At 39.5% G+C, this 122298-nt stretch overlaps 2 protein-coding genes and 1 non-coding gene across 16 annotated transcripts; 2 read left to right on the top strand and 1 right to left on the bottom strand.

Annotated features, from left to right (window-relative positions):
• Positions 1-4409: 4409 nt before the first annotated feature.
• Positions 4410-23689, bottom strand: ARV1 (ARV1 homolog, fatty acid homeostasis modulator). Its single transcript, XM_003410894.4, has 6 exons — positions 23489-23689; positions 16659-16778; positions 14103-14256; positions 9920-10144; positions 8950-9096; positions 4410-6033 (listed from the first exon to the last, which is right to left on the bottom strand). The coding sequence occupies exons 1-5, from the start codon at positions 23660-23662 to the stop codon at positions 8954-8956; spliced, it is 816 nt and encodes a 271-aa protein (XP_003410942.1). The 5' UTR covers positions 23663-23689; the 3' UTR covers positions 4410-6033; positions 8950-8953.
• A 145-nt stretch (positions 23690-23834) lies between these two features.
• On the top strand, positions 23835-121115 carry TTC13 (tetratricopeptide repeat domain 13). Of its 14 annotated transcripts, XR_010319403.1 has the most exons (25): positions 23835-24213; positions 49529-49623; positions 52484-52559; positions 56614-56684; positions 66715-66780; positions 68364-68456; positions 71230-71346; positions 72278-72388; positions 79041-79123; positions 82639-82780; positions 83298-83472; positions 85847-86003; positions 91581-91711; positions 92255-92387; positions 93443-93535; positions 95270-95368; positions 95496-95579; positions 96376-96460; positions 103565-103674; positions 106239-106374; positions 107472-107551; positions 110053-110131; positions 110272-110351; positions 111267-111520; positions 114519-114609. XR_010319403.1 is itself a non-coding variant. In XM_064276637.1 (24 exons), the coding sequence occupies exons 1-24, from the start codon at positions 23940-23942 to the stop codon at positions 114631-114633; spliced, it is 2682 nt and encodes an 893-aa protein (XP_064132707.1). In that variant the 5' UTR covers positions 23836-23939; the 3' UTR covers positions 114634-121103. The 14 variants fall into 14 exon arrangements, 13 of the variants coding, with proteins under 13 accessions (XP_064132708.1, XP_064132711.1, XP_064132719.1 ...); XM_064276637.1 differs by lacking the exon at positions 111267-111520 and having other exon boundaries at positions 23836-24213; positions 103568-103674; positions 114519-121103; XM_064276636.1 differs by lacking the exon at positions 111267-111520 and having other exon boundaries at positions 23838-24213; positions 114519-121099.
• Positions 116995-117067, top strand: TRNAK-UUU (transfer RNA lysine (anticodon UUU)). The gene has a single exon. It is a non-coding gene; the product is annotated as a tRNA-Lys (tRNA).
• Positions 121116-122298: the final 1183 nt, after the last annotated feature.

Raw genomic sequence — 122298 nt, 5'->3', positions numbered from 1 at the left:
TTTTTCACAGTTTAGGAGGCTAGAAGTCCGAATTCAGGGCGGCAGCTCGAAGGGAAGGATTTTTCTCTCCGTCAGCTCTGGAGGAAAGTCCTTGTCTCTGAGTTTCTGATCCTGGGCAATCTTCATGTGGCTTGGCAACTCACTTCTCCAGCTCTGCTTCTCTCACTTGCTTGTTTAATCTCTTTTACATCTCAAAAAAGATTGACTGGAGACACACCTTATACTAATTCTGCCTCGTTAGCAGCTACAGCACTTAACCACTACGCCACCAGGGTTTCCTAACAAAGACAACCCATTCCCAAATGGGATTATAACCACAGGTTAGGATTTACAACTCATATTTTGTGGGGGGGAGGGACATAATTCAATCCATAACAAACATGATTTGTGCTAAAGAGACAAGAAAGTTCATTTGAAATTCGTGAGTCCAGCACAACAGTAGGAAAGACTTGGGGATTTGAGGTTGAAGGGCAAGCTCATGTATCTGGTGTGTCCCTGTGCATAAATGCCTTAGGATTCTAGAGTGGAGATGAGTTTGGCGAAAGAGGATGGGCCCTCACTCACCAGATTCCACTTACAGTTACCATGTTACAAACATTTCATACTACCCACTGGGTACTGGTCCCAAAATTCTCGACCCATTTGCCTGTCTGGCAGAAAACATTAGGTTCAACTCTGCCTCCCTTTAGTCATGTGCCATGTGACAACCCTCCCCCCTACTCAAACTTCTATCACACATACCCTAAATGACGGTCTCATTGCCTAATAATCTATACAGGCTCAGACACCCTTAGAAGTCACTTCCACTGTGCGGAACCCGAAAGAGCGCAACTTAAAGACCTAGGAACAGAAGGTTGCCCCATAGGACAGAAAGCATACTCTAGTTTACAGAGGTGCCTGTTCATATATTTACTTATTTAAATTTGGTTGATATTTGTTCCAGAAACTGTTTAAGGCTGCTTTCTAAAAATCTACCAACTCAGTAAGATTAAATGCAATTAAAAAGAAAAAAAGGAAGTGGGTTTGGAAATCAAGACAAAGGAGGGTAGGACAGAGATGAAGCCAGGAGTAAAATCAGCATAAGAAGTACATGCTGTGAGAAAGACAAGTTAAGTCCTATTTGCTTGCAGGTTCTGACTTGAATTCAAACTAAGGCCCACAGATAAAAGGTAATTGCTCAGCGGAAATGCTGCCTTGGTGTTTCCTTGCCAATGTGTCCAGGCAACGTGATGTCTGGAAAATCTGGAGAATAATTAGAATGGCATTCTTTAAACATTGACAGGGAATCTTAAGAGTTATATCTAATCACTGTCCAACCAGTGCAAGGACTGCCTTCATTTTAACAGCCGTTCTGGTCCTGCTTGAACAACTCCAAGAACAGTTAGCTCACTGTGTTGCAAGGTACCTTAAAGGGAGCTTTTTACATCGCCCTGAAATCTGCCTCCGTGTGCCTCTTTTTTGGGCGGGGGGTGGGGGTGGAAAATAAACATAACAAAAAGTTTGTCATTTTAACCATTTTTAAGTATACTATTTAGTGACATTAATTACACTCACCATGTTGTACAATCATTGCCACCATATCCAAGTTTTCACCACTCCAAACAGAAACTCAGTACCTGTAAGCAGCAACTCCCCCTTCCCCCCTCCCCCAGCCCCTGGTAGCCAACAAGCTTTTGTCTCTATGCATTCGCCTATTTTACCTATTTCATGTAAGTGAGATTATCCAGTATTTGCCCTTTCGTGTCTGACTCATTTCACTCAACATGTTTTTAAGGTTCATTCATATTGTAGCATGTATTAGAATTTTCTTCTCTTTAGGGCTGCATATTATTACATTGTACAGATATATTTTACCCATTCATCTGTTGACCTCCCTGTGGTTTTGATGAAGTTGTAGATAAATCATTTGATTTCACCGTAGAGTCCTGTTCAAATGTGGTAGGATTTATGTGTGTGTTGGGGTGGGGGGACTTATTAGCCAGAGGGATTTTGTGGTAGGCTGAAAAGTACCCTCACCAAGATTAAAAAAAAAAAAAAACCAAAAAAAAACCCTGTTGTTGTGCAGTCGATTCCAACTCACAGTGACTCTATAGGACAGAGTAGAACTGCCCAGAGGTCCCCCTAAGATATAAGGTCCTAATGACTGCAATCTGTAAATGTAGCCTTACTTGGAAAAAGGTTCTTGGCAGATGTAGTAAGTTAAGAATCTTGAGATGGAGAGATTATCCAGGTGGGCCCTAAATGCCATCACAAGCATCCTTATAAGAGAGAGGCAGAGGGAGATTTGACACACACACACACACACACACACACACGAAGAGGTGATATGAAGCCAAAGCAGACAGATCTGACGATGCTGGCCTTGAAAGCTGGAATGGTGCAGCCAGAAGCCAAGGAATGCCGGCAGCCACCAGTAGCTGGCAGAGGCAAGGAATAGATTCTCCCCCAGAGCCTTTAGAGGGAGTGGAGCCCTGCTGACACCTTGATTTCAAGTCAGTGAAACTGACTTTGGACCACTGGCCTCCTGAACTATAGAATAAATTTCTGTTGTTTTAAGCCACCCAGTTTGTGGTAATTTGGTATACCAGCCATAGGAAACTACTGCCTATTTCTAGGCACTTTTATATTATTCCTTCTGCCTTAGGGGACATCCTCATTAGTCAGCAGGCCCTTATCAACATGGAAATAAATTTGCAGATGGACTCTTAAAGTCTACAGGTATTATCTAGCGTTATTATGATTAAATGAATTAATAATTATAAAATTCTTAAAATAGTGCCTTGCACATATAAACATACAATCGTTTGTTAGATGGGACTAAATCGGTAGAGTCCTGGTTGGGATACTGAGGTTCTTGCTTTTGTCATGCTCTCCCTCTGTTGACCCTTCAGGAACCAGATAACATTTTGAGTTCAGTCCTCGGTTAAAAACTTTTCCCCTCAGAATGTGTCCTCACTTTTATAATGAAAGGTCATGATTAGATGTGTTAGATATCAGAAAGGCACAACTTTTAAACAGATCTTCCACTGAGGAGAGAACACAGTAAAATACTTATTTCTTCTACAGCTTCTTCCCTTGGAGACAAAGGATTTATAAAGTCTAGGCATTTGAGTTCTCTATTTAAAATCTCTTATTCTTTATTCCTAACTGTACTTGAAGAACAGTAATTTCTCTCTTCCTCAATGAGAGGGGAGATCCAAGGATCCACCAGACCAGGAGTGGAGAGCCAGGATTTAGTTCCAATTCTGTCGCCTCCTATTTGATTCCGAACAAATCCTTCAGCCATTTAAAGTTTGTTTCTTCACCCAAATGCTTTAAAGTATATCTTTAACTTTTCTGATTGTTGCATTCTCTGTTGTAAATACCTAAAGATACCTTTCTTTGGTTCATATACACACCATGTTTTCTTCCCAACTTGATTCAAAGGGCTTCGAATACTCTGGTAGAAAATGCTTTAAAAAAGGCCTGTTGTTTATTTCCCTTACCTCTCATTAGTCTGTGTTGTGTTTCCATAGATGGAATCCTTTTTCTCATCTGGCTCTTGGCAGTGTTGAAAACTCTTTAGAGTTAGCAGTGGGTCTGTCAAAGTATAGCCACTGTTTGGAGATCGCTAATTGTGATCACCAGGCAGGTTTTCCATGTACTTCTCAACACAGATGGAGACATCTAAACGTAATTTAACTTTTATACTTTCTTGTGGATTTTCATATACTTTTTTGTTAGACCACATCTTAATGGTGGGGGGTGTCTTAGTCATCTAGTTCTGCTATAACATAAATAACACAAGTGGGTGGCTTTAACACAGAAATTTACTCTCTGTCCAGGAGGCTAGCAGTCCAAATTCAGGGCATCGGCTCCAGGGGATGGCTTTCTCTCTATTGGCTCTGCAGGAAGGTCCTTGTCATCAATCTTCCCCTTGTCTGGTAGCTTCTCAGCACAGGGACTCTGGGCCCAAAGGACGTGCTATTCTCCTGGCTCTTGTTTCTTGGTGGTATGAGATCTACATATCTCTCTGATTGCTTCTCTTTTACATCTCAAAAGAGACTGGCTCAAGACACAATCCAATCTTGTAGATTGAGTCCTGTTCCATTACCATAACTGCCACTAATCTCACTTTATCAACATCATAGAGATAGGATTTACAACACATAGGAAAATCACATCAGGTGACAAAATGGTGGACAATCACACAATACTGGGAATCATGGCCTAGCTAAATTGACACACACATTTCTGGTGGACACAATTCAATCCATGGGGCAGGGGGGAGGGTGGTTTGAAAAAATACAGACATTCTAAAGCACCAAGAACCACCTACCACCTTATTAACTTTCCAATGTAACTGAGCAATTCTGCCTAGTCTCAGGAATATTTAAAACTTAAAAAAAAAAAAAAAAATTAAGGCCACTAGAGGACAGTACAAGATTAATTCCCTAGGCTTGGCAGTGGCTAGAATGTTGGGAAGGGAGAGAATTACCTTCTCTCCAGTGTACCTAGCTGACCACCTTGAAAGAAGTCTGCCTTCTCTCTGGAGCCGTACCCTTTTTTCTGTCACTCCAAGGAGTGCTGTGATAAACAATGTGCTGAATGCAGTCTAAAATTACAGATGGGCAAGATGCGTTTCATTTACACCTTGCAGGTTTAAACCAGTCCTTTAACATACATCCACAGTGTTAACTTGCTCTTTGACACCTCACTGATACAGGGAAAGGGGTTTCTAATACTTGTTTTCCATTTTCGTTGTCTGCTTGTGAGCCATGTTCTCTTCTTAACATTTACAGGCTCCCTCTGGTGGTCAAAAATCTCCTCTAGCCTGTGGCTACTGTGTGATATTATCCTAATTTATATTTTGGAGTTTTCTAACTGTCTGTATTGGTTTCACTGTCCTTTGAATAAGTTGTAAATAATGAGGCCTCTTATAATCTGACCTTTACATGACCTTCTAGCATCATTTAAAAAAAAAAAACTACTTCCCATACTCTACACAGCTGTAGGGTGTACCTCCAGTTCTCTGCATATGATAGCATGTTACACACTCTCTGCCCTCTAGGACTTCCCATGTATTGTTCTTCTCCCTAGCAGGGATAGTTGGGCAGCTCCTTCCCTTTCCCAGGCCTCTTGGAAGACTTCCCCTGCTGGGATAGGTGTTCCTACTCTGGATTTCCCTAGTACCCTCTGCTTTTCTCATTATAGCACTTGTCACACTGTCAAATTTCTGGATCCATCACTACTCTGTAAGTTTAAGACAGCCATGTCTTATTCACTACCGAGTCCAGTGTCTAACACACATAGTAAGTGCTCAGTAAATATTTGTTGAATGAATGAAACAGACAGAGTGAAAAGATGTGCCATCTTATCTGTTTTTTAAAAATAACAGCTTTACTGAGAGATAATTTACAACCATAAAATTCATCCCTGTAAAGTGTGTAATTCAGTGGATTTTAGCATCTTATTTAATTTTGGATTAGCTAATTTTAGGGAGTAATTTAGTTATAAGGGAAGATACGGAATAGAAAATTAACAAAAACTCAATTTATTCTGAAAACTTTATTAAAAGTTTCTACTGTTTTAAGAAATTAATATATTATTTCAAATATATAATGCCAATAATGTTACACTTAAATTAAAACCATATAAACACGTCAAAGGAATGAAACACAGATATTTTATTTATATGAATTATGAAATCGGATTCTCCCTCTTTAAATTCAAATGCTTACCTGAGGTGTCTCTAATGAATAAATCTCCACTTGCTGCATACATCAGTTCCTCTAGCAACATTCCTTGTGGCTGTGTGTTTCTACGTAAGTCTGTGTGTATTTGTATGTATGTGGTTCAGCTGATTCTTGAGTGTGGGGATGGGCCGGGAGGTGGGGGGTTTCCACTGCCATAATCATTGCTTTCATTTTTGGGAAATGTTTCCAAATCTTTGCTTCATTTTACTCATTACAAACAAGTAGCTTGGTTTATATTTCATGTCTTGTCTTTTTCAGATGAAGCTGGTCACAGCATAAATCGTAAAGAAGAATAAAACTGTGGATTTAAACAAAGGAAATATTTAGAATGGCAAACATTCTGCTGATAATTAAATCAACAAATACTTATTTGGGGCAAGGCCCTGTCCTACGGGAGACACAGAGTGACCAGGTTGTGGTATCTCCCTGCGCCAAACTTTCAACCAGGTTGGGGAAGTGAGGCATAAACACGTGAAATTTTAATCTAAGGGATTGTTGTTAGTTGCCATCCAGTCAATTCCAACTCATGGCAAGCCCACATGTGCAGAGTAGGACTGCTCCATAGTTTTTAGGGCTGTGACCTTTCAGAAGGAGATCGCGAGGCCTGTCTTCTGAGGCATCTCTGATTGGGTTTGAACCGCCAACCTTCTGGCCAGTAGTCGAGCACTTAACTGTTTCTGCCACCCAGGGACTCCCAAAATATGAGATAGGTAATTATAAAACATGAGATAACAAAGCAGGATAATGCAGTTCGAATGACTATTAAAAACAAATGGCCTTATTCTTATATCTATAAATTCTAATTGATAGTTTGACAAGTAGCAACACTTATCAAAGTATAGGACAAAATATCTGAGCCTGGAACTGTCTCAGCAGTCTTGGACACAGGACTGCTGTAGGTGTTAAACACCGGGCCTTAGTACGGCAATAGGAGTGATCACTACAGCATTCAGTTCTTTGGAAGTCTTCACTCCATGGTGAAGGGAGAGACAGCTGTTTGGGTAGGCTGTGAAAATGGCACTCGAGGCCTGGGAGAATGCATGAGAAGTGTTTGGAAATGATGAGAAGACCCACAACAGAGTCTGCGGAAGAAAATTAGGACCAGATGGTAGAGGGCCACACTGAGGCTTAGAGAAAGTGAAAAGGCGTTGCTTGGGAAGAGACTAGAAACTCCTATATCAACACTGAGAAATGAATGAAAATTTTGGAGTGACCCAGAAGTGGCACTTTACAAAGGCTAATGTGGCACCAGTATGGGTTGAAGGCCAGTTAGGAGGTTATTATAACCTTTTAGGCGACAATGAGGATTGAGCTAGGGTGTGAATGAAAACAAGAATAGGAACATTTCAAGAGGAAAGCTATCAGGAAAGGACTGTTTTGGTGGCTACAGGCCATATGACAATGAGCTGAATTCTAGACCTGCCAATATTTAAGGTAACAGCGGGATGGTCGTGGAATTATCTAAGAGGCAGTGGGAAGGGCACAAGTGAACTGGCAGAGAAGGAGAGGTAGAGACGTTAGATCTGGAAAGAATATGCACAGAGATAGTAGTTTAAGTGATGGCACTGCCAAAGCAGAGTGTGCAGACAGCAAAAGAGACAGCATGCAGGTTGAGAACGGAATCCTTGAGCAGGCACAGGAATTCAGAGAAGAAGGAAGATACGACAGGAGAGAACAGGGGTAGCTTGTTCCAGAAGGAGGGGCCACAGGCCAGCAGCTTCCACCGCAGAGTGCAGAGTATGAGGTCTCTGAAAAAGAACAGGCAACTGGCTTCCCTGGTAAACTTTAGGACACTATGGCAGGTAGTATGTTTTATAAAGAGAAAATGTAGTAAAGAAATAGAGGAAGCAGGCATAGAACAATTGTTCTGGAATAAAGAGCTATGCGTGTATGCAGGCAGAGGGGAAGGGGCCACAGTAGAGAGAGAAGATAAATGAAGACCTGGAAAGGGAGAAGGTTTACTGACCACGAAGGGAAGCTGAGGCAACAGAGTTGAAGGCTGGTGCTTTGAGAGGTAGAGAAGGTTTAGAACAGCCAATTGCAAGGAGTACGTAACAGAATGAGGAATGGGTGACTAAAAGCACTGCCTACAACTTTCCCTGACATGGGTCATGGGCACAGTCTGTTTTCTTCTGCATCTGCCTTTACTCACTGTGTCTTCATCACCTGCAGCCCCAGATTTCCCAACTCAACCTGCAAGAGTCTACTCTAAGATCGTAATTCATAACACAGAGGCTGTACAGACTACGATCTGGTCTAGTTGTGACTGGAAGGAGGAAAATACTTACACGCTAGAAAACAGCCTCTGAAAGGAGGTTGAGCACAACTTCTGAGGTAGAAGGAGGAGAGAGAGGAAAGAACGCATGAGGATCAAAGAGGTTCTGATGTGGAGAAGGAAGCTAAAGGAATTTGCAATAGCCTAGGTTCTCAGTAAAATGGAAGACAAGCTGAGAGAAGTGAGAGTGGCCCTATGATGGAGGAGCCTGGTAAGATTTTCAGAACTACTGCATCAAGGACATGTGATGGGAAATTAACTGGAAGTGAATACAAAGACGAGGAACCACACTGATGTTCAGTTGAGCTTACATTCATTGACAGAGAAGGCTTGCTCAAGAAACACCTGCAAAGCTTCGTGGAGAAAACAGATGGCGAGGCTCATCAAATGGCCATAACAAGGTATGTATGGTACAAGGGCACTGTAGTTGATGGTTTCAAAGAACTAATGGAGAATAACTGAAACAGCTGCCTGTAGGTTCTGGGTTTGGTTAAAAAAGAGGCAAGTAAGATGAGAAGTAGATGTCAGAGGTCAAGGGACTAGAGGTAGAAAAGATGTCAAAATGCGGAGATTGTCAAAGTGAGGGAACAGAATGTTTGAAAAAGGTAGGAGATAGTTGTTAGAGGGAGGGATTTAAGAGTCTGAGATCTTAGTAGGAGTGAGTTGGAGTTGAGGTGTTAAGAGAAATTGTGAAGGTAGGACTTCGGGAGTGACAAAAACATGGCTATTGATGTCACTGAGGGTGATGAGAAGAACTAGAGTGAAGGAGCCTCAGAGCCACATACTAAAGTCCTTGAGGAAGATGGAGATGGATCAGAGGCAACTGGATGCTAGAGGGTGGGGTATGTAAATGCACCGATTTATTTTACAAGTACATTTATCTAATTTGAGAAGGATACTTTAGTTTGAATGTATGAACACTACTGATGGTTTTAGTACCTCTTCAAAAGTCTTGAGATTTATAGATGGCACAATCACTTCCAATGTCCCACTCCATCCTCTGGAAGAAGTAGACCATGGTGCTTTCCAACAGTAATCCACTCAAGATGGCCAACAAAGACAGTTTCCGATTGATGTTCAGGGTCACTGGAAAAGAAAAGCCAATTAGTAAGTTGTTAAGAGTTTAATCAAATGATACTGGCATGTAAAATATGTGGTAGTATGGCTGTTTTGTAAAGGGGGTATGATTTAGAAAATCTGTATTTGTTTTTATTAATCTACACTGTTACCGTCTCCCGTTTTCCATCTGCAAACATTTTGAGAGCCAAAGTATCTGCTTGTAACAAAATCACTGAGCTTCTCCTCAAATTAAGCAGCAGATTCCTATGAATATTCAACAAGAAAATATAGACTGATTAAAAGACAGTAACAAAAAAATGATACTCCTACTGTCACAGTCTGCAAAATGGTAAGGATTATGATAAAAAGTATCAGGTAATCAGCTCATTTAAAACAGTGCTTCTCAAAATGTATGGGAAAAATTGAGACATACACAGCAACTTATCCCTTTCCTGGTATAGTAGTAACTGTATTGGATTGGGAAGAGAGTCCTGGCATTCTAGCCTGGCTTGACATCTGCCCAGCCATGTTACTCTGGACAAGTCATTTAACCCTCATGGCCCCAAGAGCTCATTCATAAAATGCAAGTAATAATGGCTGCTCTACTAACCTCACACAACAGAGTGCATATGAAAGCACTGTGAAAACTATAAGGTACTACATGGTTAAATTTAACAAATACCATGTCCCTGATCTGTATAAAGCACTATACAGATGTTAGGTATAGTTATTATCCTATGAAGAATTCTACTGTCCAACTGGCTTTATAAAAACTTTCATCTAGAAACAATGCTTTAAGCTTTTATATGGGTTGAAAGGTGAGAAGGCAGAATAAAAAACATAAACATACCTCTAATTGCCTGAAAATTTGACGTAAGGACAAACACTTTAATCAGTTTGAGGCACAGAGGTGTGTAGTCATGTTCCCAAATGACAGCTGGAATCAGCAGGAGTTTTCCATAGCTAGATAACAATAATGCTTTCAGCAGTAAAATGAAGTTGAGCTTTTTTTTCACTGTCATGGGTCGTTCGACCCACAGAAAAGTAAAAATGCCAATAAAAAAGGCCGTTTGTTCTAAGGAGGAAATGGAAAATAAAAACATGAACGTCCCCATCCAAACTATATTCCCTTAAAAGCAAATAAACTACAAATTTCAAAATGTAACTTATCAGCTGGCTTCATAAAAAATGCTTTATCAAGATCAAATTTTTTCTTCTTAAAAAAATGAACCCCTGGCTTTTGTGTCAAATCCTGCTGGTATGATTTCAGAAACATATTCCAACAATTCTTTCATGAAGTATTTCATCATTCACTGAAGAAAAAATAACTTCATTAGAGTTGTAAGCAGCAAGTTTTCCACGTTCCTACTAGGAAGCAAGATTCTGTTTAAACATCTTCAGTGTAAGAGATCTCCACAGAAAAAATAAACCAGGAGAATGCAAGTTTTAAGTCTAAGAATAACATATGAAGACATTTTTCTTCGTGTACTCACCCATTATTTATTGAGTGCCCACTATGTACAAGATTTTGAATACTGTTAATAAAATCAAATGAAAAGATTTCCTTTATTAATTTAACAACTATTTTTGAGTGTAATTCCTTATACTTCCAGAGAGTATTAATAGAACAGAGCCTGAAGTAGAAGCAGCAGTAGTTCCACTGGTGTTCTACTGGCCAGAATACAGCACAATCTGGTCTGTTCCTATTAACTAGGAATTTGACAGTTCTTTTAACTGCGCTATTATTTTACTAGGTTTGTGAGTCCTCTGATTACCCAGCTGTATTCATTTTGAGTGGTCTGTCCCTAATTCTATCTTGTTATTTATAATTTTGGTTTCTGCAAAATCAGGTTTTTCAGGAACACATACATTATAGAAGAAACAGCTCTAGTCTCCTTAAAATGTCTTAGAGCATCCTAAGCGCTAAAGAGGTCCCAAATATAGGTGCCTAGGACCAACAGAAATAATTTAGGATGGTTAGTTTGCATGGAATTTGCCTTACTCTTCAGGGAGACACACCATCTCCCCTCAAAACAACTGAAAGACTGTCAATTGCAAGGATTTGCTTAAATGGGAAGATCTCAAAGGTTGGGTTTTGGATTAAATCTTAAAATTATAAGAGGTTTTAGTTCTTGGATTAGGTGATGTTTTGGGTTATGTCATGGATAGTTTTAATATTACTATGCTTTAAAAGATGTCAATGTTAATATATTCTTTCGTATGTTTGGAATATTATTCAAAAAGATATTAAAGAAACATTTACATTAAGTGTTTTTAAATTATGGCAGCTGAATCCAAATTATCTCTAAAATTGCCAATAAAACAGACATCATGGTCATTATCACAAGCTTAGCAATTAAATCATGACTGATTTTTTACTGTAAGCTCCAAGAGAGCATAGATTATATGTATTTTTCATGGATATGGCTTTAGTGCTAAAGTGCGCCAAAGTATTTAATAGTTATTTCTTAAGTGGATGAATAATACATCATTGACTCTAACTGGTGGCGACATGCCTCAGATTAGCTAATGCACACGCTCGTGTATGCATCTATGCATCCACTCATTCGACTTATTCAACAAATGTTTACTGGGCACCTAAGTGCTCAGCTAACCAAAAGGTTGGCAATTCAAACCTACCAGCAGCTCCATGGGAGAAAAGACCTGGTGATCTGCTCCCGTAAAGATTATAGCCTGGGAAACCTCTGGGGCAGTTCTACTCTGTCCTACAGGGTCACTAGGAGTCAGAAATGACTCGGTAGCACACAAGAACTACTACTACTACATGGCAGACACTTTCCTGGTGTGTGAACTACATCAGTGACCAAAGCAAAGACCACTGCCTCCATTCAGCTTATGTGTTAGTCGGAGAAGGCAGACCATAAAAAATAGATAACATCTTCTATGATAAGTTAGATGACAAGAACCATAAGAAAAATAAGTAGAACAGGAATGGGAGATCAGAAGTATCAGAGGGGAAGTGGTAGGTTACAATTTTAAATGGAGTCCATCAGGATAGGCTTCATTTAAGCAAAGACTTGAGGGATATGAGGCAGTCAAACATGTAGCTGTCAAGGGATGACTGTTCCAGACATAGGGAACAGCCAGTGCAAAGGCCTTAGGCCTTAAGGTAGAAGCTTGCCCAGCGTGTTTGAAGATAAGCAAGTAAACTAGAGGCTGGGTCAGAGGAGAGATGGGAGATGGTGGAAACAGATAAGCGATGCACTGGGAAGGGCACATCATGGAGGATCCTCTAGGCCACCGTAAAGACTTCAGCTTTGGTTCTGAGTGAAGTGAGGAGTTACTGTTTTATCCAAGGGGAGTCACATATCTGACTAGTTTTACAAGGGCTGCTCTATGCTGCAAATAGACTGCTGGGGAACCAAGCTAGAAACAAGAAGGCTACTGTAGTTATCTAGGTGAGAGATGATGGTAGCTTGTACCAGGGCAGTAGCATGGAGAGGATATAAGTAGAAGAAATATTTTCAAAGTGGAGCCAATAGTACTTACTGTTGATCTGACTATGGGGTGTCCAAGAAAGAGGCATCAAGGAAGACTACAAGGTGTTTCAGTTTGAGCAACAAAAAGAATGGCGTTACCTGTAACTGAGATGGGGAGGGCTGTGGGTGGAACAGATTTGGAGTGGGGAGGGTAAGGGAAGAGGCAGAGGAAGGGAGATCAGCAGCTTGGTTTTGGATATGGGGATTTATTATCCAAGTGAGGATGCTGAGAAGGCAGATGGATATAGAGTCTGGAGTTCAGGGCAAAGGTCTGGATTACAGATGTATATCTGAGTTCTCAACATATAGATGAATTTTAAAACCACAGGACTGGATGAGATGGGTAAGCAAGTGAGGGTAGATAGAGGAGAAAAGCGAACATGCTGCCCAGAAATATGACACTGGAGTGGGTTAGAGACTTTGTACCACTAAAATGCTTCAGTATAATCAAAGAATTAAGACGAAGAGAAGCATGGAAACCAGCAGGTAAGAGAACAGTCACAGAAGTTATGTAATCCAACACAATTTTTACCCTAGGAAAATAATGATCCAAACTCAAATTCTGAAGAAAAGCAATTCCTGAACTTAAGACATTTGGGGGAGTAGCTAATTTTCCTGTATGCAGTCAGAAAGTAACACCTTTTCCCTATTACATACACTGCACTTAGTAACTGGCTAATGCCTGGCAGTTATTGGTCTGTTTTAATAAAGATAATTTAATAAAGATGAGTCCTAGATAATTTTCAAATTGGATAATCAGAGCTTAATTATTAAAAATTTTATCAACATTATGTCGCAAAATATTTTATGCAACTTTCTAATCTGATAAATATGAGGGGCCCTGGTGGTGCAGTGGTTAAGAGCTCAGCAACTAACCAAAAGGTTGGCAGTTCAAATACACCGGCTGCTCCTTGGAAACCTTATGGGGAAGTTCTCCTCTGTCCTATAGAGTTACTACGAGTCGGAATCAACTCAGTGGCATTGGTTTTTTTTTTTTTTTGGGGGGTGCCACAAATGGTTGATTGCTCAGCTGCTAACTAAAAGGTTGGAGGTTTGAATCCACGCAGAGGCGCCTCAAACTCTGGTGGCGTGCTACGGCTGCTAACCAAAAGATTGGCAGTTCGAATTCGCCAGGTGCTCATTCGAAACTCTATGGGTCAGTTCTACTCTGTTCTATAGGGTCACTATGAGTCGGAATTGACTCGACGGCAGTGGGTTTTGGGTAGAGGCGCCTCAAAAGAAAGGCCTAGCGATCTACTTCCAAAAGGGTACAGCCACTGAAAACCCTACATGCAGTTCCACTCTGACACACATGGGGTCACCATGAGTCAGATACAACTCAACAGCAATGGTTTTGATTCCCCACCCCCGCATCATGTATCAAATAGAAAAGTAAGAAAGCAGGTTAGTGGTGGAGCTGAAAATTTAGTCTCAAGTCCTATATTCACTAACTCCTCTTAACAATTATTAAGAGGTTTTAATCAGAATAGTAAATCTAGTTAAATAAGAACAGAAAGCATGGCTTCTTCTTACCTAAAGAAGCAATAGCAAACATTCTATAGAAATCCCACTCCTTAGCATATCTAATCAAGTCATCAGGGTCAGTGCTCTGGTTTGAATCTTGAAGCTGCCACCATCTCAGGTATGCTTCACAGAGCAAACAAAATATGCAGAGTTTTCCGTGGATCTGATAAGCAAAAAGACGTCGCCATTCGATTAGGTAGAGAAACATTTAGCTGTGTTCCCTGTAAACATTAAGTAGAACTAAGTATTTGTGGCTTTGAGAAACGTCCCACCTTGTAGATTTTCAAACTCAGGACTGCAAAATTAAGTGCCTAACTGCATTCACTCTGTGAATCAGTGGTTCACACTCGGCAATGCCCACCAGAAATCACTCTGGAGAATTTTCAAAACACAGATGTTTGGGCCCCAGCCAAATTCAGGTCCTAGTTTAAAACCTTTGAGACTAAGACCTAAACGTGTGTGTTTTGGGACAGTTTCTGAGGGACTCTAATGTGCGCCCTAATTAAGGAACTACTGCTTTAAATAATTGTTCCTTTGTCATTTATATTTTCAACATCTGTCCTATACACAGAATTTATGTGACTCATGTATAGGCGGAAGCAGCAGTAAGAATAGATTTAATCTGAAAATCCCACAATACTTCATAAGAAACTATTAGTCTGACCATAAATTAAAAAAAAAAAAAGCCTCTGGGCTGGATGAGTATAAATCCTTATATGGGTAGTCTCCAACTTATGAAGGGGTTCCGTTCTAATAACTCTGTTCTAAGTCAGTTCTTATACTGTATTTTCACACAAATAACTAAAGCCTTCTATGTTTGTAAAAAAAATTAGCATACGCAGTTATGAAAATACCTCCCAGGGGGAAGGCATGGCCAGCAAATAAGCACAGAAGGCACGGGTTGTTTGCACAAAAATAGGGCATGTCTTTTTTTTTTTTAAGTTTTCATGATTATTGCCTTTTATTACTAGTATCTTTATAAATCCGATCTTTGTCGGCATCAGTGTCATAACAACGAAGCCAGGGTCATAAAACCGTGCACAGTTCAACTGCTGTATGTCGTTAACAGCTGAACACTGCCCAACTTTCTATCCATTAAAACTCCCTACGCTGACACCGCCTTCATCAGAAAACTGGCCACAGCCTGCTATATGGCACTGTTTTGATCAGTAAATCATAACACTGAACATTTGCGAGTAAACATCTGAGAATGAAAACATCAGCAAATTACATGCTGCAACACTGTATGTAGTACTTATTACTAACAATAAGATGTACCAAAAAAAACCACTGTTGTAAGAGCTGATTGTATTAACCTGAATATGTCGTAAATTGGAGATAACCTGTATTGAAAAAGAGCAATTAAAAGGTGGCAAATAACTTTGGAAGTTATAAAGAGTCTGAAATTTTGCCTAAATTAGAAAATACTAGGAAAAAAGGATCAGCTTTTTGCCTATGTACTTCTCCTGGGGATTGAACTTTCTACCAGTATAAAGTGGGAAACAGAACCGTGTGTGCAAAGCTGATATGGCCCAGAGTCAGTCTAAGGCTTCTGAGGCTCCCCTGGTTGGCACACTGGTTCTTGTGGCTACACACTGGAACGGCCTAGGAAGTTTTAAAAAATACTGATGCTTGGTTTGATGGGGATTAATCCCATTCCCAAAGTTTCTAACTGGCTCTGGGTGAGACACTGGTTTAGGAGTTTTGAAAGGCCTCAAGGTGATTCTAAGGCGTAGCAACACTTGAGAATCTATGCTCTAATAATATAAAAACTGCCCCAGTTATTTAATGCAGAAGGAGGGGGAGACAAATAAGTTGCACTGCTATCGTCCACGTTAGTCCAAATTTAGGGGTGGCAGAGTTAGCAAATAAAAATACAGGGCACTCGGTTGAATTTCAGATAAAAAAACAGATGATTTTTTTAGTATAAATATGCTCCATGCAGTATTTGGGATAAACTGGTACTAAAAACTTATTCGTTGTTTATCTAATTTTCAAATCTAAATAAGTGTTCTCTATTTTATTTGTCAATCCTACCTAAACTATTCGAGTTCAAACTTCAACACGCTAAACGTATATCTTGAAAAATCCAGCTTAATAAATTAGAGCTTTTCCGATTAAGTTCAATGCTGTTATTGACTTCATACCTCCCTTAACAGCAGCGTATAAAATGCAATAAATTAATTTTAAATTATTTGTCATTAAATACTTGTTTACTTCTTTTAGGTATAATTCTTCCTTTACCTGGATACGTTTAATTTTATTCTATTTAAACTAATTAGTGTTTCTTTCAAAAGGTACCCCAGTAAAAGACAACATAGATTATAGTTTGTCAGTTTCTTGCCGACCACCATATTCTTAAATATTCACTAAACATCGTGCACCTTTTTCAATCAACACCTGCTATTTCTAGAAACTTCTGGATATGGTGAGGTAAAAGATCCACTCCCAAGTTAGAACTTTTCTTAAAAATAATATTCTTTAATTCTGTTCAAAATTATTATCCTTTTAAAATAGAAAAAGCATCATCAAGTAAAATTAAAAAATAGAAAAATTACAACTTACATTTATTTTAGTATTGAAAAGAATATGCCTGTAGGCCTGGGCTTTGCATAAAATGGCATTAATTAAGATGATAACAGGATCATACTCGATATATTTGTCTACAGGTTTCTGGCAGGATTTCTGAAATAATGCAAGATAATATTAGAACAAGCAAATTCATACATTTTGAAACCTTTAAGGATTTTAAAACGGCAAAGTCTATTCTAGCTTTTTATAGCAATAAGGTTATATCAGCATTTATTTAAATAAACCTCCATTCAGATACTACACATTCATCTATGTAAGAAGTGGTTTCAGAAATCACTACATATAATCTTCTAAGCTAGAGACATTAGCATTTTAATCTCATATTGGAGAAACTAATGAAAAATTTCATTTAAAAGCTAATTTTAGGCAAGGACGTTTCATAGAAGATTCTACTTTCGATTTGTAGGGATTGTTGAAAATAAATTTATAACGCACTTTCATCAATGAATTGTTGTCTGCTGACTAGATGGCACCTAACTTTGTGGTTCTTAAACCATGGAGATAAGTATACAGAAATGCTACCCTGTACTCAGAGCTTCCAAGAATGAGCTACAGGTGTGCAAGGACTGTGATACAGTGCCAATGATCCTCGGGTGGCAAATACTGGGGGTTTGGTTTTCTCTCCAATAACATCGAGACTGTGGAGACACTGGAGAATGCTGGCTTGGGTGTAAGGAACTAGGTTGTGCAGCCTGGTTCTAGGTTATCAAAGTAAGAGCCCCTGTGGCTCTCAGCAATTCCTGGAAGAGTCTCCAGTTCAGAGCACAGTTCTGTAGACATAGGTGATTTCAAACTCGACACCATTAGAACATATAAAATGCCCTATACAAGAACAAAGGAGCCCTGGTGGTGCAGTTAAGAGCTCAGCTGCTGACCAAAAAGGTGGCAGTTCAAACCCATCCAACGGCTTTGGGGGAGAAAGACCTGGAGTTCTGCTTCCATAAAGATTACAGCCAAGACAACCCCACGGGGCACTTCTACTCTGTCACATGGGGTCACTATGAGTTGAAACCAACTGGACAGGTACCCAACAGCAACAACATACCAGAACAAGCTCATTAGAAATGTGACATTTGAAACAATGTCAGTTACATCAAGGCTACAACTTCACAGCACAAAACTTAGTGGCTACAATTCAAACACAAAGCATTTTCAAACTCTGAGAGGATAAAATACCACTAGAAGTGACAGGTGTGCAAAAAAAAAAAAAACCAATAGGATGGCCTTTTAATTACATCAAAGTGCTGGAAGAAGTGAAGTACATCGAAGAATATTAATCCTGTACGTCAAATGTAATGAAAAATTGGATTTGCTCTCAATTTAAAGAGTTTCTGCGCTTGGTATATGTCATTACAACACATAGGTACGTTTTCCCAGTCATCAATCGAACCAACTACTTCAAATTTAAATCTACCTAATAAAATGGAGGCATGAAGAGTTAGTATTTTGAAGGTCTTTACCAGAGCAAACGGTAAGCCAGCATCTAAACAGAAGCCACAGGCTCTGAAATTCTATATTCATGGCAAAGAACAGTTTTACAGAGCCCCTTGTTCTACTCAAACAAACAGAGGACACTTACTCTCTTTACACATGGAATATTGAAAGACCTGAGATGCTACTTCATTTTTGAACAAAACCACAGATTAAGAAGTCAAAGATCCTCTTTATGTCCTTTAAAAGTTCTCTAAAACCCATATTCAGACAGTATCACAAGTCTGAGACTGAGGGTTGAGACAATTTTCAGTAGGAGGTAGGCTGAAACTAGCACCTGGAGACAAAGTAGCTCAGTCATTCCTTTTACACTCATTTCCTTGACAAATGCTTTTGGAGTGGCTAGTACATTCACAGCAATAACTCTCTTAGCTATTTCTGTGGGCCAGGCACTTCCCAAATGCTATATATTAACCTTGAGACTTATGTCTCTATCCTCAAGGACCGTATAGTCCTTGAGACGACAGGGGAAGACAGATAAATAAACATGCCACTATGATACTGTCTGATAAGTGGGATAATCACAGTGTAACATGAGACCAAACAGAAAAGGCAGCTTCTGGTGCCCTGTGATATGCTGTTGCTTTTCCCACCTTCCCGTCTGAGCATGCTGAGTATCTTATAAACATGAAAAAGTCATTGAAGTCTGCTGGTTCCCTCCCCATCAGCTTAGACCTAATTTTTCCTTGTTCTGCCTCTATTATTTGCTCTTCCCTTAAGTGTTTCTTCATGTGCTTCTCTCAACTCTCCTCCCTTTACCTTGAATGTAAGGAAGGAAACGATAAGAAAATAAAAACCAAATAAATGCAACAAAACACCTTGTTGGGAGACATCTACATTTAGTAAATGTGTTCTCTCATATTAGCAAAATTATTCCATCCCATGTTGTTTGCCAACAAAAGACATGTATAGTAAAAGGGAAAGCCTTTCTTCCAAAAAATCCCTGCAGCACAGGGACCACGCACATCCCTGGGAACGCAGACACCTGGCTGCTTCCACCACCTCAATCTTAATATCAGTATGTCTTGCTTTTTCCTGATATGCTCTCCAATTTCGTAGTGAAATATACCTCTTTCAGAGAATAAACTGGCCAATTCAATTTTTTTTCATGAATATTCTTGCTGCTTCTTCCTTGTCATCATCTATCTCTAGGACCATAACTTTCCCCACTTATTCTCAAATCTGTTTAGTTTTAGCTCCACAATAAGTAAACCCGTATCTTAAAAGTGGATCCCCCTAGACTTTAAGCTCCTCGAGGGAAGGGCTGTGTCGTAATCACCTTTGCATCCAACACCCCACAGGTGGGAACTTAATAATGTAGTTGTTGTTAGGTGCCATCGAGTTGATTTCGACTCACAGTAACCCCATGTGACAGAGTAGAACTACTCCATGTGACAGAGTAGAACTGCCCCACAGAGTTTCCTAGGTAATAAATAGAGGTAGATCATGTTGAGTATATTGCTGACTCCAAGGCTGGCAGAGGAAAGATCAAAGTATGTATGAGTTACCTGCTGTAATCACTTAGAAACTTTGAATATTATTTCACAACAGATAGCCTGATGCCTAAAAACTTTTTTACTTTTTAATCTCAGGACTTCAAGAGCCTTTAAAATTATTTACTTTGTTGTTTAATTTTCAGTTGTATCAACTAGATTTTTCTTGAGTAATGCTATTAAGGCAGAGTTTACTATAGTAAGTTAGAATTAACATGATAAAAATGATACCACGTTTTATCTCACTAGGAAAACTACTGAGTACAATACGGATCCATGATATACTGTGCCGCCATTCATTATTCCAAATTTAACTCTAAAATCTGTCTCCTTGGAGAGAGAGTGCAATGTTAGGGAAAACGGGGAGAAAGGTGGCTGTTGACCTAAACAGCTATCTAATAATAATGTTGTCTTTGCATAAATTATAGAGTAAGGAAGAAAGCATGGAATGATTAGGAAAGGGTTTTTCCTGTTGTGAGCTTAATGCCAATATTTAAAAAAAAAAAAAAGACTGTTACATTATAAAAGATTACCAAAATGAATAGATACATATACTAGCTTTTCTCTGGACAACAGACTGTATTCACAGTTACGTGGTTGCCATCTTCCAGATGGACGATTTAAGGGGAGTGGCCCAAAAGTCATTAAGTTTAGACCACATGTAAATTACTATTCTCTCCCTTGTACCAGGATGGCCAAGAATATGCTAATCTAAAGACCTGGAAATAGGTCATTCATTCAGCAAATGCTTATTGAGTATCTACCATGTGTCAGGCACTATTCCGGGTGGTCCAGCTACATTAATGAATAAAAATTAATGAATAAAATTTCTGTCCTCATGTAACTTATATTCCAGTGGGAGGAGATAAGCAATGAAAAATAAAAATGTCAAATATATAAATTAGAAGATGATAGGTACTATAGAGAAAGAGCAGGGAAGGGTATAAAGTGTACCAGACTTGGCAGAGGATCACAATTTTTAACTGGTGTTCAGACTAGGCCTCTCTGAAAAGATGATGTTTTGGAAAAAAAAAAAACAAACTTGAAAGAGGTGAGGGAATTAGTCATGCACATATTTGAGAGAAGAGCATTCTGGCAGAGGGAAGAGTTGAGTGCAAAGGCCGTGTGGAGGGGCTTACCTGGTTTGAGAAATATTAAGGTCAAAGGTACTACAGTGCAATGAGGTAGGGTGTGAGTAATAAGAGACTATATAGGGCCTTATAAGTCATTACGGAGCCCTGGTGACACAGCCGTTAAGAGCTCAGCTTCTAACCAAAAAGACTGGCAATTCGACTCCACCAGCCACTCCTTGGAAACTCTATGGGGGCTGTTATACTCTGTCCTATAAGGTTGCTATGAGTTGGAAGAGACTCGATGGCATAGAGACTCTATAAGACAGAGTAGAACTGCCCCACAGGCTTTCCAAGGAGCGATTGGTGAATTTGAACTGCTGACCTTTTGGTTAGCAGCTGTTCTCTTAACCACTGTGCCACCAGGGCTCCTATAAGCCATTACAAGGATTTGGGTTTTAATCCTGAGTGAGACGGAAAATCATCGGAATGTTTTGAGTAAAGGAATGGCATGGTTTAACTTCTATTTCAAAAGGATCATTCTGGCTACTATGTGGAAAAGAGTCAGAAGAGGTGCAAAGGTAAAGAAGGGAGACTAGTAGGAGTTATTACAACAATCCACGTGAGAAGGGGTTTGCTGATCAAATGAATACGGGCTGTGAGAGAAAGAGAGGGATCAAGAGTGCCTCCAAGGGTTTTGGGCTTTAGGAACTAAAATGGGAGCTGCCACTATTACAGGAAAGTCTGAGATGCTATTGAAATCCAAGTGGTGAAGTCAATAGGTAGCTGGATATTCGAGTATGGAATTCAGGGGAGCGATTCAGGCTGAAGATATAAATTTGGGAACTGTCAAACTTTAGATGCTACTTAAAGCCATGAGACAGGCTGAGCTCTCTACAACAGAGCATGTAGATACAAAGAGGTCCAAGGACTGGGCCTTAGGGTACTCCACTGTTAAGCTGCAAGGAAGGCTAGGTAAAAACACAATGAAGATTGAGAGGAAACAGCCAGTGAAGTAAGAACTAAAAGCATGGTTTCCTGGCAGTAAATAGTGCTCCAGGTGGAGGAAGTAATGAAGTCAAATGTTACTGATAGTTAAGTAAGATGAAGGCCAAGAACTGACCACTGGATTTAGCAAAGTGCAAGTCAGCAGTGATCTTAACAAGAAGATTCTAATGAAATGATGGGTGGGAAGAGAAGCCTGACTGAAGTAAGTTTAAGAGAAAATATAGGAAGTACAAACAACTTTTAGAGGAGTTTTGCTGTCAAAGGGAGGAGAAAACAGCAGAAGCTAAAGGGGGAAGCAGAGTCGAGTTTTTTTTCTTTAATGGGAGAAATAATAGTACATACGCTGGTGGGAATGGTCCAGAAGAGTACTGATACACGGATGCCCTTGAGTAAATGGAAGAGAATGGGGATCTAGTGCACAGGTAGAGGGACTGGCCTTAGATAGGTATGTAACAGTTCGTCCATAGTAACAGGAGGAAAGACAAAGTCTGTGAATAACAATGTTAGTATGGGGTACATGTGATTGGGGAGCTTATGCAAGTTCTCTTCTGTGTTCACAATCAAGCAGGGGAGAATATATTAGAAACTTGGGGAGAGAGAAGGTATGTTACAACTTTCCACAAGAGTGGGAGTGTGAATGGACGAGGGAAAATATGACTGCCAGTCAGCATTAAGGATCTACTTGAGGCTAGTGGTCAGTAATGTTAAGCCACACAGGTGCAGGGACAGGCCAGACAATGTATTAGACCCAACCAGGGTTGAAATTTTGCCAAGTGAGGGAAACCACTGAGAAAGGAACAGGAAACTGCAGATGTGTGCACCAGAGTGCTTACAATGGTTAACAATGGATTATACAGATTCACACTCACATTTTGCCTACTCCCTTGTATTTTACTACAGATATTTTTTAAGGAGAATTATTACTAAAACATCATCAGGAGATCAGAAATGGAACAAAACTTTATTGTACACAGGTTCTTTGCTAATGTCCCCAAAAGAACCTCCAATTCTGTGGGCTGTTAAAACAAGATCATCCTCTCTAAACAGATTATGAACACTTGGAAAGCAGAATTTTTACTTCTTCATTTTTGATTTTTGCATCACCAACGTCTAGTAGGGCTTTGTACACAATAACCAAAAAAAAAAAAAAAAACAAACCCGTTGCCCTTGAGTCGATTCCGACTCATAGCGACCCTATAGGACAGAGCAGAACTGCCCCAGAGAGTTTCCAAGAAGTGCCTGGTGGATTCCAACTGCTGACCCTTTGGTTAGCAGCCGTAGCTCTTAACCACTAGGCCACCAGGGTTAGACAATAACTGCAACCGGAGAAAACTGAAAAAAAAAAAGTATTCCAGGAAAATTCAACATGCGTTGTGGAGAATAAAGATGGGTAATATTTGTGTGGCAAAGAAAAACTAGCTAAGAACGAAATAGCTTTGGCATGAACCCAAATGTCACGCCAATTCGATCTTTACAAGTCTCCGCCCGCAGGTCCCCTCGCCTGGGAGATCTCAGCGGCTAGTCACGCCGCTTCGTGAGAACGGCGATGAGGACAGCGAGTTCGCTATCACTACAGGAACTCCTGCGAAGGCTCCACGGACCCCGGGCAGGAGTGTCAAGCAACTAACTGAAGACCGCTTATTTCCGTCGTCCTAAAAAGCCGATACAGATCCCATTACCTCTCAAGCTACCCAAGTCCCGCCGCGCCATACTCTTCCCAAGGACACCCCAGACAACTCACGCAGATGGTTATCTTCAGCACACCGTGGTTATAGTCTCGGTATAGCTCCTTCGCTTCTTCGTTGCATTCGATGCACCTGTACTGGCAGGAGGCCGAGGCGGCAGTAGGAGTCGCTGCCGCCCCCTCGACGCTCCCTTTCGCGGGCCGCGGCCCGCTCCGCCCGCCGGTTCCCATTTGCCTCAACTGCGCCGGGGACTTCCAGCTCAGCGGCGGGGGAAACGTAGGAACGCGCGAGCGGAAGGCCTGTGACGCGCGTTGCTTGCTGGGACTCGTAGTCCTAGTACGCAAAGGGGGCCAAAGGCTGGCAGAGCTGAGCCTACAATTCCCAGAAGGCAACGTCGGCTCGTTGCTCCCGCCCCACCTTCCCACGGCCCACCTGCCCCGCCGCGGCTTGCAGGCAGGAGGCTGGAGTGCGGGGAGAGGGGCGCCCGCACATGCGCCTTAGGAGAAGATGGCACCTGCCGGCTGCTGCTGCTGCTGCTGCTGCTGGGGAGGCGCTGTGCCCGCCGCCGGCGCTGCCCGGCGCCTCCTGGGGCTGCTGCTGCTGCTGGGGGCCCTGCCCTCCGAGCTGCAACCGGGGGCTCTGGCCACCGAGTACTACTCGCCGCTGTCCCTGCTCAAGCAGGAGCTGCAGCACCGGCAGCAGCAGGAGGCCCCGGCGGGCGGCGGCGGCTGCAACCCGCAGTCCGGAGACTGGGGGGATCAGTACTCGGCCGAGTGCGGCGGTAAGTGGGAGGCCGGGCGCCCCAGGCTGGGCCGGGGGCCGGGGGTGCGGGACATCCCGCGGCCGCAGCGCGTCCTCCGGCGGGAGGCGGTGAGCCGAGAGCCGAGCCGCGAGGGGCCGTGCTGGAGCGGTTCCCGGTGCTGCCTCGCGCGCTCTCCACCCCCGCCGCCGCGCGCCCCCTCCCGCAGCCGCCTTTGGGGGAGGGCGATGAATGGAGAAGGGGACTGACAGCGTGCACCTGGAGTTCAGGGCCACCTCTCCGGAGTCTGAGGCAACTGCCTCCGTGTCCGCCGCTGGTCCAGCCCAGGTGCCGTGGGAACCAGGGAGGACGGGCTAGAACCTTGCCGGTGACCGCAGGGGAGATGCCTGGCTATCTTAGGCCTGGAAACCGAGTTTCCTGACCTCCTGGATTAATGTTTTGTATTAAATACATCCTCTAAAAACTTGATCCGTGGAAGAAAGAAGGTACCAGAGAGCGAGCCCATTTTATTCTTCTCATCGACATCTCGCTTCCAGTTAAGTATGACAAGTGACCTGCCACGCATGTCTCCCTGCAGGCCATCAGACTGCGTGTGTCCGAAGCTTATGTATATTGGAAACTTGTGTATAGCCTTCCTTTGGATAGGACGCGATTCGCCTCAGTGTAATATGTAATGGGAGATGCCGCAGGGGCAAAACACACGTCTGAGTTTTTTGTTTTGAAGTTGTATAGGGGGGCCTTTTCACCCTTCAATTCCCTCCCCTAGCCCTGGGTGAGTTCCTTTGAAAGGGCCTGGGTTTACCAGCTCACTAGGAGCTTGTTGGTTGCTTTTATGGCTTAACGGCAGTGGTACCTGGAGAGACAACTTTAATCAAGATGGGATGAGATGTCAAGATTAGCACAATCTGATTTCTTTGAGGAAGTCTCACTCAGAAAGAAATGTGTGACTTCTCTATTTTGTAGTAGATCTCGACTAGTAACAGGATAAATAACATGGCTGGCGTTGCATAGTGAAAAAAGAATGGCTTTTAGCTGTGACTCTTTCTGTGACTCTGAGCAAATTAATAACCTATCTTTGCATAAATTGCCTCCTCTGTAAATTGAAGGCAGTATTACCTAACTTAGATAATAATCGTACTGTGGTAGCTTGCATGTTGCTGTGATGCTGGAAGCTATTCCACTGGTATTTCAAATACCAGCAGGGCCACTCATGGTGGACAGATTTCAGAAGAGCTTCCAGACTAAGACAGACGAGGAAGAAAGGCCTAGCGATCTGCTTCTAAAAATTAGCTAATGAGAACCCTATGGATCACAACAGAGTATTGTCTGATACAGTGTTGGAAGATGAGCCCTGTTGGTTGGAAGGCACTGAAGATACACGGTGGTGGCAACAACGGACTCAGACATACCTATGATCATGAAGATGGTGCACCACTGGGCAACATTTTGTTTTGTTGTGCATAAGGTTACCATGAGTCCGTGCCAACTCGATGACACCTAACAACAACGACATTACCAAACTCACAAGATTTTGTCTTCCTCACAAGGGTACGGTGAGGAAAATAAGAATAGCCAACGTATATGGAGTGCTTGCCATATACCAGGTGCTGAGCTAATTGCATTACATCAGTTAGCTTAGTTAATCCTCAGAACAAGGAGCCCTGATGGCACAGTTGTTAAAGCCTTGGCTGCTGCTAACCAAAAGGTGGGTGATTTGAACCTACCAGCAGCTCCGCAGGAGGAAGATGTGGCAGTCTGCTTATATAGAGATTTATAGCCTTGGAAACCCTATGGGGCAGTTCTACTTTGTTCTGTAGGGTCACTATGAGTTGGAATTGACAGTGGCAATGGATTTGGCAGTGGGTTTGGATTTTTTTTTTTTAAATCCTCATAGCAGCAGTAACTACCTCATTGGATTGTTATTTCCTTTTCTCAGATGAGGAAACTGAGACACAGTGAGAATGTCAATTTCTTGAGGCCACACAGCAGTAAAGGAGCCTATACAGTCATACTCCAAACAAAGCCTTTGCTCTTAGCCACCAAGTAAAAGCATAGCATAGGTACAACAAGAGTGCATATTGAGTGAATCTTCCTTTCCCCTTCCCACTGAGCTACATAAAACTCATTGGCTAAAGGAGACCCAGATGCTCGGCAGGGGAACATAATTGATATTATGATGTGATCTAGGTAGTTCATTTCATCCTGTGGCATCAGGGCTTATACTAGTGTTTAAAAGTCTTCGTTTGAGCCAGCTCTGGCTTGTTTTACAGGTTTTCCCCAGTAATGATAAACATATTTTCATAAACTAGGCAACTGAAAAAACCCTGTGTCCCTTCCCCATCCCCTCACATACAGAGGCTACCTAGCATTCTCTGCTTCAGGGAATGAACACTGTATTAAAGGCTTTAAGTATAATTTATTTAAATGTTTCAGTTTTTTTTTTCCATCTCCCTCAAGTAGTAGTTACATTTTTAGTTTGCAATTAAAATGTTCTGTTGCAAATGAGCAGCATGTAACTGCCAACAGGTGCTGAAGCCATTGGAAGTGTTTTTTTTTTTTTTTTTTACTGAGACCAGCTTATCTGGCATTGCCAGCAGAACCCCTAAGTAAATGCCTAGAGCCAGTTGCTAATGCTACTTGGAGCCATTTCCTTCAGCTTTGCTGACTGCAGTATGTGACAAAGGGCAGCCTCTGTTGTCCTAGAGGTTCCCGGAAATACCTCTATTTCTCCCTCCCCTGGACAGCTGTGTAGTTGCTGGAACCTATGAAACCTACCCTTGCCCCTCTCTATCTTAGGGAGAACAGATCTAGAAACAAATTTAGCAGTTTACAACTAACCATAACATAGCCTGAGGGGCAACTTAGTCTCAGGGGCAGCTGATATTCTGTATTCTGAACCCTTTTATGATCAACCTTAGGGTCTAGGTAGGGATTCAGAACTAATGAGTTCTTCAGAATCAGACTGACCTGACCTCACCCACCATTAATCAAGCTGTCCTCACACTTCTCGCCCATCTAGCCACAATCCTGTCCTTATCAAAACTAAAAACCGAACCTGTTGCTATTGAGTTGGTTCTGACTCATAGCAACCGTATAGTACAGAGTAGAAATGCCGCATAGTGTTTCCAGGGAGCGGCTGGTGGATTTGAACTGCTGACCTTTTTTTTTTTTTGAGGGCAGGAGCCTTGCTTTATTTACTCTTTTTTTTTTATTATTATTGTGCTTTAAGTGAAAGTTTACAAATCAAGTCAGTCTCTCATACAAAAACATACATACACTTTGCTGTGTATTCCTAGTTGCTCTCCCGCTAATGAGACAGCACACTTCTTCTCTCCACCCTGAAATTCCCTGTGTTCACTCAGCCTGCTCCTGTCCCCCTCTGCCTTCTCATCTCACCTCCAACAGGAGCTCCCCACATAGTCTCGTGTCTACTTGAGCCAAGAAGCCCACTCCTCAGCAGTATCATTTTCTGTCTTGTAGTCCAGTCCAATCCCTGTCTGAAGAGTTGGCTTGGGCTAACAGAAGGTCCAGGGACCATGTCTTCCGGAGTCCTTCCAGTCTCAGTCAGACCATTAAGTCTGATCTTTTTACGAGAATTTGAGGTCTGCATCCCACTGTTCTCCTGCTCCATCAGGGATTCTCTGTTGTGTTCCCTGTCAGGGCAGTCCGTGGTTCTAGCCAGGCACCATCTAATTATTCTGGTCTCGGGCCGATGTAGTCTCTGGTTTATGTGGCCTTTTCTGTTTCTTGGGCACATAATTACCTTGTGTCTTGGGTGCTCTTCATTCTCCTTTGCCCCAGGTAGGTTGAGACCAATTAATACATCTGAGATGGCTGCTTTCTAGCGTTTAAGGCCCCAGATGCCACTCACCAAAGTGGGAATGAACTGCTGACCTTTTTGTTAGCTTCCAAGCTCTTAACCACTGCACCACCAGGGCTCCCAATTTCTTACTAGTATTAATAATAAAGTTCCACACCTTAAGCTGTGTTGAAAGCTATATTCTTGAGTAACTTCTAGTATTTTATATTTGGCATATATATACGGATGTTTCACTGGATTTTATATTTCGAGTTATAGAGCTAGAATGCATCTGTTCTTCCATTGAAGAAAATATTTGTGTGTCTACTAGTTGCTATTCAGTATTCTAGACCCTGGGGATATAGCACAACAGCCAAGTTCCCCTCATGGGACTCCTGCTTTAGTGGGGAGACATAGCGTATAATGTGTCTGGTGCTAAGATCTTTGAAGAATAAAGCAGGACAAGGGAATAAAAGGTAATGTAAGGGGAGAAATGCAAATCAAAACTACACTGAGATTCCATCTCACACCAACAAGGCTGGCATTAATCCAAAAAACACAAAATAATAAATGTTGGAGAGGTTGTGGAGAGACTGGAACACTGATACACTGCTGGTAGGAATGTAAAATGGTACAGCCACTTTGGAAATCGATTTGGCACTCCCTTAAAAAACTAGAAATAGAACTACCATACGATCCAGCAATCCCACTCCTTGGAATATATCCTAGAGAAATAAGAGCCTTTACACTAACAGAAATATGCACACCTGTGTTCATTGCAGCACTGTTTACAGTAGCAAAAAATGGAAGCAACCAAGGTGCCCATCAACGGATGAATGGATAAATAAATTATGGTATATTCACACTATGGAATACAATGCATCGATAAAGAACAATGATGAATCTGTGAAACATTTCATAACGTGGAGGAACCTAGAAGGCATTATGCTGAGTGAAATTAGTCAGTTGCAAAAGGACAGATATTGTATAAGACCACTATTATAAGAACCGGAGAAATAGTTTAAACAGAGAAGAAAATATTCTTTGATGATTACGAGAGGGGGGAGGGAGGGAAGGAGAGAGGAGGGCTTTCACTAATTAGATAATAGGTAATAAATAATAGATAATTTTAGGTGAAGGGAAAGACAATGCACAATACAGGAGAGGTCAGTACAACTGGACTAAACTAAAAAGCAATGAAGTTTCCTGAATAAACTGAATGCTTCAAAGGCCAGAGTAGCAGGTGCAGGGCTTTGGGGACCATGGTTTCAGGGGACAGCTAAGTCAATTGGCATAATAAAATCTATTAAGAAAACATTCTGCATCCCACTTTGGAGAGTGGCTTCTGAGGTCTTAAATGCTAGCAGGCGGCCATTTAAGAAGCATCAATGGGTCTCAACCCACCTGGAGCAAAGGAGAATGAAGAACACCAAAGATACAAGGTAATTATGAGCCCAAGAGACAGAGAGGACCACATAAACCAGAGACTACATCAGTCTGAGACCAGAAGAACTAGATGGTGCCCAGCTACAACCAATGACTGCCCTCACAGGGAGCACAACAGAGAACCCCTGAGGGAGCAGGAGAGCAGTGGGATGCAGACCCCCAATTCTCATAAAAAGACCAGACTTAATGGTCTGACTGAGACTGTGAAGGACCCTGGAGGTCACGGTCCCCAGACCTTCTGTTAGCCCAAGACAGGAACCATTCCTAAAGCCAACTCTTTAGACAGGTATTGGACTGGACTGTGGGATAGAAAGTGATACTGGTGAAGAATGAGCTTCTTGGATCAAGTAGACACATGAGACTATGTTGGCATCTCCTGTCTGGAGGGGAGATGAGAGGGCCAAGGGGGTCAGAAGCTAGCTGAATGGACACAAATAGACTGGAGGAAAGGAGTGTGCTGTCTTATTAGGGGGAGAGCAATTAGGAGCATATAGCAAGGTGTATATAAATTTTTGTATGAGAGACTGACTTGATTTGTAAACTTTCACTTAAAGCACAATAAAAATGAAAAAAAAAAGGTAATGTGAGGGGCTACTGTGAGATACTATAGTCAGGACAGGCCTCTGGTGAGGTGACATTTGAGCAGAGACTTGAGTAAAGTGAGATTTAGAGAGACCTTAGAGATTACTATTTGGTAAATGAAGGCATAGGTAAACTGTAACTTGTCCATTGATTTAAGAATCCAGGTTCTCTCCTCTGCTGTTTTTACTGAAGCTATACTGCATCTCGTTAAAATGTAACATTTATATAAAGTATATCTTATATTTTCTTTACAGTTTAAAATATATTGTAATGGTTCGAATATGCATTTCTAGCTGTTCCTTTAAAAAATACTTTCTTACTCCTTTGAAAATGTAATAATAATAAGGACAGTGAGTTTATTTGAATTTTATTTTGCTGCCTTCTCTAGGCTTTTCGTCTACTCCCAAGTAATATAGTCCTTGTTCTTGATGTTTTTATAGTAGTTTTCAAGTAGCTGCCTCTACCAAATTGGTGACATTAGCACTTAACTATGTTTTACCTCAAGTTTATTGATTAATTTATGACCTGAAGACATTTTCTTTAGTTTGTTGAAATTAATGAGTTTCATTTTGTTTTCCCTCAGTTCTTTGTGGACAAGAGAGCATTTAGTGTCTGTCTGTCCAATTTGGGAGTTGCTAAGTACCAGAAAAATGAGAAAGTAGCTACAAACCTAGCTCTGTGTTTTTGACAAGATCAGTAAGACTTAAAGACTTTGTCAGCATATATGATATCTTAATTAAGAAATATTTAAATACATGAAGGAGGATGTCTTGTTGCTCATAGCACTGAAGCCGTTGTTACGCCTTAGAAATAGTTGGGAATCAATGGAAGGAGACTTTTATGATGAGAGCTATCTCCTTTTTTGTTCTGGCTATGAGGAAGTTAAGAACGAGTTATATGCTTAGTCATAGCAACTGTGGTAACTTTTATGGTTAGTGTATTTATTTTATCCTTTTTTCCCCTTGGCTCTGATTGTCTGTTATCATATTTAGCTTTGTGGCAAATCTCTTCAGAACTTTTTATTAAGGCACATATTAGTGAATTTGCCAATGTGAAGTAGCAGGCTTACTTTGAATGGAGGGACTGGGCATAGAGTGGTGGAGAGATTGGTAGATTGATATCTGGCCAAGTCCTGGCTGCTATGGCCAGTCGAGTGTTCACCACCTTCGCTAATCAATAGTACATTTCAGAAAGCCCTCCGGTTTTAGAGGTAGCATTCTGTAACATGAGCCCTGTAGAGATGATTGTTGTTTGGTTGACGATGAGTTAGCTCTGGCTGATGGCGGCCTCATGTATAAGAAAAGAAAACATTGCCTGATCCTGTGCCATTCTTTATTATTGTTGGTATGTTTGAGCCCATTGTTTTGGTTATTGGAGATGATGGCCTGTGGTATTTGAGTACTCCTTAGCTTTTCCATACACGTCTATTGTCATGCAGAATTATGTTTGCATTTTAAAAGGCCTGTAACTACTACAAGTGTGCATCTTTGAGTGAAGAGCCGTTATTTTTTCTTTTTTTCACGTCTGGCTGAGGTCAAAAGATTTGTGGTCTGAGTTTAGATTGTGGAACAGGACTGCATTGCCCAGGCTGAGCACTTTCTGTATAAAAACTTTTAAAGAAGTCTTTTGTGCACAGTGTGGAGTCGACTTGGCTTCACTGCACTTAGTTAAGTGCCTGACCAAAGGGCCAGTTTGTGCAGCTTTTCCCTTTCACAGTGGGTTGCTTTAAAGAGACCATTTGTTTGGGCTCATCTTATATTGCAAATAGAATAAGTACAAAATTTATAAAAGAAGCAGAATTTCAATACTTTTTAATACCTTTCACTTGGGTAAATGCTTTAACATTTTCCTTCTGTTACATTTTATTTTGAATTTTTGTTGAAATATGACATATGCAGAAAAATGCATATATTTTAAGTGTACAGCTCAGTGAACTTTTATAAACTGAAAAACTTGTGTAACCAGACAGAACCTAAATCCATAATTGAGACCCTACTTTTCACTTGGAAATATTTTTTTCTAGCTTTATGTCTGATTTAAGGTCCATGGCAAACCGAAAACCAAACCCATTGCTGTAAAGTTGATTCCTACTCATAGGATGGAGTAGAACTGCCCCACAGGGCTTCCAGGGAGTGGTTGGTGAATTCAAACTGCCAACCTTTTGGTTGGCAGCCAAACTCTTAACCACTGTGCCACGAAGGCTCCAGGACAGCGCTTTGGATTTCCATTGTGCACACGCTCACATCTTGAGCTCCGGAATCCTGTATCAAATGCTCCATCCACTCACTGTTCAGGACCTCTCTTACATGCAGAGACCAGTTGACTTCTCTCGCTGCCTTTTCCTGCCTGTGTTTGGGATGTTCTAAGTGATTCGGTGCTGCCTTATCACTGCCTAGATCTCTTTCAACTTTCCCAGTGAGTCAGTAGTTGACAGTGTGTGGGGTTTTGAGAGAAAGTTGCTAGCTCTTAACAGTACTTGGGGTTGGAGCACTGGTGCATCTTCCAGCTAGCTTGTAGCAGCAGGTCAAGTGAACACGTGTGCAGGTGAGGCGGGCCGCTTAGTCTTGGGGCCACAGCACTCTCCACCCTGTTCTCTTCTTGGATTAAAACCAAACCAAACCTGTTGCTGTCGAGTTGATCCTGACTGTAGCAACCCTATAGGACACAGTAGGACTGCCCCATAGGGTTCCCAAGGAACGCCTACTGGATTCAAACTGCCGACCTTTTGATTAGCAGCTGTAGCTCTTCACCACTGTGCCAGCAGGGTTTCCGCATAATTTGCTTCTGTGCCTATTTTTCCATTCCGAACAACTGAATAACTCTTCTTCTTTCTGTTTTATCCATTTTTATGTGTATTGATGCCTTTATGTGGGTTAATACAGCTTTGATCAGATTACATTCAAGCTGTGTTAAAAAGCAATTCTGTCTTTAAGATGGCTTTTGCATATCCTTGGTCTGATGAATTATTTATATGTTGACTTTATAATTTACTTTTCAGTGGGCATTCTCTATTTCCAAGTTGTTTTATGTAACTTACCCACCTTGGGTACCAAGAAATAGTATTTTATTAGAATAAAAGAAGCATATAAATTCTTCAGAGGAGAGAGAACTCTTCTTGTTATTATGTTTGAAAAGAGATTTATTACTTGGGACCACAAATAGGGGCCATTGTGGAATATAATGGGTGTCTTATAAATATAGAAATTGTTAAAAGCAAAAGGCATTATGGTTGCTGCCATGTCATCTCTTGGCTTCCAGGTGGCTCCTCCAGCCACAATAATTCTATCTTCTCTTCCCAGGTCACCCTACATATAGGACTAGAATTGTCAATAAATACCTGGACTTCCAGCTTCTAGCCCATGCATGAGAAAAGCCCAGTCATCTGATTCTCAAGTAACTCGGCACCTGTTCCTGTGGAGTCTATTCTGACTCACAGCATCCCTATAGGACAGAGTAGAACTTGCCCATAGAGTTTCCAAGTCTGCAGTCTTGACAGAAGCACACTGCCACGTCTTTCTCCAACGGAGCAGCTGGTGGGTTTAAACTGTTGACCTCTCGATTGACAGCCAAGTTCTTAACCACTGTGCCACCAGGAGTCTCAATTCAGTACACCTGATCTGTTATAACCAGAACTAGGTGGTCATGTGATGGGTGCAACCCAGCGACTGTTAAATTCCTTGTGAAAACTTTTCCTTCTGTGATTGGTGGTGGGTTTGCTGTTTGCAAGCTTTCAGTCAGTTTTTACTTGTAGACATGAATGTGTGACAAATGCATGCTCCTTTCTCCTCCTTGATCCAAAGCCATAGTCTTCTTATTTGATTGAGGAAGAAGCAATCAGAAGAGAATATCCACCCTTCCCACCTTCATAGCTCTCAGACTTCCAGCAGCTGTACTGATATTTTTGTCTCTGTCATGTTACAGTGGAAGAACACTTGGTGCTTCTGCCTCGCGTAAACTTTCCACTTGTGCGCTGGATCTCATTCCCTCTTGTCTTCCATCAGCATACAAATGGTTATCATATCTCCCATCTTGAAAAAACAAGCAACAAAAACAGGACCACATGTTCTTCCAGCTGCTGCCCCATTTCTCTGCTTCCTTTTACAGCAGAATTCCTCAAAAGAGATGTTTATATGCTGTCTCCATTCGTCCTGTTCTCTCTTCAGCTGTTACGGTCAGCTTTTGTTCTCATCACTCCACCAAAGCTGTTTTTCAGATCCACTGTGTGTGAGGTGGAGAGGGGAAAGAAGGTCTTGACACTGCTGTGCCTAAACTGTTGACCCAGCATTGGCTGGTAGAGTAAGTTGTGACAAATGTACTGTTTTTTTCATTGATATGGTGTCTTAGAGCACTGGATGTGGTGAGTGCTGGCTGTGCTGTTTCTCAGCTCTGTGACCTTGAACGTATTTAGTAGCGTTAGGCTTATTTCCCAGTGTGTAAAATGGACATGATATATGTTCTACCAACTTCAAAGGATGAAAGACCGAAAGAAATAATGTTTGTGAAAGTATTTTGAAAGCTGTAAAATACTGTGAAGACTAACATAAACTTAAGGGAAGTAGAAAGAAGAAATTAACAATTAAAATGGCAATTTCAGCCTCTCTCTATGTACTAATACTTAACAATCATTTACTGTGAACTGGACATTATATCCTTTATTCCTTACAATAGCCCTATGAAGCTACGTGGAGGTGGTTATTCTTGTTTTACAGATGAGGAAACTGAGGTTAAGAGATATTAAATAACATGCCCAAAGTCAAACAGCCAGTTCAGCATCTGATCCAAGTCCTTCTGACTCCCCTGCCTGTGCTCTGAACTAAAGTTAAGTAAATTTGAAGTCGGGAAAAGAGTAGGATTAAATCTGCGGTTTACTCTAAATTTCTTTGAAAGTTCTGGTAAAGTTTAGATAATTATTTACCAAGGCTAATCAAAAATAATAGAGAAGGAATAAGTATTTGACTTTAGAAATAAAGTAATATAATGAAATTTGGAAGTCATTATAATGATTGTTTACAGCTTTATGGCAAAGATGCAGAAGGTTTCAAAGAGACGAACGCTTACTTTAGAAAGGTAAACTACCACATTTATGCTCCCCGTCTCTTAAAGGTCCAGATCCTTTACTTACTGTTAAACTTAAGCATCCTAAGCTTTCTTTGAGATTTTGCCTATATTCCCAGCTTAATCGTTCACCATGAGTTAACGATTACCAAATTAATGTCTGAGGTTTTTACCTCTCTCTAGAGTTTCCTAACTATGTGCTAGATAGCTTTCAGTTTAACATCTTACAGGTTCTGTGAGATTTAAATCCAAAGTTAGCCCTTTACATTTTTCCCTCCAAAACCATTCTGCCTCTTAAACACCCTATTAGTGGTACCATGTCTTCCCTAGCTGTACAGACCAGAGACTGATGCCTTTTTCCTCTTTTCATACCTAATTTTTCTCAAAGTCCTGTCCTTTGTAAAATTTATATTTCTCTAGACTATCGCCTTCTATTTCGACCCATTTTTAAGTTGCCATCTGGCCTCCCTGTTCTAGTCTTGGGCTCCTTCTGTCCTTACACACCTGTCAAGAATCTCTCTTCCTGTTTAAAACCTTTCGTGGGTTTTTATTATTAAAGAAGAAAGAATATAAATAAACTAGATGCTACACTTGAAAAGCTAGAAAAGAAGATTTAGGAAATTGGAAGGACTAAGTAGAGGAAAGCCAGAATAAATGAATTAGAAATAGAGCAACAGTAGAATTGATGAATAGATCAAAAGGTTGGTCCTTTAAAAAGAATAGGATAGATATACCTGATGAGGCTGACACATAAAGAGGAGAGCAGATGCAAATGTACATCACGAATGAGGGTATCGGCACGGCGTTGGGGCCAGTAGTATTGAGACAACTGTGTAGAAATCTCTGCTAAAAAAGTTAAAAGTCTGAAGCACTAAATGTCTAAGGAGATGATACAGAAGAAAAAGATGAGATTCTGTGATGCTTCTTAAGAATGTTTCTGCTGCAAAACCATTAAGTTTCACTTTTACAATCTAAACAAGGAGGAAAACAGATGCTGTTTCTAAGGAAATTGATACCATTTGTCTTAGGCTGGATTCTCTAGAAAAACAAAACCAATGAAGCGTGTACATGTGTATATATGTATATATAGAGAGATTTATATCAAGGATATGGTTCACACAGTTGTGGAGGCTGGAAAGTTCAAAGTGTGTAGGTCAGGCTGGAGGCTTCTCCTGACTCACGTAGACGCAGGGACTGGTGAACCCAAGATCGCCAGGTCAGACAACAGGCATCTGGCTCACAGATGGTGGAGGCTAACAAATCCCAACATCATCCGTGTCATGGATTGAATTGTGTCCCCCCAAAATATGTGTCAACTTGGTTAGGCCATGATTCCCAGTATTGTGTGGTTGTCCTCCATTTTGTAATTGTAATTTTATGTCAAAGAGTATTAGGGTGGGATCGTAACACCCTTACTAAGGTCACATCCCTGATCCAATGTAAAGGGAGCTTCCCTGGAGTGTGGCTTACACCACCTTTTATCTTACAAGAGATGAAAGGGAAGCAAGCAGAGAGGGCGACCTGATACCATCAAGAAAGCAGTGCTGTGAGCAGTACCTTTGGACCCGGGATTCCTGTGTGGAGAAGCTCTTAGTCCAGGGGAAGATTGATGACAAGGACCTTCCCCCAGAGCTGACAGAGAAAGCCTTCCCCTGAAGCTGACACCCTGAATTTGGACTTTTAGCCTACTTTACTGTGAGAAAATTAATTTCTCCCTGTTAAAGCCATCCTTTTGTGGTTTTTTCTGTTATAGCAGCACTAGATGACTAAGACAGGCAGGTAAGCTGGCAGGGTTCTGGCTCACAGACTGCAGAGGTTGATGGATCCCAAGATCGGCAGGTGAGCTTCTGGCTCAAGTCCCAAGAACCAGAGGTCAGATGAACAGGAGCCAAGAGTGAGCAAAAGCCCGTGAGCCTTGCCAGAAGATCCACCTATATTGGATACAGTCCCTACGCCCCAGAAAGGAAGCTCCCTTTCAGCCAATTGGCCACTCACAGCAGATCCCATCATGTAGGTAATCACATTATATCAGATATCACCATGGAGGTGATTACATCAGTATACAACTGCCATTCTACATCATAACTGCCAAAGCACTGAGAATCATGGCCCAGCCAAGTTGACATACAACTGTAACAATCACACCATTTTAATACAACTGATTGGGTTATTATAGTAAAGTAATTGAAGCCATAGTATTTTAGTTAAATATTTATTTTGTACTTAGTATTAGTTGGAGGAAACCCTGGTGGCGTAGTGGTTAAGTGCTACGGCTGCTAACCAAAGGGTCGGCAGTTCAAATCCACTAGGCGCTCCTTGGAAACTCTACGGGGCAGTTCTACTCTGTCCTATAGGGTCGCTATGAGTCGGAATCGACTCGACGGCACTGGGTTTGGTTTTGGTTTAGTTAGTATTAGTTGGAGTCCTGATGAAGCAGTGGTTAAGAGCTACGGCTGCTAACCAAAAGGTCAGCAGTTCAAGTCTATCAGCCACTCCTTGGAAACCCTATGGGGCAGTTCTGCTGTGTCCTGTGGGGTCACCATGAGTTGGAATTGATGGTGGCAGGTTTTTTGGTTTAGTATTAGTTAAATATTTAGTATTTAGTTAAGTATTTTTAAGATAGGAGAACAAATTTAACATTTTCCAGACATAGTTTACAACTCTAATGCACTGTTTTTTGATTACAGACCTTACCAAACTAGCGAAAGACACTGATGTCAAAATCTAATACAGTTGGGATGAAAAAGAAAGCTATATGCATAGTTATAAAAATCCTAAATAAAATGTGTTAGTAAACTGAAGCTAGCAAGCAATTAGATGAATAATATGCCTCGATCAATTACAGTTTATTCTAGAAGTATAAATATAGTTCAACTTAAAAAAAAAATTGAATTAATCACCTGATAGATCAAAGGAGAAAAATCAAATGGTCGTCTTAAATCTCAAAAGACCCTTGATGAAGTTTAGCAGGCTTTCTTGATTTTAAACCTTTAGGTAAAACAAAGACTAGGAGGATACTTCCTTTAGATGGTAAAATACATCAACCTTAAAGCAATAGGAGCATCTTAGAGCAGCTTTCCACTGCGTGCTGATAAACAAAGTTTTATTGTCAAAAGTTTAGGAAATGCTAGGTTGGTGAATGAAGTATTAATGTCAGGAATAAGCAAGGTGCCAGTTATCACTGATATCGTTGAGAACTTTTATACTGGAAGTTTTATCCAGTATAAGATGCTGTTTGAGTATAGATATTAAAAGACCTTGCTAAAATGACATGCAGATAATACAGTTTCAACTAAACGGGGCCAGTAATGAAACCGTTAAGAGTTCAAAAGTGTGGGCAAATAAAATATTCAGCTCTAGCTAGTTAAGAAGACAGAAAACTTACAGTATGATGTTATTGTATGGATCACTGTCCCATTCCCTCAACCTCCCATGGCCCCTTCACCTGTTATAGCCTACACTTCCCTCAGATCTCTGCTCACTCATTTAGTGTTAGGAGCACAGAATCTGCAGCCTGGTTCAAATCCCACCTCTGCTACATTGTTAGCTGTGTGGCCTTGGTCAAATTATTTAAGGCTTCTCTGCCTTATTTTCCTCATCTTTAAACTGGGAATTGAAATGATGCCTGTACATGGTAACAACAGAAGTATTAGCTATTGCTGTTGTTCATGCTCTCTGGAAACATTCCCTGACAGGGCCGTTTCTCCCAATTATGCTCTTGTTTATAGCTCTCATACTGTTATTTTTTTTTTTTAAATAATTTTTATTGAGCTTTAAGTGAACGTTTACAAATCAAGTCAGTCTGTCACATGTAAGCTTATATACACCTTACTCCATACTCCCACTTACCCTCCGCCTAATGAGTCAGCCCTTCCAGTCTCTCCTTTCGTGACAATTTTGCCAGTTTCTAACCCTCTCTACCCTCCTGTCTCCCCTCCAGACAGGAGATGCCAACACAGTCTCAAGCGTCCACCTGATACAAGTAGCTCACTCTTCATCGGCATCTCTCTCCAACCCATTGTCCAGTCCCTTCTATGTCTGATGAGTTCTCTTCGGGAATGGTTCCTGTCCTGGGCCAACAGAAGGTTTGGGGACCGTGAGCACCGGGATTCCTCTAGTCTCAGTCAGACCATTAAGTCTGGTCTTTTTATGAAAATTTGGGGTCTGCATCCCACTGATTTCCCGCTGCCTCAGGGGTTCTCCGTTGTGCTCCCTGTCAGGGCAGTCATCGGTCGTGGCCGGGCACCATCTAGTTCTTCTGGTCTCAGGATGATGTAAGTCTCTGGTTCATGTGGCCCTTTCTGTCTCTTGGGCTCATAGTTATGGTGTGACCTTGGTGTTCTTCATTCTCCTTTGATCCAGGTGGGTTGAGACCAATTGATGCATCTTAGATGGCCGCTTGTTAGCATTTAAGACCCCAGACGCCACATTTCAAAGTGGGATGCAGAATGTTTTCATAATTCATACTGTTGTTATTGTTATTTTACATTCTCTGTGTGGTTCTGATGACTGTCACTTCCCCTCACTGATTGTAATGACTGTAGAGGACAGGGGTCATTTCTGTGTTTGCTGGCCATTGAGGCTAACACAGTGTCTGGGACATAGCACATATATATATATTAGATCAATAATTTTCAACCAAATATTTTTAAAATCACAACAAACCTGTATGTGTAAATCCTGCAAAAATATTATACAGTTTAACATAGTTCTATAAAAGACGTGAATAGAGAGATTAAATTTTGTAAAGAAGTCAAGTCTCCCTCTCTCTGTTAATCTACAATTTTATGCAATTCTTATAAAACCATAGAGGTATTTTTTGTTTTGGAATTTTAGCGAAATGACTGAAGTTTGTCTGGAAAAAGAATTTTTGTCCAAATAGCCAAGACACATTTGAGAAAGAAGGTTTTGCTTTACATGAAAATGTATGTGTTTATTATGAAGCTACAATAGTTGAAGTGGTTGAGTAACTTGGCCAAGAGTTAGTATGTAGTGGCAGAGAACGGGAATTCAAACCTAGGCAGTCTGATTTCAGAATCAGCATTAGTAATTACTGCACGATAAAGACTAGCATGAAGCCAGTTCCCAAAATAGGAAGATTAACCCAGCCCTCACATTCTGACTTCTCCATCCTCATTGCCAGTCACCCCCGAGGCACTCCCTCTCTCCCTGATCCTAGCCACCGGGAGCAAGACCAGAGCTCACAAGTTAAAAGTTAAAAGGATACCATCCTTCAGACTGCCAAATAGGCAGATGCCATCCACAAATTTGGGGAGTCCCTATGACACCCTGACCTTCTGACCTGCTGACCACCAGTTCGGAGCTGGTTTCCCACTACCCCTTCAGGATGCCAGCCACAAGATCAGGAATCCACATGACACCTTTACTTTCTGACCTGCTGGTTCCTGCTGCCCCCTTGGGTTCAAAAATTTGCTAGAACAACTCACAGAATTCCCAGAGAGCATAGCAAAATTAAGGTCCCTGGGTAGCATAAATGGTTTGTGCTCAACTACTACCATAAGGGTGGTTTGAACCCACCAGTTGAGCTGTGGAAGAAAGGCCTGGTGATCTGCTTTTGTAAAGATTAGAGAGAACAAACCCTATGGAGCAGTTCTACCTTATAACCGTGGGTCATCATGAGTCAGAACCAATGCAACGGCAATGGGTTTGATTTTGGTTTTATAATTTACCATACTTAGGACTACAGATTTATTATTGCCAAAAAGGATTCAAACGGAGAGACTCATAGGGTGAGGTCTGGGAGTGTTCCCAAAGCAAAGCTTCTAGGCCTCAAGGAAGCAGTCTAAGCCCTCTGGGTGTTCAGGACTTTTATTGACCAGTCCTGCATGATATGCTAAATCATGCCTCCCAAGGCTAGTTGATGCCAGCCTCCCGGATGAGTCTTTTCTGGTCTGGGCAGCCACCACTCACCAGCGCAAATCTTCACATGTGGCCGGGAAGTCCTAGACCAAGGCACACCAATTGCTCCAAAGGTTATTTCACCAGAGCCAAGGACAAAGGCCACCTTAAATAAGGTAAAAACTAGGTTCTTTACCCCACAATTACCCAGTGCCGTCGAGTCCCACAATTACATACACCAAAATTGTTACAGTGGTTCCCTTGAGTGGTAAAAGTCATTATAAAGACTTTTTATTTTTGTGTTTTCTATTTTTCATATATTCTACAGTGAACATGAATTAATACTGTAATTTTTAAAAAATATTCAAATAGAGATTGAACAATTGTCTCTTAAGGCTTTGCAGAAGTTGGATTTAATTAATCTCAAAGATTCCTTAAAACCAAACCAAACCCACTGCCGTTGAGTCAATTACAACTCACAGCGACCCTGTAGGAGAGGAAAATAATCTGCAAACAGACCCCAGTGAATGTATTATAAAGATAGCATTCAGATTGGTAACTTAGCAAACATTACTGGGATAACTGGCTAACCATTTGGAAAATAATTAGGAATTCTCAATATTTTCTACCAGAATAGACTCACAGGAGTTAAAAATGAGTAAAAAAAATAAGCAGTCAATTTATAGAAGAAGAAATACAAAATAAATAAATAAATAAATAAGTAATCCAAAAGTTCAACCTTACTAGTATTGGTTTCAGATTGGGAAAGCTAAAAAGAAGGGCGATGTTCTGGACAGACGGAAAGGGACCTTCTCATACACTGCTGATGGGAATGAAAATTATTACTACCTTTTGGGAGGGGAATGTGGCAACATATATTTAAAGATTTAAAATTGTTTATGTCTTTTGAGTCAGCAGTTATCAGTTATTGGAATTTATTCTGATTGGATAAATTTGCAAGAAATCTAGATCATGGATAGGTACTTATTGAAGCCCTGTTTATATTAAGAAAAAAGTAGGGACATCCAAGTCATCTGATGATAGGGGTCTGGCTAAATTCCATGCAATGGAATGCTGTGAAGCTATTAAAGTTTATGTAGATGTATATTTGTTGAAATGCAAATGGATTCCAGAAAAGAGGGGGATTGTTAAAATTGAATAAAACCTAACCAAACCTGCTGCTGTCGAGTCAATTCTGACTCATAGCGACCCTATGGGACAGTGTAGAGCTGCCTGTAGGGTTTCTAAGGAGCGCCAGGTGGATTTGAACTGCTGACCTTTTGGTTAGCAACTGGACTCCAGATTGAATAGGGCAATGTATTGAATGTATTGTAATTGAATAAGGCAATGTATATATAAATGCTTAGCACAGTGCCTAGCATAAGGTAAATTCTCAAATGTTAGTATAAAAAAGGTAGGAGAAACAGGTTTTAAATTAGCGTATTTCCAAAATATCTTTCATAAAGTCACTATCCTCTGGTCACCTACCAAAAAATGATGACTAGTTCTTCATTCTTATCAGAATAAAACCTTTGGATTGAAGCCTTTCCACATTCTGATTTTAGTCACTGTGATGGTTGAGGCTGTGTGCTCCCTTGACTGGGATGTGATTCTCAGTGGTTTGGTATTTATGTAATGATGTAGTTTGGCAGTTGTGTATTAATGTAGTTTGGCAGTTATGTAATGATGTAGTCATCCTCCATGATATAATCTGATGTGATCAGCTAACCAGTCGCAAGGAGAGTTTCCTTGGGGGTGTGGCCTGCATCCAGTATGTATGTGAACATTCTGGCAAAGCTTGCTTGCTTGCTCTGGATCCTGCATCTGGCTCCTCATCATCTGACCTCTGGGTTTTGGGACTTCAGCCAGCTGCCTGTCATATTGCTTGCTGACTTTGGGATTCATCAGCTTTTGCAGCCCGTGAGCCAGCAGCCTGTCATCTTATCTGCTGATCTTGGATTCATCAGCCTCCACATCCTGTGAGCCAGTGGTCTGCCGTCTGACCTGCCCTTCTTGGGTTTGTCGGCAACTGCAGCTATGTGAGTCAGGAGAAGCCTCCAACCTGACCTACGGACTTGGGACCTGCCAGCCTCTACAACTGCATCTCTGCAGCACTTCACTGGTTTTGCTTCTCTAGAGAACCCAGCCTAAGACAGTCACTTCCAACCTTATGCTTTTTATTTTCTGACATGAACTCCTTATTCTAGTCAGATTTGTCTATTCACTCTTTGTTTGTATTCTCTTGCCTTTGTACCTTAGCATGTACCACTTATTTTACCTGGAATACCCTTTCTCTTTCTGTATCTTAATCCAAATCCATCCATCTTTTTAAAAAAAAATTTTATTGTAGTAAAATACATAAAACAAAAACATTGCAATTTTAATTACATTTAAGAATACAATTCAGTGACATTAATTATATTCACCATATTATACAACTAACACAACTATTTCTGAAAGTTTTTCATCACTGCAAATAGAAACTCAGTACCCCTTAAGCAATAACTCCCCATTTTCATCTTCCAAGCCCCTGGTAACCACCAGTACGCTTTCGTCTCTATGCATTTGCCTATTCCAGATATTTTATGTCAACAGAATCATACAATATTTGTCCTTTTGCATCTGACTTATTTCATTCAACATAATGTTTTCCAGGTTCATCCATATATTGACATGTATCAGAACTTCATTTCCCTTTAAGGCTGAAAAATATTACATTGTGTGTATGTACCACTTCTTGTCTATCAATTTATTGTACTTTGGTGGCTCGTGTGTTGCTGTGATGCTAGAAGCTATGCCAGCTGTATTTTAAATACCACCAGTGTCACCGATAGTGGACAGGTTTCAGCTGAGCTTCCAGACTAAGACAGACGAGAAGCCCTGACGATCTACTTCAGAAAAAAAAAAAAAAAAAATTGGCCAGTGAAAACCTTATGAACAGCGGCAGAACATTGTCTGATACAGTGCTGATATAGTGCAAATATGGCCTTGGTGATAGAAATGACACCAGTGATCGCATGATAGAATTTTGCAAGACCAACAACTTGTTCATTGGAAATACCTTTTTTTCCACAACGTAAATGGTGATCATACACATGGATCTCACTGGATAGAATATACAGGAATCAAATTGACTACATCTGTGGGAAGAGATGATGGAGAATCTCAATATTATCAGTCAGAATGAGGCCAGGGGCCAACCGTAGAGCAGACCATCAATTGCTGATATATAATTTCAAGTTGAAGCTGAAGAAAATTAAAACAAGTCCACGAGAGCCAAAGTACAACCTTGAGTATATCCCACCTGAATTTAGAGACGATCTTGATAATAGATTTGACACATTGAACATTAATGACTGAAGATTAGAGGAGTTGTGGAATGACATCAAGGATATCATACATGAAGGAAGTAAAAGGCCATTAAAAAGGCAAGAAAGAAAGACCAAAAATGGATGTCAGAAACTTGCTCTTGAACATAGAGTAGCTAAAGCATAAGGAAGAAATTATGAAGTAAAAGAGCTGAACAGAAGATTCCAAAGAGTGACTTGAGAAGACAAAGTAAAGTATTATAGTGAAATATACAAAGACCTGAAGTTAGAAAACCAAAAGGGAAGAACACAGTTGGCATTGCAAGCTGAAAGAACTGAAGAAAAAATTCAAACCTTGAGTTGCAATTTTGAAGGATTTTGTGGGCAAAATATTGAATGACGCAGGAAGCATCAAAAGAAGATGGAAGGAATACACAGAGCCACTGTGCCAAAAAGAATTGGTCAACATTCAGCCATTTCAGGAGGTAGCATATGAGCAGGAACAAGTGGTACTTGAAGAAAGAAAGCCAAGCTGCACTGAAGGCATTTGTGAAAAACAGGGCTGCAGGAATTGACAGAATACCAATTGAGATGTTTCAGCAAACAGATGGAACACTGGAAGTGCTCACTCGTGTATGTCAAGAAATTTGGGAGACAGCTGCCTGGTCAGCCGACTGGAAGAGATTCATACACACGCCCTTTCCAAAGAAAGGTGATCCAACCGAGTGCGGAAATTATCAAACAATATCATTACTATCACACGCAAGTGAAGTTTTGCTGAAGGTAATTCAAAAACAGTTGCAGCAGCTCATCGACAGGGAGCTGCCAGAAATTCAAGTGAGATTCAGAAGAGGATGTGCAACGAGGGATATCCTTGCCGATGTTAGATGGGTCTTGGCTGAAAGCAGAGAATACGAGAAAGATGTTTACCTGTGTTTTATTGACTATGCAGAGGCATTCGAAGGTGTGGCTCATAGCAAATTATGGATAACATTGCAAAGAATGGTAATTACAGAACACTAAATTGTGCTCATGGGGAACCTGTACATAGACCAAGAGGCAGTCATTTGAACAGAGCAAGGGGATACTGCATGGTTTAAAATCAGAGAAGTATGCATCAGGGTTGTATCCTTTAACGGTATTTATTCATCAGTAATCTGAGGAAATAATCTGAGAAGCTGGGTTATATGAAGAAGACCAAGGCATCAGGACTGGTCTGTAATTTTTGTTTTAGTGGTGTCTGCCTGGCTTTGGTATCAGAGTTATGTTGGCTTCATAGAATGAATTAAGGAATATTCCTTCCTTTTCTATATTCTAGAATAGTTTGAGTAGAATTGGTGTCAGTTCTTCTCTGAATGTTTGGTGAAATTCTCCAGTGAAGCCACCTGGGCTGGGCCTTTTTGTTGTTGTTGTTCAGAGTTTTTTTTTTTTTTTAATGACCTCTTCAATTTCTTCTTTTGTTATGGGTCTGTTCAAATTTTCTTCCTCTGCGTTATTTTTAGGTAGTGTGTTTCGAGAAATTTGTCCATTTTTTCTAGATTTTCAAATTTGTTGGAGTACAGTTTTTGTGTGTGTGTGTGTAGTGTTAACAGTTTCTTTGTTCTGCTTAATTCCCTGTACGGAGTACTTTTTGTTTATGAATTGTCTTTTGTGTCCTTCATTGTTGTTAGTTTTGTGTTTACTGAGTCTTTTTCATTTTCTACTTTATTTTGGTGAGTAGATTTATTAATGTTCTTTGTTGTTACTCTGAAATTTATCTTTATCTTTCTAAGTTTAAAACTGTCTGTTATGTCTTGATACCACCTTGGCTTCCTCTCCATATGGAAGTTCTATAACTATACCATTTGTTCTCCATTTATGTTTTGAAATTGTTGTCACTTACAGATTGACACCTCTGGTTCCCTGTTTTCAGTTTTGCAGCCTAGTTTACTTTTGAGAATTCTTTATCTGGGTTGACACCTGGGTGATGGTGTGTTGTGTTTTAATTTCAGCTTCTGGTCTGATGTTGTTGGTTCTCTGTCCAAAAGACTCCCTTTAATTTTTCTTGTAAGTTTTGTCCAGTTTTTACAAATTTCCTTAATTTCTGTTTATCTGGAAATGTCCTAGTTTCACCTTAATATTTGAAAGACAATTTTGCTGGATCCTTGATTGGCAATTCTTTTTTTTCAGGTTTTATATATGTCATTCCATTGCCTCCTTGCCTGTGTGGTTTCTGCCGAGAAATTAGTGCTTTGTCTTATTCATGCCCCTTTGTAGGTGATATTTCCTTTTTCATAAGCTGCTCTCTGAATTCTTTCTTTGTCTTTGGTTTTGGAAAATTTGGTTATGATATGTCTTGGTGACTTTCTTTTGGGATCTGTCCTGTATGGGGTTTGTTGAGCTTCTTGATCTCTTTCATGATATTAGGAAAGTTTTTGGACAATAAATTTTCAAAGATTCTCTCAGTGATTTTTTTTCTCCTCCTGTTCTGGAATTCCTATTACATGTAAATTATTCCTCTTGATAATGCCCCATGTAACTCCTAGGCTTTCTTCATTTTTCTTCATTCTTTTTTCTGATTGTTCCTAAAACAAGTTGGTATCAAGGAATTTGTTCTCTATTTTGCTGGTTCTGTGGAAACTCTGATGGCGTAGTGGTTAAGAACTTGGCTGCTAACCAAAAGATTGGCAGTTCGAATCTACCAGGTGGTCCTTGGGAACCCTATGGAGCAGTTCTGCTCTGTTCTGTAGGGTCACTATGTGTCAGAATCGACTCAACAGCAATGGGATCTTCCATTGCTTCAATTCTACTTCTGTATCCTTCCATCGAGTTACCTATTTCTGATATTTTATTGTTAATCTTCTTTATTTCTAGTTGTTTTTGTGCGGTTTCTAATTGTCTATGTATTTTGTAATTTTGTTCTTGTATTGTCTTCTGAATTCTTCTAGCATTTTGTCTGTTTTTTCCTTGATCTCTTTGAAGATCCTGTATATAAGTCTTTTGAATTGCTTATCAGGTAGAACCATTACCATTTCTTCCTTAGGAAGGTTTTCTGTTCCTCTGTTTTGGTTATTAGCTTGAGCCGTCTTTATATGATTTGTTATTGTCTCTCTCTCTGAGGCATTAAGGTATTAAGTTATTTATTAATATAGTTCTGTATTGATTGTTTTGTGTTGATTTTTTTGTTTTGTTTCAATGTACCTAGAGCTTTGTTCTTTCTCTTTAGAATGTCTTCCTTTGTATTATTTCAATTGTTGTTGTTTTGTGGTTCTGGTCTATGTGTAACTTTGGTAGTTCTGTTGGCTAGGAGTGATTTCCCCTCACTAGTGGATATGGTGGTTTACACCCACGTGCAAGTCCTCTGTGGTTCAGCTTGTATGTCTTCCCATACCAGATTGAGTGGAGGTGGGAGAGCAGGTTCTTTCCCCGATATTGCATGATGAGTGTTGTGTGGTCATGGTCCCTCCATAGCCCTTGTGGGACTTTGGGGTCCTTCTGGGTTGGTACTAGCAGTTGTTGCATCTGCTGGAGAGCGGGACAGGACATCTTGTAACTACGGGGTGGCAATGCTACCCAAATGGAGGGCGTTAGGGTCTTTGTGTAGGCACAAATTGGTGTCACAGTAGATGGTGGGAGATCGCAGTGTCTCCATGCATGTGGTGTTGGCCTGCAGGAACTAGCTGGGTCTGGGATGGATGTCACTGTGGCCAGATGGCTGTTGGGTGCTGGCAGAGGCAGTACCTGCTTATTGTTGGTTGAGGACGCTGTTGGAGCCTGTCAGGATGTACCTGGCAGTCATTGATAATGGGGCATGCCTGCTGTGCTGTGCCAGGTAGTCATTGGAAGGGTGCCCAGGAATACATCTGCTAGTTGCTGGGTTAGGATGTGAGGCACATCTGCTGGGTGCTGGGCAATGATGCAGGATGTGTTTCCAGTGCAGGCATGGGGGGATAGCACTGGTCGCTGGGCAGTGGTAGCAGGTGCATTCCTGCTGATCATTGAGCAGCAGGGGCCGGGCCTTCCCACCAGTCACCCAGCAGTGGGCAAGGAGGCTCTTCTCCTAGTCATTGGGCTGCAGGCTTGCTCTCGCCAGTCTGCGGTCTGTGGGCATGGGAGCGATCCTGCTGGTCGCCAGCCTGCAGGCACATTCCTGTCCGTCACTGAGCAGTGGGTGCTGGGGCACTCCTGCCTGTCATCAGGCAGCAGGCGAGGGGGTGCCTCTGCCAGTCATTAGGCAGCAGGTGAGGATGCGCTCCTACTGGTCACTGGGCAGCAGGTTCATTCCCACTGGTCACTGGGCTACATGCACGCTCCCACTGGTTGCTGGGCTACAGGTGTGCTCCCGCTGGTCGCTGGGCACAGGTGCACTCTTGCCAGTCACCAGGCAGCAGGTTCCCTGGTGCTTGCACTGATCACCAGGCAGCAGGTGAGGGGATGCTCCTGCCAGTCGCTAGGCAGGGGCAAGGATGCGGTCCCAACAGTCTTCAGCCTGCAGGTTCCCTCCCACCAATCTCTTTAAGGGTACATACAGATTTTAATATTACTCTGTAGTCTATTCCTTTCTTCAAATGGTTCCTTGCACATAATTTGATGTTCTTTAATGACTACTGAATTAGTACATATTGGTGCAAACAGTTAATGTGCTTGCTGCTAAGTGAGAGGTTGGTGGCACCTTGGAAGAAAGGAACTTGGAAGAAAGGCCTGGTGATCTCTTTTGAAAAATCAGCCATTAAAAACCCCTATGGAGCATAGTTGCACTCTGGCACATGTGGAGTCGCCATGAGTTGGAATCAATTCAGTGGCAACTGATTTTTTGTTTGTTTTGTTTTTAAACATTAGATCTCCCTGGTCTGGTTTTATGACCTCTCATTTTATTCCTTTACATTTCCCTTCTGTGATTTTTTTTTTTTTAATTTGTGATGAATGCTGCCAAATAGAAGATGCATAACTTAAGGACCTTAAGAACGGTGTTAATTTCACATGACTAGTGGAAAGAGAGTTGAGCTAGTACTGTACCTGTCACTGATGCCTTTAGATAAGTCACAGCCCTCCTAAGCTTCTTTTCATCATCTGAGAGGTCTAACTGGCTTTGCTCACCCCCAGGAGGGTTGTGAGGGCAGTCACTCAGGTATGTGCACAACACGTGGAAACTGTAAAACGTGACACAGTTGTAAATGTGGAAGATGCCGTTCTTAGTGTCTGCACATTTATCCTTGTTTTGATTTTGTAGATTCTTAAAACTCCAATTCATAGCTAGAACCATATATATTTAAGGTGAGGAGAATAACAAGGAATGTTTGCTTTTCAGAGTCATCCTTTCTGAACTTCCATGATTCAGACTGCGAGCCCAAAGGATCACCACCTTGTGACTCTTTGCTTTCCCTCAACACAGAAAAGATTCTGGTATGTTTTTTTCATCCATGCTTTCTGTGTTTTGTGACCTGAAATGCAGTGAGCTAGTTCCAGAAAATGGGGGTTGCTTCTGTTTATTAGCTAGGTCCAGTTGGTTTTATGTGCATAAGATAAAGCTAAGTTGTCTGTTATTTGGTCACATTGAATTATTACTTATAAATGGAATGGTTGCTCATTCTGGACCTAGGAGACCATGACTGAGTCTTATTTCTAGGAGTTCCTGGGTGGTGCAAATGGTAAAATGCTCAGCTACTAACCAAAAAAGTTGGAGGTTTGAGCAACCCAGAGGCACCTTGGGATTCAGATATTTTCTACTAGTTGCATTTCTAGTTTAAGATGGTACCAGCCAGTAACCTATGGGAGAAAGCTCATCAATCTTGACCTTTCAGTTTCTCTAGGTTGAAAACGGGGAACTTTACAGTGTACATTTGCTCATTCATTCTGCAGATATTTGGAGCCTCGGTGATGCAGTGGTTAAGAACTTAGCTGTTAACCAAAAGGCTGACAGTTAGAATCCACCAGCCGCTCCTTGGAAGCCCAATGGGGAGGTGCTACACTGTCCTTTAGGGTTACTATGAGTCAGAATCAACTCCATGGTGACAGGTTCAGTTTGGTTTTTTACGTGCTGCGAATACAGCAGTGAACCAGATAGGCCCTGTCCTGCACTCATGACTCTTACGCTTACTAACAAAATGATTATACAAATAAATATGCAAGTAAATTATGCAAATCACATGAAAGAGAAGTAAAGGGTTTTCCCAATGTAATGTTATTTAGATTAGGGACATCAGGCAAGGCAGCTTTCAGGCACTGAAACGTAAGCAGGGACCTGAAGGATGGGTTGGGGTTAGTCTACTAGCAATGTTGGGTTCTGTGTTTAAATTAACTTGATCGTCGCTCCTCACCCCTGTCCAGAGAAGATATCTACGGAGGTAGTATTAGACATGGGATAAGATACTTTTTGATCAAGAATTGAGTTTGTTCATACTATACGTTTCCTGCCCACTTCCGTTGCAGATTTTATTTCTAATGTAATAGAAACAATTTTACATCAGATATATTTCTTTAGTAGTTCTTGATGTGGCTTGGTAAATGATTTCTTGTTTTGTGGGATTTCATTTTTGTTCTCATCTTCATATTTTTCAGCACAAAGGCCTGGGAAATCAAATGCTCATCAAATATATTGAATACTGGATAAAATAATAAGACTTTTTTTTTTTTTAATTTTAAAAGCAATAGTCATAGTTTTTCCCCTTGGCTATAAGCAGTTTATTAGGCAGGGAAGTCTTTCAGATCTGTGTGCTCGTCTGTAACCGCTTGACAGAGAGGAGGGAATTGTGTTCTGGCCACACCCAAACATACCCCGGATATGATGTCTCTCACGTTGTTAAATCTGCCATGTCTTAAAGAAGCCTTAGAAGATTCCTATGTGTCAAAGCTCCTAGCTACACAGTAAGATAAGAAAGAACTGATGGGGCATCTCTTTAATTATCAAGGTCTTACTGGAGGGAATAATGTGTAAAACATCTCCATGATAGTTGCATTTCCAGATGTCTCATTTTGTCTAGCCTTCTGAATGGGGTAAAGTAGAATGAGTGAACCTCCCAAGATGGCTGCCCTTCCTGGCCTGTACCGCTGACTTGTGATTTTAAGCAGCAGCATGTGTTTTAATCAGAGCTACCTTATTCTTGACCTGATTTATGGGCAAACCAGATACCAGTCTATACTCGGGCTTTAGTATGGATTTTGAGAATACAGGAAATGGAAATACCCAAAACCCTGTTATTTAAGTCAGTGAAGCTCAATAGATCACAGTACATCTTAGCTAATAAATGCCAATCGTTGGCTAAATAGCGTATAAATTAGAAGAGTAAGTCATATATATTTGCCAATAGTATATGCCTATGGATAGCTGTACTGTGGATTAAAAAAAAAAAAAAAGAGGAATTCAAATAATTGGGCTGCCACTGGGTTCTAATCCTATAGCTTTGCCAAAAGCAACACATCCTATAGTCTCTTAGTGTCTTAGGTTTTCCTGTGTATACATGTGTGTGAATATATGTTTTAATTATATCTCAGGTGACTGGTATAAAGTTGTAATTTAATGGGTATGCTGTAGGCTAAGTATATCACGATTTATTACTGGTAATAAATCTGGGGAAATGGCAGGTGTATGTATTATCAGACCTCGTTTGTCTCTAAAACATGATGGAGCCATCATTTTGTATGGTGAAGAAATACAGCATGTAAAACCGTTTTTTGCATATTTACTTTGTTTCTCCCTAGTTCCTACTTTTGTCTTGCCTCTCCTGCCACAGGTACATATGTGTGTCTGCATAGTTTCCTCAAGGATGAGGCTACAAATTAAGTAGGATAGTTGATTAATAACCTGCTTTGTGTTGTTTAATAGACTGCCATATTTCTTGGTGAAGTTTTGCTGGCGCTTTTATGGCATCATCTCTGTGCAACTTGTAGCTGTTATTTCTAAAATATTGTTAGCGTTTAAAAAGTAAGCCATGTTGGAGGACTGGTTGCTAGAATATAATCTTTGCAACCTAATTAAGTTTATTAAATAGCCTCTAAAGTTATAGAGTGAACTCTTAAGCAGCTAGCAAGATTAATCCTTATAGAAGTAAAAAGGGACTGCTAATTGGAAATAGGACTACTAATGATAAAAAAAAGGGAGCAAACCTGTTACACTACAAACTATGTTTTTGTGATTAGTATGACTTAAAGCTAATACTTTCTCACTTTAATTTAAATCAAATGTTTTAATTTTTAAAAATACAGGTTTATAGGATAAGTATTTTATTTGTGATAAGCTGAAATTTTTGTTTGATATTTTTTTCAGAGCCAGGCCAGGTCTATTGCAGAACAAAAGAGATTCCCTTTTGCTACTGATAATGACAGCACAAATGAAGAGTTAGGTAAGATGAATCTCAGAATATTACTGTATTTGCCTAGAATTATTAGCTGCAGAACAGGAAGGCAGGGTGGTGTGGTAGAAAGAACTCTGAGACTGGCTCTGCCAATAACGACCTGTTTGATCTAGGATAGGGCATTCAGCTCTTCTCAGGTTCTAGTCTATTATGTGTTTTTAAAAAAAGTGTGAATGGAATGGTCTGTAAGGATTTTTCCAGTTGTGTTTCTATGGAAATTCATAATTACAAATCACTCATTAAAAGGGTATTTGTGTGCTGTCATCAAATATGAACAATAAAGAAGTGAAAGCAGAAATACAGTCATAGAAAACCTACTTTATCCTTCTGTGTAATAAAACAGCTAAGTTTAAGTTTCTTTTACTCTTGAGGCCAGTCATTTCTTGCTGGGTCGAAGAATGTGGGCGTAGACAAACTGAATTTATTCAAATCTGCAAATGTGTCATGTAGTTTAGCTTGTCCAAGGCGTGTTTAAAGCAGGCTAGTTTCATCAGTGTCGGACATGCTTTTGGTGTGCCTCCCTTGTTGCCCAGTCTGCTTGCACAACTGAACAGAGACCCAGACACTGCAGTGGACAAACTTAAGTACGTGGCCCCCGTGGGGCCTGGTCGTCCAAAGCTCCTGCAGGAGATCTTCTCGGTCTCAATCATTTTTCCATTTTTGCAGCCATCCACAGTTTGTACTGAGACAAACCACTTCTGGTATTATCCCCTTTCTCCTGTTAGTGTAGATCATTGAGAGCTGACTGTTTTGAAAGTGCTAATCACTTTTTGATGACTTTTTTTTAGGAGGCTTTGAATTAATTACCCTTTAAGTCTTCAGATTTGGTCTTTTCTGAAGTCCTTGGATTCTTTCAGTGTTGTACTCACTGGATTTACTGAATAATGTCTGATGGGCCTGATATGTGCTAGGTCCTGCTCTGTACTCTTAAGACTAACCCTACTATACCCTGGGCAATATAGGCCCTGAGCTGGCTTAGCTTTTGTACTACAGGTTTTTGTTTTTTTTTCCTTGGAAAAATGACTTCTGTCAAGGTATACATTAAAAAAAAAAGATAAATCAAATGCGTTCTTAAATCTTTCCATCTAAAAGTAAACATTTTGTGGAATGACTGGTTAGTAGAGATTTCTGTAAATTTCCTGCTGTTTGCTTTATGTCTTTAGACATAACAAAATTTAGATCCTGTTATTTTTATTTGTACAAGATTTGGATTAAAAAAAAAAACCAAACCCATCGCTATCAAGTCAATTCTGACTCATTAGCGACCCTATAGGTCAGAATAGAACTGCCCCATAGAGTTTCCAGGGAACACCTGGTGGAGTCGAACTGCCAACCTCTTGGTTAGGAGCTGTAGCACTTAACCACTACACCACCAGGGTTTCCAAATTTGGATTAGGGTGATTTTTTTTTTTGATCAATACTTTTGGATTTTTCTGATAAAATGTTTACTTTTAAATAGAAGGATTTAAGAACTGCATTTGATATATTTGAGTGGAATTGCTGCAAGTAAAGAGGAGTTGAAGCACTTCCTGATGAAGATAAAGACTACAGCCTTCAGCATGGATTACACCTCAACATAAAGAAAGTAAAAATCCTCACAACCTGCCCAGTAAGGAAAGTTATGATCAATGGAGAAAATAGAGAAGTAGCCAAGGATTTCATTTTAATTGGATGGATCCACAATCAATGCCCATGGAAACAGCAGTCAAGAAATCAAACAATGTATTGCATTGGACATATCTTCTGCAAAAGACCTCTTTAAGTGTTAAAATGCAAAGATGTCAACTTGAGGACTAAAGTATACCTAACGCCAAACCATAGTATTTTCAGTCTCCTCATATTGCATGCGAAAGCTGGACAATAAATAAGGAAGACTGAAGAAGAATTGATGCATTTGAATTATGGTGTTGGTGAAGAATATTGAATATACCATGGACTGCCAGAAGAACAAACAGAGCTGTCTTGGAAGAAGTACAGCCGGAATGTTCCTTAGAAGTGAAGACGGCAAGACTTTGTTTCACGTACTTTGGACATGTTGTCAGGAGAGACCAAACCCTGGAGAAGGACATCATGGTTGGTAAAGTAGAGGGTCAGTGAAAAAGAAGAAGACCTTCAATGAGATGGATAGATACAGTGGCTGCAACAATGGACTCACACATAGCAACGATTGTGAAGATGGTGCAAAACCGGGCAGTCTTTCGTTCTGTTGTACATAGGGTACACCAGCTCGATGGCACCTGACAACAGCCGTGGCCAACAATTTAAATATGTTCCTAAAAGTACAAAATGTATCAACTAAAACTGTTTGTTTTTATGGCTCATTCGTTTATTTGTTTAACAAATACCAATTGTGGGAAAACTAATAAAAAATTCTAAAAATTTAGATCTGAAAAGAATCTTTAAGAACATTTTCAACAGACTTGTTAAGTAAGACCTAGAACATAATGAAACGTGACCGACATCCCATAATCACACAGCCCATAAGTGGCAGAGCCAGAACCTGAGCCCAGGTCTTGGCTTTCTAAGATATGGTCATTCAGATAACCATGCAACTACACATTTCTTAGTGTCCATTCATGTAATCATAGAGGAATTCAGACCATTTGTAGTCCAGCCCCATACACAACTGGTACAGCCTTGACTTGTTTCAGCATAGTGTGTTGATTAAGAGGGTAGGCTACAGAGCCAGGCAGCCTCTTATTTACTGCTAAGTGTTCTCTCCTCTTAATTCTCTTGTTTAGCCTCTTTGTGCCTCATTTCCTTGTCTGTAAAACGGGGACAGTAAGTGTATCTACCTCAGTGCACTTAACGGAGTGAATGAGTTAATTCATGTAAAGGCTTAGGACAATGCCGACCTGGCAGATATTACAAGTGCAAAATACATATAACTACTATACTACTGTTACTATTGCTTTTACTATGAATACCACTATCCTACTGCTAAAGATGTCTCTGGTTATCTGGATTTTAGATACCTGAGTGATAGCCATTCTTATCATTTTGAATATGAATTTGACCTTAGTTTATCTTTTCAGAGAAAATAGGTTAAAACCAATCTTTTTATCTTGAAGAATGCCCCAAAATCTCTTGTATTATTATAATGTTCAATATTTTTGAATTTTGCTTGTGTCAGGTTATGTATAAAGACATTCGAAATCTTTCCCTGCATTTAAGGTTCCTACTACTTTCAACTGTCAAGGAATTTAAGCTCTTCATGACAATAAAAATTTTAGTTGCCTATCTTCTTGAACACATACTAGGTCCTATCTGAGAGATGAGAGGACTAGGGTGATGTAATCTGATCTAAAATATTAAAATAAAGAAAATTTTTTTTGGACTGATGAGAGTTGAGTCAAAATCTTGCCGTGTTTTAAGAAGTTGTCTTGACTCTAATTTCAAACTATCACTTACCTAAACAATTTGATCAAAACCTCTTCATTTTTAGTGTCTATTTTGGGTAGTATTTTGACTACATTTCAAATGGGAGAGGCAGGGAAAAGGCTGTCTTTGCATTGCAGTCATGTGAATTTTCTATAGCTTAAGCATTTATAGGCTTTATATTAATTTGAGTCCCTGTTTTTGTTTGTACTAGGTAATTGGCAGTAAATTAAATATCTCGAGGAATCTAGATTTGTGGTGCTATTTGGGTATTTCTCATAATTTATTATAGTAAAATCACATTACAGTGTTATTTGAGTATTATTCAAGCTTATTTATAGCCCTTTTCATATATAGATAGAAAATATGATAAAGGTTATTTGGGCTTTGGAAGTGAGTGATGGGCTTAGAAAAAGATACTTCTTGTAGGCAGATATTTTATAGATGACCTTAATAATTTAACCTAGATAGAACTAGAAGGCTTAGTGGTAGAAGAAGTTTCAAAGTAGAAGAATTAATGATATCTTATTTTCTTCTAGGTGTTCTTTTACTGCTTCCAGTCCTTGGAGCTATATTTTAAGATTTAGTAAAGAATTTAGAGTTAGTGATTCCAGTCTGAGATCTTTTATCATTTCCTTTAATATTTTTGTATTTTGTTTCATAGCTATTGCTTATGTGTTGATTGGCAGTGGTCTCTATGATGAAGCAATAAGGCATTTTTCAACAATGCTTCAGGTAATTTTTTTTCTTAATTACGTAATTTCCAGTTTATTGTCATGACAAAAATATGACTTTATGCATAGCTAAAGTGCTGAAATAAGACATTTATTTTAAGACTATACAAGACAGCAAAGGAAATCACATTGACTGGGCACCTTCTGGTGCCCGGCCTGGTAACATGCTCTTGTTTAATCTTTGTAGCGTTACTTTACTTCAAATGAGGAAAATTAGATCTAATGAGGTCAAGTAATATGTTCATAATCTCCCAACCATTAGGTGGCAGAAATGGGATTCAAGTGCAAGTTCAAAAAAAACAATCTACCACGACATCTCTCATGAGATGTAGACACTTAAAATTCCAGATGTTTACGTTCTATGTGGGAGTTGATTTGCATGATGACTTAAGTTATACTCATGGATTTGTTTCTCACCTTGGAAGACAGTTACGAGACTCCTCGATGGAGATACGTGAGCCTTCATTGATTGGGGGCTGAGATGAAGCCTGGCTAAGACAAAATACATTAAACACATGTGTAAGAGTTGCAGTGGAGACCTGCATTGAAGCCTAACTTCAGTGGCTTTGTTTCCCCATGACTACTTACCTGTATTCACTGTACGTGCTTAACTATTTATTATTTACTTATCTGTCCAGTAGAGTACAGGTATACCCAAGTTCTAATCCACTGTACTACATACTAAGCAAGTTATTTGACCCCCCGGTTTATGGGTATAATAATAACTATGTCCAAAAAATTCTTGGTAGGTTTAAGTGAAATATATAAAGTACTTAGAATCCCCTGGCACATAGTTAAGTGCTTAGTAAATTTTAGCTACTCAAAGTGCCATTCTGGTATATTCTTCTTTGCTAATCATAGTAAGAACCAACAGATAGCTTAAAATCTAGCAGGTAGACTTATTTTTAAAATACAAATTCTGAAATCTTAGTTCTGCTTTTGTTTTCCAGTTTTTAAAATAAGATTAATTATGTTAATTCTATCTTGGTTCTCAAAAATTGATGAGTTTTTTTTTTTTTTTTAAGTTATTTTGATGTCCTCATATCAAAACAGCTGTGTTTTGGTGCTAAAGACTATGAAATAATATTTTTCAGTAGAGATTGAAGTACAAAGGACAGATTATAGAGAGTTTTAAAAATCACCTTTCTGTTTAGCATTGAAATGTTATAAAAGCACTTACTCATAGTTAAGACCTAAGCCTTTGTTTGAACAGGAGACAGGAGGTTCTGTTTCATTTATAGAAGCAAATGTCAGTTAATTTCTGGGAGCCAACAGCAGAAAACATTAGGAGCTTGCAGACATATTATCAATTCATTTAACTTTCTGAAAAATACTATTGCCATTATAGTCGAAGGTGGTATAACAAAATTAAAAAAAAAATTTAATAATAAAAAATGTCTAATTATGCGACTAACGTTATTTACATTTTTGTTTATTACCATTTCAAAGTATGCATTTGTAAATGTTTTATATTCTGTATATATGTATTAGCTTGTATTTCTTTTTAACCTAATTTTATACTTTAAATGTTTTTCAATATTTCTACACAATCTTAATGATGTTAGTGGGCTATTTAATATCCTATGCTTCTCTTGTAATTTCATTCAGAAAGCAAATCAGGATTTCTCTTTGTGCAAAGAAAACATACTAATATATTGAAATTTGATATAGCATTTTCATCAATCTGTGCTACAATGGGAGCCCTTATGGCGTAGTGGTTAAGAACTTGGCTGCTAATCAGAAGGTCAGCAGTTCAAATCTACCAGCTGCTCCTTGGAATCCTTGTGGGGCAGTTCTGCTTGTCCTATAGGGTTGCTGTGAATTGGAACTAACTCAACGGCACCTAACAACAATAACCACGTGGTACAGCAGGTTGCATTCAACTGAGAAATTCTTCTTTGATAATGTGTGTGAATTACAAGGTTGGACTACATTTCTGGTGTTCAGGCTATCGATGGGACAGGAGTGGAGGATGGTGAAGCAGCAGAAGGTTCACACACTCCAGGCCTACAGAAAAAAGAACTGGGCGATCATTTGTAACACGTTTTTGTACGGCAGTTAGAGTGCCCTCTGCTTGCCTGGTGGTGCTTATCTTGGTGCTTTCTCTCTTCTTACCCCTTATTTCAGTGCTTCGCAATCTTTTTCACATTGTGACACATGTGGAAAGGTGTGTTTTATGGCACGCTGGGGTGTAAACAGGAGCAGATTTGGAAGCATCATATAGAGCTTGGTGAAAATGTGTCATATATTATTTCATTACATGATTATGATAAGAAATAAAAAATTTGATATTAAATACTTAAAAATTTTTTTTTAATTACTAAGATTAAAATCTTACTCGATTCTGCTTTTCTGGACAGAACTTTTCTGTATTAGGCTTTATGTTTGAAATTGCTACACACTTTCCAGTTCATGAGTTTTTAGCTGATTTCTTCAACTTCTTGACTACTAATGCCTTCAAGGAGCCCCCATGCCACAGTGGTTAAGAGCTATGGCTGCCAGCCAAAAGATCAGCAGTTTGAATCCACCAGCTGCTCCTTGGAAACCCTATGGGGCAGTTCTACTCTGACCTGTAGGGTCGCTATGAGTCAGAATCGACTGGAGGCAGTGGATTTTTTTTTTTTTTAATACCATCAGGAAACTACACATGTAAGTGGTAGCAAATGGCTGAAGAGTAGTTATTGCTTCTTTTCCAATTAACAAAAACTTTCTCACCACAAAGCAGAATTTACATGGACTTGTCTCTTTAAATTGTATTTTAAAGGTATGATTATTCTTTAAATCTAGTTGCTGTTTTTTTATTCACAAATGCAGTGTTAACATTTCTTGTGGTGATGAAATAAGATTTTATCCCACTAGTACGTTTTCATATCCAGTATTTCAGAATAGTGATGAAGCTTTTCCTCAAGTATACACAGATGTTGCTTTACTACTTTTCAGTTCTTCAAATTATAACTGAACTGCACATCACTAGAAAATCATATTTGTCAGTATCTTAATGTATTTTCTTCTGTTTCTTGCAGGATCTTCCAAATGTTCAAAAGTCTGTTTTTAAGCCCATAAACATTAACAAATCTGCAAAGTGTTAACTGTTCATACACAAAGTTTTCAGTTTTCTTGGGTTTAGTAAGCCTTGACAAAACAGATACCATCCTCTGCTGTTTCCTACTGGAGTTGGCTGGCTGTCCAAAAGAAGAGGATGGTATCCGATTCCATTCATATAACACAGTGAACAAATGGTACCATGGGGACTTGGATTTTATTAGATTCGCCATTTTGATAACATCATTTAATGTGAAATTTAAACCTACTTATGACAGCTACTTAAATTCCGAATGGCCTTTTTCTGTCAAGCATTGGTACCTTGCTGCTGTTGTAGCCGTACCATCGGGGTGCAGACCTATGGGATAGTTCCGTAATCTTATGTATTTCAAAGCGTTCTCGTGAATATTTATCCCCCGTGGTTCACTTGCTATTTCTGTACGGTGGAAAAAAAAAAAAAAAAAAACTCTCTCCAAGCATCAGGATTTTTAACAGCACAGTTACAAGGTTATACATGTCAATCTGCATTGAAACTCTTGATTGTAAAGGCATACGAATGAGTGCTGTCACTACATCAGAGCCATTATGTCACTTCCACATCACGCATGTCAGTGCATCTGACAGTGGGGTTATTGGAAAGTGGAGCCTTTTCTTTATTTCTATGCTTCTTTGTTCCCCATGCAGGGCTAGGTAACATAAGTGATTGAGCAATTTTATGAAGCAGTCTGGCCTTTGCTATTAATTGTGTGACTGAGCTCATCTGATTTGATCTGATTCTGGTATAAATGAACTCATGAAAGAACTTTCTAATCTTACATTAGCAGACAAATCTAAAACATATCTTTGCATATGATTTTTTAAAAATCCTTAATTTAAGTAGATATGTGGGTCTGCGTAGTTTGCCATCATTGCTTCGTTTTATACTCCCTTGTAAATGAGACACTTAAGCTAGTATTTAATCCTCACTACATTGCTTATGGGAGTTCCAGAGTAGTGCAAACAGTGCATTCAGCTGCTAACTCAAAGTCTGGCAGATTCACGTTCCCCCAGAGGTGCCTCAGAAGAAAGAACTGGTGATCTGCTTCCAAAAAATCAGCCATTGAAAACCCCATGGAGCGCCTTTTCTTCTCTGATACCTGTGGGTTCACCTCTCTGATACCTGTGGGTTCACCGTGAACCCAGAGTTCATGGTGCGGTGGCAACAGCAACTGGTTACATTGTTTATGCAGTGACTTTTTTGACTTATATGTTTATCTTCAAACCTAATGAATTTCCAGCTTTAATTAAAAAGCCAGCCTTGTGGTGGAAAAATAAATATCTGTAAAATTTTAAGTAGTATAATGGGGGATAATATATTATTTCTTTAAGGATTCAGAAGATTGATTTTTTGAGAATGGAGAATCTAAATGGACATAACGCCATTAAAGTAACTCTTATTATACCATTATTTTTTGCTCTTACATGAAGGAAGTAAAATTGGAAGTTTGAAATAATAGTTTTCAGTTTAGTCAGTTAAAATTGTGAAAAATTTATAAAATATAAATATTATTACACTTACACGCTCAAAATTACTTTAATCAACTGTTATTCTAAGCCCAATTTGTTTTTTTAGAAGTAAACATTGTTTCAATAATTATAACATTCCATAAAGACAGACTTTTGACTTACTGTTAACATCCAAAACCAAAACGAATGATAGATAACATAATAAATAAGTAAAGGTTTACCCATCCAGGAAAGTAATAAAATCAATTATTTAAACGTAACACTTAACACTAGATGGTAAGTATAATAACCACAATAATTGCACATCCTTCTATGCTATGGCTGCTAACCAAAAGCAGCCGCTCCTTGGAAAACCAAAGGGCAGTTCTACTCTGTCCTGTAGGCTCATTATGAGTCAGAAATGACTCAACAGCAATGGGTTTGGGTATGATATCAATGTGGTTAGAAAAAACATTCTAAAAAGAGAGAGTAAATTAAATGAAATGTAAATATGTTGCACACAGTAACTGGTTTACTGCTGAGAAGCAAGTCACTACTTAGTCGTGGTCAGGCCACAATGGTAGTGCAGAGCAGGGCTGCAGGAAGGGACTGCTCGAGGGCGGCTGCCACACTCTGGCCATGGGGCCACAGGTGAAATCCCTGAATAACCATTTGTTGAACGAATGATTGAAGTCAGTGAGAGCAGAGGAGAAGGAACAGCTTTATTTCCCAGAAATGAGTCAGAGAAGGGGTAGGCTTTGGGCTGAGACTTAAAGATAGGAGGAACTTCTTGGGCACAGAGGTGATGGGAGGGTGCTTTTCAGGCAGAAGGAAGAGCGTTTGCAAACGCACTGAGCTTGGGAGAGCATGTCGTATCTAGAGTTGCTGTCAAGTGGATTCCAACTCATAGTGACTCCGTGTGTACAGAGTCCATCTGCTCCGTAGAATTTTCAGAGATGTGACATTTTAGAAGCAGATGGCCAGGGCTGTCTTCTGAGGCACACCTGGGTGAGTTAAGTAGCTCTAATTTCTCAAGTATAAAATGAGGGAGGGAGTAAAAGGAGATGAAGTTGAACTATAAGGCAGGAAACTGACCAGTATCTTCCGCAAAGGCATGTAGATAGTACGTGGTGGTTTTTTCAAATTGTGGAGTAGGAATTGACTTGATGGCATCTAGCAACAACAACAATCCTTTAGCAGGAGCCCTGGTGGCACAATGGTTAAATGCTTGGCTGCTAATGAAAGGTCAGTGGTTAAAATCAACCAAGCCACTTTTCAGAAAAAACCTGGCAATCTGCTTCTGTAAAGATTACGGTCTTGGAAACCCTAGGGGGCAGTTCTACTCTGTTATAGAGAGTTGCTGTGAGTCGGAATCGACCTGGTAGCGCACAGCAACTCTTTATTTACCTGAAATTAATTGGTGGGTGTTATGGATTGAATTGTGTCCCCCCAAAATATGTGTCAACTTTGTTAGGCCATGATTCCCACTATTGTGTGGTTGTCCTCCATTTTGTGATCTGATGTAATATTCTTATGTGTTGTAAATCCTAACCTCTATGATGTTAATGAGGCTGGATTAGAGGCAGTTATGTTAATGAAGCAGAACTCAATCTATAGGATTTGTTTGTATCTTGAGCCAATCTCTTTTGAGATATGAAATCGAGAATCGAGCAGAGAGGAGGGTGACCTCATGCCACCAAGAATGAAGAGGCAGGAGAGGAGCACACCCTTTGGACCCAGGGTCGTCTTTGCACTGAGAAGCTCCTAGACTAGGGCAAGGTTGAACAAGCACCTTTCCCCAGAGCCAACAGAGAGCTGGCACCTTGAGTTTGGACTTCTAGCCTCCTACACTGTGCGAGAATAAATTTCTCTTTGTTAAAGCCATCCACTGATGGTATTTCTGTTATAGCAGCACAACATAACTAAGACAAAGGGGCAAGACTAATACTTTTTAAAAAATGAAATATACATTGATTGAGGGTAGGGTTGTATAGCTGATTATGGTAATTGCTGTCAATAAGTTACACAACTATAAAGAGTTGAATTGGCAAAAGTTGTGTGATAAATATATTTACAACAACGAAAAATAAAAATGAGGAGTAGCTGTTGAGGCTGCTTATGTACAGCCAAATACCTTGTGGGATTTGGTTCCTTGGTTTGGAGGTTTAGGATCATGGTATTATGGAACACCCCAGTTAATTGGCCTAGTAACATGTTTAGCACTTCTGTTCTACCTCCTAGTTCGTTGTGCAGTTCCTGGGGTCTTAAAAGCTTGCAGGCAGCCATCCAGGACTCAACAATTGGTCTCTATTCACCTGGAGCAATAGAGGAAGAAGAGAATCAGGAGTAGGGGGAGGATATGGAATGTGTGGCTAATTGCCTCCGTGAACAACTACTTTCTTTGCCGTGAGACCGGAAGAACTGGATGGTGCCCAGCTACCGTTACTGAACATTTTGATCGAAGATTCCATAGAAGAATCAGAACAGAATTTCAAATTCTCGTGGACTTTAGACTTTCTGGAGCCATGGAGAGTAGAGGAACCCCTGATACTATTGCCTTGAGATAATCTTTAAACCTTAAACCAAAAATATCCCCTGAAGTTATCTTAAAACTAAACAATAAATAATAGTTTAGCTTAATTAGTAAAGAAGGTCTGCCTTGAGCATTATGCCCTTTTAAGAACTATATATGTGATCAAATGGCTAACAGCAACTTGAAAGATTACAGAGGAACCTTAGGGGGCAGTGAGTTTATGTTAATGAGGGAGGAACAGCTCCAAAAAGGAGGGTGAAAATGGTTGCACAACTCGAAGAATGTAATCAGTGTCACTCAATTGTGCGTATAGAAACTGTTGAATTCATGTATGTTTTGCTGTGTATATTCTCAACAACTACAAACCAAATAAAATTTAGAAAAAAAATGAAATATAGTAGGCTAGTAAGTATCAGATTACACTGTGTATAGTAAGGGTAGGTATGATTTAATAAAACTTTTTTGTTTCCTCTCTGTGTGTGTGTGTGTGTTATACACCTGTGTATGGTGTACTGGATTGCAATGCAAAGTGTATGTCTTATTATGTATTGAAGTAAAATAAAGGTTGAATGTTACTGTTGTAGGTATTGGGGTGACATTGAATAATTTCAGTTAGGAAAGTGACACAACTTTAATGTTAGCTTATTTTTGTTGTGGGTCCGGAGAATAGATTGGAAAAAAGCAGGTTAATTGTAGTAGCCGAGGTAAGAAATGAAGGCTCAAAACAGCAAATGACTGATGAAGCAGAAGAAACAGATATACTTAAGAGGTAAAATTGTCAGCATTCCATGAGTAAGTGTATTAGTATTAGTTAGGGACATGAAAATGACTCTCAAAGTGGCTGGTGCTGGCATCATGGCGCATGGGGGTGCTAGTCAAGTAAATAAAATAGCTATTTATTTTCGTACACCGTTTTCTGGTTCACCTCTTGCTTGATTGGTGTATTTTAAGGCTTAACAAATCTAAGAGTAACTTTCACTCTCCCTCAAGAGTGTCATCACAAAGCATGGGCTATATTGACTCTGCCTTCTGCCCCAGCCTGACCAGAGGCTCTGTCCTGTTGACTTTGTTCTGTCTTCTGGCATGTATCATTGCTATAGAAAAATCCAAGGCAGTTTTATTTTGATTACTCAGTAGGTAACTCTTTTTTCTTGTTCCCCGCCTCACTCTACCTATATCCCCCTCCCTCCAAGCCACCTGCCCTGCCTTTCTTTCTTTCTCTCTCTCATTTCTTTTTTTTTTTTTTTCCTCCTGCTCTTTTTTAAGCCAGCAAGGATATTTGAATGTCTAAAGTAGTTATTGTTGGTGCAAGATAAGAGGGCGCCCTTTACTTTCTTTTCTGTGCTTTTCTTCAATTTCTGTAATGAAACATTATTTAAAAACATATTTTTCTAATTACAAATGTTTGCATATTTTAAAAAATTGAAAAGAACACAACAGTGTATCAGGTAGGGTGGAACACAACTAGTAATCCTATCCTCCAGACATAATTATGGTTAATACTTTGGAGAGATTTCTCCTGTGCATACCCTGACCCACAATCACGTGTATTATTTGTAACATGTAACTACCACACCTCTACGGTTTTGTAGCTTGTGCTTTTTCTTTCCACTTGGGAAATGTGGAATCCTTTCATGCCAATTATCTATGTTATAAATTACAAATCCACAGATGTGGGGGAGACCAGGGAGGTAACTTAAATGAGCAAAGTAAATTGCCAGAACGTAGTAGAGATAGGAGGGAGCTGGGGTGAACTGGTCAGGACATGCAGTGTCTAAAAAGGCAGCCGCTACTTAGCTCTAGTTATTTGTTAGTAGGGATGCCAAAATGTGGGCCTCTCAGTGTTGGAGCTTTTGATTTTATAAGAGAAGCTGGAAATCTGGAATTTCTAGTTGAATTTTTCCAATTTTTCATACACCATGTAGGCCATACGATCTGCTGGCTGGGTTGTGGCCAGTGACCCACCAGTTTGCCACTTGATGTAGATGTAGTCCTTTCTGCTTAAAGGGACATCTTCCCTTTTGTCTTTTCCCATTTACTCACCTTTGAAGTTGATATGTTCCTCTACAATGCTGGCAGATAACCTGCCTCAGGTATGAAACTGAACAACAGGTTCGTCTGTAAAGTGCCTCATTTGCCTCTTTAGCAATGTTAGGAGTTTCAGCCAGGACCTCATAGCCACAGGTTGCTTACTCTTTTTTCTTAAATGTAGAGCAAAGGATTCAGAGAAGAGGTAGAAACTGCAGTGGCTAAATGTAGAGCCATTGTGCTCGGCAATTAGGGTGGTTCATACCGTATTGGTGTAGGGACTTGATGGACGGGAACCAGCAGATACTTTGTCCTGGCACCTGATCTGTGTTTCACCCTGCCCATCTGGATTGGAAAATAATGGATTGTAGAGAGGGTCTGGCTTCTAATTCTAACGCATTAGTACAAAGTGTAAATCTCCACCAGATCGTGGAGTAGATCCACTTCCTGTTCTTCATTATGATGACTGTGAGGAGTTCTTTTCTGATTATTCTGTGGATATTTGAAAGGAAACTAATAAGAGGCATTACCCAATATGTGACTCATATCTGTTTACCTCTCTAGGCCCCCGTTTTCTCCCATATAAGATGTGATTGCTAATGCTGCCAAGTCATAGAGTTGTTGAGAGGATTAAATTAAACGATACTGTGTGGAAGAAACTAGCCATACTGCCTGATGTTTAGTAGGTGCTCAGTAATGTTGGTTCCCTTGCCTTTATTTTATTATTTTATTCTAATGCAAAACGCTGAGTACATATCTCATTCACACAAGCTTTTAGAACATAGGCTTTCCAGGTTGTGGGCTGCTTGGATCGACTTCTGAGTAGTAGTAATATAAAGAAGTATAGCTTCTCATTTGTGGCATTAACGTGCGTTAAGCAGAAACTGATTTTTGTTTTGTTTTGTTTATAGTTTTTGACGTGTCTCTGTTTTGGTCTGACTAGGAGGAGCCTGATCTGGTTAGTGCAATTTATGGCCGAGGGATAGCCTATGGAAAGAAGGGACTACATGTGAGTATGTTATAGTTACAATTGCCATAGCGCCTGCGTTACCTAACAGGGCCGAGTGGTCAGATGGAGTTACTTCCTGCTCACCGAGCTTTTATAGCATGAGTAGAGGTGTTTTCTCAGTTGTATAGATGAGAAAATGGCAATAGAATGATTTACTCAAGGTCAAATGACTACAAAGTGGTAGACTCGGGATTTCCACCCAGGCCTTCTGAGGTCAATTTTGCCACATTTCCACTCCAACAAAAGGACAGCCTTTGCTTGCCTAAACTTGATTTCTTGATGAACAGGACAGAGACCAAGAAAAGCCTGAGACTTTGGCTGCATTCCTAAGAAGTGTTCTTTGTTCCCAGTAGAGATCAGTCATCCACATTTGCAGTAGGACTTGGATTTTGAATTCCTTCCACAATGTTTAAAAATTGAATAAAAGAACAGATTTTTTTTTTTTTAATGTATGACACTTATTTTTTTGTCTGTTACCACATATTATACTTTTCTCAGATAGGTATAATATCTTTGTACTCGTAATCAATTATTTCCCTGTTTCTCTGAGGAAGGCAAGAGAAAGATTATAATAACATGTTTTATACGAACAAAGGCACCATGGTGTAAAAATTAAGACTTAATTGAGATTATACGTAAGTAGGGAAATGGTCTAAGATTCAGATCTTCAAATTTTTAGTCTCGAACATTGGACACAACTTTTTCTATTTTGTCTCGTTGTATGCTAAAAATATTCAAATGGTACTATGCTTTGAGGGAGAAATATCAAGTTTTTTTTTGCCAATAAAAATATTATACTAAGCTGGCCTGTTGGAGAAATTTTGCATAATATTTGTATACTTTATCATCCTTTTGCCCAAGTAAGATCATCTGAAACATAGAGAACTAAGAAAGAATGCAGAATTGGGGATGAGGGAGGTGGTTCAGGCAGGAAACAGTGTTACATTCAGAGGGTCAGTAACTGACCAGTATGGAGTTCCCCTATTAAAGTTCAGAGCTAAGCTTCTTCTTCCTAATCCCCGTCTCTTTTAATTTTATATCTTGGCATGCAATTTCTATCTTGAAACAAAGTTACATTTACATTTTAAGCCATATTTTTAATATAAAAATAAGCTACTCACTGTGGCAAATTTGAAAGAGAACTTACCTAGACTTGTTCATATTACAGATAAGCTTGTGGTTTTTGATTAAGACTAACTTAGTCCCCTTTTCACCCCTCATTGTCACCAGTCAGCATCCTTTCGCATGCTGGTATCCCCATACTCATCGTTGAAACCATTGATCCAGTGTTCGAATAGGTTAAACTGAGAAAGTACACTAAATTTTTAGTGCCATCTGTGGAACTCCTTGAAGGCAGCTAGGCCCAAGGTGCTATGGATGGGTAGGTAGACTTGAGTGAGTTACAGAGTTGTAATGTCATAACAAATTTGTCATGGCAGAACATCTCTTGTGCAGAAGCTACATTCATATTTACTTCTAGAAAGTTGGTTATATCATTACTAAGTTACTAGTCTTTTCAGAAAATCTTTTCAGCCCCCCTTTGAGTAACAGTGTGTCTCATACTAAGCTAATGCCTTTTTAAGGACATTAAGAATGCTGAACTTGCTCTGTTCGAATTGAGCCGAGTAGTTACCTTGGAACCAGATCGTCCAGAGGTATTTGAGCAGCGAGCAGAAGTGAGTGCGGTTTTCTTTTTCCCTATGTTGTTTTCGGATTAGTCGAATCTCGGATTTCTTTTTTCCTATTATTTCATTACTTGCAAATTTTAAATTCCTGTATACCATTGTGTTTTCCCACATAGGCACTTAATGCCAGTAAGCATAGTTGAAATTGCTCGAAAACTATGGACTGAGTGATACTCCTGATCTAACATATATTATTATTTAGTATTACAGCATGTGGTTATGACATACACTTGTACTACTTCTATCAGGGTTCACTGAAAAATATATCACATGTAATGTGTACTGTCTGTATGATACTTAGCAAAACTTAATATGACAATTTGGTTAAAATGAAATTTATAGGCTTTTGAAGCAGCATTCCACTGACGCATGTGTTTGTGTTTATGTATAATGTTTATGAGATGTACCTATCTACCTAAATATATAGATCGGGTAAGGATGGCTATACTGAGACCTTAAAGGAACTTACGACTTGAGGTAGAGACAGAGAGGTGAATGTGGTGAAAATATCATGTCATATTTGCTAGAAGAGAAACTCAGAAGAGGTGGTTGTTAAGGGACAGAGGAGGCACTGCCTAACAAGGGCTGGTGAAGCAGAGGGAGCGATGGGAATGTTTGAGGAAAGTGACTGAGACGGTGACACTTGAGCTGGATGAAAGCCCATGTCTTGGGGACACAAGGTGGAGAAAGATGTTCAGAACAGAGAAAAGAGTGTGTGCAAATGGAAATGTGTTCGTTTTACCATTTTCATAAAATAATAGTCCGCTCTCCATGTCCCACCCACGTTGTAATCATGTTAAATGCTTTAGGATTTATGTTAATGCATTGTCTGAGTAAAACTTAACTTTTAATCACCTGATGTGGCATGATTCATAGTTGGACTGAAGAAAAAAATGATTTTTCTCTTTAGGGGGAGAAAACGGCAAATAAAGGAAGCGCTACATGTGTAGTCATTTTAAAGCTGTTTTTGTCGTTTTTTTTTCCCCTCAAAATTATCGTGTCTTCAATTATAGTTAAGTTTCATAAGGTGAATTTTAGGTCTTGTTGGGGATTTGACTTTTTGAATAAAATCCATTCTCAGTGATACAATTCTTTTTTCTATTTTGGATTGTAACTACTAAAGGTTAAGTGACTGTAATTTGTTAATTACTGTGTAAGAGAGTCTTTTTGGTTTTTGTGTGAGTATTTGGTGGTTAATTTGACAGACATATTCTCTAGGTAGGGAGTTCTGATGCTTTTTTCCTCCTTACCCAAATGTTATTTTGAAATGTTATGATAAAGCATGAGTTTAATTAAGCATACCTAGAGATAAGACTTATTTAGAAGGTTTTTGAAATGTGCATATTGTATAAGCTAGTTGTGTATATCCAAAAATGATATTGGTAACTAGAAAAGTAAATCTGAAGTATGTTAAAAATGTATAGTAATATTTCCCGTTTCTGATATTGCTGATAAGTAATATCACTACACAGCAACTTTCCCAGGTAAAGTATAACATTCCACTTACATATACTAGGAATTATTTTATGAGAAATCTTTCACTTTCATGCTTTCTGAAATAGTCTGTATTTAATAGACAGAATTTAACTTTTTTTAATTACTCATGTTATTATTATGCATCTCAGTTATTGTGCTGGATTGTGACAATTTCTGTATCTAGGAGTTAATAAACTAGATAAGTACGTTTTTCCTCCTAAAATATGACTCCAGACTGCAACGCTTTTTGAATTCTCAGGCATCCTATTTTATAGTCATTCCATTTCTTTCCTCTTTCTGAGCTACCGTTCTTGCCGCTGGCAACGTGCCTTCCTGGATCCTCTCTCTCTTTTGCTGATTTTAAGCTCCTGTAGAGTAGGAAACCGGTTAATAAAACTTGATAGAAATGATCTATAAGAGCAAAATAAACCCTAATTTAAGGACTTTTGTTTAGGATACAGTGCTTGGGCTTGATTGCATGAATATTGATACCCATTTAGGATTTCCTCACGTCCTTTTAGTTTACGTATTCATTCTGAACTGTCTTCTGTATTATCATACTGACTGAACACAGCTGATAGCTGGATGTAAATTGATTTTCCAGTCTTGCAGATATTTTTTCTCCTTACCTTAGTGATTGTGACTGATTAGTTAAGAGTTATTAACACAAAAAGCTTATAAAACACCTGGAAACTTAGAAATTGCCATTCAGTACTTATTACCAGAAAGGATATAGCTAAAGACCAAGAAGAACTTTATGTGCAACATTTTGTATGTTTTAATGGCTCAAAGTTCTCTTTCAGATTAATTTTAACACCTTAATGTTTTTATATATATGTGTGTGTGTGTATATGTATGTATGTGTGTGTGTATATATATATACACATATATATATATATACACATATATATATATACACACATATATATATATATATATACGAATCCCAATTTTTGGTTTTATAGACTTTGGAAAAATAAATTGTAGGTCAATGGAAAAAATTCCACATTTCAAGAAAGGCAACATCTGTTATAACTCAGAATGTGAAATAATGACAAGGGTAATCACTACAGTCATAGTTTATGAATATCCTTGACTGGACTAAGATTAGTGGCACCTTAATTCGTTTGCTTTGAACCTCAGTTCATGGGTTCTAGAATTCAAGTGTGCTGAAAGTAATTTTGTGAGTGGAGTGTGGTGAAGTAGAATTGAAAAGTTAAAAACATTGGCAGCGTTAGGGTTGGTTATTGGACGTTTTCTCCCCTAATTGCATGTTTTGGATTCATAGATTCTGTCCCCTCTGGGTCGAATCAATGAAGCAGTGAGTGACCTCACTAAAGCTATCCAGCTCCAACCCTCAGCACGGCTCTACAGGCACCGGGGGACCCTATACTTCATATCAGAAGTGAGTTGTTGTGGTCTTGAGCATTTCCTTTCATGATGGTAAAGATTTTACTTTTCCTTCTGCCTGACAAAGCTGCTATTCGATAGATTTTAGGTTTGAGGCTATTTAGCAATATGCTTATGATACAAGAGGGTTATAAAAACATTTTCTTTAGCTAAAATTAAAATGTGGGATATTAAGTACAAATAATACATTTTCTTACTAATTCTGGACTGGGGTTAAAAAAGAAAAGGTGAGAAGAAGAGAAATTTGGTTCATGGATCATACTTCAACCTTTCTTGTAGATATTATCCTAGGGAAGCAGGTGTGTAAGTTATTGATGCAATTATTAAACTTAGAGGCACAATGTGAATCTCTCTGGGTGTCATGACCCAACAACTGTAATCTAAACTAATTTGGCTCCCAGACTGTAGCTTCTCTGTGTGAACCTAGCACGGTTATCTTTTATTGTCACACTGGTATTTATGGTTGCCCCATTTATTTTTGTGATTTATAGTAATTTTAATGACAAAAATTCTATTGCAAAAGAAAATAGAACAAAAACCTCACTGTAATACATTTCAATTTAATAGTGTAATTATTTAAAAAAATTTAGTGCATTCAAATTCTAGTGCCAGAAAATAATTTGGAAACTTTCTTTAACAGACTTTTATTTTAATAATATTTGAAATAATGTTCTTTATTGTAGCTGAGATGAAATGCTTAAATTAATCCTTTATTAGTTTTTTCACCCATTAATTTCCTAAGAAAACCAGCTGTTTCAACAAGCAATGTAAGCACTTAACTAATGTTTATGGTTATGAGATGTTTCCTTTAAAGCCTAGAAGGACACAGAATGAATTAGGATTGTTTTTCTCTACCAATCAAAAGTAGGAAATGTCCAAATATCTAATGACTACTGCTTTATTTTTTCCTACTCTCCTTTTTGTAGGACTATGCAACAGCCCACGAAGACTTTCAGCAGTCCTTAGAACTGAACAAAAATCAGCCTATAGCTATGCTATACAAAGGTTTAACTTTCTTTCACAGAGGACTTTTGAAGGTGAAAGTGTTGTGTTACATGTGTAAAATGTCGTTCTACTCTTTTGTGGGTGGGAAGAGTTTAGTGAAATTTGGTTTGGCGTGTTTTAAAAATGATGTCTCGAGTGTCTGACTGGTTAATTTTAGAAAGAAGTTGAATCAGCATATTTACTGAGCTCCTACTATTTGCTAGGTGCTTGGAGGGAGGTGCAGAAAAGGAGAGGATAAAAGGTTAATAAGAGGGAAAAATAATACTTCCTGCTTATAAAGTGTACAGTTTACAAAGTTTTTTTCCACATGCAGTTTATAATATGGTAAATATACTCAAAAAAATAATATGAACACAGTGCTTTGGAAATGTAGACAAGAAAGATTCACTTAAACTACAGGATTTAGAGAAAGTGTCAAAGAACGAATGGAGCCTGCTTTAGACCCTGAAGGCAGCGTGGATGAGAGAGTGGAGTTGGAGAAAGGCACTCTTGCCATAGAAGGGGGACAGGAAGGGTGGAAGGACGGCCAGGTCAGGGAGAGGCACATAGAGTTCAAGGAAGATGAGACCGGGAGGGTGGTTGAAGGCAGGTTTTAAAAAGTCCAGAATGCTGTGCTAAGGATTTTGACTTTAATTTGTAGGCCTAGGGTAGCTGTCAAATTGAGATTTTGGAAAAATATAGAGTTTAGACCAAACCTGCATTTTAAGACGTTGATTCTGACAACATGGTAGCTGAAGATTGGGGACAGACAGAGACTGATTGGGAGCCACTTGTATTCCATGTCAGAGGTGATAAAACTTGATCTCATGCTTTGACAGGGAGCAAGAATGAAAGAGAGGAACAGGTTGGGAGACACTTCTGCCTTGGTCAGATTACTCTAAGCTGACGGCTGACTGACTAGTGTGAGGAGGTAGTAGAGGAGACCAAGAAAGGAGTTCTGTAAATTGACTAAAAGTTTGGGGTAGTCTCCAGCCTGTCCCTTTCTTTTGCCCTGGTACTTTATTCAACATTCTCGAAATAAATGTGTCGAGAACATACTGTGTAGCAGGGTTGTGCCAGAAGTAAGGGTGCGCAGACACACAGCTAGAGCTGGGGAACAGGGGCTCTGTGTTTTTACCTCTGTTTCCTCGGAGCCTCACAATGGCCAGCATGTAGTAAGCCCTCTAATACAGGATACATCAACACTGACTGATGGAAGACAGTGACGTGCAGCTAAATGCGTTCAGCCTGCATTGGTGGGAACGTGGTGAAAAATATTTCTCATTAGGAGATCGTGAAAGCCTCCACAGAGAAGTTGTACTAACTCAAACTTTGAAAGCTGTGAGGAATTTCAGTAGGTATATGGCAGGGAAGGGCGCTGTGGCTGCATTTGACGCTGGTTCTGAGGATTTTGAGCAACTGAGATAGATATTTTGGGGGGTGGGAAGAGGGTTTACCTTTAAAAATGCTGCATGTTGTCTGGGATTTTAAAAGCCCGTGAGTGGCCGTTTAGAATACTCCACTGGTCTCACCCCTTCAGGAGCAAGGAATAATGAAGAAAACTAAAGATCCAAGGGAAAGATTAGTCCAGAGGACGAATGGACCACATCTACCATGGCTTCCACCAGACTGAGTCCAGTACAACTAGATGGTGCCTGGCTTCCACCACTGACTGCTGTGACAGGGGTCATAATAGAGGGTCCCGGACAGAGCTGGAAAAAAAATGTAGAACAAAATTGCAATTCAGAAAGAAAGACCAAATTTGCTGGCCTGAAAGAGACTGGAGAAACACTGAGAGTAGGGCCCCCAGACACCCTTTCAGCACAGTAATAAAGTCATTCCTGAGGTTCACTCTTCAGCCAAAGATTGGACAGGCCCATAAAACAAAACGAGACTAAAGGGGCACACCAGCCCAGGGGCAAGGATGAGAAGGCAGGAGGGGACAGGAAAGCTGGTAATAGGAAACCCAAGTTTGAGAAGGGAGAGTGTTGACACATTATGGGGTTATTAACCAATGTCACAAAACAATATGTTTACTAACTGCTTAATGAGAAACTAGTTTGTTCTGTAAGCCTTCATCTAAAGTACGATAAAAAAAAAAAAAACTGCATGTTGTAAATCCTCAAGGACAGTGCCTGTCACATAGTAGGTGCTCAATAAATATTAGCAGAATAAATGAATTTCAAGGACAGAACGTTGAATTTAGAACTGGAAGGTCTTGGTTTGAGGTCTTGCTCTGAACCCTTATTAACTGAAGTACTAGACAAGTTATTTAAACTCTTTCATCTTTTCCTTCCACACCTGTGAAGCAGAGATGATTCTCCTCTGCCTCTTGAAGTTATTGTGAGAATGAAATAATGTATGTAAAAAGTACTTTGTAAGATAGAAATATGAATCAACTGTTAATTACTATAGATTACTTTAAGTGTGAAAATTTAAATTTTCTAGACTCTAAGAAAAAAAAAAGTCCCATCCAACTAAGAGCCAAAACAAAAAAACCTTTGCAAACTCTATTTCATACATCTCACATCGTTTTTAGCAAGTAAGTGGGGTTAGTCCTAATAAAATCTCTCTCTCTCGTGTCAGGGTTCAGACTGGCAGCTGTGGGCTATGAGAGCAGGTTACTTAAAATGTGCTTTGAGCAGCTGCCAGATGAACTTTTCTAGTTTATTTTATATCTGCCCTCTGTTCCTCTCTTCTTCTTTCACAGTCAGCTTGAAATTCAAAATTCAGAATCATAGCACTATATTTAATGTCTAGTCCTTGAATATCTCATGGAGGAAAAAAGATTTGAAATACAAAAAATACCAACCTATTACTATTGTGTCATTATTGTGGGCCATCAAGTCGATTCTCACTTACAGTGACCTATATAACAGAGTAGGTTGCCCCATAAGGTTTCCTAGGCTGTGACCTTCTTCTTTTCTTCCACTGAGCGGCTGGTGGGTTCCAACCACTGACCTTTTAGTTAGCAGCTGAGCATTTTAAAAGTAAGCAAATGTGAACAAATGGCTTTACCCTTTGTTACTATAAAGTCAGGTTTAGGAGCATGAGCAGGGCTCTTTGAATGATTTGGAAATGGAAGTTTTTCAGAAAAGAGCTGTGACAGAAACACTAACTGCAAGTTGGACAAGGACTAAACTTCAGCCTGCTTTATTTCAAATACTTGTAATAAGAGCCTAGAAACAGAGCCTCATTTTGTGAGCATTAAAAGCCCCTGTCAGCCAGTCTTACCACATGATTTGGTTCTTATCCTTTTCACCATGATCATAAACATGGCATCTGCATGTATAATAGATGGGAACTTTTTCTTTGCATTTCTGTAGATCTGCTGTCTGAGGAGGTCAGAGTGTTTACGTATTGTCTCATTCATCCAACGGCATCCCCATGAAGTAGAAAAGGAGCAGAGGGTGTCCCAGTACACAGATTGGAAAACTGAGTCAGTGGTGACATGGCTTAATTAATTTAATGAAATTAGTTTAGATATTTCTAATTCTCTTGCTAACAGTAGAGATAAAAAGTATTAAATGGACCAATGAGTTAGAGCTATCTTTGTATTCTAAAGGTGGTCTCTCCAGGTCAACATCAACTTAAAAATTAATTAAGTGGGTGATTGCTTATTTACTTTATGATACAATAAATTAGAAGTATACTAGGCAATATGACATTACAAATTTCATAACCGTTCATATGAGAAATTTTGTATTAGGAAAAACAAAACAAGTAGAAATGTAACTGTTGAATTCCATCTGTTTTATTGATGTTGAAAGGCTATTTCAAAAATTATACATTCTATGTACCTATTTTTATCAGCTATTTAGAACTGCCTGCACTCTGAGAGTCATCTGAGATTGTTCTCTTCGTTGTAACAGAAAGTCCCAGAATGATGGTTGCCCATCAACTAGTAAGAAAGATGGTGACTGAGTGGGGTTATGATAGCATTTGCTACACAGATGAATGCAGAGGCAGCTCATGTGCTTAGAGATTGATTCATTCGAACACAGTTTCTTTGTTCCCAATGGCTTTCAGATCTTGATTCTGCTATGTCCCCTCTTTGGCAGAATGAGGTAGAGAACTGTGCAGTGTGATTAGACAGGAACCCTGAAACCAAAGGCTCTAAAAAGCTGAAGAGAAATCAGACTTTGAAGAACTGTGGCGTCCACGTATGCTGTAAGTGGAGTGGGCAGCAGATGCCTACTGGGCATCTCCACCGAGATGTCCACAGACACTCCAGACTTAACACGCCCGATGGAGCTCATCATCTCTCCCACCCCTCCCAGCCTGCAGCTCTTCTTTCTCCTGTATCTCCCTCTCTAGGTTAATACTCTTGCCATCTCCCTAGTCTCTTCAGCTTAAAAGCTTTCTGTTCTCTCTTCTTCCCCATCCCTCAGACCCAAACCAAGTTACATCTTATTTTGCCTTTAAAAATACCTCCTGAATTCAGGGCTTCGAACCGCTTCATTCAGGTTCAAACCCCTGCTGAGAATTTGCCCTTCTAATGAGTTCCCAGGCTATGCTAATGCTGCTGGTTAGGGACCAGTTCTGAGAATCACTAGTAGAGCAGTGGTTCTCAAACTTATTATACATAAGAATCACCTGGGGATCTTGTTAAAATGTAGATTTTGATTCGGTATATCTGGGGTGGAAGTGCAAGTTCTCAGTGGGGGTTCGAACCAGAATGAACCAGTTCCAAGCCCTGCCTGAATCTGACCCTTCTTTTCTCTCCTCAGAGACACTGTCTCAATTTGAGCTTTCATTATCTCTTGCCTGGACTCCTGCAGCAACCTCCTAATTGGGCTCTGTCTCCATTCTCTTTCCCCTCCAGCCTATCTTTTCTGTTGCTGCTAATAGTAATTAATCATCTTTAAAAAGTAAATCTCATGAAGTTGCTTGCCTGATTAAAGACTTGTAGTTGATATTACTTGCAGGGTAAGGCCCAGACTGTATAGCCTTCACTGTCTGGTCCCATCTTACCACCCTCACCTGGTCTCCTGTCATTGCCGTCTCCCCTCACTCCTACCCATGCACCTGTACTTCTGCCATGCCAAATTTCCCACCATTCCCTGAGTGCTCTGTGCCATGGCACAGTCCCATTTCCCCTGTCTGAAAGGCCCTCTTTCTTTAATTAGTAAATTCCTTCTCATTCTTCAAGATCCAACTCAGTTGTCACTTCCTCTGTGAAACCTTTTCTGATACCCCTAGACTAAGTTAGTTGTTTCTTTCTCTTTATTCCCAGATACTTTTGCTCACATCTCTATTATAGCTCTGTATTTGTATCATGATAACCTGGTTACATAATTGGCTTTCTATCTCGACCACTGTGAGTTCCTAGAGGACAGAGATAATGTCTTGCTCACCCTTATATCCCCTGTACCCGCACTGTCCCTGGCACATAGTGGGCGCTCAATAGATGTTTGTTGAATTAAAAATATAGTTGTATAAATCTAAAAAATCAAGGCTACTAGGCCAATGGCAATAGTGGTTTTTAAAATTTCTTAGAACGTTATCTTTCCAAACAATGGATATTCAGTAGGTTTACTTCATAAGTAGGTGGTTTTCACAATTTTTGTCTTTGAAGAGTTTAAATACCAGCCTCTCGAGCCCTGCTGTTGCCCCCAAAGAAAATCAAGATGAAGAGAATGACTGACTTTTTGATTAAAAAATGATTGTACTATTTTTGTAAAATTATTTGTGTTCCCAGCAAGTCATTAAATATTTATTGCGTGCCTACCATGTGCAAGGTGGATAACCTCTGTAGTAGTTTACTCCTATGATGATCTGATCAGGTATGAAGTTCTCTGCCTAGAAATTTTAAAGCTCTTAGAGATCATAATACTCTGTGGTAGTAACTTTAGTAAAATATGTCTTTTCCTTGGGGACTGTGGGAAATGTCTTCATACTTTTGCTTTAGAGTAAATAATGAAGTCTTAATGAAAAGTACATCCAATAATGGTTTAAGCCTAGAATGTTTGCTGTTAAACACAACGGTACATTTTATTAATAGTTTTCACAGATAGATAGTTTTGTAGTAGCCAAGTACACCATTTATTTCCTAAGATGACTTCCTAAAGAGTAGTGCCTGTAGCAGTTCTCGCTTCATTAGCCTCAGACCTGGTGTTATGTGAACAGAAGCTGTACCCAAACGTTCCGAACTTAAGGTTTTCGTTTTATTTTCTTTTACACTTTCTCCCTAGAGATCATGTCAATCCTTCAGGTAGCCAATCTGGAGCTTTTTTGCTTGTTTTATAAACAATTTCATTTTGGGCTTGCTCTTTTGTCTCTTTTCTTGGTTCATGTTTAAATGCTGCTAGTTATGAGCATTTTGAATTAATTATTTCACACAGCTCTCAGCCTTATTTTCACTCTGTAGGGCCTTTATTAAATAAGGAACTGCTATTACTATGAAGGGTACATCATTCGTACTCAAAGTTGAAATGAAATAGATAGTGAGAAGCTGTTTTCCCATTTTTGAAAGGAAGAAGCTTAAGGCTTTGTTATTTTTCGTAGCAGTGCATTGATTTACTGCTGAAATTAAATCCTGACTCATATTTCATTGAACTTTCAACCTCTTTTCTTTAAATCTTCCTATTTAAAAAGATCTGTCAGAAACCATGTAATATATATATTTAAGTCCTTTAGTGATTTAAGTAAAACTCAGTTCTAACAGTTATGCTAATTAAATCATTTTCTATATACTTTTTACAGGAAGCTATTGAATCCTTCAAAGAGGCTTTGAAGCAGAAAGTTGACTTTATTGATGCGTATAAAAGTCTGGGGCAGGCCTATAGGTAAGTCAAGTAGTAGTAGTTGGGGTGGCAGGATGGGTAAGGAATGGAAAGACAATATAGCCTCACGAATGATAGTGATATTTAAAAAGAAATTGTGTTTCTTAACCAGGAGAGATGGTCATTCTAAATTGCATAGGCATTAAATACTAGATATGTTCTCTGGAAGATAGAAAGAACCATGTGTCAGAGAATGTCATATTTATAATATGATGCATATTATAATCTCTGAAACAACTTCAGTTTGTATGTGTTGATTTAGAAAATGCTAGTCCTTCCAGGGCTATTATATCAATAGCGGCTTTATAAGCTCTCAGGTAATAGGTGCTACTGCTGCTGCAGCTTCTTCCTCTTTTTTTAATATTTTATTTTTGTTGTTGTTGAGAATATACACAGCAAAGCATACACCGATTCAGCAGTTTCTACATGTACAGTTCAGTGATACTGATTACATTCTCTGAGTTGTGCAATCATTCTCACCCTCCTTTTCTGAGTTGTTCCTCCCCCATCGACATAAGCTCACTGCCCCCTAAGTTTCCTATCTAATCTTTCAAGTTGCTGTTGTCACTTTGATCCCACATAGATAATTCTTAAAAGAGCATAATGCTCAAGGCAGACGTTCTTTACTAGTTAAACTATTGTTTGGTTTTAAGAAGACTTCAGAAAATATTTTTGGTTTAATATTTAAAGATTATCTGAGGGCAGGAGTTTCAGGGGTTCATCTAGCCTCCATGGCTCCAGAAAATCTGGATTCTATAATAATTTAAAATTTGGTTCTGCATTTTTCCCCTTTTGATCAGAATTCTTGATCAAAATGTCCAGTAATGGTAGCCAGGCAGTTGTTCATGGAGGCAATTAGCCACACACTCCATTTTTTTCTCCTATTCCAGACTCTCCTTCTTCCCCTGTTGCTTCAGGTGAATAGAGACCAATTGTTATGCCTTGGATGGCCCCTTGCAAGCTTTTAAGATTCCAGGCACTGGAAAACAGTGTGGCAGTTCCTCCAGAAACTAAAACTACCATATGAACTGGGAGGTAAAACAGAAGCACTAAGCATGTTATTAGACCAGTTAACTGGGATGTTCCATGAAACCGTGACTCTAAGCCAAGGAACCGAATCCCATAAGGTGTTTGGTTGTTCATAAACAGTCTCAGCAGCTAGTCTTTTTTTTATCTTGTCATTGTTGTAAACATATCTATCACACAGCTTTTGCCAGTTCAACTTTTTGCAGGTATACAACTTACTGACAGCACTTGGATGATCAGCTGTGGAACTCTACCCTTAATTAATGTGATTTTTCCATCACCGTACCCTGAAACTCAGTACTTCATAAGCACTAACCTTCCCTTCCCCCTCCTTCCCACCCCTGGTAACCACTAAAACACTTTGGTCTCTATACTTCTGCCTGTTCTTGTCTTTTTATGTAAGTGGGGTCATACAATATTTGACCTTTTGTGATTAACTTATTTTACTCAGCATAGTGTCTACAGCTCCATCCATATTGTAGCGTGTATCAAAGCTTCATTTCTCCTACTGGTTGAGTAGTATTCCATTGTATGTATGTACCACATTTTGTTTATTCATTCATCTGTTGATGGACATTTAGGTTGTTTCCACCTTTTGCCTATTTTGAATAGTGCTGCAGTGAACACTGGTGTGCAAGTCTCTGTTTGAGTCTCTGCTTTCAAGTCTTTTGGGTATATACCTAGGAGTGGAATTGCTGGGTCATATGGTAGTTCTGTTTTTAGTTTTTTGAGGAACTGCCACTGTTTTGCATAATGGCTGTACCATTTTGCCTTCTCACCAACAATAGATAAATGTTCCAATTTCCCCACCTCCTTACCAACACTTATTTTCTGCTTTTTGTTTGTGTTTTGTTTTTTATCTTAGCCATCCTAAACCCGTTGCTATTGAGTCGATTCCAACTCATAGTGACCCTAGTGGGAATAAAATGGTCTCTCATTGTGGTTTTGATGTGCATCTCCCTGATGGGTAATGACGTTAAGCATCTTTTCATGTGTTTGGTGGCCATTTGAATGTCCCCTTTGATGAAATGTCTACTCAAGTCCTTTGCATATTTTATGATTGGGTTACTTGTCTTTTCTGTTGTTAAATTGTTGAAGTTTTAATATATTTCGGTTGTTAGATTCTTGTCAGATATATGGTTTCCGAAGATATTCTCCCAGTCAGTAGCTTGTCTTTTCATTTTTTGGTAACGTCTTTCAATGCTGCTGCTTTTTTAGGGCATAACTAAGGTTATCTGCTATGATCCATTGAAGAGTCCTAGAATAAAGGGATGAGAAAGCTTCTGTTATAGTTTATCTCTGTCAGAATGAGAAATTGTGACCGGAACCTGGCTTCTGGACTCCATGCATTGCCCTGATCAAGTAGAGCTATTCTGACTTTTGGCTTGAAAATAAAATGGTATTTGTATCCTAATCTGGAAAAGGAGATGGTATGATAGAATAGAAGGAGCCTGTGGTTTAGGTGTCAAGAGACTTGGTTCTAGTCCTGCTTTAACCATTCAACAGGTGTGCATCTTTAATTCTCTGATCTTCAGGTTTTTTGTCTTTAAAGATGCCATAAAACAGAAAAGAAAGGGTGTAATAGAAATTTGCATCAGAACTCTGTTAGGTACTATTCAGGAAGGATTCATTTCACGAGCTTAATTGCTTTCTAATGTGATAGTTTGAGGAGCTCCTTTACACTAGCTTGGAGAAAGTGTTTTTGGATTTGTTTTGGATTTTAGAGGTAATATGTATCTTCCCTGTCTCACAGATGTGGGAAATACAAATTGAAAATAGATCTGAAATCACCTTGTAAATAGCAAAATGCTGTATAAATGTCAGCTGGTATTATATATTTTAAAAAGCTACATTACTTTTAGAAAATTTACTTGTAGGCCATTTTGAGGACATTTCAATTCTTCATAAAAATTTTAATATGTAAAGGAAGACTGGTTAGCACCAACCATTTCCATTCTTAAATGATTACAGTACAAAGATATACCTCTTTTTCTCAGAATTTTAAATTGGATAGTGATTTATTAGTATTTAAATGAAGTAGCTTCAGTCAAAGAAAAATAATATTTTAAATCCGTGAATTTGGTTCAGAATAATAAACCTCTGTATAACTATTGCATATACCTTTTTTTTTTTTTGTAAAGGAAAGAAGTATGTTTCTATCAAAAAACTAAAATTTTAGTTCCTGGGGTTGAAGGCCATCATGAATTGAGGGGAGGGGCTTGAATTAGCATTTGCCTTTGGAAATTAATAAGTTAATTTTCTCCAAAAAATTTCAAGAACTGTGTGGTTGTCTATAATCTGGTAAATTTAGAAGTAATTAGTGGAATGTGATGTGTCAACGGCTATATAGCTATAAAGTGGTCAAGTGAAAAAGGGAACACCAACATCAAGGTACCTTATTCACATATTGGACCATAATTCTTAAAGGTAACTTGTTCTGTATGTTTACTGTTATGTCTGTACTGAGTTCATAACTATCATTCAATACCTAGAGAACTGGGCAATTTTGAAGCAGCCACTGAGAGCTTTCAGAAGGCACTGTTGCTCAACCAAAACCATGTGCAGACCCTCCAGCTCCGGGGGATGATGCTTTATCATCATGGCAGCTTACAGGAGGCCCTTAAGAACTTTAAGGTGAGCGTCTGTAATGAGAGGCACTGCTGTTGGAGTTCTTGGGTTATTCTTCAATAAGGTTTGCTGTTGTCATTGTAGTCAGGTGCTGTCGAGTTGGTTCTGACTCATAACAACCCTTTGTACAACAGAACGAAACACTGCCCAGTCCTATGCCATTCTCACAATCGCTATGCCTGAGCCCACTGTTGCAGCCACTTTGTCAGTCCATCTCATTGAGGGTCTTCCTCTTTTTCACTGACCTTCTACTTTACCAAGCATGATATCCTTCTCTAGGGACTGATCCCTCAACAAGGTTTAGTGAAATGTATAAAGAAGGGACCAAGAGTAGCATTTATACTTGAACGACACTAATAATAAATCACTGCCTCACCTTATAGACTCGTTTGCAGACTGTGTATTTGATCAGATTTAACGTGGAGGGAAAACTTTTCTAATTCCAAGTAAAAGAATAAAGTGCTCAAAAGTTTTCTTAAACTGTGTTGATACTAATACAGCGTATTCTCCTTTAATGCCCTAGCGGTGTCTGCAGCTAGAGCCGTATAATGAAGTGTGCCAGTATATGAAAGGACTCAGCCATGTTGCAATGGGACAGTTTTATGAAGGGATAAAAGCACAAACTAAAGTTATGCTAAATGATCCTCTCCCAGGTCAGAAGGCTAGCCCAGAGTATCTTAAAGTGAAATATCTCCGAGGTAAGTCAGACAATTGCAGAATCATTGAATTTTAATGTGTGAAGCTGCAGAGATCTTATTACTTGACTGTCTTAACATTCCATATGAGATAACTGAATCTCAAAGAGGCAGGTAACTTGTCCACAGGCACCCCTTGGTTAGTGGCGATGCCTGGACTAGATAGAGTCCTTGTCTTCTGAAGACAGGTCCAATGTGTCCTCTGCCACTTCCTACTTTTTTTCTTTCTAATCTTTAAAGAAGTTTTACTTGAGTTAAGAACCACATTTTGAACTAAATATGACAAACATCTGGGTTATTTATGTCTCATCATGTGTAGTCTTATCCAAAGATGTAGGAATTGCAGGAAAAGTAACCTTTTTATGTGGTTTTTACTGTTGAAATGTGAGCTTAGTATCTTTGATCTGTTATTTTTCTCATATCAAAATTCTCATATGTTTTTGATAAATTGGGATAAGGAAGAAAGCGCATCTAAAAAACTATATCACACTGCCCTGACAGGGAACACAACAGAGAACCCCTGAGGGAGCAGTGGGATGCAGACCCCAAATTCTCATAAAAAGACCAGACTTAATGGTCTGACTGAGACTAGAAGGGCCCCAGTGGTCATGGCCCCCAGACCTTCTGTTAGCCCAAGACAGGAACCATTCCCAAAGCCAACTCTTCAGACAGGGATTGGACTGGACAATGGCCTAGAAAAAGATACTGGTGAAGAATGAGCTTCTTGAATTAAGTAGACACTTGAGACTATTTTAGCATTTCCTATCTGCGGGGGAGATGAGAGGGTAGAAGGGGTCAAAAGCTGGCAGAATGGACACAAAAAGAGAGAGTGGAGGCAAGGAGCGGGCTCTGTCATTAGGGCGAGAGCAATTAGGAGTATATAGCAAGGTGTCTCTACGGCACTGGGTAGCAAGGTGTATATAAATTTTTGTATGAGAGACTGGCTTCATTTGTAAACTTTCACTTAAAGCACACACACACAAAAAAACTATATCATAGTGTTACTCATGTTTCCTCTGCCATACATAATGATATTTTTGTTTTTCTTTTAAAGCCCAAATCTTTACTTGTATTGCTTCTCTTTCCTTTGTTATCGTCATTCCTCTATATCATAAAAATAATGTGAGCCATGTGTGTAATTTAACATTTCTAATAGCCACATTAAAAAAGTTAAATTAACTGTAACAATAAACTTTAATCCTGTGTATCCAAAATATTGGTTCAACATGTGATTAGTATAAAAATACTATTAATGAGATATTTTACATTTTTTTGTACTAAGTCTTCAAAATCTGATGTGTATTTTACACTTAGCAGCACATCTTCATCTGGATGCTAAATTTTCACTGGAAATACTTGATCTGAATTTAGATTTCATATAATTCAGTTCAAAAAGTAGATTCATAGATGCAAGTTGCTTCAAACATACAGAAGTTTTCTAATAATTGAATCGAGTGTTAATTTTTAAGTCTAAATTAATTAAAATTAAATAAAATGAAAAATTTAGTGTCTCAGTCCCACTAGCCACATTTCAAATATTCAGTAGCCACGTGGCTAGTCACTACCTGTTGGATAGTGCATCTCTTTCCTCTAAATTACAGTTCCCATTTTTCCCTGGTTTAGTATAGCTTGGACTTGTAAACTACAGACTGAAGGAGGGGACAGCCCATATCTTGGGTTTTCTACACTGCTTGTACAGGGATAAGCAGCAGTCACTCAGCCAGTCAGTGAAATAGTATACCTATCAGTCAGCCTGTCTTTTTGACAGAGGACCAGGCTCTGTCTGATACTGAACTTGGATTCTCAGGCTCTGGAACTCAAACAATGAGATCTTTGGTGTATGTAGTACATGGTAGGAAACCCTGGTGGTGTAGTGGTTAAGTGCTGTGGCTGCTAGCCCAAGGGTTGGCAGTTCGAATGCACCAGGAGCTCTTTGGATACTCTTTGGGGCCAGTTCTACTCTGTCCTATAGGGTCGCTGTGAGTCGACGGCACTGGGTTTAGTACACGGTAAAAACCAAATCCATTGCCATTGAGATAAGTCCAACTCATAGCTGGTAGATTCATACTGCTGACCTTTTCATTAGCAGCCATAGCTCTTAACCACTGCACCACCAAGGCTCCAGTGTATGGTAAGGTGGTTAAACTTAAGTCAAACTAAACCCAGATTGACTGTTTTTTTTTTTTTTTTTTTTACCCTGGCAACTCAAACCAGTGGCCAGTTACAGTTTGGTTTTTTTAACTAACCTTTAGAATCCCCTTTTAAATTTTCTGTAATTAAATAATAGTTTGTTACAAAGTATTTGTATGGCAGCTAGCTACAGAAAATATTTCTTTAGCAGTATTTGAGTGTGTCAGATCTCATTTTCTGCCTGCAGAGTATTCTCGATACCTTCACGCACACCTTGATACCCCCCTAACGGAATATAACATCGACGTGGATCTACCTGGAAGCTTTAAGGACCACTGGGCTAAAAATCTGCCCTTCCTCATAGAAGACTATGAAGAACAGCCAGGGTTGCAACCTCACATAAAGTAAGTGCTTTAAATGAATATGAACCTTTTTCTTTTTCAAAACTGAGTTATAAGTTCATCATGCTGTTTCTTGATCACTAAATTGCTTTCTGCCCATGTTTCTGATGAATTTCTTTTTGGAGTTGGTATGTCTGAAAATATTTCTTTTAGTTTATAAAGTATCTTGAAACTTACCTTTAAATATCACCTTTCCTTCTAGCCTGACCTTCCTAATTTGCTAATGTTGGGCAATTTTAACACTTTGAGTGTACGCATACCACTTGGTAGTCTTTGATATGCATTTTTCTTTTACCATGCTTTAAACAAGTTATTAAACATTTTAGCAGCTTGAGACTTTACTACTGGACTACTACTTCTGTAATATGGCAAAATATGTATTCTAAAGGGCTGCCGTAATATAAAACCATTAGCTCTATTAATTCCCGGAAGTCTAGCAATGCATTAAAAATTAGGGAAATTGATAAAATATTAAATCCCTCAACCTCTAAAAAGAAAGAAAAAGGGGGTTTCAATCTAGAGTGATGAATGGTAAACACATTTAAAAGGCAGGCATTGTCTGAGGGTCAGTGCATATAACAACTACTGCAGTAATGGGTTTGCTGAACTTTAAAGGGGCTTAAGTGGCCCCATAGCGGAAGCACTCCCAGGATAACAACAGAAGCCAATACATGTTTCCTGTCAGGAAAGCATTGCCAATTTGGGCCCCATGTATTCCTACAAATTAAGATCATTAGTATGAAAATTCAAAAACCAAGATCACCAAACCCATATGTGAGAAACAACAGACAACAGATTTAGACCCTCAAGGGATTCAGATGTTAGAATTGTTGAATATAGGCTCTAAATGAAATGTTTACAGAAATTAAAGAAGAAATCACAAGGAATGAGCCGGGAACAAGAGACTATCAAAAATACCTAGGTATTAAAAAGAATAATTAGAAATACAAAATGGATTCATTAAAATAAAGAATTCAATGTATAAGCTAAACAGAAGAGTAGACATAGCTGAGAGAATATTGCGGAACTGGAAGATAGAGCAGTAGGATTATGCGGAGTATAGCACAGAGAGTCAAGGAATTAGAAAACATGAAAGACATGTTAGAAGATATAGAAGATGCAAGGAGAAGCTCTAACATATGTGGGGCCAGTGTAACCTCGATATCAAAACCAGACAGGGATTGCAAATAAAAGGAAGTTTAGAGGTCATCTCATTCATGAACATGGATGAGAGAATCTTAAAATATTGGTAAACCAAATCCATTCATGTATAAAAAATATGTCATACTAAATTTGTTTTTTCTCAGGAAAGAAAAGGTGGTCTAGTTTTAAAAAATCTATAATTATAATAATTAACAGATTAAAGGAGGAAAACCATATAACCATATTAATAGATGTAGAAAACTAGAAAAATTAAATGACTATCATGCTTTTAAAAAGAAAAAAAAAAAGATTCTTAGCAAACTAGAAAAACAAAGGTGTTTCCTATATAATACATTATTATATCTATCAAAAACCTATTGCAAATATTATTTTAACTATTGAGATATTAGGAGCATTCGTGTTAAAATTGGGAGCTAGACAAAAAAAGCCTAAAATCATTGCTCTCTTCAACATTGTACTTGAAGTCTTAACCAATGCAGAGACAAGAAGAATAAAAATTATAAGAATTAGAAAGGAAGGCAGAAAGCTGTCATTGTTTGCAAATCACATGATTATCTACAAAGAAAACCCAGAAGTTCTACAAAGTATTAGAAGTGAGAAGAATTTAGAAAGGTGGTTGATTATAAAATCAGTATATAAGAATGATTTGTATTTCTATATGTCAGCAGTAAACAAAATATAATTTTTTAAATGCCATTTATAGTAGCAACAAACAAGATACTCAGGAATAAGTCTTACAAAAATTTACAAAACCTATATGGAGATAATTATAAAACATTACTGAAAGTTGCTAAGAGAAAATAGAGAGAAATACTATGTTCATTGATTAGAAGTTCAATTACATTAATATCTCAGTTCTCTGCAAATTAATTATGGATTCAATAAAATGCCATTCAAAAGCCCTATAGTTTTTGAGGAATTGGATAGGTTAATTCTGTAAATTTGTGGAAGAACAAAGGACCAAGATTAATTAAGGTACTCCTGAAGAAGATGATGGCCTAGGCTTGTTGAGGGGAAAGTTTTCATTTTGCCAGATAAAGAGACTTAATATTGTAATGAAGACAGGGTAGTACTGGTGCAGGGACAGGCTAGTAGACCAAAGGAGCATAATGGAGAGCCTAGGAGCATTTATGTAGACAGCCCAGATTAATGCTAGAGGCATATTATAGACCAGACTGGGATTCATCAATAAGTGGGAGTGGGATAATTAGTTATTCCTATTGATTAAAATAATTTTTTTTTTTTTTTTTTTTGTGGTGGAGCAGGTAGAAATCCAGTGCCAGGTGGATTACAATCTTAAATGTGAATGGCATTTTTTTTTTTTTTTAATTTTAGAAGAAAATGTAAGACTTTTATGACTTTGAGATGTAGAAGGATTTCCTTAATTAAGATACACAGATCATCAGCCCTAGTTGAATAGATTGATAAATTGGACTACACTGAAACTAAGAACTACCTGTTCATCAAAAGACACCATAAAGAGTAAAAAGACAAGCCCAAACTGGGAAAAGATATTTGCAACATATGTAATTGACTGGAGCCCTGGTGGCGTAGTGGTTAAGAGCTACAGCTGCTGACCAAAAAGTCAGCAATTTGAATCCATCAGCCACTCCTTGGAAACCCTATGGAGCATTTCCACTCTGTCCTACAGGGTCGCCATGAGTCAGAATCAAATTGATGACAACGGGTTTGGTATAACTGACTAAGAATTATTATCCAGAATTTATGATTCTACAAATTAAAAAGTAAAAAGTAACCAAGTGAGCTAAAGAAATACACAGGTAATTTCACAAAAGAGGAAACATGAATGACAAGAAACGTATGAAAAGATGTTTGAACTCACAAATTAAGACCTCATGGGGTATCATTTTATACCCACTAGGTATGCAAATACTGAGAACTCTGACAATAGTAATAATGGCAACTTGTAAAAAGGAACCTTTGTATATCGTATAATCTTGCGACTCTGTTCCTTACATAATTGTATTGAAGCTTGTACGTGTGCATATGTCTACCAGGAGACTTGTATAGGACTGCTCATAGCTGCATTTGTTCACAACCAAAAACTGGAAATGAACCCAAAGGTCCATCCACAAAAGAATGGATAAATGTGACAATAGTCACTCCATTGAATAGTACATAGCAGTATAAACAAATGAACCATGCAACAGTGTGGATTAATCCTAAAACACAGATAAATAGATAGAGCTCATGTCAACCTTAGGTACAACAGAACAAAACATGTCATCCTGTGTCATCCATTGCTGTGGCTAATCCAGTCCCTCTCACCAAGGGTCTCCCTCGCCCTCACTCGTCCTCTACTTCACCAAACATGATATCCTCCTCTAGTGATTGATCCCTCCGGATGATGTATCCAAAGCAAGATAGTCAAGTAATGTCCTGTTGTGACCCATAAAGTTTTCATTTGCTAACTTTTGAAAGTAGATCATGAGGCCTTTTTTCCTAGTCTGTCTTAGTCTGGAAACCCTACTCAAACCCTCCACGATAGGTGATCCTTCTGGTATTTGATATACTAGTGGCATAGCTTCCAGCATCACAGCAACCCACAAGCCACCAGAATACAACAAACTGACAGGTCGTGATCTTAAAATATAGTGTTGAATAAAAACAAGTCGGGAGGCTACAGGGTGACATTTTCCCTGTAAAGCTCATAAACAAGCAAAACTATAGAATATATTTTTTAAGGATATGCATATAGGTAACTATATATATTTTTTTAATGTAAGGGAATCATGAATACAAAACTCAAGCTTCCTCTGCCTGTGATGCAGGGGAATGGAACAGGGAAGTAGCATACAAGTAGATGGAACTACGTGATTATTCTAGTTCTTAAATTGGGTGATGGGTTTATATGATTTTTGTATGTACCAATTATCACATAATCAAAAATAAAAAGAAACTAGAGCTCTCAAAGCAGATACATACGTCCTCTGCCACCCCTGTTCAGACAAATACCTATGTGCAGAAGACAACATAGCAGGCTTGTACTGCTGTCCTTGGAAAGGCCTCTGCAAGATTAGCGTTTAGCTTGCATTTGGGAACTTAGATTTCGGGAGAATGTCCACCATTCCCAAAACTGATAAAAGTGGCTTATATGCTTAAACTGTTTGTTCAGACAGTATGTTGTTGTTGTTAGCTGCTGTCGAGTTGATTCCGACTCATGGCAACCCTATGTTTGCAGAGTGGAACTGTGCTCCGTAGGGTTTTCACAGCTGTGACCTTTCAGAAGCAAATTAGCAGGCCTGTCTTCCGAGGCACCACTGGGTGGGTTTGAACTGCCAGCCTTTTGGTTAGTAGCACAGTGTTTAACCATTTTTGACACCCACAGACACCTAGTTTGTGCTAAATACCTGCTGCCTTCTGTGAATCTGGAATTCAGGTGCTTTCAGGCAGAGGTGCCTCCGTGACCAGCCCCAAGTAAAAACCATGGGCATTCAGAGGCGTGGTGGGGGAAGGGGTGCAGCAGAGGGAAGCACTTGCACCTGGGCACAAGTCCAAGGGGGTCCCAGACAAGGCACATAATGACATTCCAAGGCACCACAAAACTGAAAGCCCCTGGCTGAGGTAGTGGTTAAGAGGGGGAAAGACATTTCATCAATGCCTATTCATCTTAAAATTGGGGAAGGCAATTTAAGAGATTGCCTCTGGGTGCTTGTTACCCTCACTAGACCCCTGTGGCCACTGACTCTCTAATGAGCTTTCTGGTTGACAACATTTCACAGGTATTGTCACACTTGTTGCTGTGTGACTCCACTGGGAGGTGACACTTGGGAGCTTGTGCCAGATTTCCCCTGGACTTTGCTCCATGCACCTTTTGCCTTTGCCAATTGTGCTGTATCCTTTCACTATAGTAAATCATGGCTGCGAGCACCACAGTGTGCTAAGTCCTGGAAGTCTTCCTAGTAGAACATTGAAGCTGGGGATTGTCGGGGGGACTCCTGACTCAACCTATAGCTTAGAATTGCAGGCTTTTGTTGTAAGATCACGAGTAGGTTGGCAGCTAAACAATAGCAATTTTACATGTCATTCTAAGTATGCTTGGTTTGATACAATTTGGGTGAATGGGGAGGTGTGTTTGGGTTGCTCGTTGGAAAAGGCAGTCCACACAGGTGTGTATTCTGGAGAAGCTTGCAAGGCAGACAATGGTAATCCTCTGGATTGCACACTAGTTATCATTGTCCCAACAACATGTGGTATTAATTGTGCTCATACTTCCATAAGTGTTTCCCATTTTTAATTTGTGTGTGGGTGGGCGCAGAGCTCTGAAGTAAAGATAAAGTAGTTGTAGACTTCTTAATTACTTTCCCAGTGGAGGAACTGAATGTTTTTCAGATGAGATTGTATTACTGAATATCTTTTTAAAAACCTTTATCGTGCATGTGATGTTTCTTCCAGAGATGTGTTACATCAGAATTTTGAGAGTTATAAACTTGAGGTACAAGAGCTGATTTGTGTAGCGGATCGTTTGGGATCACTGATGCAATACGAAACACCTGGTTTCCTGCCAAACAAGAGAATACACAGAGGTATTCTGGAATTGGAAATATCTCTGCTCTAAGAGCAAGAATTGTCAAACCGTGTTGTGTTTTTGTTTGTTTGTTTTTTGATAAATTATATACTGAGCTTACTCAAACTCTGCATTTGATCAGAACAGAAATGTATGAATCCTTCACACTGAATTCTGGAAATACCGTTCCATCCTGTCTTTTTGGTGTTGCTGTAGTGTAGCTGTAGAATATAGATCTTGGGTAGTTACTGTATATCAGACAGCAGATCCATGGGATTTGTAGGCGGGAGGAAGAATTCGAACGTCCACTTGCTTCAGTAGGAGGCAGAATTGGGAGGAGACCACCTTGGGAGTGTCTCTAGTGTCATCTGAACAGTAGGATCATTATGGCTGAATAGTATCTCAGGTCTTCTTACATTATGAGTACTTCTGATTCTTTCTTCGTATAATAATCTTGATTTGTCACCGAGACTCTTTATAGAGGAAAATGTAAAGTAGGTGAAAGTCAGTGCTTCTCAGAGTGTACCGATTAACTGTTTTCTCCATACTACTTGACTTTCAGCCATGGGCTTGGCAGCATTAGAAGTCATGCAGGCTGTACAGCGCACCTGGACCAACTCAAAAGTGCGAATGAATGGGAAAACTCGTCTGATGCAATGGAGAGACATGTTTGACATTGCAGTTAAATGGAGAAGGTAACGTTTAAGTGAAAATAAACTCGAGGCCTTATTATTGTACAATAATGTAAGTCTCGTCTAGTTAAAAGGTTTGATGCTTATGTTGCTTACTAACCGTATTATTGTTAGGTGCCATCGAGTTGGTTCTGGCTCATAGCAACCCTGCATACAACAGAGCAAAACACTGCCTGGTCCTACACCATCCTCACAATCATTGTTAGGCTTGAGCCCATTGTTGGAGCCACTGTGTCAGTCCATCTCATTGAGGGTCTTCGTCTTTTTCACTGACTCTGTCCTTTACCAAGCATGATGTCCTTCTCCAGGGACTGATCCCTCCTACTAACATATCCAAAGTATGTGAGACAAAGTCTTGCCATCCCTGCATCTAATGAACATTCTAGCTGTACTTCTTCCAAGACATGTAGGTTACATTTTCCTCTCTAAAGTTTGTCAGAAATCGCTAGCATCTTTATTCTTTCAAATATACTCAACTAATGTTTATGAAATAGGAATTGATTGATATGTTTCTAAGCATATTTCTAAATAAAGTATTTTGGAAAAAGTAGTCTCTTTGAATTTCAGTGTGCAGGTCCCTTTATCTTTGAAGAGTGCCTGGTTAACCAGGTTCAGTTTGAGGGAAGCTTCTGATATTCATTTTCATGAGAAAAACAGTGCTCTGCTACTAAGCCTTTATAGTCTTCTCAGTTGGTCCAGTTGGAACATCTGTTTGGGATTTGCTGGTCTGTGCATTATATTTTTTGGAAACCCTGGTGGCTTAGTGGTTAAGTGCTAAGGCTGCTAACCAAGAGTTTGGCAGTTCAAATCCACCAGGCACTCCTTGGAAACTCTATGGGGCAGTTCCACTCTGTCCTATAGGGTCTCTATGAGTCAGAATCAACTTGACGGCAGTGGGTTTGGTTTTGGGGTTTTGTGCATTATATTTTTAGATGTAACGGACTTAGCAGTTGCATTCTCCCTAATTTTGCAGACTTCCATGCATTTTGTTTTTTTAATGCTTTTGAACATCTACAGGTTTCATAAAGTCTTTTTCTGTAACAAGCTCTATTTTATAGGATTGCTGATCCAGACCAGCCTGTGCTGTGGTTAGATCAAATGCCAGCACGAAGCCTCAGCAGAGGTTTTAATAATCACATCAATTTAATCAGGTATGAACATTTGGGCATCTTTCCTGTTCTTATGGGAGTTTATTCTAAATAGACAGGCCTTGGAGAAGGTGAGTGATCCACTGCTCCTTTTGGTGGCTCTTTGATATGGGAATCCATAGACCTGCCTGTAGCTCTTTCAACCACGTAAAGAAATGCAGGCTGTCCTCCTTCCCAAGGTGCATGTCTTCGAGGCAGAGCTCAGTTGAAGGGTAGGCTGCAAGTTGTTGCCTAAGGTATCAGTCTTTAAGGGTCCTAAAGCATCATGGAAAGTAATTAGATGGAGAAAGTTACATTTACCATAACTCTTTCTGATAATACTATGTTACTGAAAGAAGTTTTTTGACAAGTCTGTTGTGGTAGGGGAAAGACACTACACCCCCCCCAACCCCCCACTCCCCCCCCCCCAAAAAAAACACAACACGTGCACAAAGGGCTTGGGTAAATAACAATATCTGGTCATTCTAGAGAGGGTAAGTAAGTCCATTAACTGTGGAGCTTTTGTTTTGTCAAGAGGATATGCAAGTCAGGAAATGGTTGCAATGTTTACCTCTTTACCCATCCCTTCATTTGCTTGTTCTTCTTGTTGTGTGCCCTGGAGTCAATTCCTACTCATAGTGACCTTAAAGGACTGAATAGGACTGCTCCATAGGGTTTTCAAGGCTGTAATCTACGGGAAACCCTGGAGGCGTAATGGTTAAGAGCTATGGCTGATAACCAAAAAGGTGGGCAGTTCAAATCCACCAGGCTCTCCTTGGAAAACCTGTGAGGCAGTTCTGTTCCGTCCTATAGGGTCACTATGAGTCAGAATCGACTTGATGGCAGTGGGTTGGTTTTTTGGAATCTTTATGGAAGTAGACTACAATGTCTTTCTCCCACGTAGTGGCTGGTGGGTTTTGAACTGCTGACCTTTCAGTTAGCAGCCAAGGGCTAACCACTGCACTGTTAGGACTCCTGACTGACACACAAATCCACCTACTGCCGTTGAGTCGATCCTGACTCATAGTGACCCCACAGGGTTTCCAAGGCTGTAAATCTCTGCAAAAGTAGACTGCCACATCTTTCTCCCACGGAGCCGCTGGTGGTTTCGGACTGCCAGCCTTTTGGTTAGCAGTCGATTGCTTTAACCAGTGCGCCACCAGGGCTTCTTGACTGAAACACAGTGGCCTTCAATTAAAGCTAGCTGAGTAGGTGAGCATGTTTGGGGGTGGAGCTGGACGAGGTGTGGTGTGGGGCAGTAAATTTCCTATTTGATGATTCTGAACTTGAGGCCTGAGATGCCTGTGGGACCCCAGGGAGTGCTGTCTGGTGTGCATGTGACTCGTCAGCATGCTGGTGGTAAATGAAGTTCTGGGAGAGAGAGTGTCCAGAGAGCATACAATTAAAAAAAAAAAAAAGGATAGAAGTGTGAGGAAAATAGACTGACTTATTTGTAAACTTTCACTTCAAGCACGATAAAAAAAAAAAAAAAGTGTGAGGAAAATAATATGAGCAGATAGAGGGAGTGAAGACTGCTAGTTAGCTAGAGAGCAAGAAGGAGAATTAGCAGGTAACAATATCAGGAAACCCCCATGGGGAGGAGAAAGGTACATTGTCGAAAAAGTAAAGGGATACATAGAAGGAGATTGGCATACAAGTCTAAACCTCATTTAAGCACTTGTGTGTCTTTCTTCCCGTTTGGGCATATCTGGAGTCTGCATGGTACAGACAACCAACCATTCGCTGCCTTCCCTCCAGGATAGCTGCAAGATCCGACACTCAGCCCTGCTCAGACAGAACTTTACTTCTCCTCTGGTCATTGACTGTGAACATGCGGATTCCCCAAACATTTTCGCTGTAATATTCTCATCAGCTCTCTTATTCTTGTATTTTTTAAAAAATAACTTGAAATTAGATCTTGTTTTGAACATATTCCTTTGTAAAAAGAGTCTTAATTTTATTGTTGGTTTGTTTTTCCTTACAGGGGTCAGGTGATTAACATGAGATACCTGGAATATTTTGAGAAAATACTTCGTTTTATTAAAGATAGAATTCTTGTTTATCATGGGTAATTCTTCAGCTTTCTTTTTCATAGTAATTAATTGATTTCATATGTTTTTCCATTTGTTATATTTACCTTAAAAACTAAACCCACGTTGACAGACTAAACAAAATGCATCTAATTTTTATGTAATGTTTAGAAACAGAAAGCCTTTCATAATTACTTGTGAGAATCTTCATTTTAATAGCTTCATGAAATCAGTGGACCCCATCTGAGTGTTTTTAATATTACAGTCAATAGTGTGAATTTTCTAGTCTCTTTCCTCTACAAAGCAAGAGGTTTCTTTGAATTTAACTATTACGCGTTCCAGCTTTAATATTCAGTCTCTCTGCATTGAAAGGCAGTATGGTATAGGCGGAACAGTGAGCAGAACGCTAGGGGAAAAAAAATCTGAATGGTTAGTTTTGACCAAATAAATATAAAATTGGTTTAAATACCTAACAGGAAGCTTCTGTTTGAACAACTTTACTTCTAATTTCAGAGTTGGTATAGGAGAATCAAGGCTTTATAAGCAAACCGAAGCCAGTATATGTATACACCAAACACTGGCTGTCAATTCATTCTGCTTTTCCGTTTTCATCTTCTTGATGGACTGCTGTTTATTTCCTTAATTCTCATCTGCAGCCCCAGAATCGTTAAGATGAAGCCATTCCATGATTTAGAAACTTCAGTTGTGGTTCATCATTTTGAACATTGAGGTGCTCATAATAAAGGAAAATTAATTTGAAAGTAATAGCATAACTAGCTATTACATCTCTGTATTAATCTCACTTGCCATCTGTCTCTCTCTTTTCTTTTTAAGAGCTAATAATCCTAAAGGATTGTTAGAAGTCAGAGAAGCTCTGGAAAAGGTTCACAAAGTAGAAGACCTTCTTCCAATTATGAAGGTAAATTTATCAAAAATTTGGTAAATATTTTTAGGGGGAAAAAAACTACAGTACTTTTTAAAAAGAACTCCTAATTGTTAATGCGTGTTTATTAACATTGTGCCATAAATGTTTTAAAATACATACTACCTGAAAACACTAATATGAATATACTCTGAATAATAACCAAAAGAAAATGAAGCACAGGCATTAGACTCAAACAGAAGAATTAATCTGTGAGGAAGTAGTTAATGAAGGAAACAGAAGAAAGCTTACAAATACATATAATTGAAGGCCCCTGGATAGCACGAATGGTTTGTGCTCAGCTACTAACCAAAGACTGGTGTTTTGAATCTACCCAGCAGGGGCCATAGAAGAAGGCCTGGCGATCTACTTCTATTAGACTTACAGCCATTGATGGGAGAAAAGAATATATATAATTGACTTCTGCCTCTGTCTGCCATGGAATAACTGGCACTCAATGGCCCTTCCACACTGTAACAGTAATAAAACTGGACAGTATACTAAGCAACTATTTCAGGCATTGGACAATCACAGGAATACATCAAGCCCAGATCCTCTCTGTCAAAATAACTCAAGGATATACTTTCACAAAATGAATCCAAGAAAAGAGAAAACATGAGATATAAGGAATAGTGGTGAACAAAGAAATTAGTAAAATGTATTGCTAATGCGTAATGTTAAAAAATATAAAAAATGTAAGCTGGAATTAAAATGCTAGATAATTTCAACATTAAAAATTGAGGAAAGTAAATGCACCATGGTACTTGTTTTGTCACTGAGAGAATATCATTACTGACTAACCCTTGACATTGATAGAAAAAAGTAGACACAAAAATTTAAAGGTGTGTAAAATGGTAGAACCACTTTGGAAATAGATTTGGCGGCTCCTTAAAAAGCTAGAAAGAAAACTGCCATACAATCCAGCAGTCCACTCCTTGGAATATATCCTAGAGAAATAAGAGCCTTTACACGAACAGATACATGCACACCCATTTCATTGCAGCACTGTTTACAATAGCAAAAAGGTGGAAGCAACCAAGGTGCCTATCGATGGATGAATGGATGAATAAATTATGCTATATTCACACTATGGAATACTATACATCAGTAAAAAACAATGATGAATCCGTGAAACATTTCATAACATAGAGGAATCTGGAAGGCATTATGCTGAGTGAAATTAGTCAGTTGCAAAAGGACAAATATTGTACGAGACCACTATTATAAGAACTTGAAAAATAGTTTAAGCAGAGAAGAAAATATTGTTTGATGGTTATGAGAGCAGGGATCGAGGCAGGGAGAGGGGTTTTCACTAATTAGATAGTAGATAAGAACTATTTTAGGTGAAGGGAAAGACAGCACACAGTACAGGAGAGGTCAGCACAACTGGACTAAACCAAAATCAAAGCAGTTTCCTGAATAAACTGAACACTTTGAAGGCCAGTGTAGCAGGGGTGGGGGTTTGGGGACCATGGTTTCAGGGGACGTCTAAGTCAATTGCCATAATAAAATCTATTAAGAAAACATTCTGCATCCCACTTTGGAGAGTGGCATCTGGGGTCTTAAACACCAGCAAGCAGCCATCTAAGATGCATCAATGGGTCTTAACCCACCTGGACCAAAGGAGAATGAAGAATACTAAGGATACAAGGTAATTACGAGCCCAAGAGACAGAAAGGGCCACATAAACCAGAGATTACATCAGCCTGATGCCAGAAGAACTAGATGGTGCCCTGACGGAGCAGGAGAGCAGTGGGATACAGACCCCAATTTCTTGTAAAAAGACCAGACTTAATGGTCCAATTGAGACTAGAAGGACCCCGGAGGTCATGGTCCCCAGACCTGCTGTTAGCGCAAGACAGGAATCATTCCCAAAGCCAACTCTTCAGACAGGGATTGGACTGGACTATGGGATAGAAAATGATAACTGGTGAAGAGTGAGCTCCTTGGATCAAGTAGACACGTGAGACTGTGTGGGTAGCTCCTGTCTGGAGATGGGAGGGCAGAGGGGGTCAGAAGCTAGCCAAATGGACACGAAAATGGAGAGTGGAGGGAAGGAGTGTGCTGTCTCATTAGAGGGAGAGCAACTAGGAGTATATAGCAAGGTGTGTATAAGTTTTTGTACGAGGGACTGACTTGGTTTGTAAACTTTCACTTAAAGCACAATAAAATTAAAAAAAAAAATTTAAAAGTGGAGGAAGAAACACCTTTTCAATAAAGAAATTTCAAATTCTTAAAAAAAAATTAAAGATAAACACTGGAAGAATACTAAACCTCTATAAGATAGGAAAATGGAATAATGAAAACAAAATCATTTGAAATTAAAGGCTTACGAAGAGGAGAAAAAGCGGTAAGGTCAATAGGAAATGTGATGGCAGTGACAAGCCTCAACATAACATTAATAGTAAGCATCCCCCTTACAGAAAGACTGAGGATTTCAGATTGGTTTTTAAAAGTCCAGCTATCTGTTCTCTACATGAGACACCTACAACAAAATGATATTTAAAGAAGTAAAGGGGAAAAGGTAATACTAGGCAACTGCTAATGAGAAGAAAAGTAGCAATGGCCATGTCAATATGAGAAACATTTGAATTCAAGGTAAAGGACTCTACAGGTGACAAAAATTATGTGGATTAAAAGTATAATCTGTTGAAAAGTTATAACTTTATGAACCTTTTATCCACCTAAAAGTATAACTACTCAAAAATGTGCTAATGGCAGGCGGATATGCTTTTATAAGTAACGGTTTGAACTTTAATATAAAACTTGAATAAATGTTCTCTTTGTAGCTATTTGTTGTTGTCATTGTTAGGTGCCATTGAGTCAGTTCTGACTCATAACAAACCTCTAGGACAGAGTAGAACTGCCCCATAGGGTTTCCAAGGAGCAGCTTGGGGATTTGAACTGCCGACCTTTTGGTTAGCAGTCGAGCTCTTAACTACTACGCCACCAGGGCTCTTTTGTAGCTATAGTAGATAAGATTGATTTATACCAAATTAAATATCAGAAGTTTATATGAATAATCACAGCATATACATTTCTAAGGATAAGCAGAACGCCACTGCAGGGATCAGAGCACCGTCCGTCCTCAGCATCTTTGAGCCAGCATCTGCATCTACTTTTCTAATCTTGGGCAAGCCATGGACCAGGCTGAGTCCCAGGTCCTCATCTGCTAAGAGCAGAGGTTCTTGCCAGATCTACCTTAGGAGCTGTTGTCCGGGTCTGATGAACTAGTGCAGCATTTCACAACTTTCTCAAACCTACTGTATTAACTCATCAAACATGTTTGAATGCCCCCTTTACCACACTAAAGTGATATTTTTAGAGAGTATCACCTCTAAAAATTCTCCCCCCAGAAAAAGAAAAACTGCCCTAAAGGAGTTGTAAAAGGCCATGCTGTGTATTTCAGTATGTCAGTATACAGTCAGTATGCCTTCGCTAAAATCATAAAGAAGTAGTCATTTGCTTGCCCCTGTATGTAAAGTCATGGTGAATGGGACAGCCCTGTATATGTATGTCATACTGGTGACACAGGAGCTGTGCTGTGGTTGGTGTCATGAAATTGCAAACAATTCTTAGTAAAGTTTCAAACTCTGTATAATACAATCTTCTCTTAATTTATCTGCTGTTTGTGTTCCTGGAAAATTCAGTGTATATTAAAACTTTGTAAAAAATACTTAGTGTATAAAATGTAAAACAGAGCAGTGCCTAACCAAACATATTGCGATCGAGTCAATCCCAACTCATAGTAACCCTGTAGGACAGAGTAGGGCTGCCCCATAGAGTTTCCAGGAGTGGCTAGTGGATTTGAACTGCCGACCTTTTGGTTAGCAGCCGTAGCTCACTGTTGCTCTTAACCACTGGTTAAACAGGCTCTCCATCTACACAAATGTCCCATGGGCATTGGAGAACCATGCATACTGTATGGCCATCCCCTGCATTGTGGAGCCTCTAGGAGTCTTGGTTGCTGCCTGCTGAGTTCCAGTGATACCCCACCTACTTGATAACAGCCAAAATGCTCTCCTAAATTCCCAAAGTGTCCCCCAGAGGGCAGAATGGCTTTGCTGAGGCCCCTAGGATGCACTACAGAAAGAAAACTGGAATGTGTCTCAGAGTTTTTAAACTGCTTTTCTGTGGTTATTTTAGGCATTTAAATTTACCATGGCATTAAAAAATAAAAAATAAGCTTACATATGTCTGGTGTAAAAGGAAAACTAAAAATAGTATATAAGACTGGTCATTTAGAGCACAGCCTGAGAGAAGGTAGACATGCTGTCACTGTGCCCTTGTTGGTATGAGGTCTCTCTGATGATTTGACTGTGTTGCCTGAGAGATGGCAGGGGTGACATTATCACTTCCACACTTTACTAGCTTTAGTCCAGGACTATGAATATGCATCAGGGTTGCATCCTTTCACTGTACTTATTCAATCTATATGTTGAGCAAACAGAGAAGCTGGGCTATATATATGAAGAAAAACAAGGCATCAGGATTGGAGGAAGACTCATTAACAACCTGTGATATGCAGATGACACAGCCTTGTTTGCTGAAAGTGAGGAGTACTTGAAGTACTTATTGATGAAGATCAAAGATTACAGCCTTTTTAGTATGGGTTACATCTCAACATAAAGAAAAAAATTCTCACTACTGGACCAATAGGCAACATCATGATAAATGGAGAAAATATTGAAGTTGTCAAGGATTTCATTTTACTTGGATCCATATTCAATACCCATAGAAGCAGCGTCAAGAAATCAAACAACATATTGCACTGGACAAATCTACTGCAAAAGAACTCTTTAAAGTATTAAAAAGCAAAGATGTCACCTTGAGGATTAAGGTATGCCTGACCCAGGACATGATATTTTCAGTTGCCTCATATACTTCCGAAAACTGGACAATGAATAAGGAAGACTGAAGAAGAATTGACGCTTTTGATTTATGGTGTTGGCAAAGAGTATTGAATACACTATGGACTGCCCGAAGGATGAACAAATCTGTTTTGGAAGAAGTACAATCAGAATGCTACTTAGAAGCAATGATGGTAAGATTTCATCTCGCATACTTTGGGCATATCATCAGGAGGGACCAGTCCCTGGAGAAGGACAGCATGCTTGGTAGAGTAGAGGTCAGCGAATAAAAGGAAGACCCTCAGTGAGATGGACTGACACAGTGGCTCCAACAACGGACTCAAACATAACAACAATTACGAGGATGGCACAGGACAGGGCGGTGTTTCTGCTGTGCGTGGGGTAGCTATGAGTCGGAACCGACTCGACAGCACCTGACAACTGATACATTGGTCATTAAAGGGCACACTTAGAAGTATATAAAACAAAATATTTTTGTGTTTAAAGTGCTTAGTAAAGTGACACTGCAACAGCTCCCACTGAAAATGCACAATATACTCTTGATGGGAAACCGATACACTTAGGTCCCCTAGAGGCAGCTTCTTAGAAAATAATGTGGACTTTGAAGCCATAAAGCCCTGTGCTTGAATTCTTACTCTGCCGGCTTCCAGCTGTGTAACTCAGGTCTGGTACTTAATGTCACCAAGTTCGTTTCATCTGTAAAATTGAGATCCGACCCTATTTTACAAGTATGTTGTGAGGATTAAATGAGAATTGGTGTATCCTCAGTGTTTAACAAAGTTTCTCCTTCTCCATCTCTGTGTATTCTTTATAAAAACCATATTTTTCATGTCGGACACTCTGTTTCAGTTCCCGCTGTTGGCCCTGAGTGCCTGAGCTGTCGGCTTACGTTTACATCCCATTGTCCACCCCGTCCTTCTCTGCGCCTGCTGTGGACACTTGATCTGTCTTGCTGGTTTTAGAATTTAGGGGGCGCTTTTGGGGGGCAAAGACAGACCTATTATTGGCATTTCAGTTTTGTTGTAAATATTTTAAATAGTAAGTTGACATCTAGTATTTTCGATTTAAGTTTTAAAGATTAAACCAAAAATATCCTCTGAAGTCTTCTTAAAACTAGGCAGTAGTTTAGCTTAACTAGTAAAAAAATGTCTGCCCTTGAGCATTACGCTCTTTTAAGAACAATCTGTATGGGAGCCAACTGATGATAGCAACGCGAAAGATTAAATAAGACCCTTAAGGGGAACTGAGTTTATGTTAATGGCGAGGAGCAACTCAGAAAAGGAAGATGAGAATGGTTGCACAACTCGGAGAGTGTAATCAATGTCACTAAATGGTGCATGTAGAAGCTGTTGAATTGTATGTCTTGCTGTGTATATTCTCATCAACAATAACAAAGTAAATAAAATTACAAAAAAGAAAGTTGGCATCTGAATCTGCCCCATGCTTAGCTTGTCCTGAGGGCCATTCGTACAGCTGTGCCATCCCTTAACGTACTCTGTGGTGTGGTCTGCAGGCTGGGAGCCGGCCTGTGCGTAAATGGCATTCTCCAGTGGGTGAATATAAACCTGAGTACTTTTCAGATAAATCGTAATAGACCCAAACCCTACTTTGAAGGAGCACTAACATAAACATAAGTTGGTTTTTGAGTTACAGGATATTGAGTACAACTGCTCCGCCAAGAAAGTTGCTGCTTAGAGAGATAAATGATGTGAAAAACAAAAAAATGAAAAAGCTGGCAGGAGTGAGCAGAATACCTTGCCTCATTGGTTAGGGGAGCTGGGGGCCTTTTGGAAACCCTGACGGCATAGTGGCTAAGAGCTACAGCTGCTAACCAAAAGGTTGGCAGTTCAAAACCGCCAGGCACTCCTTGGAAACTCTGTGGGGCAGTTCTAGCCTGTCCTGTAGGGTTGCTATAAGTCGGAATTGACTTGACGGCAATGGGTTTGGGTTTTTTTTGGCGGGGGGGAAGGGGGGGGCTTTTGTGCTAAGGCCCTCTGCTGGACGCCAGTAGGGGTCACGGGGAGCATCACTGGGACTGTCAGAGTTTGTGCTGGCCATAGAGGCATCCTCAGGAACCAACTGCTGTGACGGAGCACATGGTCTTGTGCATCAGGTGACTTCTGTGATCCTTCTTAAACACATCTGAGTTGGAGGCAGCACTACAGAAATGCAGATGGGGTTTATAGTGAATTGTAGACTAGTGACATTGATTTTTTTTTTCCCCTGAAAGCAGTTTAATACTAAAACGAAGGATGGGTTCACTGTGAACACAAAAGTCCCCAGCCTCAAAGATCCAGGGAAGGAATATGATGGATTCACAATCACTATTACAGGAGACAAGTATGTGTGTGTCCTCAGTGTGGGGATGGGGTAGGGGCTTGTGGCCAGAAGTGTACACATGCCTGGTGTTGCCTGGGAGACCGTCATAGTAGGCGTTTGCTCTTATCCTGAAATGAAAATGATCAAGCTCCAGTGTGTAGCTACAGCCAGTCATCTTTTGGATATGACAGCTAGGGTATCACACTGGCAGATAAATTCTGACTGTGCTAAATCTAACAACTTTCTAGATCTTTAGTACAATGTCTAATTTGTGGAAAGCATTTTTCTGGATTCTTGAAGTTTCGAAAGGATTTGACTGATAAAATGGAAATAAGATGGGAGATTGGCAAGTTGAAACCATTGTAAAGTTTTGTTTTTATAATACAAGTTTTAATATATTACAAGAGTAATGCACTCTTACTGTAGAAAATTTAGAATATATAGAAAAGTAAAACTAAAAAGTAAAAATCATTAAGGTATTTTAAAAAATGTGATTATACTATACATCTTGTTTTGTAACTTGTTTTTTTTAACCCTTTCTATTGTTTTATCATGAACATTTTCCCGTGTCATATTTGTACAAACATTTTTTATCATTGCGTAGTATTCCATTGTATGGATGTCGCAGAGGTTTTCCTACTAATTTTTTGTTATTGACCATTTAGGGGTTTGCCTTTTTCTTTTTTTTTTTACTTTGTAAATAGCACTGCAGTGAACATCTTTATTAACTATACCTTTATATACATCTGATATACAAACAAGGAGCCCTGGTGGGGTGGCGCAGTGGTTAAGTGCTTGGCTGCTAACTGAAAGTTCAGCAGTTTGAACCCATAGCTACTCCTCAGCTATGTAGACCCATAGTCTACTTCCGTAAAGATTTACAACCTTGGAAACCCTATAGGGCAGTTCTGCTCTGTCCTAGAGGGTAGCTATGAGTCAGAATTGACTCGACAACAATGGGTTTGGGTTGCGATATCCAAACTTCATGTAGGAGCCTCCATATCCTTTGAATTTTAGGTGGAATTACCTAGGGGATCCCCTCTCTCTTCTCCCTCTCCCCCCGACACATTCCTCAGTTCCGTAGCCTGTGGAAGGTCAGAGCTTTCCCAATGACTCCTGCCAGTTCAGTGATCAGGGTATGACTTATATTCTCCTGGCCTCTCTGCCTCTTGGGCTCTGCCTTTTTCATGTGCTTTTCTCTCTCAAACAACAGGGAACCTCTTCTTTAGGTTCCATATCAAAACTTATTCACACAGGCCTTCATGTGTACACAGCAGTTTAACAACTTTCAAATTGTGTTGCTGTTGCATATTTTTGAGGTCCCAATCTCTAGCCTAAGCGACTTAATCAAAGTGCTTTCCCAATTAAAGTACTCTTGCCCGAAAGGGAATTTCAGGGTTGCCTGTTCAAGGAAACATTTCTCCTCCCTTTTTATATATCCATCATGTATATCCTCAGATTAAGTTCTTAGGCAGAAATAGAAGTTCTGAATAAAAGAGTATATAAAATCCCTTCTTTCTTCAACTGTCCTCATCCCATTCATTACCATGCACAGTGTTTCTTTCATTCCCATTGCCCTTGGTCTCGGCCTCATAACCTCTCGCAGAGACTCATACTTGGTCTCTCCACCCCATATGCATCTGTGCATCACTGCCACATTAACATTCCTAAAGCTTTACTCCGCTGGGCAGTCCCCCAGCACCAAAGAGCACTTCTCCATACTCTGTTGTCTGTAGGTACCAAAACCAAGCCTTCTGCTGGGCACTCAAGGCCTTCTATAGTGTGGCCTCAAACAATATTTCCAGGTTCACACCTTCCACCATTTTCCTGTAGGAGTCTTGCCTGCTAATCAGACTGGACTGCTTGTTGTTCCCCATGTTCACCTGCCACTTCTCCTCTCCAGGCTCCTGGTCATCCCATATCTGTTCTTCAGGATCCATCTTCAAGCCACTTCTTCTACCAAGCATCTCCTGTTTTTTATTCCATGTCTTCCAAATTAGATGTAGTCGCTGCCTTATTTGAACCCCTACTGAACTATGTTATGGTACTATAGAGGGTCTCATAATAATGTGTGGCCTTGTTACTCCCTTCCTTACTCAGTGAAGGCGACATCTGTGCCCTGCTTTTCTTCATAGCATCAAAGGACTTTATATCTTCCATAGAGCTTAACAGCATGAAGCAGAAGCTTAGTTTTAAAAAGCAGACTCCCTGAACTTCCTTCATAACACAGTTCTTGCTCCTGATTTTTTCAGTCGTAATGGGATAACTGTCTATAAAATATTTACTGGCCATTTAGATTCATTCTTTACTATGTATACTTGTTTTCCCTGTATTAGCTTAAGCTCATATAATAAATACATATGGTAGGACTAAGCCAGATGCTGGTTAGCCTTTATGTCACATTTTATGGAATAATTGCATACTTAGGAAACATACCTTTCTGTCTATAACTGAAAAGGTAGGATATATTCTTAGATCTGTTTAGTGCCACATCAGCATGCTATTTGCTTCTTTTTTTTACTGTCTGTGTTTGGCTCTTTGAATTGTATAATATGTGCCTTTTACACTCATTCTTGTATTTTTAGAGTTGGTAATATACTCTTTTCTGTGGAAACGCAAACCACGGAAGAAAGAACACAATTGTATCATGCTGAAATAGATGCACTTTATAAAGATCTGACAGCAAAAGGAAAGGTATTGATTCTCTCGTCAGAATTTGGGGTGAGTTTTTGTTTATTTCTGTTTTATCCTCTCTTTCTGTGATTCTTTTATAAAATTTTAAAATCTCTGCCCTTCCTTATGAATAAACATATTATACTTGATGTCAGTTTTAATTGATCTATAAGTATTTCTTTTTTAATACTCTCGTAGAAAAAAAACTTAGTAACTACAGTAATTGGGGGGAAACGATAAGTTTATATAGTTGGAAGGTATGTATACCGTGTTATACATTATCATAAGTTTGGTCTTCAACAAGATTTAAATGAAAAGTTGGTCCATAATGAAAACGGCTTAAGCTTCCCCTTTATCTTCCATTTTCTTGCCATCACAGCGGTTGTTGCTTACAGTCATGTTTTGTAGTGAGCTTTTGAACTTAGTCCTTATGATACATTTAATTTGGTAGTGAAAGTAGACTGAGGTTATGGTCCTTTGCACCTGATAGCCCCTTCCTAGGCTGTAGCCTCTGCCCTTGGTGGCCTGCCCTGCCTTGGAGCAGGCTCTGTGTCATGCTCAGTTGTGTGTCTCTACCCTGCCACTGTACCTGCAGTGTGGTAGGCGCACCATCCACTGTGTTCCTGAACTGGTGCCTGGGGCCCTCAGAACGTCACCTCACTTCTCTGACTGGCATCCCTTCATACATACAGCTAAGCATCTGAACTTATGTACATAATTAAGCATATTTATCACCTAAACCTTAGTGTGGAGTGGGGGCTTAGTGGAATCTTCTGGGGTAGGGATGCATGTACTTTGAGGAACCATATTCAGTATTAATGAGTGCTTTTGTTTTATTTTAGTCACAATATATATTTTGACATTTTAAATAACGTTAAAGGAGACAGATTGTTATGTTTATCAGAAAAAGTTGAAGTTTAAAAAAACAACTGGGAAAATAGTGCTATAAATTGAACTGTGTGTATACCCTATCATTGGAAAAAAAAATGATACAAGAAGAGTAAGGAATATTCAAGAATGTAAAAAGTCAGGTTTTGTAGAGGCAAGAAACAACCTTTTTCTTGATGTAAATGATCATTATATGTCTAATCACCTATAAAAATTTATAATCTAATCTTTAATGGGCATGTATCTTTTTTTCCTAGGAGGCTGATGCTGTTTGTAACTTAATCTTATCCTTAGTTTATTACTTTTATAATTTAATGCCACTCTCTCGAGGATCCAGGTGAGTGATAAACCCAAAACCCCGTGCCGTCGAGTCGATTACCGACTCATAGCAACCCTATAGGACAGAGTAGAACTGCCCCATAGAGTTTCCAAGGAGTGCCTGGCGGATTCAAACTGCCGACCCTTTGGTTAGCAGCCGTGGCACTTAACCACTATGCCACCAGGGTTTCCAGGTGATGATATTCTGTAATTAAAAACTTTTTTTTTTAATTAAAAAATTTGGTCCTTTTTGCTTTTACTGCCTGTTACGAATGGAGGTACAAAAGTATACAAAGTAATGGCGAGACACACCCCCTCTTTCTTTTCGAATAATCTCCTTAATCTACCTTACCATTAAAAAAGAATGATAAAAATTAATTCTAATATGGTATGCTTAAGTTTAATAAAAGGAGCCCTGGTGGCACAGCAGTTAAGTGCTTGGCTGCTAACCAAAAGATGGGCAGTTCAAACTCTTCAGCAACAATGTGGGAGAAAAGACCTGGCAATTTGCTTCCATAAAGATTACAGCCTTGGAAGCTTTATGGGGCGGTTCTACTCCGTCCTGTAGGGTTGCTATGAATCAGAATAGACTCAATGGCACACAGCAACAACAAGTTTCATAAGCTAGGGATTCATTTCTTCAACAAAAATTTATTAAAGCTTACTCTGTGCTGTACATTGCACTCAGTGTATTTTAATTTTTTATATTTGCCAGACCCTTATCTCCCACCCCCTTGGCCATTAATTGTTATAAACCATTGGTTCACCAATCTTTCCTTAATAATTCTATTATTTTAGAGAATTTTAGCCTACTCGTTTGTATACATCGGGTCTTTTGTTTGTTTCTAAGTGCCATTAAAACAAGGGATATGTCAGTGGAGTTTTCTTCTATTCCCTTTTCCAGTACTATGCACAGTATATCATGTAAATGGTATTTTCCTCTTGCTAACACACATTTAAGCTTGAGATGTTTTGGCTAAAATAATATGCTTGAATGTCTGTATCTTTAATTAATGCTTTAGAAAGTAAAACTAAATGTGGCAATAAAATATATTATTATAATAATAAACCATTGAAACATAGCAGGAATGTGCATATTGTATAGTCAGCATACTTATGATCAGTTGTATCCACTGAATGCATGATGTGCATAAGGCCTATCTATCTCTACAGCGTGTGCACAGTACTCACTTCATTGTCTCTCACACAGCTCTGCTGGCTCACAGGTGGTACAGGAAGGAAATATAGCTCCAGTCATCCTTGACCCTTCCCCTTCACGCCTACATCTGTTCACTGTTTAGTCCCTACCCTGTTGATTGTGCCTTCCAAGCTTCTATTCTCTCTCTCTTCCCTATCCTCACAGCTACTCCATAAACTATGGCCCTTATCATCTTCCGCCATGACCTTTCTAACCAGTTCCCCTGCTTCCAGGATTCTCTCCTTCCCCTCCCTCTGCACCACCAAGCCACCCATTATCTCTGAAACGCAAGCCTGCTTACGGTGCTTCAGCAACTCCCCAGTACCTTCTGGCAGAAATCCAAACTCAGGCATGGTGGCCAGTGCCAGTCCTGATCCTGCCCTGGTTTACGTCACAGCCTAATCACCACTCCCTTTTATCTGCCCTTTTCTCTACCCTTGGGAATGTCTGTGGTTCGTTCTGTTTGCACCCTCCACCACCCCTCCATGCCTTTTTGCATACCTTCACATCAGTGCACATGCTTTCCCTTCTGTTCAGCCCGTCCCTGCCCACTTGTCCCCCTACTCTGCCCCATCCTTCAAATGTGCAGCTCAGATACTTACAGACTCTGTGAGGTCTTCCTCGGTGAGCTGTCCCTGGAATCTAGTACTCGTGTTCTCCAATGCCCTCGGAGCACTCTGTAATCCCTGAGCTGCATGCTGTCTGTCTCCTGGACTGCATGCTCAGAACTCAAGAGCTTAGTCTTACTTTTCTTTGTGTCTTTAGTGCCTCACACAAGTGCACAGTCGGTGCATAATAAACATCCAAATAAAGAATGATCTGTTACATGTCAAGGAGGAAACTTAGAGAACATCAGTTTTCAGACCAGTGTGTTAGCACATTCTGAGGATAGGTTCTCCTTTTCTTCTTTGGAGACCAAAGTTTTTAATGCTTGAAAAATAAGATTGTTTACAGAGTATGTTGTATACATGCATTTTAAAGCCAAGCCTCATGAAGCTGTTAAAAATATAAATGGGCACATTTTTATAACTCATTATTTCACTAGAATAGAAAACCCAAGTGGAAAGAAAAGTATTCATAGAAAGAAAAGCACTTTTTTTTTCTCAGAAGAAGAATGTTTTTGTCACAGTTACCCTTAGTATTAGTAAACATTTTTAAGACAAATAAAAATGCTCTTATTTTTAATATCCAAAGAATTCTTAAAAGAAATAAAGGTTTTTTTTTTTTTATGATAGAAAGTACATGGTGAGCTTTATACATGATAACTATTTATAGAATCCTATAGAACAGGATTGATTAATAAGTGTTCTTTATTTGAACAGTGTAATAGCTTATTCGGTGATAGTGGGAGCATTGATGGCAAGTGGAAAAGAAATAGCAGGAAAAATTCCCAAAGGGAAGGTATGTTGGAGTTGAAATGGGAGAATGGTTGTGTGTTAAATCTCAATCTGTGAATTTTTATTTTAGAATGACTTGAACAGATTTCATACTAAGCCTTTCTCCTCCATATTTAATCACTTTTCTAAATTTCTCTTTTTCAGTTAGTAGACTTTGAAGCTATGACAGCCCCTGGCTCAGAGGCCTTCAGCAAAATAGCTAAAAGCTGGATGAACTTGAAAAGGTAACTACTTGGTGGGGATGGACGAAAGTGTATTATAACCATGGACTTGGGGGGACATCTACATCAATTGGCACAACATAGTTCTTAAAGATGATGTTCTACATCCTACTTTGTTGAGTAGCATCTGGGGTCCTAAAAGCTTGCAAGCAGCCATCTAAGATACAGCTGTCAGTCTCTTCTAATCCAGAGCAAAGGAGAGGGAAAAAACTGAAGGCTCAAGGGAGCAATTAGTCCAGAAGACTCATGGACCACATGAACCACAACCTACATGACCCTGAGACCAGAAGAACTAGATGGTGCCCAGCAACCACTACCAACCACTCTGACTGGTATTACAATAGAGGGTCCCAGACAGAACAGGAGAAAAAGATAGAACAAATGATCAAATTCACAAAAAAGACCAGACTTACTGGTCTGACAGAGGCTGGGGGAACACTGGAAACTATGGCCCCCAGCCATCATTCTAACTCGGAATTGAAGCCATTCCCAAAGTTCACCTTTCAGCCACAGATTAGGCAAGCCTGTAAGACAAACAATAACATATATGAGGAACGTGCTTCTTAGGTCAGTCAAGTACACGAGATCACATAGGGAGCACCTGCCCAGGAACAAAGACGAGTAGGCGAAAGGGAACATGAAAACTGGATGAATGGATATGGTGAGCCTGAGGTGGAAAGGGAAAGGGGGAGAGTGCTGACACAATGCAGGATTGCAGCCAATGCATGAAACAATTTGTGTATAAATTTTTGAATGAGAAACTCATTGGTGCTGTAAGTTTTCACCTAAATCACAATTTTTTTAAAAGAAAGAAAAATCAAATGACATATTGGGCAAAAGAAATCTTGAAAGTGTTAAAAAGCAAAGATGTCACTTTGAGGACTAAGGTGCACCTGACCCCACCCATGGTATTTTCAGTCACTTCATATGCATGCAAAAGCTGGACAGTGAATAAGGATGACCAAAGATGAATTGATGTCTTTGAATTATGGTGTTGGTGAAGAATATTGAATATACCATGGACTGCCAGAAGAGCAAACAAATCTGTCTTGGAAGAAATATAGCCAGAATGCTTCTTAGCAGCGAGGATGGCAACACTTCATCTCAAGTGCTTTTGACATATTGTGGGGACCAGTTCCTGGAGAAGGACATCATGCTTGGTAAAGTAGAAGGTCAGTGAAAAAGAGGAAGACCCTCGACTAGATGGATTGATTGACACAGTGGCTACAACAATGGGCTCAAACATAGCAACAATAGTGAGGATGATATAGGACCAGCATATTTCGTTCTGTTGTACATAGGGTCCTGAGGAGTTGGAACCAACTCGACAGCACCTAACAACAACAATAATAGAAAATGCAGACTTAACACATGTGGCTTGCATTATTTTATTGAATAACACTGGTCTGTATGTTAAAAGTGCATATTATATGTTAAAAGTGCATTTCCTTATTAGTTCTTATGATATATATATTAAAGGCATAGATAAGTTTATCATGATGAATATTATAATAAATAGCAAAATATATATATATATATATATATATTATAACTGAAGAGGGGTAAAAAGACCTTCCTATGACTTTATGGAAAGGAGCCCTGGTGACACAGTGGTTAAGAGCTTGGCTGCTAACTGAAAGGTCGGCAGTTCAAACCTACCCAGTGGCTCTGTGGGAGGAAAGAACTGGTGATCTGCTCCTGTAGAGATTACAGCCTAGGAAACCATATAGGGCAGTTCCACTCTGTCACATGCGGATGTTATGAGTCAGAACCAACTTGATGGCACGCAGCAACATTACTTTCTAGAAACATATGAAAAGTAGAATTCTTGTTCACATCTTTAAAAGGCATTATTATACAGTGAGGTTAAATTCACTCTTTCAAGGTTAAAATGTTTTGCTGGCTTATAAGATCCTTTAAAGAGTAACTGTATGGATACAGAATGAGTGAAAAATAAGGAAAGTAACTGTGAAGGAGAAGTGGCAAGTGTCTTATTTTTGTCATTTCTAATTAGATATTCATTTCTCTTGACTGGTTTACCTTCCAGTCCAGACTCTTAGGGCCAGTCTTCAGGAGTGAATTTGAAACTATAAGCTGAACCCATTTCAGACTGACTCTGAGTGGTGGCACTTAACCTTATGAGTTGTTTTTTCACTAATTCCTAGACTTGGAGAAGGTGGTACTTTATTGTAATTTTGGCAAGAGCTATGTGTGAGTCAGTGAGTACTAGCTGATAATTACCCCTGACTGTCACTGTGGGAGGAGACCTGCAGATGCTGTGATATTTTCTAGCTCTTGTTTCCAGAAGTGTGGGATGGGATTGTATGAATTTGAGGTGGAATTAAACTTACAGGTGTTTTAATAGTTCATAAAGAACAACAACAACAAAAAACCCACCACCCCATTGCCATCAAGTCAATTCTGATTCATAGTAACCCTGTAGAACTGGGTAGAACTGCCTTATAGGGTTTCCAAGGCTGTCAATGTTTATGAAAGCAGAATGCCACATCTTTGTCCCACAGAGCAGCTGGTGGGTTAGAACTGCCGACCTATCAGTTAGCAGCCAAGCACTTAACCACTGTGCCACCAGGGCTCCTCAGTAAATAGCAAGCAGGTCTTAATATTTGACGTTACTTATACTTGTTCCTCCTCTATGTTTTTTACATCCAACCACCTGCAGCTTTGCCTTTCAAATCTATTTGATGTAGGAACCGCCCTTATAATATCAGTCAGTGTTCTCCAGGGAAGCAGAATCAATAGGGTGTATGTGTGTGTGTGTGTATATATATATGTGTGTGTATATATATATACACACACACGTATATATACACTCTCTGTACTTAGTCATACTTAATCTCCAAATAAAGACAATAATAAAGTCATACTTCTTTTTGTGAGAGAGAGAGGTTGATCAGTTGATTGATTTTAGGGAGTTAGTTCACATGATTGTGAGGCTGGCAAACCCAAAATTTTTAGGACAGGTTGGTAGGCTCGAAACTCAGGAAAGAGTTAATGTTGCAGTGTTGAGTCTAAAATCCTTAGGACAGGCCAGCAGGCTGGAAACTGGGACAGGATTTCTGTTACTCGCTGGAGGCAGAATTTTTTCTTCTCCTGGAAACCTCAGAATTTTGCTCTGAGGCCTTAACTGTTTGGATGAGACCTATCGACATTATTGAGTTTAATCTCCTTTACTTAAAGTCAGCTGACTATAGATGTAAATACCTTCATAACAACATCTAGACTAGTGTCCACCCGAACAATTGGGTGCCATAGCCTAGCCAAAGGGACACAGAAAATTAACCATCACACTAGGTAACTTGTGTCCTGTTTAAAACTGAGAAGTTCGTGTCTGTAGTCCACTGTTGGTCAATTTGTAAGTATTACATTCTTTGTGATTAAAACTTCTAACAGTTTTGTTATATCCTGTTACATTCTTGTTTCAGGTTTACTAGTTTACACATTTTTAAATAATATGACCATAAGGCCATGCCTCCTTTTCTTACACAATTTTGAAGTGTTAATCTTCCAACAATTCCTTTGGAAAAGAGTGACAACTATCTTACATTGTACAGTTAATATTTCTCAAAGCACTTTGACGTATATTATCTCATTCAATCCTTATGGTACTTCTGTGAGGTAAAAATAGTCTCCATGTATTTACAAATAAGGGAAGAGGGGTTAGAGAAGTGACTAAAGTGAATAAGGAGCAAAGTTGGAACCAAGACTTGTACCTTCTGGTTCAAAGTCATGTATGTTTTGCACTACCCAACAGTGACATGTGGTATGTAGCTACTGTATAAATCAGAGAGCTTAGTTTTCTTTCCCAAAGACTCTGGTTCAGTTTCCAAGAGGGTCATAATTTGTTGTTGTTGTTGTTGTGTTAGCTGGCTGTCAAGTGAGCTCAGACTCACAGCAACCTTATATATAACAGAACGAAACATTGCCTGGTCCTGTGCCATCTTCCTGATCATTGATATCCCAATTCATTGCTCTAGAAGGCATCTGTTCTCTGCACAGCTCTCTTCCCTACTCTTCTAAATATCATTTGATATGTTATACATATGGAGTGATGGAAAATGAATATAGTACTAGGAATAAATATAAGCATTGCCTTTTTTTTGGAAAATTGTGTTAATTTTCATGCCTGTTCTCTGTTTTTTTCTCTTTCAGTATTTCTCCTTCTTATAAGACTCTACCATCAGTATCAGAGACATTTCCAACATTAAGATCCATGATTGAGGTGCTAAACACAGACTCTTCTCCACGTTGTCTTAAGAAACTCTAGTTACTCTATGGTATTTATACAAGTAAAGGGCCGGGACCTCTTGCTTCTTAAGTTATTTTTTAAAAACATGGAATTATACAGAAATTAGGTCCTTTATTACTTTTGATACCAATTTTTGATAGGAATTGAATACTTGAAATCATTTTCTTTACTTTTCTGAACCATAACAAAAATCATGAAAGAGGGTTTTTAAGGGGTGAAGAAAGCTATATGTATGGGAGGAAGAGTGTCCGTACTGGCCAGTGGCCTGTTGGTTTCCACTTGTAAAAGTCATACGACTACTTCCTTACAGCAAAAAAAAAAGTTTACTTCAAAGACCAAAAAATTAATAATTAAAATGAATAGAACCAATAACAAAACAGGAGTATTCTCATTCCTTTAAAGATGTGGATATTTTTTCAAAGACTTTCACTTGAATGCACTTTGTGAGAGTGTCATTTTTCAGTTCAGGTAGCCCTCATGTATGTGGTCTCCATTTAATTTGACTCTGAAAGGTTTGGGGTCCATGATGACTCGCACAGCCAGGAGCACTTACTGTGTGTGACACAGACAGTATTTACCAATGACCAAACACTGAATTATTAAACCGTGTATTTTTTTTTTTTGTTGGAGGCAAAAAAAAAAAAGGTGATTTCTGTAAATCACCACTTTTGACACTGGATTATATATGTTTTTATTTTGTGAACTAGTTTCACTTTCAGATATAAGAACATTCAGAAAATTACTGATTTTTTTTTCAGACGGGAGATGATGATGAATGAGGAAAACTGGTTAATTAAAATGTTGCCGTTTCCAAATCATTTTCATTTTTTTGTTCTTGGATTTTTGTTAAGAGTTAAACTGTTCACTCCATTTCATTTTTTTCCACTCAAAATTTTGCGCGAGAGCCGCCTGACGATGCTTCCTAGAAAAGAGTCTCTGTTCATGGTGGTTTACACGGTGCTGGGCATCAACAGATGTGTCCGTACAACTTGGTAGAACGTGGCACCTTTGGTCAATTCACAACATTCATTGGATTTCGCCTTGGGCAGATGCTGTTCTGGGCGCTGACAAAGACATGGTTAATGTTCTCATCTCGTTCGGGTAACCACTGAAGGAGAGGGGGATGCTGGGGTAAATCCTTAGTCACGCCTTATTTTAGGAACAGATGGCACATCTGCAGATTACCTTCTCCTGAGTCTAAGCCTGTGCTCAGAAAGAACAAGTGTCTTTATTTCCATTTTACAGATGAGCCTTGGGAAGTCAGTGACTCTCCAGGGTCACCCAGCTGTTTATAAGGGATAGTGCTGGGACTAAGCTAGTCCTCTCTGACACTGCGGCCGGCCTGCCTGCACCACCATGGCACTGGGGAGCCAAAGATTTAATTCTCACTCTTCTTAAGACCCACAAAATACTAAACACTTTACCTGCAAAATCTCTGTATCTCCATTGTGTTTCTTTGCACTCTAACATCATGATGTTTCGATCACACTTGCCCACTAGAAGACTTTTAAAACCGAAGAGGAGCTGCGTTCAGGTGTGCTCTGCAGGATTGCAAACGCAAGATGAGAATTACAGAGGTTAAACATGTATAAATGAACAGGTTTTTAAACATTTCCCTCTTTCCACTTAACTATTTCACAAAGTCAAAATCCTTCAGTTTTATCAAGAGCTTTCTTCACTTTATCACCAGCTTCATAAGATTTTAAATTGTGAAATTTCTATTTTTCAATTAGGGAAATGGTATAAATAAATTAGCTGGCTCTTCAAAAATATAACAATTTGTCTAAACCCCAGAATTAGAATATGTTTTTCTTGAAACTTTGAAACTCCAAATCATTACATTTCAATTTGAATTTAATTAGTCCAGTTTCTTCTCATACAAGGAATATAGCTGTCTCATCATTGCAAATACTGGGAAACTGCTAAATTCTATGATCGTAAGATGTTCTGGAAAAACATTCTATCCTCTGGCCTAGATTGCCAAACTGAATGTGGTATGAACAAAACATTAGGAACAGTTTTACCTGGTGGTGGAGAAGATGCCCCTGTTGGAGCTACAGCTCATCTCAGGAACTCTTAACTCAAGAAGGCCATGATGATAAGAAATGTATTTTTATATCACTATATTTGAGATTCTCTTATCACATCCTCTTAAAATGAGAATTGCACTTAAAAATCAACCAGGATTTCATTATACAATTTGTTCTGTGTTTAAACACTTTTTTTTTTTTTTAACTTAAGTCTCTTTCTTAAAAATTGAAATTAGGTTTACTTTTATCCTAAAACTTTTATATTGAAACCTTTTGATCTTTCTGGTAAGACAGGACTGCTATGTTTGTTTTGTTGAGATCTGGTTTTTTTCTTGTTAGCTACCCTTAAGCCTGGGTAGCTCAGCTGGTAGGGCATCAGACTTTTAATCTGAGGGTCCAGGGTTCATGTCCCTGTTCAGGCATTATCCTTGGAAACCCTGGTGGTGTAACGGTTAGGTTAAGTGCTTCGGCCACTAACCAAAGGTTTGACAGTCCAAATCCACCAGGCGCTCCATGGAAACTCTATGGGGCAGTTCTATTCTGTCCTATAGGGTTGTTATGAGTCGGAATCGACTCAACGGCAACGGGTTTTTTGGTTTTAGTTTCCTTTATCCTTTTGATTTCATGGCATAATACCCAGGAAGCTCCTAGGGCCCAGAGACCCTCAGACTACTGTCCCTCCAACTGCGATAAAGCATGTTTGAGTGTGTTTCTGCTCAAGGTCCAATGAGAGTAGGAGAAGCCATATTCCCATGCTTTGCAGATTTGTCTAATTTCATATCTGCATTTTGGTTTTCTTATACTACAGTTATTTCTAGTAAAACTCCTTCAGATATTCATTTGCCTACTCACTGTTGGTCTTGGGGTTCCTTTACCCCCTAAAAAATTTGAAATGTGTGTTAGAGGGGAACCTAGTCCAGGAATGTAATTCAGGATTCAGCTCTTTACCTCATGGCTCATACACAACCCATTAGCAAATCTGCTCTTTTCTACCCCAAAACAATATCCATCATCCTTCTCCATTTTCTGCATCTTAATTACTACTTCCCTAGTCCAGTATAAAATTTCTCTTGGACTATTTCAGTAGTCTCCTAACTGGACTTCCTGCTTCTATTCTATTTGAGCCTGTCACAGTTTTATTGCCCTTAAGATAAAATTCTGTCTCCTTACTATAGCCTACATGATACAACTCTCTCAGTTTCTCCAATCTCATACTCTTCCCTTTATCTATACACCATAGCCACACTCCTGTTTTTATTGCACCATCAACTCACAGAGCCTTTTTCTTCCTTAAGGACTTTACAATTAGCACAGTCCAGTAGAAGTTTTTGCGATGGGAATGTTCCCTATTTGTACTGTCCAATATGGTAGCCACTAGTCACATGTGGCTACTGAGCTCTTGAAATGTGGCTACTGTTACATAGGAACTGAATTTTAATTTTAATTTAAATAGCCGCATGTAGGCTGTGTCTATTGTATTGGATGGCACAGCCTAGAGAATTCCAAGTTAGACTTCAGAATAAATTTTTCCATAGAAATAATTCTAAGCGATGTTCTCAGATGGCAGTTTAATATATTTATGAACTTGATGTTACAGACTTGGCCAAGTAGCTAAGCTCTGTTTGTAAAATTTTTTCTGTGGATGAAGATGTTCAAAGTTTCAAAAGTCTAACTTAAAAAGAACTACCCTAGTTCAAAACTTGTTAGTAAATTAGGAATGCTTTAGTGAGGAACTTCTTTGATGTCGAAGGTATCTGAAGGACAGGAAACTGGCCTCCAACTCTCCAGAATTTAACCTCTGATAATTTGAAAATAAGGGAATAAGATTTATGAAGTCAATTTATGAACCAAGGCAGAGACCAGCAAAATTACCTGGAGAGACCCATGTGTCCCAGACCAGCAAGATTTGACTGTATTCGTGGATGTATCCTACGATTTCATAAGGGAGCTGGCAATTCATTGCCCCAAAGTCTGTCCCTTCCCCTAGCCTTCCCTATTTCAGTAAATGGTCCCTTCCCCCCAGTGACTCAAGCCAAAAACCTAGATGGCATTCTTGATTCTGCAGTGTCCCTTCCCTAGTTTCTAAATGACCACCACCCAATTCATCTTCAACTCCTATCCAGTGTATCTCTAAAAATATCCCAGATCTGTTTATGTCTAACCATCTCCACTGTCACCCAAGCCAAAGCTATTTAAATAAAATTAAAAGCATGTCATTCAGTTGCACTGGCCCCATTTTAAGTGCTCAATGCAACATGTGGCTGGTGGCTACCATATTGGATAACACAGATACAGAACATCCCCATCATAGTAGAGTGTTCTATTGGACAGTGCTGCAACCTTGAAAACAGAGACAACCACCCTCCCCCACTTCTGCATTGGACAGTAATTAGAGCAAGAGTCTATGGTCTTGAGGAAGGGTCCCAGTTTTGAGAGGCTCAGGGTAAAAATTTCAGCATTTGGAGGTAGCACGGGGTGACAGAGGAGAGGAAAAGAGAATCTCCAGCACGTGCTTGAAAAGTTTCCATCTATTACTGATCCAGTGGGCCTGGGGTTAAGCCTGGGGAATCTGCATTTTCACAGCTCAGGTGGTCCAGGGAGATGGAGGACAACCACAGAATACTGAGAATCATGACCTAAGTGGACATATTTTGAGGGGCCACAATGCAGTCCATGACAGCTTCCCAGCCACATGAGAACACTTAGCAGTTATCAATCTGAGTTCTCTCAGAGAAACTCTTTGATACCCATAGGCTTCATTTTCTTCCTCTCAAATTATTGGACCTAATTTTAGTTATTACTTTCTTTTCTTCCTTTCTGTGTATTTCCTTCCTCTGAACAGATTTCATTCAGAAACAGACGGACTTTAAGGCTCCAGCTTATATATTTCAACCCTCCAAACTGCCCTTTTGTTTATTTTTTTTAATCCCTTTTTTCCTTTTAGACAAGAGACTTCATAGTGAATAAATCCCTACCATGTACATTTGGTTCTCATTACAACAAGGAACTATGTAAGATAGAAATTATTTCCCTTAAGGGGGTGGTGTGTTGTTTTTCTAATGTAACATAACTGGTAAATGATGGAACCAGGATTTGAACCTGAATTTCTCATTAGAATGCCAGAAGCAATTTATGCACAAATTCTTGGTTTTTGGACTCGTCCATTCCCCCTAGAAAGATTTTCATGATGAGTGAAAGGAAGATCATGCTATTCTTGGAGCTCTTTATTTTACTTTTGAAAAGTATCTGACTAATCTCCATTTGTGAATTTTCCTTTATATTAGAATTCCTTGGTTTGCAAATGACAGAAATTTAATTCAAAGTAGCTTAAGCCAGAAGTGGAATAGTACTATCTTTTTATCTGCCCAAGAGGGATCTTTGCCCTGATCTGGTGCTCAAAGCTGGCACAGCATGACTGGTTTCCACAACAGGCCCCTGGGAAATGCTTTATGTTATTGAAACACAACTTCATCTGAATGTCATAAAAGCTCGTGGTTTGTGCCACTGTCAACATCAGAGATGAAAACCTTCTGAGCGCAGTGAAGATTTAAACAAAGGAAATGCCTTAGGTAAGAGGGAAAAAAACTTTTGTCAAATTCTTCCATCCAGACAGTATGAATGCAGTAGATGCTTACTTAATGAAGCATCTTTTCCCAGTAGTGCCAAGTGTCCTGTTACTTGTCCTTTTACTTTGTGTACTAAATCCAGAGGTGATCATGAATTAGTGTGGTATTTATAACAGTTGCACATGGTGACTTATATATCTAGGGCCAGTCATACATAAATCATATTACCAATTCTTTACACTGGCAACAAGATAGGCATCGCCTTAGGCTGGGTTCTCGAGAGAAGCAAAACCAGTGAAGCATATAAATATGTGGAGCAATTTATAGCAAGGAAGTGGCTCACGATGTTGAAGAGGCTGGAAAGTCCCAAGTCCATGGGTCAGGCTGGAGGCTTCTGACTCACGTAGCTACGGGGGCTGGTAAACGCAAGATCGGCAGGTTGGACAGCAGGACTCTGGCTCACAGGCTGCAGAGGCTGGTGCATCCCATGATCAGCAGGTGAAACAGCAGGTAAGCTGCTAGCTCAAGTCCCAAGAACCAGAGCTCAGATGAACAGGAGCCAGCTGCAGGATTCAGAGGGAGCAAAAGCCAGTGAGCTTTGCCAGGAAGTCCACCTATATTGAATGCAGGCTACAGTCTCAAGGAAACTCCGTTTCAACTGATTGGCTGATCATATCAGATCTCATCGTGAAGGTGATTACATTATATCAAATCTCATCATGGAGGTGATTGCATCATTACATAGGTGCCAAACTACATCATAACTGCCAAACCACTGAGAATAATGGCCCAGCCAAGTGGTCACACAACCTTAACCATCACAGACATTGAAGGTTAGAATTGCAAATAATTTTTATACTTAAATTTTAAATTACATTTAAAATTTAAGTGAAAATTCAGCTTTAATTTTATTTCAATTCTGGTATTTATAAATTATAATTTATATATTTCATTTAAATATTAATAGGTAATATTGAACATTTTTGAAGAAAACTCACTTTGAAAATTAAAAATTTTTTACATTTAGTTCATGTACATTTCATGAAAATATGTTCAATTTTTTTAGACTATGACTACAATTACATCTTTTTTTTTTATTCACGAAGTCCATCTTCCTCAGTTCTGGCCCCAGAATGTCAGGGAAAGAACTCTGGCTAGCTGAGGTCAGGTGACCACTTAAGCCAATCGATAATGGTTTTGGGTGATGTCACATGGTAACTGTACAGGACCAAAAAAGGGAATGAGAAATTTCTGGGCTGACAATTCTGGTGGATGCTGGCATTCCTTAGTTTGTGGCCACATCACTCTCACCTCTGCCTGCATCTTCACATGGCCTCTTGTGGGTGTGCATGTGTATGTGAAATCTCACTCTGCCTCCCTCGTAAACGGACAATTATGATGGCATTTAGGGCCTACCTGGACAAGCCAGGGTAATCTCTCCATCTACAGATCCTTAATCATATCTGCAAAGACTGCCATATGGGGGCAAGGTTCACAGGTTCCAGGATAAGGATGTTGCTGTCTTTTGGAGGGCGCATTTTCAGCCTACCGCACCTGGTCTGGACTAAGTGCCCTTTCATCCTACAACCAAAAAACCAAACCCTTTGCTGTCGAGTCAATTCCGACTCAGCAACCCATGGAGTTTCCAAGGTTGTAATTTTTACGGAAGCAGACTGCCACGTCTTTCTCCCACTTTCATCCTAAAACCAAACTCGATGCCATTGAGTCGATTCTGACTCAAACAGCGACCCTATAGGCAGAGTAGAACTGCCTCATAGGGTGTCCAAGGAGTGGCTGGTAGATTCAAACTGCCGACCTTTCGGTTAGCTTAGCAGTCGAGCTCTTAGCCGCTGCACCACCAGGTCTCCACCCGAAAGAAGCTCATAAATATGTATTTCCAAATAAAGTACCCTCTTCCTGAGGGGCGGTGGCTCTGATCAGTGAGCATTTTTAATAGCCACTGTCTCCTGCTACAGATAAAATATAAATTTACTTCATGTTTAACTGGTGACACTTGATTATAAGTTACTTCATTTAAGTCATTCTGAATAACTCATGTCTTAAAAACACCAAACCAAACCCATTGT

Source organism: Loxodonta africana, chromosome 25, assembly GCF_030014295.1.
Source record: "Loxodonta africana isolate mLoxAfr1 chromosome 25, mLoxAfr1.hap2, whole genome shotgun sequence".
NCBI classification, from domain to species: domain Eukaryota; kingdom Metazoa; phylum Chordata; class Mammalia; order Proboscidea; family Elephantidae; genus Loxodonta; species Loxodonta africana.
The sequence above is the reverse complement of the archived record's forward strand: the minus strand, read 5'-3'. Positions and strand labels throughout refer to the sequence as shown.

What these genes read in the sequence shown, in the direction of transcription:
- ARV1 (XM_003410894.4), bottom strand. Translation starts at nt 23,662, where the DNA reads ATGGGAACCGGCGGGCGGAGCGGGCCGCGGCCCGCGAAAGGGAGCGTC. An exon ending in TGCTGAAGATAACCATCTGC is followed by an intron (nt 16,779 to 23,488) that starts GTGAGTTGTCTG and finishes GCATTATTTCAG; the next exon opens with AAATCCTGCCAGAAACCTGT. An exon ending in TTTTCAATACTAAAATAAAT is followed by an intron (nt 14,257 to 16,658) that starts GTAAGTTGTAAT and finishes TTTGCTTATCAG; the next exon opens with ATCCACGGAAAACTCTGCAT.
- TTC13 (XM_064276636.1), top strand. Translation starts at nt 23,940, where the DNA reads ATGGCACCTGCCGGCTGCTGCTGCTGCTGCTGCTGCTGGGGAGGCGCT. An exon ending in GTACTCGGCCGAGTGCGGCG is followed by an intron (nt 24,214 to 49,528) that starts GTAAGTGGGAGG and finishes TTTGCTTTTCAG; the next exon opens with AGTCATCCTTTCTGAACTTC. An exon ending in CCACTCTCTCGAGGATCCAG is followed by an intron (nt 107,552 to 110,052) that starts GTGAGTGATAAA and finishes TTATTTGAACAG; the next exon opens with TGTAATAGCTTATTCGGTGA.